At 39.4% G+C, this 144,179-nt stretch overlaps 2 protein-coding genes, 2 long non-coding RNA genes and 1 other non-coding gene across 8 annotated transcripts; 3 read left to right on the top strand and 2 right to left on the bottom strand.

Moving 5' to 3' along the window:
* Positions 1-31,063: 31,063 nt before the first annotated feature.
* LOC132615939 (uncharacterized) lies at positions 31,064-45,274 on the bottom strand. Of its 3 annotated transcripts, XM_060330542.1 has the most exons (7): positions 44,930-45,274; positions 34,458-34,566; positions 34,248-34,378; positions 34,024-34,098; positions 33,752-33,898; positions 32,137-32,217; positions 31,064-31,460 (listed from the first exon to the last, which is right to left on the bottom strand). In XM_060330542.1, the coding sequence occupies exons 1-6, from the start codon at positions 45,152-45,154 to the stop codon at positions 32,173-32,175; spliced, it is 732 nt and encodes a 243-aa protein (XP_060186525.1). In that variant the 5' UTR covers positions 45,155-45,274; the 3' UTR covers positions 31,064-31,460; positions 32,137-32,172. The 3 variants fall into 3 exon arrangements, with proteins under 3 accessions (XP_060186525.1, XP_060186526.1, XP_060186524.1); XM_060330543.1 differs by lacking the exon at positions 32,137-32,217 and having other exon boundaries at positions 34,458-34,666; positions 44,930-45,270; XM_060330541.1 differs by lacking the exon at positions 32,137-32,217 and having other exon boundaries at positions 44,930-45,262.
* Positions 40,064-42,437, top strand: LOC132616050 (uncharacterized). The gene is made up of 3 exons (XR_009572967.1): positions 40,064-40,273; positions 41,080-41,146; positions 42,075-42,437. It is a non-coding gene; the product is annotated as an uncharacterized LOC132616050 (long non-coding RNA).
* A 3,864-nt stretch (positions 45,275-49,138) lies between the features above and the next one.
* LOC132616179 (uncharacterized) lies at positions 49,139-106,214 on the bottom strand. Of its 2 annotated transcripts, none has more exons than XM_060330786.1 (12): positions 106,052-106,214; positions 105,352-105,610; positions 103,312-103,385; positions 91,011-91,119; positions 77,922-77,989; positions 72,959-73,036; positions 68,897-68,961; positions 55,824-55,890; positions 55,508-55,690; positions 51,661-51,717; positions 51,121-51,216; positions 49,139-49,574 (listed from the first exon to the last, which is right to left on the bottom strand). In XM_060330786.1, exons 2-12 carry the CDS (start codon positions 105,608-105,610, stop codon positions 49,440-49,442), a joined length of 1,191 nt encoding a protein of 396 aa, XP_060186769.1. In that variant the 5' UTR covers positions 106,052-106,214; the 3' UTR covers positions 49,139-49,439. The 2 variants fall into 2 exon arrangements, with proteins under 2 accessions (XP_060186769.1, XP_060186768.1); XM_060330785.1 differs by having other exon boundaries at positions 103,309-103,385; positions 106,052-106,213.
* LOC132616180 (uncharacterized) lies at positions 94,100-96,230 on the top strand. Its single transcript, XR_009573038.1, has 2 exons — positions 94,100-95,220; positions 95,922-96,230. It is a non-coding gene; the product is annotated as an uncharacterized LOC132616180 (long non-coding RNA).
* Positions 106,215-142,703: 36,489 nt separating the features above from the next.
* Positions 142,704-142,809, top strand: LOC132616357 (small nucleolar RNA R71). Its single transcript, XR_009573144.1, has one exon. It is a non-coding gene; the product is annotated as a small nucleolar RNA R71 (small nucleolar RNA).
* The last annotated feature ends 1,370 nt before the right edge of the window (positions 142,810-144,179 follow it).

The raw sequence follows: 144,179 nt of genomic DNA, 5'->3' as shown, positions 1-144,179 counted from the left end.
TCAAAGTGCCCAGCCCAACATGGCTCACTGTGACTATTATACAGTGGTGCTCCACCATTTGATGGGCGGTCCAATATCCTACGGTCCGTCAATGGTCCGTCAAATTGACCCATCCGATAAGTCGCTCGTTTCGATTCGTTTTGACTTCCAATCCTTATGGAACCTTCTTGGCAGTTGTATAACACTTCATTAATCATTTAAAGGGCCCTATAGCTCCTCCTCAAGTCATTACTAAACAAAATATAACTCAATCATTACCAATCCATCCCAAACATGACTTACATTCTACTTCCTTCGACAAACTTAATCCCACCCATTCATATGACTTCAAAATCTTAATCTACTCACTTAAAGTTATCAAATACTCTACTCAATCTCATAAGGACCTCATGTCTACTTTAGGCTCGCGTTAGTCTACTCATGATTCAAACGACTAAAAATTTCCGAGATGTAACACCCAATTACTAGTGTCCTGGCCCAGATTGATGTTATAAGCACTGATAAGATTGCCTTTGTCATTTCTGAATATTCTACCTCCTCCATAATTATCTATTTTGTATCTACCATCACTGTTTAGTTTAATGACTCCAGGAGGTGGGGAGGGGGGGGGGGGGATTCCATTTAACTAACTTGAAGCACTTTCTTATGCATTTGCTATTCAGTGTACTACACAGCTTGTACCAGTCTGTTTCCTCATTCACAAGTGGGAATTGAAATTTGATAATTTGAAAGATTTTTGTGGTTATATTATTATTATTATTATTATTATTATTATTATTATTATTATTTTAAGCAAAACAACTAGCATGATACTAGTTGTGAATTTATTAATAAAAAGCATCTGTACAGAGAAATAAAACAAAATAAGGCCAAAAGTGCCTATGAAATGAAACAAATAGCCAAACCATCAAATCTAGCGTGGTTATATCATTTATGGAGTAAGAGCTATTGAAATTGATGAAGCTGAATCTAATGTTTCCTCCTTCATAAGTGGGAATTGAACTTTGATACTTTCAAAGATTTGTGTGGTTATATTCTTCATGGAGTAAGCGCTATTGAAATTGATGAAGGTGAATCTAATATTACACCTTGCATTCCAGATGTCCCAGCATATCATTTCAGGTAGCAGTCCTTTTACCAAGTTTAGTACAAGATTTCTAGTTTGTAAATTGTCACGACCCAAATTCGAGGGTCATGCTGGCATTTACACTTCCCCACTAGGTAGGCGAACCATCCTCGCAATTTAGATTCATTCAAAATAAATAAAGTAAAGAGTTGACTACATTTACAACATTTCCAAATAGTCTCAACATAATATATATCTATATATATATATATATATATAAAGTGCGGAAAGTACCCTAGTTAGATACATCCCAAAACCTAGTCTAACTCGTACAAGAGCTTCTAAATAGAATAGAAATCTTAGACAATACAAAAATAGAAAGCTGTCTCAAAAGGAAGGGACATGATAACAAAATAGAAGAATCCAGGGCTATAGGTCTATCTTCAGCTCACCCTAGAGTCTGGAAATGATAGCCTCAAGATTAGCCACGAGGTATGAACTGGAGCACGGGTTGGAATCTGCACCAGAAAATAGTGCAACAAGTGTATATGAGTATAAACCACTAGTACTCGATAGGTATCATAGGCTGACAACGAAGCAATAACGCATAGAACATATAAGATTGAACTAAACACACCAAGTGGAACCACACAACCAACATTTACATACATCACTAAGTACTTAGTCACGTTTCACCTAATACGACGGTAATCAAATATCATGTGAGAATGCGATGGATCAAATGAGTGAGTGTATGAATATATTGCACTAGCCAAATCTAATACCTAGTACACATATACTATAGGCCATGCCGTATAGTCATGACCCATGGGGATTTCTCGAGGTCCATGCACCTCTTAGCGCAATCCGACATGTATCCTCGGACTGGGTGAGAATCATATATGTCATACCATATCGAATCATATCCACGCAACACATAATATCTCCCCAGAACCATTTCCCTTAGGGCTCAACACATCAATCTTACCTTTTTTCAGTCTTGGCGGACCATCTCATATCTCATAAGGTGCCTTATCACAATGAATATGTATATAAATGCAGGGACAAGTACAACATGCGTGGTAACATATGCCAATAATATCATGAAGTATGAGATGAGAGAATGCACATGAAAGTTTCATAATACCAGCTTAATATCAAGATTGAGGCAGTTCGGGATTGGGCCAGACCTACTTCGGTGACTAAGATTTAGAGTTTCGTAGGCCTCGCGAGTTACTATCGTCAGCTCATGAAGGGTTTTTCATCGGTTTCTTCCTATTTGACCAGGCTAACTCAGAATAATGTGCCTTTTTCAGTGATCGGATGAGTGCAAGGAGAGCTTCTAAAAGCTCAAGTCTCTATTGACCTCAGCCCCGATTTTTGCTCTACCAGTGGAAGGGAAGGATTTCACCGTCTATTGTGATGCTTCGCGGATTGGTCTAGGTTGTATGTTGATGCAATAAGGCAAGGTGATAGCTTATGCTTCGAGACAACTAAAGGTTCATAAGAAGAACTTGGTACACCTCGTACTTTCGTACGACGAGTTTTGTCGTGAGTTGGTCGTTGTAGATTTGGAGAGCGTGAGTATCTTTGAGGTTTTATAAGATTAGACGTATTCATCTTGAGTATACGAGGGTTTACGTTTATGTTTAGTAAATGTTAGAAGGATGTCACAACCCGTCTAGAGGGTCGCGACGAGCGCACGGTGCTAGCCCACCCCGGGCACCCCTTGGCTTACACTTCACTTACATTTAGGTGGGCCACATAATTAAACATACATTTCTAATCACCATTCATGCTAGTCCCATTGGATGACAATGCTTTCATATCATGGTTGGTATCTATACCACGTCAATGTACATGAGCCGTCAAGGCTAGCAAAATAATATACAAAATATAGGCCGACAAGGCCAGACACATCTAACCATATTCACATGTCTACGAGCCACTAAGAAGAGTATAACATATCACATAAGCGGGACAGGACCCCGCTATGCCCATAACTATGTACACAAAAGAATAAGTACCCAAAAGCTATAGCTCCAAATGAAGTGGAGCTCTGCTATGTTGTCTCTGGGAATGTAGCTATGGATCAAGCCTGTCTCGCTATGCACCTGCGGGCATGACGCAGCGTCCACAAACAAAAGGACATCAGTACGACGAATGTACTGAGTATGTAAAGCATGATCAATACCAATATAAAAGCATAATGAACATCATGAAAAATAGCACAAGATGGGAGATGGTAATATCATCGTCATGGGCACTTACTTGCCTTTCATAGGAACTTTCCATTCAAATGCGTATTTGTGCTCATACATCAATATCCATATCTATAATCGTATCTGTTCCATATTAGTACTCGTATTCGTATACATATCCTTATTCACATTCATATCGTATCATATCCATATTCATACTCATTTCTATATCACATACATCATCATATCATATACATAGTATTTACATAGCATACCCGACCATGGAGGATCGGTGTTTCATACATACTTGGCCAACCAAGGCTCAAGGTTACTCATACCTGGCCCTACCAAGGCTTCAGGGTTACATCTACCTGGCCCTACCAAGGCGTCAGGGTTATCCGTACCATCTGCAGAGGTGTACGCGCATTACGTAATCATATACATACTTATTTACATATCTTACCCGGCCTCATAAGCTCGGGGTTCCATAATAGTCATACATAGACACATATACATAATAGCTCATAAGCATCTTTACTATTTACATCATTATCATAATCGTCATCAACATCATTATTACTATTATTGTCATTCATCACACTTATCTTTATAGGCTTACTCGTCATACGAGGGATTTGGTACAATCGTGGCGTATCAAGAATCATGAGCTTACTAGCTCGGAAGATCAAGTCATTTGAAGGACATCATAGACTCATAGAAGTTTAGATATTTGGCCAAAGAACCATGCCTGATGAAAGAAGGGTTAGCCTTACATACCTTTTTCGTTCAACTATTCCACACTTGCGTTTTCTCCTCCAATGCTAGCGTTCCTACCTTCATTAAAGTCATACTATCATTAGAATCGATAGCTAGTATATATGACTAAAGCTAGAGAAAATCGGACAGCATCTCCTTTATTTATATGACAATCCTCCATAACATATATCAACTCCCAAACGTCAACAACACATTCACAATACCATAACAATAGTCATTATTCATCCATATTATCCATAGCTCTAGACTTACTTTCAATCATCCATACCCACGGTCATATCACACGACTATGTCCATTCACGTACATTGCTCATCTCATGTTCTCAACATCATTTATAACACATTTACATCACAATACATCAAGACTCATAACTCAATTCAAACTATTTCTCAAAATGGCACTATTCCACATTCATGACCCATTTTACCATACCTTTCTACAATCCAAGTATTTCAACTCTTAAATACCCTAAAAAACATATAAATATCATGAATCTTACCTTAGATGTCGTAGGAACAAGCCTTGGTTGATAATACTCCACTTGAGCAAAAACCCTAGTTTACCTCCATGAGATTTCTTGACTTTGAATGATCTTTGATGGTTTTCTTACACTTGATTCACTTGGTTTATGTTGTTTATCACTAGTAATCCTTGAATTCTTATGGAATAAATGTAGAGAGATGTTTTAGAGAGAAGGGGTGAAATGTGGAAATGAAATAATAAGCTTAGTCCCCTTTTTAATAACCCAAAATTTGATCTAAAATGAACAGTCGTCGAAAGTGCACAATTGTCGTAAAACCAGTTTACGGGCCATATGCCAGTTTACGGTCCGTATTCTATGGGCGTATTTAAGCATCACAGAACCAGAAAGTATGCTGGCGATCATGGTGATTTACGATCGCAGTTTACGGGCCGTATTTCAATTTAAGGTCCGTATTCCAAGTCGTATTTAACCATTTGGACATTTGACAGAAAGTTAAAGTTTTGGAAGTTGAAATACGACATGGCAGTTTACGGGCCGTATACCATTTTACGGTCCGTATTTCACTTTACGTTCAACTAGCCAAAATGCAAACCTTAGTCATTATGGAGCATAACCTATCTCTTATTGCAATTGCCTTTGGAATCTTACTTAGGGCCATCAATTGTCATTTCTTACTTATGAAAATATCGTATACTCGTAATCCTCACTAGTTCATCCACTTGTGCAACAACGGAAGGATTTTCGAGGTGTAACAAAGGATTAGAGGTTAAACGAATCGATGAGAATACGTTTTGACGAAAGTTGGGTTTTATGGTAGCATTTATGGACTGTATATGGTATACGGACCATATTTTTGGCTGAACCCCCACCGTATTTTGATAACAGTGAGGGTGAGACATTTTTGGTAATTTATGGTCCAAATATACGGACCGTATATGATTTACGGTCCTTAGTAAGGACTGCATATTGAGGCGGTGGCAGCCCCTTTTTGTTATATAAATCGAACCCTCTCCATTTAAAGACATTTGCATCATATATACAGAACCTTAACACTCCTAAAAACCCTATCCAACATAAGTAATCAACCCCCAAGTGAAATTAAGGAATTAAAGTAAGAATCAAGTGACAAATACTTACGGATTGTTGAAGCGTATTTCTTCCTCTTCTAGTAGATTTGAGGGATACTTCAAGGTGAAGTAATCTTGGAATTGGTGTGTTATTGAGTTCTTGAGGTAATAATTCATCTTATTTCCATGTTTACGAGTTTGTTAATGATTATACAATGTATTGAAGGGAGAAAGTTGGAGGAAAATGTTCAAATGTGAACTTGAGTCTATGTTGAGTTGTGTTCTGTCTTGAGTCATGTTGTTACTGTGTTATTGAACTAAATTCTTGTTGTATGGATAGTAGTTGATGTTGAGGTTGTGTTGGAATTTTTGTACTTGATGTATTTGGAAGAAAGATGTGTATGAAGTATCGTATACGAAGCGTATATCGGACTGTTTTGTTGTATATTTTTAAATGTTGTTGATGTGATTTTAAAAGAGGATTATATGAGGTTGTTGTTGTTGGCTATTTGGATATGTTGCGGTGATTAAGAAATAGGGGAAATGCTGCCCGTTTCATTTTAGAATCAATTTATCGTTTGATATATATGATATACTAGTACCATCTAAGTTTGTAAATCCATTCTTTTGTTAATAGGATTGGAGTGCTAGTACGATAAGCTCGTTGTGGGGTTGTGTTGATGACTTGAGGTATATCGGGCTTTTATGAGGATGATTGCCCACAGAGGACGATGGTGTTATACACACACACACACACACACATATATATATATATATGTGTGTGTGTGTGTGTGTGTGTATGTGTGTGTGTGCGATGGCATTATATACGCACCACCGATCAGTTGGCTAGGATAATGATGCCCACAGAGGCTTGGACAGGCGTTACATACACATATATATGTATGAGCAGGCGTTATATACGTATATATACAGTACTATGCATATCATGGCCTCAGAGGTAATCCAGATATACAGGTTGTATCTTTTTATCCTATGTTGCTCTTATGTCTCCCTTTATGTTACTTTCATGCCTTACATAATCAATACTTTATTCATACTGAGCCCCTTTCGCCTGGGGGACACTATGTTTCATGCCCGTAGGTCCAGGTAGACAGGGTGATGGTCCGCATTAGTAGGTTGCCTATTTAGCTGATATTGGGGCACTCCACTTGTCTCAGAGTTGCTATCATGTCTTGGTATGGTATTTTGTTGTACATATGGGTATGGCGGGGCCCTGTCCCAACCTTATTATGTCATGTATTCCAGTAAAGGCTTGTAGACAGATGTGATACAGTTAGATGTTTCATGGCCTTCTCAGCGTGTATTTTGTTGTACAGATGTCCATGGCGGCCTTATAGGCTCGTACTATCATATCCAGCATGTTTATGTATATATTTCCTTTTGGACCTTTTCCCTTTCCAGTTTATTTCCCGTATGAGTTAGCAGGTTGTCGTATGATGACCCTCGTGGTCCACCCTTATTTATGATTATGTTATGAAAGTATGTCTAGTGGTGCTCGACAAGTAAGGCTCGGGTGCCCGTCATGACCCTCCGATTTGGGTCGTGATAGAACTACCCCACTCATGACTTGGAGTTGGCAGCGGTAGTGTTTACTTTGTAGATTTGGAGGCATTATCTTTATGGTGTCCATTGTGAGGTCTTCATGGACCATCGTAGTCTTCAGCAAGTGTTCAATCAGAGGGAATTGAATTTATGGAAGCATAGATGGATGGAGTTGCTCAAGGATTATGATATTACCATTCTTTATCATCTGGGCAAGGCCAATGTGGTAGGGGATGCATTGAGTCGAAAAGTGGTGAGTATGGGTTGTTTGGCACGTTTGATCACCGAGGAGCATCCTTTAACTATAGAGGTTTAGTATTTGGCTAATAGTATGGTGAGGCTTGATATTTTAGATTTGGGCAAGGTTCTGGCTTGTGTGGAGGCGTGTCACGACCGGATCGGAGGGCCATGATGGGCACCGGGTACTAACCCACCCAGGCACCCCTTATCGTACATTCATATTTACGTCTAGGTGAGCCACATGGCCTACGCATGATTTCTATACATCAATAATGCTAATCTCATTGGGCAACAACACATTCATATCATCGTCAACAACTATGCCCATATCCATATATACAAGCCGACAAGGCTAACAAAATGATGTACAAAATATGAGCCGATAAGGCTACAAGACATCTAACCATACACAACTGTCTACGAGCCTCTAAGAAGAGCATGTAACATCATATAGACGGGACAGGACGCCGCCATGCCCATATGTATGTACACAAAAGAATAATACCACAGTTGTAGCTCCGGATGAAATGGAGCTCCTCTATGCAATCCCTGAACAAGAAATCTATGGATCAAGCCTGTCTCCCTGTCCGCCCGCTGGCATGACGCAGCGTCCAGAAACAAAAGGACGTCAGTATGAATAATGTACTGAGTAGTAAAGCATAATCAACATCATAGTAGGAGCAGAAGAGACAACATAAGAAATAGCATAAGATACAGCATAAGATGGGAGAATCAAGAGGTAATAGAGTCATTTGTGCCTCCAGTGGCCTTTATCATATCTACTTACTAATCTTTCATAGGGACCTTCCATTTCTAATGCTTACTCATGTACATATATATATATATATATATATATATATATATATATATATATATATATATATACATATATATTCGTATCATACCCGACCATGAAGGTTCGGTGTTTTACATAACCGGCTATGACAAGGCTCGGTGATTATCCGTACCCAACTGCAGTGGTGTGCGCGCGATAGATATCATACCCGGCCATATAAGCTCAGTGTTCTTAGTAGTCATACTTTAGTATATAAATATATGTACATAGGAGCACATACACGTTCTCAACATTATCATCGTCATCATCATTTTCATTATATCCTTCCTTAGAGAATCAACTATCATAGGATGGGACCAATGGTATCGTGAGAATATCAAGATCATGAGCTTTAATGATTCTAGGAATGAAGTCGTCACGGAAGATACTATGGATTTCACATGAAGGTATACATCAATGGGATCATGCCTTAAGAAAGAAGGGTTAGCCTTACATACCTTTATATCTTCTTAACTACTTAACGTTCACCATCGAAGCTTGGAAAATCTACATTTAGAAGGATTTATACCATGGTTAAGCCTTAAAGATACTCTTAAATCCAAACTAGAACAATTCATGAGTTAACGAAAATTAGGCAGCATTTCCCCTATTTCATCGACTTCCACCATACTACAAAACAACTCCCAAATAGCCATAATAACATCTACAATATCATAATCAAGTAGTCACGTTCCATTAAGTCTTCAAAATTCATTCTCATATTAAACTTATACTAACAACATCACACCAACCCTTAGCACATTTTCATACAATGCTTCCTCATCATTATTATTACCTTTTATAACAAGATTATATCCATATCATACTAAGAATCATGACTCAAGTTAGCTTACTACTCAAAAACATCATGAAAACTACATGTAGAACTCATCTTCTACTTTCTCCTTCTACCCAAGTTGTTCAACAACTAAACATTCTTGATAACATGAAATAAACATGAAAACTAACCTTTTATCACACAAGATTGAGCTCAGAGCTATCAACTTATATGGAAACCCTAGCTTCAATACCCAAAGAATTCTTGAAGTCTACTAACCCTAGCAAGACTTCTAACACATGAATATCTTGATTCTAGCCTCTTGATCTTTAATCTCTCTTGGATTTTGGCTTGGATTAGTTTATGCAATTGAAGAGAGGGTTTTTGGAGAGCTCTTGGATCATATTTGGGAAAATAAAATGTCCAAATGAAGTGGAACGAAATATATAAAGCCTGACTTAAAAACCCGACGGGCAATTCTGCGCCCACTTTGACGGACCGTCAAAATTCCTACGGTCCATCAAAGTGCAGCATAAAAATGGACACCCCAACATAGCTCACTGTGACCATTATACGATGGTGCTCCACCATTTGACGGGCCGTCATATATTATACGGTCCGTCAAAGTGCACTCTTCTGAAAAGTTGCTCCTTTCGATTCGTTTGACTCCCAATCCTTATGGAACTTTCTTGCCACTTGCATAACACTTCATTAACCACAAAATAGGCCCGATATTATCCCCTCAAGACATTACTAAATAAATTCTAGCTCAATTATAGCGAAAACCTTTCCGAGCGCGACTTACATTTCACTTCCTTCAACAAATTTAGTCCCATATATTTCTATGACTTCAAAGTCTTAAGGTACCTACTTAAAGTTATCAAATACTCTCCTTAATCTCATAAGGATCTCATGTTCATCTTAGGTTCACGCTAGTCTACTCATGATTCACACGACTCAAAATTTCCGAGATGTAACATTATTCCCCCCTTTGGAACATTCATCCTCGAATGTTAGGTTCTTGGGGATTCTATAAAAATTTCTCCAGAGTTTCCCTGTAATATGGCACTACCATCCTGTCACAACAACCCAAAATACACTGCCTCACAGGGCTTCAACAACAACATCAATAACTATGGCCACACACGACTAGGAAAACATCATGGAAAGCATTACATACCTGAGGACAACGACGTCTCTACCTGAGTCTCCTCTGGAGGTGGAAATAAATGCGGGTACCTGAACTTCATGTCTCATTCTGCTTCCCAAGTCATTTCCTCTCTATTATTATTTCTCTATAAGACCTTAACTGAAGCTACATATTTGGTTCTGAGTCTCCATACTTGCCTATCTAGAATGGAAATGAGAATTTCTTCGTAGGATAATTGCTCAGTAACTTGAACATCATCTACCGGTACAACTCTAGAAGGATCTCCAACGCATTTACGAAGCATCGATACGTGGAAAATCGGATGGACCGACTCCAAATCCGAAGGTAGATCTAATTAATAAGCCACTTGGCCTATCTTGCGTATAACCTCATAAGGTCCAATATACCGAGGACTAAGATAGCCCTTTCTGCCAAATCTCATGACACTCTTCATTGGCAACACCTTTAAGAATACCCAATCTTTCACTTGAAACTCTAAGTCCCGTCGACGATTATCTGCATAGGATTTCTGACGACTCTGAGCTGTTAATAACCGATCCTGTATGAGCTTGACTTTCTCTATAGCTTGTTGGACCAAGTTTGGCCCTATCAGTTTGGTCTCCCCTACTTCAAACCACCCAATTGGCGATTTGCACTTGCTCCTATACAAAGCCTTATACGGGGCCATTTGGATGCTAGAATGATAACTATTATTATACGAAAATTCAATAAGAGGTAAGTGATCATCCTAACTACCTCCAAAATCTAATACATATGCCCGTAGCATATCCTCAAGGGTCTAAATGGTACGTTCAGCTTGTCCATCAGTCTGTGGGTGAAATGCTATGCTAAGGCTCACCTGAGTCCCCAAACCTTATTGGAAGGTTTTTCAAAAATTGGCTGTGAATTGTGTCCCTCTATCGGAGATAATAGATACTAAAACACCGTGAAGTCACACTATCTCTTTAACATAAAGCTTTGCATAATCTTCTGCTACATATGTAGTTCTGACCGGTAAGAAATGAGCTGACTTCGTGAGTCTATCTACAATCACCCATATAGAATCATACCTGCGTCGAGAACGGGATAAGCCTGCAATGAAATCCATGTTAATTACTTCCCATTTCCAAGTCGGAATCTCTATAGCTTGTAATAATCCACCGGGCTTTTGGTGTTCAATTTTCACTTGTTGACAGTTAGGACATTGGGCTACAAATTCCGCTATGTCTTTCTTCATCCCATTCCACCAATATATAGATTTAAGATCATGCTACATCTTCGTTGCTCCGGGGTGAACGGAATAACGGGAACAATGGGCTTCTCTCAATATTTGGTGGCGTAACCCTGCAACATCAGGAACACATAACCTGCCTCAGCATCGGAGAACTCCATCTTCAGAAATCTCAAATGATGACTTCTCCTTCTGAGGGAGTGTATTTCTGTAATGAATTAGCATGGGATCTTTGTATTGTCGCTCTTTCACTTCCACTACTAGCGATGAGATCGCTGAATTTTGAATGATAGCTCCCATACTACCTGAGTCCACTACTCGAACTCCCAGTCTAGCTAACTGTTAGAGCTCACGAGTTATCTCTCTTTTCTCTTGCTGCACATCGCATAAACTTTCCATGGATCTACGGCTAAGAGCATCAGCCACAACATTTGCTTTCCCGAGATGGTATAGGATGTTAACATCATAGTATTTCAACAATTCCAACCATCGTCGTTGCCTTAAATTTAGTTCTTTCTGCTTGAAGATATACTGAAGGCTCTTATGATTTGTATAAATATCAACGTGGACGCCGTACAAATAATGTCTCCACATCTTCAACGCATGAATCACTGCAGCCAATTGAAGATCATGGGTCAGATAATTTTCCTCATGTTTCCGTAACTGCCTTGAAGCATACGCAATCACCTTACCATATTGCATCAACACACAGCCTAGCCCAACGCCTGAAGCATCACAATAGACAACATAACCTTCTGATCTCTCTGGAAGTGTCAAGACTGGGGCAGAAGTTATTCTATCCTTTAGCTTTTGGAAACTACGTTTACAAGCATCTGTCCATTGAAACTTAGCTGATTTCTGGGTCAACTTCGTGAGTGGTGCAGAAATAGAAGAAAATCCTTCTACAAATCTCTTGTAATATCTTGCTAAGCCCAGAAAACTACGAACTTCCATAGGGTTGTGGGCCTTGGCCAAGTCTTCACGGCCTCAATCTTTTGGGTATCTACCCGAATACCATCGGCTGAAATAATATGCCCCAAAAAGGTCACTGAGTTCAACCAAAACTCACACTTAGAAAATTTGGCTAATAACTCTCGAGTTTGAAGAACAAACAGTACGCAAGTGATCCTCATGTTCTGCCTCGGACCTAGAATATACCAGGATATCGTCGATGAACACAATCACAAATAAATCTAGGAAGGGCCTGAACACATTGTTCATCAAATCCATAAATACTGCCGGTGCATTAGTTAGGCCGAACGACATTACCCGGAACTCAAAATGGTCGTATCTGGTTCTGAAGGCTGTCTTAGGAATATCTTTCTCCCTAACTCTGTTATATCCCGCATTTTGTACATTCGGATAATTCAAGATAATTACGGGAAATTAAGAGAAAGGCTACGTTCTTGATCTTGTTTAGCACACAAGTTGTCTGTGAAAATATTTATGCGGAAATATTGAGAAAGGCTAAGGGCAAATTTTGAAATTTGAAAAATAAGTTCGACGAAAATTTGAGAAAATGCTGGACAGATTTTTTGTCAACTTTGGAGGGTCATATCTCCTAGTATATGAGGATTTTTAAGGTGTTTGAAAAGCCTAAAATGAAGTTCGTCGAGTCTAGTTTGTAATGCAACAAACCGCTCGTCGATAGGACGTCGGAGTAGAGAATTATAGACGTTACAAACTGAACTGTCGCGCAGAAACAGTACCGCTACAGTACTGCTACAGTACCTCTGCAGCACTGCTACAGTGAAACCGACCCAAACTTATTATAAAAAGGGTCAAAACCCCCATTTTTCATCATAGAATGGTCCAAAATTTCCAGAAAATTCTGCACTCAAAAGGGAGCTTAAATCTCACATAAAAGTGAAGATTTTGAGCAAAATTTCAAGCTACGAAATATGGATCGAGGTCCGGGCAACGCGTAGTCGCGGATATAAGTTCGTTTGGTGTTGGAGTGGCTTGGGAACAAGAAAATGGTGAAGAGTTTGCTACCTTCATAAAAATAAGGTATAAATTATTGAATCTGTTTCTTTATCAAGTTGGGTTAAGGAATAATTGCAAGAATAGAGTTATAGTTTGTTGTGTTGATGTTGTTGAATTATGGAATGAGCCCGTGTAGTGTATTGTGTAGAAGTGATGAACTAATTTCACTTAGTATTTTAATTATTGTTATAGTAGATTCTATGATGTAAAATGAGGATTTAGTGGCCTGAAACGGAGTGAAAATCGTTTGTGGATTATTGAATAAGTTAATGGATATTAGTATGATTCCTTATAATTGTGTGAGTGAATTTGTAATGTGTGGATTGTGGATATAACTCATGAATTTGGAAGCAAGAAATATGTTTGGAAGATTGTAAGTTGGGTTGTTGGGATTGAATTGAATATAAGAAAAATGTTGTTGAATTGTGTGACAAGAGTTGCTAAAGTTATGATGTATTTCGAAATAATTGCGAAGTTGGAAGATATGATTGTTGGTATCGTTATTGATAATTTGGCCGAGTTACATTCTCGGATTTGTTGTGGTATTTTTGGCCGAGTTGAATTCTCGGGGATGCTATATGTATAGGGGAGATGCTGCCCAAATTTTTGTAGACAAGTATTGGTTAAGATCGAACTTTTAAACCTTATGATTTATATTTGATAAATGTGACCAAATGTAGATTTTGGACGAAACGGGATTTGAATTTGGAGAGGCGTAAGGAGCGAATAAGGTATGTAAAGCTTTACCTTTCCTTCTCTTGGCATGTCCTAGGTATGATAGGCTTTGATACGAGCCTCGGGGACGACTCTACTCTTCGGAATCTACGTTCGAATTTGCCCCTTTTTCATTCAGTAGAATTGAATTGAATATGTTATGAATAGTTAGAAAAGGTGCCTAAATGTCTAGAACTTTCACAAATAGGACCCGACTACCTTAGAACTCTCACGGGTAACGTTATAAAGTGTAACATACGTAAATTATGTGCGCCACCTCATTTGACCCGAGGTGGGCCCACTTTCCCGGATTTTTTTGATTTGTTCCGTTTGACTTATTTTGGAATAAAATTCAAAGGAAAACTCTTGGTTACTCTTCTAACTACTATATGACATTCGTTTGACTCATTTTTTTAAGTCCCATAATATATTTTGAAACATGAAAATGATTTCAGAAAGCTTATTTTGACATATGCTATTGTGATATCTGAAAGGCATACGCTATGACTACCGTTCAATCTCTTTTATATGATTTGTCGTCTGAGTTATGCTATCGAGATTCTGTAAATGTTTATATTTTGATATGTTCAAACAATCCCAAAAGCTTTAATTTGATATAATCCCCCGCGACATCCGAAAGGTACGTGCTATGACTATCATCTGATTTCTTTCTTAAATGACCTGTCATTCGGATTATTCTGTCGAGTCTTTGTAAATATTTTATGATGCATAAGTTTCTCACTACTCCACTCGTGGATGCCTCAATGCTTCCTTCACTGAGCCCGGGCCAGGATATGTTATCACGCGTATTCCACTGCATTGTTCGACGTGCCTCGATGTGAGGGGGCAGGTATACGTGTACATGGGTTGTGGAGTATGCTGTGCCATGTACACACATTCTGATATATGATGATATGATATGATATGGCCATCTGATATGTTTGATATGTGCACATTATGATACGATATAATATGTTACGGAGCTATTCCCTACTCTGGAGTATGCTGTGTTGTGGCGCCAGTGACGGGGTGGCGACCACGTTCTGTTCACCGTGTCCCATAATGGGGCCGGATATGGCATATGTTCTGACATGCATTGATATTTTTGTCCACCGCGTCCCTCACGGAAGGGCCGGGATCTGTTATACGCACACATACGATATACGATTTGTGTCTGGAAAGTAAGTTCTCTGGCATTCTGTACCCTCTGTACCTTTCTGACCTATGATATTGATATACATGATCTGTGTCTGGAAAATCAACATTCTGACATTCTGGATCCGTACTTCTTCTGACATATGACTTCGGCATATATGCTCTGCGTGTGGAAAACAAACCTTCTAGTACTCTCGATCGGTACCCCCTTTTTTTCTGACATATGATCTGCGTTCGAAAAATAAATGTTGGTACTTTGGATAATGTACTTACTGTTTGTACTGTCTGTTTCGATTATGGTTTAGTTTTCTGTATTCCATGCTTTACATACTCAGTACATTTTTCGTACTGACCCCTCTTCTTCGGGGGCTGCGTTTCATGCCGCGCAGGTACACCCAGGTGAGTTGAAGTTATTACAGAACATGTTCCAGCGGAGTTGGCAGGCTCCATTTTCTCCTGGAGTGTTGCCGAGTCAGAGTTTGTATATGTATGTTATGAATTCTGGATTTATGCTAGAGACTTTGCAGACAGAGTCGTGGGTATTGGTTATCAGTCTGTAAGCGGCTCCATCAGCCGATATGTCATTCTGTGTTATGTAGTAAATTTTATATAATTACGGACTTTGCCTAAAATTGAGAACGATAAAAGATGGATTTCGAAAGCTTAATATGTATTTTACTTTTATCTGATTTTCAGCGTCTGAAGAAATTATGTGTGTAATAAGAATCTGTGGGTTCGCTCGGCTCCGGATATGGGGTCGGGTGCCCATCACACCCTAGTGGAATTGGGGTGTGACAAACTCGTACTTGATGATACCTGGATCTTAAATCTATCTTTGAAAACCATTTGGCGCCCTGTAATTGATCAAATAAGTCGTCTATCCTTGGGAGCGGATATTTGTTCTTGATTGTCATTTTATTCAGTTGTCGATAGTCAATGCACATTCGCAATGAGCCATCTTTCTTCCTCACAAATAACATGGGTGCTCCCCACGGGGAAGAACTAGGCTTAATAAAACCTCTTTCAAGCAAGTCCTTCAATTGCTCCTTCAACTCTTTCAACTCTGTGGGAGCCATTCTGTAAGGAGGAATAGATATGGGCTTTGTATCCGGTAACACATCTATAGCGAAATCAATCTCCCGCTCCAGAGGGAGGCTTGGAAGATCTTCCGGGAATACGTCCGAAAACTCACTCACCACGGGGACAGATTAAAGAGTTGGCGATTCAGCTTCTACATCTTGGACCCGAACTAGATGGTAAATACAAACTTTTGTGATAATTTTCCTTGCCTTTAGATAGGAAATGAACCTACCTTTCGGGGACATAGTATTTCCTTTCCATTCTAAAACTGGTTCTCCCGGAAACTGGAAGCGAACCATTTTCATTCTACAATCAACATTGGCATAGCAAGTAGCCAACCAATCTATGCCCATGATAACATCAAACTCCACCATTTTTAACTCATGTAGATCAACCATAGTACGGTGGTCACAAATCACAACTACACAATTCCTATATACACAGCTAGCTATTACCGGTACACCAACGGGTGTATATACCTTAAAAGGTTTGATCAACTTCGGTTTGACCCCAAACCGACCCGCAATATATAGAGTAACATATGATAATGTGGAACCCGGATCTATCAAAGCATATATATCATGAGAAAATACCGATAATATACCTGTGACGACGTCGGGGAAAGACTCAAGATCCTGGCGTCCAGCCAAAGCATAAATACGGTGCTGAGGACCACTAGAACTGGGAGCTCTCTCTCTACCTATACCATGGCTGACTGGCACCTGTGAACCTTGCCCCAGGGGGCGTATCAATGATAAAGACCCGATTGCCGATCCCGAAGGCTGGACCCTACCCCTGCTACCAATCGAGGGGCAATCACGCATGATGTGGCCTAGCCGACCGCATGCATAGCAAACCTCTGAACCTAGTCAATACTGGACCTAATGTGACTTCCCGCATCGGGAACATCATGGCACGGGTGGCCTTGCCTGACTCGAATCACCTCTAAACTGAGAGCTTGAAGCCCTGAAACTCTGACTCATCCCGGAATGAGTAAGTCTATCAAATCTCTGGCTTGTAAACCGTGGAGTCGCACTAGTCATAGAATGGCCTGAATTCCCAGAAAACTGATGCCTTTGCGCTCGTCTAAACACACTCGTCGGACCCAAAGATCGAGCCCTCTTGCTATATCCTTTGTCATGCTCACGCTCACTTCTTTGTTGTTGTTGGCTTTCCTCTAAATTCTAGGCATGGGCTTGAATGCATGAAATATCCATGTTGTCCTGAAAGGATTCAGTCAAGCACCTATCCATCAAATATGGCCCTAGGCCTCTCACAAATCGGTGCACTCGGTCACCCATATCCGCTACCATGGCCGGAGCATACCTAGCCAAAGAATTGAAGCGGAGATTCTACTCTAAGGCACTCATACTTACTCTAAGGCACTCATACTTCCTTGCCTAAGGTTCAAGAACTTATCGGCTCTAGCCCGCCGAACCTCTAGAGGAAAGTAATGTCGGAGAAAGGCATCTATAAATTCTTTCCATACCGGGGGAGGTGCATTGACTCCCCGCGAAGCCATCCAAACCGTGTACCAAGGAACCGCGACATCCCGCAATCTATAGGACGCCAACTCTACCGATTCAATATCTGAAGCGTGCATTAACCGAAGTGTCCTCAACATTCCATCAATAAAGTTTTGAGGGTCCTCTTCCGACTTTGACCCAAAAAACTCCGGAGGGTTCAAACTAATAAAATCACGGGCCCTTGCACTAACAGCCCTATCACCTTGACCTGTACCTTGCCGCTGAGTCTGAGTGGCGACCAACTGAGTAAGTAAATGAATGGCCTCTTTCATATCTTGGCTTGAAGCATCTGGTGGAGGAGCTGGGTGGGTGGAACTGGGGTTGAGGTTCCCTCATGCTCTTCAGAAATAGGCACTGAGTGGGAGGACTGAGATTTAGCCGCATTCTGGGACTCACCTTCCTCTATATCTGTTGGTGGGTGCTCTTTCAGCCCGCTTTTCTGCCACTGTCTTGCCCTTTTGGGCTGCCGTAGCCTTTCTCTTTACAAGCATTTTTGAAATACGTAATGCACGGTTAAGGAAAAATAAATCCTTATATTATGGCTCCATCGCATGATCTTATGAAGAAAGAAGGTCATTCATTCCTAAAATGCCCGCAGCCTCCTGTTTATAAGCATGGCGCACAATACACCCATAAACAAGACTCTACTGGACACAGCTCGTAGACACACCCTAGGACAGAACTGCTCTGATACCACTTTTGTCATGACCCGATCGGAGGGCCATGACGGGAACCCGGTACTAACCCACCCGGGCACCCCTTATCGTACATTCACATTTACGTCTAGGTGAGCCACATGGCCTACGCATGATTTTTATACATCAATAATGCTAATCTCATTAGGCAACAACACATTCATATCATCGTCAACCACTATGCCCATATCCATATATACAAGCCGACAAGGCTAACAAAATGATGTATAAAATATGAGCCGACAAGGCTACAAGATATCTAACTATACACAACTGTCTATGAGCCTTTAGGAAGAGTATGTAACATCATATAGACGGGACCCTGCCATGCCCATATGTATGTACACAAAAGAATAATACCACAGCTGTAGCTCCGGATGAAATGGAGCTCCTCTATGCAGTCCCTGAACAAGAAATCTATGGATCAAGCCTGTCTCCCTGTCCACCCGCGGGCATGACGCAGTGTCCACAAACAAAAGGACGTCAGTACGAATAATGTACTGAGTATGTAAAGCATAATCAACATCATAGTAGGAGCAGAAGAGACAGCATAAGAAATAGCATAAGATATAGCATAAGATGGGAGAATCAGGAGGTAATAGAGTCATTTGTGCCTCTAGTGGCCTTCATCATATCCACTTACTAATCTTTCATAGGGACCTTTCATTTCTAATGCTTACTCATGTATATATATATATATATATATATATATATATATATATATATATATATATATATATATATATATTCGTATCATACCCGACCATGAAGGTTCGGTGTTTTACATACCCGGCCATGACAAGGCTCGGTGATTATATATACATGCCCCTACCAAGGCTCAGTGTTATCGGTACCCAACTGTAGTGGTGCGCGCGCGATAGATATCATATCCGGCCATATAAGTTCGGTGTTCTTAGTAGTCATACTTTAGTATATAAATACATGTACATAGAAGCACGTACACGTTCTCAACATTATCATCGCCATCATCATTTTCATTATATCCTTCCTTAGAGAACCAATTATCATAGGATGGGACCAATGGTATCGTGAGAATATCAAGATCATGAGCTTTAATGATTCTAGGAATGCAATCGTCACAGAAGATACCATGGATTTCACATGAAGGTATACATCAATGGGATCATGCCTTAAGAAAGAAGGGTTAGCCTTACCTACCTTTATGTATTCTTAGCTACTTAACGTTCACCATCAAAGCTTGGATATTCTACATTTAGAAGGATTTATACCATGGTTAAGCCTTAAAGATACTCTTAAATCCAAACTAGAACAATTCATGAGTTAACAAAAATTGGGCAGCATTTCCCCTTTTTCATCGATTTCCACCATACTACAAAACAACTCCCAAATAACCATAATAACATCTACAATATCATAATCAAGTAGTCACATTCCATTAAGTTTTCAAAATTCATTCTCATATTCAACTTATACTAACCACTTCACACCAACCCTTAGCACATTTTCATACAACGCTTCCTCATCATTATTATTACCTTTTATAACAAGATTATATCCATATCATACTAAGAATCATGAATCAAGTTAGCTTACTACTCAAAAACATCATGAAAACTACATGTAGAACTCATCTTCTACTTTCTCCTTCTACCCAAGTTGTTCAACAACTAAACATTCTTGATAACATGAAATAAACATGAAAACTAACCTTTTATCACACAAGATTGATCTCTGAGCTATCAACTTATATGGAAACCTTAGCTTCAATAACCAAAGAATTCTTGAAGTCTACTAACCCTAGAAAGACTTCTAACACATGAATATCTTGATTCTTGCCTCTTGATTTTTAATCTCTCTTGGATTTTGGCTTGGATTAGTTTATGGAGTTGAAGAGAGGGTTTTTGGAGAGCTCTTGGATCATATTTGGGAAAATAAAATGTCCAAATGAAGTGGAACGAAATATATAAAGCGTGACTTAAAAACCGGACGGGCAATTCTGCGCCCACTTTGACGGACCGTCAAAATTTCTATGATCCGTTAAAGTGCACCGTAAAAATGGCCACTCGAACATAGTTCACTTTGACCATTATATAGTAGTGCTCCACCATTTTACGGGCCGTCAAATATTATACGGTCCGTCAAATGGTCCGTCAAAGTGCACTCTTCCGAAAAGTTGCTCCTTTCGATTCGTTTGACTCCTAATCCTTATGGAACCTTCTTGGCACTTTCATAACACTTCATTAACCATAAAATAGGCCCGATATTATCCCCTCAATACATTACTAAATAAATTCTAGTTCAATTATAGCGAAAACCTTTCCTAGCGCGACTTACATTTCACTTCCTTCAACTAATTTAGTCCCATATATTTCTATGACTTCAAAGTCTTAAGGTACCCACTTAAAGTTATCAAATACTCTCCTTAATATCATAAAGATCTCATGTTCACCTTAGGTTCGCGCTAGTCTACTCATGATTCACACGACTCGAAATTTTCAAGATGTAACAAGGCAAGGTCTTCGCTTTTGGAGCATATTAAGGCCCAATAGTTTGAGGATGCGAAGTTGTACAAGATTGGGGACAAGGTGTTGAGAGTAAAGTCCAGGGAAGCTATTTGTGATCATGAAGGAGTTTTGAGGATTAAGGGATGAGTTTGTGTTCCTCGGGTTGGTGTTGTGGCTAGATTGATTATGAAGGAGGCTCACAGTTCTACATACTTTATCCATCCTGGTGCCACAAAGATGTATCGTGATTTGAGGTAACATTATTGCTGGCGTAGGATGAAAAGGGACATAGTGGAGTTCGTATCTCAGTGTTTAATTGTCAATAATTTAAGTATGAACATTAGAGACCGGGGAGTGTGACTCAGAGGATGCCTATACCGGAATGGAAATGGGAGCAGATTTCCATGGACTTTGTGGAAGGCTTACTGAAGACTTTGGGAAAGTTTGATGTTATTTGGGTTATCATGGATAGGTTGACTAAGTCCTCGCATTTCATTCCGACCACCTACAATTTTGGAGAAGTTGGCAAAGATCTACATTCAGGAGATTGTGTGATTGCACGGGGTGCCCATATCCATCATTTTAGACCGAGGCACTTAGTTCACCTCTCATTTTTGGAGGACCTTGCAGAAGGAAATGGGGCTCAGTTGGATCTGAGTACAACATTTCACTCGCAGATGGATGGTTAGTTCGACCGGACTATTCAGGTTTTAGAAGATATGCTGCGAGCATGTGTGATCAACTTGGGTGGTCATTGGGACTAGTTTCTACCCTTAGCGTAGTTTGTCTACAACAACAGTTATCATTTGAGCATTGAGATGGCACTATTCGAGGCTTTATATGATAGGAGGTGTCGTTCGTCGGTCGGTTGGTTTGATGCATTTGAGGTGAGGCCATGAGGTACAGACTTGTTGAGAGATTCCTTGGAGAAAGTGAAGATGATTTAGGAGTAGCTCCTAGCGGCTCAAAGTAGACATGAGGAGTATGCGGATCGGAAGGTTAACGATTTGGACTTCATGGTTGGTGATCAGGTTCTATTGAAGGTTTTTCCCATGAAAGGAATAATGAGGTTCGAAAAGAAGGGCAAGTTGAGCTCGAGGTTTATTGGTCCTTTTGATATCCTTCGGTGCATTGGTGAGGTGGCCTTCGAGTTTGCTTTGCCACTAGGTTTATCAGGTGTCCATCCTGTGATTCATGTCTCTATGTTAAAGAATTAACATTCTGATGGGTCCTCCATCTTCCACTGGGACTTAGCGCTTTTTTATCAGAATCTAGAATTTGAGAAAGAGCCTGTGGCCATCTTGGACAGGCAGGTTAAGAAGTTGAGGTCCAAGGATATTGCTTCCGTAAAGGTGCAATGGAAGCACCGTCCAGTCGAGGAGGCCACTTGGGAGACCGAGGCTAATATGCGGAGTAGACATCCTCAGTTGTTTAACAATTCAGGTACTCCTTCCCCACCCTCTCCTTTATCGTTCGAGGACGAACGATTATTTGATTGGTATATGATGTAACAACTAATTTTTTCGTTTAGCACTTTTAGGTTTGTCATTCCCGAAATACCCTTTTCGGTGATCTGATCTTGGTAATTTTAGCTTGTGGGAATGGGTGACGCGTTTCTCGAGGCAATCAGGTCTATTTCAGAGAGAAAAATCCTATGTTTGAGTTTCTTTAAGTTTTGCAAGTGAAATTTTTGACTAAAATTTGACTTTTGGGTAAACGCGTTCAGATTTGATTTATGATAATTCCGTTACGTCCGGAACATGATTTTTGACTTGTTAGAATAGGTTGTTCGGGTCCCAGGCTGTCGGGGATATTTTAGGTCATTGGTTGAGTTTATGAAAATGTATGGTTTTGGAGTTGACCTTAGTTAACTCTAAGTCACAACGAGCCCTTTTGGGAATTCCAAGTGTGCGAATGAGTTCGTAGCGTGTTTTATGATAGAAATGCATATTTAGTTTGTGTCCGGGGGATTCTGGGTGAGTTTCAAGTGTTGGATCGAGAATTAGAGAAGCTAGATTTTCAGGTTTTAGCTGAATCTAGTTTCCTTCTCCGCGTTCGCAAAAAAGACCTCGTGTTTACGAGGAAGTGGGGACCAAAGGGGTCACATTCGCAAGGTCGGGCTCTCGTTCACATATAACGATTTGGGGCTGGGCTAGGTCATGCCTGGGCATCTCGTTCGCAAGCCTTGTCTCGTGTTTGCTATGGTCGGGCCGGGTCAGGGCTGCATTGGTGAGCCTGTCTCGCCTTCGCGAAGAAGGAAAGGGCTAAAACAGATATTTAATTCCCAACTTCAAATCAAAATCCCATTTTCACATAACTCAAGTTCTAGAGCTCGGTTTTGGGAGAAAATAAGTGTTAAGTTCAAGATTCATTGTTGGGGTAAGATTCTAACCATGATTTCATCATTTCCTCTTGATTCCTTCCATTAATTAGTAATTAAATTATGCTTTTGGATTAGAAATTTAGGGGTTTTAGTCCTCACTTAAGAATTGAGTGTTTCTGAAATTGGAGGTCAATCCATGGTTAGTTTTAGGTGATTTTTTAGGTTTAGCTTATTTAGACTATGGGTAAGGTAGATTTAAGTTGAATTTCCAGTTTTTCCCTTAGGGCTCGGGTTCGGTTATTTTGGGTTCGTTTTTGGGTTTCAATTATAACTATAGCAATATAGTTATTGTTGGGTTCGTATGACCATGTAGATTACTAATTTGATCATGTTGAAACTGATTTCGCGAATAAATTACCATTTTGACCTTCGGGGTTTGGGACGGGGATTTGGGTTGACTTTTTGGACCCGAATTCTTTATATGACATTATGGGTGTTGTTAGACTCGTGTACTTATATAGAACGCAATAATGATAGAGTTGGAGAAAATTGAAGCCTCTCGAAAGGGAAGGCGATAGCTTGAGGGGTTCGTGGCACGTGGTCGGATTTTGAGGTAGGTTATGGCTTATCTTTTTAGACTCTGATTAGAGGTGCGCATATAGAATATAATTGTTGTCCAGGTTATGCTTGTAAGCCTTCGGGCAGTGGAAGTGGTGCATGAATCCACTCTTAGGTTGGTATGATTTTTGCTTATGTGGGCTATGTTAGCCAAAGTTGAACTTGTTGATAATGTGGTTCCGATTTATATTCATCTTTCCATATCTAATGAAACCATGAGAAAATGATCATTCTTGAAAGCAACTTACTACCATGAAAAGGCATGAGAATTTTTTATCTTTCCGTACTCTTTGACATTGTTGGATGCTCCATTCATTCATACTTACACACATTTGAGATGCATCCTTAATTGAGGTACGATATGGCCTGATGAGGCCAGAAAAAAGGTAGGAATTATGCTTTCGTAGCCTGAGGGGACATGATTCCGAGTGTTATGATATGAGGAAATATGTTATGATATGATATTATGCTCAACTTCTGAGGGATTATGCCAGATGGTAGTGAGCGGTATATGGACCTCGCGAGTCCCCCCATGGGTCATGGGTCTGTGCAAAGCCCTTTGCATGTGTATACTAGGTTTGGTTCTGGCTAGTTGCATTGCATATCACTTGCATTCTTATCATTCTTATTTGCCTATGTTGATTTAATGATATATCCACATGATTGATGTAAGGACCGGACATTATGCCTGTGTTTGATTTACCCGCATGATTTGATGAAAGGACCGGACATTATGCCTGTGTTTGATTTATGTGTATTTGGCGTTAATTAGAGTCGGATGGACTTTATAGAAAAAGGGAAGTTAAGAAGGAAGATTTAAACTTGTAAACCCCATTTAACGGTGAAAAGGGGTGGTAATGTGATTTAAACAACTATTCTTCATTTTTTGTGGTCGGTCAACTCTTATATTATCTATGCGTATTTCTTTATTGTTTGCCTATGATGCTTATGGGTACTAGCGTTGTACTCATGCTACACTTGCGCACTTTTGTGCAGATACAGATCTGAGTTCCAGCTCGAGACTTCATGGCTGATCGAGAGGCGATGATTCGAGACTTTCAGGGTGAGCTACATGGTCTCTCATGGCCCCTGAGACTCTCTTCCTATTTACTTTATGTACTTAATTTCTACGGACAATAATTTCGTCCCACAAGAATTGTATTTCAGACTTTCGTTAGCGCTCTTATACGACTTAGATCAGATTTTGGGGATATGTACTATTGGCTTTCTAGTATTTATGTTATTGAGCCTTAAAGATATACTTGTTGTTAATTTCTTCTCTTTCTTACTTAAGGATTTTACCTAAGTAATTGGGGATAGTTCGGCTACCGGTGGGAAGGTGTAGGTGCCATCATGATCGTGATTTGGGTCGTGAGATTATGGCCAAACTATAGCTCCTGAGCTGCATACATATCTGGGGTTTCACCAGAAATCAGGCTATATGTAGTTTGAAAAGGTGATTCCATTGGAGAATGAATGACTTGGTATGGGTATATTTATGAGGTATAGCAAATTTTGAGTGGGCCTCAAAATTTTGCCCTATTATTGAATTTATGATGACACTGGTTCTTCTTGTGGTGAAGAAGGGAGCGATTCCAGCAATAAAGTGGATAGCGTGGAGTATGACCGTGCTTGAATCTGAGCCACCTACATATCTCTGAAGAGCAAGGGAATCGGGCCGGATGTAGATCAAGAGGATGGAGTTGATAGAAAATATCGAGTAGTTTTCAAAATTTGCCCTGAATTATGATGACATTATGTGTGGCGAGGAGGGTATGGCAGATTGTAGGAAAGGTTGAAAGTGAATCTTTAAGGTTGAAAGTGAATCTTTATGAACATGGTCGAGATCATCTTTGAATTGCCTATATATCCCTGGGATTGCGGGAATTAGGGTCAGTGTAGTCCAACTTAATTGGTTGAAAAGGTATTCCTTATGAGGAAATAACCTTTGTGATTCAAGATAGATGACTTTATCATTTGAGTATGGAAAATAGGATTGAAACCTCTCAACTATGAATGTGGCATGCTTCACCCTCATAATTAAGACTTTACACGGGCATAATTTCTAGATATCTCAAGTATGTAGTCACCTAGATTCAAAATAAAGACTGATAATGCCTAGTGTCGGGTCGAAGATTACAATGAATGCGTAACTCAAAAACAACGATGTTGAAACAAATAACCTATATGCTTTCTAACAGGGGTGTAGTTTGGATGCGGTCAAAGATGATCCTCAACTCTCGCCTACAGAGTTTGATAGTCCTCTTCGGCAAATTTTCCTAGTTTCCTGCTTAGAGATAGTTCCACATATAGTGTCTTTTGTTAATGTGGTTGACGCATGTGGATTATACTTCTCGAGAGGGTAAGTCGTGGTAGGTCGAATGACGCTTTCGGACTTGACCTACAAACTATAAAGCATATATTATTAAGATAGTAAAGAGGGCAAAGAAATGGACCATATGACCAAAGATGCCTTTGGTCATTGAGATGTTGCTTCCGGTTGTCTGTGGAGCTTGATGGAATGTGGCCTCTAGTTGTCTTCTGGGGCTTGGTGCTCATGTTTTTAAGTCCTCTTCGGGAGTTGATGAAAACGTTGTCTTCGAGGCTTGATGGATGATGCCCCTGAGGTGTATGTAGGGATATCCGATTTGTGTGTCGGAGCCCTATAAAATGTACTACAGTAAAAGCATCTCCGACTTGCGGAGTAAATGTAATGAAAGCTCCGGTTGGCGGACAATTGTAATGTAAAGCTCCGACTAGCGAGCAACGGTACTTTAAAGCTCCTGTTGGCAGAGTATGACAACGTAAAATAAAACCTACGATTGGTGGAGTTTAACGATGCAACTGAAGTAAACCTCCAATTCACAGAGTTATTGACAAAGTTAGATGGCGGTCTCCGATTGGCGAAGTTATTGACGAGGAAGGAAAAATGGTGAAGGTGATGGTGTTATGGTGCGATGTTAAATCAAGCACTTGTTGGGAGGCAACCCATCTTGTTTTTTTTTTTTCAATTTTTATAGTGTTTTGTTTTGTTTTGTTTTTGTTTTACAGCTTAGGGGAAGTATGAGTACCCGAAGTTGAAGCTGAAGAGCATGTTTGGGCTTAAGTGTGGGGTTGTGCCGACCCTTGATATTGAGGATTATGTTGCTAGCTAGGCCCTACAGGGTCTCAGGGAGTAGTTCCCACCCTTGTTTTAATTTTTTCTCTGTTGTCCATGCATTAAGGTCCACACATATTTTAAGTGTGCGGTGGGATACTTCCGATACTTTTGAGGTCGAGAATGATTATGCCATAATCTTAGCCTTATAAAACAAATAAGAAAATCAAGAAAAATTCAGATAGGATTTTACTTTGTTGTTTTTGTTATTTTTCTTTTATAACTTCTTTGTCCCTCACTAGCGGCCTAGATCATCCAACCCTAAGTTTTTCTTAGCCTCGGTTCTTTTCCAAATGGGGGCCTTTGAACTGGGTAATTATTAAAAAATTTAGGATTAGTTTTTTTTAGTAGTAGTAAAAGAGAGAGAGGAAAGACCTTTTGACTTGTTTGCTGCTAGCATATTTAGGCCTGAGCTTGAGTAGTATTTTCCTGTGAGTTCTTGAGTGTTAATATATCATACCAGACTTTCTGACACCTAGGCTCAAGGTTGTGACTCTGTATATGGTTTTTTCTTATTTTGTATTCCGCCATGAACCTGTCTGTCTCATAGTAGAATTGATCTATCTTAATTGATACTTGTTCCATGTGAGGTGCTGATTTATTACATATATTTCATGTTTGGCAGCTTAGTCTAGAACTTACCCTACATGTTATTGAAACAAAATAATAAGTGTTGCTCTGTTTAAAAGATAATGATAGGCTTTCTTTGATATGTCTTGTGAATTTTAGCCTTTTCAGATATTGTACCACTAGTTAGTCCTTTGAGCTTGTAGCCTTTCGTTTGGTTGCCGTTATTTGCCTTGATGCTTTTATTGAATACCTAGATTTTGCACACTGCTTCCTTGAGCGCTATAGCTTAGAATGTGATATAATTGTTAAATCTGAAGAAAAGGATGGTCGGGTGTAAAAGTGACCAATGATAGCAGCAAAGTGATGAGAATGCTCTCTTAAAAAGAATGTAACATGAAATAAAAAAGAGAATGAAAATACTTGAAAAGAAAAAATTATCAAGAGCGTTTGGAGAAACACTCTGCATGTTGAGTTCTAAGTTCCAGGTTCCAACAGACGGTGGATACATGGTGGATGTACGATCATATACAATGATATATTGTCCATATGTAGATTTAGTTGTCAAGTTTAGAGACTTGAAATTTCAATCTTTAGTATTTTCCTAAGACCCCACATGCGGTTGGACATGCGGCCCGCATGTTAAACAAGCGGTCCGCATCCTGGCCGCATCTCGACCCAAATTTTCCAACTTCCTTTCTTTCGATTCTTTTCAACTTCAATAGTCTTGTACACTCAATACATGCTTAGATATTGACCTTCACATGTGTATTCTGAGGTTCGAGTCTAATCACTAGAATTTAACGCTTTCAAACCTATCTTGAATATACGAGGTCTTATAGTAGGACACTAATAGTTTTATAAGCACATACATGCCTAGTAGCATTAAGTCTAACACCCAATCTCTCGCATTGGCCACAAAATTCGCTTGAAAAATTATCACAATACTTACATCATTCGTTTAGTCAAAATTATTTTCAACTTAGCGGAATTATCATTTATCCTGAATATTTTACTCATTGAGGTGCTTAGCTTGTCACACATATTTTTTTTAAAGGTCTTATTATTAGCTGTGAGCTTATAACTATGTTTAATTGCTAAGTTACTGCATACCTTATTAGCGTGAACACAAAATTCAATCGCCTTATGAAGCTTAGAATTGTCGATCTTGAAAGGATTGAATTTGGGGTACGAGCAAGGGTCATTCTCGATCCGCCATTGCACAAGGCACGAAGAAGTTGTATTAATAGTTCAACACGATAAACAAAATCACTCATCCAAATTCAGAATTATGCAAGTTTGAGAAATACCTATTATCCACCATAATGGACCTCCTGGAGATCAATAAGATATTTTCCCCAAATCATGCATCCAATTCCTTCCACAAAGGCATATGAGGCAGAGGAACAATTACTTAAGCACTTAGCTTACATTCATCTCCATTGCGAGCGTAAATGTACTGCTAGAAATATGATAATCTTATTCCAGTCTAGTCGAAAACACCATCTGCTTTTCCATTATCAAACTTCCATTTCTGACTTATAGTGAATGCAAAACACGACAAATTGCCCAACAAATGCAACCAAGCAAGTCAAGACGACTGTAGTGTGATCCTCCCACAATACTGACATATGTCTATAGTGCTCTTGTGACATATCTGTGCATGCTACAACAACCTTTCTTCTCTTGTGGTCTAGTTATGAAACTTCTACTTCCCAGCAGCTCTTCTATTAGTTCCTTTTATGATTTATAAGAAATTTTTTATCTTACCAGGTGATCCTCTTTATATATCTGTCGCGCAACCAAAGTGTTTTCATCCAGCAATATCGCGTGAGTGAAGAAGGGTAATACCGCTTGTAAAGCTCTTTCGTCGAGTGCGCGATCATGCCAAGACTCGAGGAAGAAGCCCCGGCTAACTCCGTGCCAGCAACAACGTTAAGACGCGCGCGCGCGGGGGGGGGGGGGGGGGGGGGGGCAAGTGTTCTTCGGAATGACTGGGCGTAAAAGGCACGTAGGCGGTGAATAGGATTGAAAGCCACCAAAAATTGGCGGAATGCTCTCGAAACCAAGTGATCTTTTCTAAGAAATTCCTGTCATCAATTGACTCCTATTCCCACTTCTTGGGAGTGAAAGTCTGGTCTTGAAGAGCCTAGGTCGGCTCAGAAAGCTCGAGTTATCGATCTTGTACCTGCTCTTTTTTCGTTACCTAACATACCATCAAAAATAATAATGGTAGACCTGAGGTTATAGCCAATCAAAAAAAATTTACTTATCAAATATTGATATCTAAAAGCAGGTTTAGATACTTATTCAGTTGACAAACACTTGCAAGCTTAAAAACAAACAGTTAGTATTTCCTTACTGTATCATCCATTATGTAATTTCCTCTTCAAACATCTGGTGTTCAAATTTTATTACCGAGTATGCTCCCCTGTACTATGTGGTCAATCCAAGGCTAAGGATAGTTATTCTTGAGTTAATTGTAACTATGTTCAAGCTGAACTTCTAGGTAACACTCCTACTGGCCTTCAATAGACCAACAGGGTTTGTTGAAAGAGATTGGTTTTGGAAATATAATTTGTATGCCTTATCAAGTTAACCAACCACAATTGATTAATTTTTGCCTATAATTAGGAGTGCTCTTGTAACATACCTGTGCATGCTACAACAACCTTTCTTCTCTTGTGGTCTTGTTATTTTCTTCTCTTGTGGTACTTCTACTTCCCAGCAGCTCTTTTATTAGTTCCTTTCATGATTTAAAAGAAATTTTATATCTTACCAGGTGATCCTCTTTATATATCTGTCGCGCAACCAAAGTGTTTTCATCCAGAATTAATGGATGAAAGTTTGAGAAAGATGAGTATGAAATTAGACTTTTATTTGTTGGTATTCATATTAATTAGATAACAATAATTTAAATCATAAAATTCAGTGCAAAACATCAGTCATGTCATTATTCAAGCTAAGTTCTTTTTTTTCGAGACATCGACATAAGTTCTTTTTTTCGAGACATCGACATGCCAGCTCAAGGGCAAACCAAACGATATCACATGCCGCAAATCAAAGATGGGAGAGCCTGTAGGTTCCCATTGCTCGAAAGCCAGCACCGAGGCGCCAACCCACGACGGTCAATCTTCTTCCTGACTGGCAAGACTGCTCGAAGCGATGCGTTATGATAACGGCTACTCATCCTCCCGAATAGCAAGGCCAAACAAACACAATGATTATCAATTCATGTTGTTTCATAAGTCATGGCATATTAGCCGAAATCTGTCCAAACGCTAGCTTAGATTAAAAATCAAAGTTGACAAGTTGACATCTAACTTCGGCAGCAAAGAATAGTTGTCAACGGACGTAAATGTGGTGCATTATGATCTTCAGATACTTCCCTGTCCCAAAAATATATGCTTCATTTCTGTCTGCTTTTCTCCTATCATTCTATTATTCTAGTTTGCTAAACAGATAAGGGATCTAAAAGCAGAAGAGAATTGATAAGATAAAGCAAACAGACTATTAACAACCACAGGAATTTATTTTAACTTGATTTTATGCACAAAAGAATGGTATCTTCAAGTAAGAACAGTTGGTGTGTTCCTCTGGCTGACGGCTAAGGCCTCTGACCAGAAAGCTTATGCTAAAATAATCAAGAATCAGCCTTGTCTTCTGATCTCTTGTACTCTGGCTTCAGCTCGTAAGTCCCTTGATGAGCGCCCTTATTGTTGTAGATGCAGAGAAGTTTTAGCATGTCTTTCATAAATTGCTGCAAGAGACAACTAGGTTAAAGGGGAGAAAAAAAACTGAAAGATAATATTCCCCTAATCATTAATAATCCTGAGAAGTGAATGCCAGACTGTTGGTCTCAAATCTTCTGATTTATAATTAGTATTTGCGCTTAATCCCATCGGTTAAAGGAGCAAACATATACTACCATGACGGAAACACTCTCTGACGAGAAAAAAGAAAAATCTTGTTTGGTTCAGATTGTGCTTGAGCAGAACTTCATCACTACATCAGAAACAATCTGAAAACATTTATGGGGGTGAAATACTCTAAGGCAGTTTGACTTAGAGAAGTAGGTGCCAATAGACGAACCTTAATGCAAGCTAGGCTGAAATTTATAATATATCAGTCAACTACTGCTCAATCTCGAATCAGTTGGGCCAGCTGTATGGATCCTCTACATATACATTCCCCTCCATTGTGGTCAATTTCATTCCAATACCTAAAATTCGCCTTTTAATGCAAATTAAGAGTTCTCCAAATTTCACATTTATCCTTACACGGATAACTCTATACTAAAGAAATAATCTCTAAAAATTAGCTAATTGTTCCATTCCTCATGGATGCCTAAACAATATTCATAAAATGGAGGTATTGACTGATCATCTCATGCATAATGTCGGGATAACCCAAAAATCTAACTGACGCAGACGTACTCTTGGGCACTTATTAAAAGCAAGGGCATTCTTCTTCTAGGGCCTCACACTATGCTTAAACCTTGTTAGGAAGAAAATAACCTACAACAACAAAAAATAACTAATTATATTGCAGACAATCAACACGAGCATGAAAGGCTAGTTTAAAATTTAAAGGACTAAAAACAACAACGACAGACCCAGTGTAATCCCACAAGTGGGGTCTGAGGAGGGTAGTGTGTACGCATACCTTACCCATACCTTGAAAAGGTAGAGAGGTTGTTCTGAGAGACCCTTGGCTCAAAGAAAGATAAAAAAAGAGGCAGTAGCAACAAGCAAAAAACAACAAGAAGATAATAAGATAACTGAGGCTAAAGAAATAACGGATAGTAATAGGATGGAGAGCTGGAATGAGAAACACTATCCTTTCCCCCTAGGGCTTAGGGATTAGCTCAATTGGCAAAGGTTCAGGGACTTACTTGGGTCACAGGTTCGAGCCCTACATAAAGCGAAATAAGTCTAGTATTAAGTAGAAGGGTAGAGGGGTGGTTCCATTATCTCTTAAGCTTCAAAGTTTGCGGTTGGTCCCAAGGGCTGGCTCCAGACGGATTTCTCATTCATCAAAAAGAAGAGAGAGAGACAAAGATATCCTGCATCCAACAGAATCAGATACAGAACGAGGAGCTAAATAGGGCCTTGACTGCAAAGAAACATATCTGCTACACTTTCAAGTTTTCACCCAGAGCAATTGACAACAATTGAATATGATCGCCTCTGATGATCAAATGATAATATCAAAGAACCTGAATTTAAGTATTCAACAAGATTCAATAAACCATGAGATGTATATTTGGATTTCTTGGTCACAGCAAGAACGATAAGAGCTTGTAGAAGAGGTGCTATGGTAACTGTTTGATGGCCTACTTCAATACAGCACAATAACAGGATATTTCAGGATCAATTTCTCTTAAAACAACACATATGGAATAGCGTTGTTTTCTTATCCTTTACTAGTATCTTTCATGGTTTCCCATCAACAGATCTCGGTGAGATTCAAAAAGGCCCATTTACTTAAACAATATTTTGTTTAGTTTAAGGACTTCTGTAATGCTCTTCACTATATTTTCCACTGTAAAACAAATCCTTCCCATGATAATAAGTACTCCCTCCGTTTCATTTTATGTGTCTTAGTTTGAGTGGGTATGGAGTTCAAAAAAGGTAAGACTTAAGAATTTTGTAGTCTTAAACTACAGACGAGAAAGTACCAAAATGCCCTCAAACCTTGTGGACTTATATATGGCATCTGTGATATTGGAGTTAAAGAGTTACTAAATATAGAAAGTGACATTCTTTTTTAAAGAGACTAAAAAGGAAGGTAATACAAACAAATTGAAACAAAGCGAGTAAAATAAATAAAATAAAAAGAACACAAAAAGTCAAGCAAGCATAAACTCTAAGTTAACGTTAATCACAAGAACACGCAGAGAAGTGATGCTTAGCAGCTTCTTAGTACTTTGACAAGCAAGCAAACATACCACACTTCCATTGAGACCACATAAGGATTCAACCAATGGAAAACATACTTTAAAAGGTGAACAAAGGAGCAATTGTGAGATTGACCACTAAGCAGACATACCTCAGGTTGGTCAGTCTCATTGACCAACTGTTTCAGTGTCCAATTTGGTTGCCTCTCAAAGAGTTTGAACATGATTTCTTCTATTTCATCACGGTCCCTCCTTGTTCTTTTCATTTCTAATCCCTTACTTGGCACCTTCTTCTTATCCTGTTAATTAAAGGTGGCTATTATAACTTAGTGGCCTAAATTTGACCACATTCATATGTCTGCCTATGTAGCCACAAGATTATTTACTGAACACAAAAGATTAAATATAAAAAGCTGAAAATTACTGCAGATCCAGAAGCCTTAGTTGCAAAAAATCCAGGCATAGGCCTCATATGTTTGGCATTATCATTGTCAATAACCTGCGAAAATGTAAAGGATAATAATTGGACGGAAACTAAGAATAAGTAGGTTCAAAAGCAACTAAAACTAAGAATCAATACATCCAACATCAGAGGGGCTATACAAATAAGCAAATATCCAGCCAGGAAAAAGGTACTAGTAACTCTACCTGAATCTGTCTACTTTTAGTCATGTACTTATTAGTCCGTTCACGGCAAAGTTTTCCATAGTTCTCAATGTTTTCATGATGAGGCTTCATGTCAAACTTGTGGTATATCTTTCCTTCCACGGAAAGCCTTCCTGCAACATAGAATTTTCATTCAGAGTGATGTAAAATAATCTCATAACTGCAGCTATCAAGCCGTTAAGTGGTCCTCACCTTGAGCTGACTCAGAAAATATAGACATTGGAATAAAATCTGTCGACATGTCCATGGAGTAGTGAGTGGGCATGTTTCCAGATGAAGTTCCAGCCAATTCCATGGTAAACTGGTTATCATGCAAACAATGTATGAAAATTGGAAGGAAAAAGATATTGATAGCAAAGAGGACTGGCATGCAAATTAATTACAGCAACTCTTTCCTTGACCTGAAAAAATTGACAGATGAAAAGAAAAAACAGACGGATGTTACATTAAAAAAAATGGCATCTTCCCCATGATTTTAAAAATAACAGAGCAAAGAAATTTGTTGACTATTTTGTAAAGCACATGCAAAGTTAGTTGCATCCTATATCAGATTAAACCCCAGTGCTTGCTTGAAAAGAAGAAGAACTATTTTCTCTGTCAGTAGGATATTATATACAATCCACAATATAGGACTATTTTTTCTTCTTGTTTCATGATGTAGACTATTTTTTTCCTTGAGAAGTTCCAGAACAGGAATCTCATCTTCCTACTGTAGGAGGGTCAGACCCTTAAGGCCCAAGGAGAGTGTGTTATATCAAAAACTATAAACAAAAACTTCTGGACATGAGACTTCTGTGAAGTTTAGGAAACAACATTACAAGGAATTGTTTTGATATGAGATCGATATTGACGGTACTATATAGTATGCAAAGCTGTATTAAATAACAAGGCATATATAGAGAAACATATTCTCATACATTACAACAATTGCGTTGCTATCACGAGCTTTACGCAATTGATCTGATCAGATAGATATCTCTTCCGCATATGGATGATCCTCATTTCTATTCTATCTGAACCAGTTAACAAAAGATTTGAAGATCTAATTTCGAGTCTTTGACAGCACAGTATGATATTGCTATCAAACAATGCAAAATACTTCTAAAGATGATTAATTGAGGGATGGGCATGTCCCTTGCATGTGCCGCGTTTTACAAAGGTGTGGGATTCTTTCAGAATCATATGGTTTCATAAACATAGAATTGTTTTTGATAAGGTAAAGTTTTATTGACAGAAGTACCAAACTGGAACAAAAGATACATCAGAAGCAGACAATGTCCACAGAAATAAACATTCCGTTACATTTTTCCTAGCAAATCTAGAAAGTCCATGTACTGATCTATACTCTCCACTAAAGACCTCTTACACCAATAAAACAGATTTTGAAGACAAGTATTCTTTAATCTATAAATGTGAATCTTTTTGTTCTCAAAACAAGCATCATTCCTTTCTTTCCAGATGGTCCAAAATATGCATAATGGAATGGTTCTCCATATTTGTTTCTGATTCCTTGCTATCGTTTGACCTTGCCAGCTGACTAGAAGACTTCTTATATCTGAAGGCATAACCCAAGTAACCCTACACAGGTTCAGGAATAGCTCCCAGCATTGCTTAGCAAATATACAGTGAATAAACAGATGATTAACAGTTTCCAACCCATTCTCACATAAATAGCACCTGCTGCTTACGGTGAAGCCTCTCCTTTGTAGATTATCTTGGGTTAAACAAGATTCTCTGATGATGATCCACCCAAAACAGGCCACTTTGATAGGCGCTTTGGTACGCCATAACATTTTCCATGGCCAATTTGCTTCATAATAGTCAGCTTGTTTCTGAAGAATATTATAGTTGCTTTTGACAGAATATTGCAGATCGTTGCTTGCTGTCCAAACTAAGCAGTCCTCTTTATCTTCTTCTACTATTGACGTATCCAATAACTGGAGAAGTTGCGCTACTTTTCCACTTCTCAATCATTAAAATTCCTTCTAAAATTCAGTTGCCACCCATTTGGATAGTAAAACTCTGCAACACTTCCTACTTTGTTAACTGAGCAATTATACAACCGTGGAAATCTGTTTTTCAAACTAACATCCCCCACCCAAACTTCAGACCAGAATTTGATTTTTGTACCATTACCCAACCTCAACTTTGTATAATGATGAAACTCATTCCACAACCTACTAATATTGCTCCAAATACTTCCAATTGCAGAAGTATGAATCATTGTAGGCCTCCACGCATCCTTCCTCATACATTTGGCATCGATAAGCCTCTTCTATGTGCTCTCCTTTCCATCGTTATATCCCCACAACATTTGTACAATAAGCTCTTATTAAGAATTTCTAACCCCCATGCCTCCACCCTTCTTGTCGATCATTACTTTTTGCCATTTAACCAAATGGAACTTCCTTTTACCCGCATTGCCGTCCCACAAAAATTTACTCCTCATAGAGTTCAATTTTCTCTCTTACTTTCACAGGTAACTGGAACAAAGACATCAAATAGGTTGGAATTTCATCCAGCACACTGCTTACTAAGTCTGCCTCCAAAAGACAAATATTGTTTTTCCATGGGGTCAGTTTACTGGAGCATCTGTCCAATACCCCCTGCCACATCCTTTGTTCATTCTTCCTAGCACCCAGAGGGAGCCCCAAATAACTTGTAGGTAATTGCTCCACCTTACAGCCCATTACTTCACCTATTTCATTAGGCATTGCCATGTCTTTCTGCTTTAAAAACCTAAGTAATGGTTTTTGATATATTAGCATTTGAGGAACCAAATTAAGCTGGAAAACGTAGGAGAAAGGACCCACCAGGAATAGGATACATGAAGAAAATGAGAGAAATGAATCAGAAGCTAGCAGGCTCTGTTTACTGAATTCTATATATACTATCCAAGATGTAGAGGTAACTTTACTTTAATGCTAGCGCATCTTACAAAACATAGTCGTTTAGCCATGCAAACAGCTGTTGACGTCCTACGTGTAGGTGCATAATTGACAAATTAAAGTCATTGCATTATAAGTAATAAAGATAACACCGAAAAAGGGACTACCAAAGCTGCAGAAGGTTCAAATGTTATAAAAACAACCCGGTCAACTACACCACGAGGACATTCCTTTTTTTTTTCCTCCAACAATGTATAGAAGAAAAGGTAGCCTTTCAATTAACATTTTCTGTACTATTATAACCCTGTGTGTTTCTTTTTCTTCAGACTTAACATCGGGAGAGGAGCCACTGGACGCCCAAGAGACATAAAATGAAGGACCACAAAAACAGAAACCACATTACAGTGAAATAATTAGATAATCTGCATCCTCCACTTCCATGATGTTTGCACACAAACCTTCAAACATGTACACTCCACTCCTCAGAACATCAGCTGTGACGATTACATTCTGGGCCTCATCCCAAGCGAAAGGAAGATTGTAATCCTATGTTTGACTCCATGAAGCTAGGGGGAATAATGAAGGATAGGAACACTCAGTGATTTAATTCCATTGGAAACTGTAATTTATTTCCAATTGTTGGGTAGGGGTGGAAGGAAAGGAATGCACAAAAATACTTCCCATCCTGTTTAGCATCAGAGAAGGCAGAAAAGGACAGGGAAGGGTATCAATCTTCTCCACCTTTATTACCACTCTCTACAAATTCCATACCGAGAGAAACAACCCAGACCTTTTGTTGTACATCCCCTGCTCCCACCCAATTTTTCCAACCCAAATAAAAGATGGCAGTTCATAATTTAGAGCCCCAAATAGCTCTCCAACAGACTGTGATGACGTGCTAATGTGAATATATCAGGATATGATGATGTCAAAAGAATTCCTACTTGTTACCTCTAAACCGAGTAGTATTATTATCATGTGTCGCAAATTATGGGTATAACTGAGAAAGAATTCAATGCAAAATCAATATATTTTCAGGGAGATATAAATATCATATTCGGTTTGAGATGCAAGACAGTTATACTTTTGGCCTTGTATCTAAATGTTGAAGATCATGAGCAGTCCACTTCCCAGCTCATTTACTGCTCATACTTGTACCAAATGCATTAGACAATTGCACATAGTATCATACAAACCACTCAAGAAAACATATACTAGGACAAATATATGAGAACTCCATGTGAAACTTCTCTATCCTATGGAAGTTGACATGCTTCTCAATCGAGACCAAATACTATGCAACCAAAACTTCACAAATTCCCTCCCTGGATAGAGACCTCAAAGCATTTTGAGCAACTGAATATTTACATACATGCTATGTACACCGGATACGCAAAAAAAAAAATTAATACATTAACACATTTACTTATCAAAAAAGAGAAAAAAACATTAACACATGTAAGTCTCAGAGTATAGTTCCCCCTTAAGACCAGATTTTCCCACCAGAAAGCTGCCATAGAAGTTGTATTACTTGAGCTCAATCATATAAAGAATATGTACTATAGCAGCAAGTTTAAGAGACACACAATCACAGCCACAAGCACTGCCCTGCAAATGGATTGTGCATGGTATACTATGCCAGAGGACTGCCTTATTATTTTATCCAAAGAGAAATATGTCAACTTAGAATGTTTCACAAGAAGTACTTTGATAGCTATACCAGAAAAAAATGAAAAAGAAAAAAAGAAGAAGTGCTAATTCCCAAACCAACATTATCGTCTTGTGTGATACTGTCAGGAGTGTGTTAGAGAAGTCATATAGATTACCAAGTAAAAGCACATAAAAGATTACTGTCTCAGCCATGTTTCTGTAGTGAATAGAAAAAACTCTTCGCCATTGCCTGTCTTATATAGACATTGCTTAAACATAGACCAAAAAGTAACAGACATGTATGTCTGGCCGTCCAGAGCACATTGTCAGCGATTTGTCAACTTACTGTAAACTTATTTTAGTGGTGCCTCACCTAAGGTAGCTAATAGCCCGGGGCTGGGGGGGGGGGGGGGGGTGGATATATTGCTGCTGTTAATATAATTTTCCTTAATGTCTTTATAACTTTTACGTTCATCTCAAAACTTGCTGAGATATCATATCATCTTTTGTTAACAGACTCCAACTTAAGACTCCAAGTTCCAACATGTATACCCATGGGACAAAATCACAAATGCTAGAGCTCCTCTAAGAGATCGACTATAATTTTGTGACCAATTTAAACCAGAAAACATAGCTTCTCAATATCACTCCTAAGCTTTTTCTGATAAGATACAAACATTATTATTTAGAGCGCCATTAGACCATCCCAGCAACCACGGTTGGAGCTGCAAACGATCATCTACGGCACCACGACCCGAAGACCGATGGGGGCTATTAATCACCTCTGGTCTAATGGCCACGATTCATCCACCAGACTTTAATTTTAGCTAAGTCAGATTCCACTTTCACATTGTCCACTTCAATTTTAGCTACCAAATGTTATATCCCATATTTTTATATGTCGAGCTATTCGCAAGAGAATCGACTCAAGTTAAAGATGGGATCATTTTCGGGCTCGAAATAGAATTTTTTCTTTTATTTCCAATCTCTATTGGGAAATGAATTGTTTATAAATTTTACTTGGTGTAAAAATATTAATGGAAGTTGGGATTAATTTACCATGATTAGATTATTAAGTGGGGATTAAAAATTTAATTAGTCATTAAACAAGTCACTAGTGCACTAAGTGGGCCCCACCAAGACATGTGACCAAATTTAATTGGCTCAAGCCTTGAGTGGGACACTTGTCACTCTTAGGGGCTGCCTATATAAGGAAAAATCTGATGTTTAAGTGTTCATTTTATCATCTTCAACATTACAAGAAAAGAGAAAAACCTAGAGATAGAGAAGGGGGGGCTCACGGCCATGGTGAAAAAAATCCATGTTCACCAAGCTTGGTCCAATTAATTTTTCCATGGTGTTGTAAATCAAATGGAGGTCTTTGGGAACATGAATTGGTCCTTGAGAGCAGCAAGAATGGTCTTTAATTGAAGCCATTAAATTCAGCAAATTAAGGAGCAACTTGCTAAGGTAAGAGTTGATTATTTTTCCATATGTTTTAGGACGAATTTGCTTGTGTTGTGGATGGTTTGAATGTGTTATGGTGAGTATAAATGAATGAAAATCATGAAATTATGTATCTTGATATTGAAGCATGGTTGAAGCCACGAAATTATGTAGCTTGATGTTGAAACATAGTTGTAACTTGGTAACATGAATTGTACGAATGTTGGAATGTTGTTGAATGGCGTAGGGGCTGTTTTAATTGAAATTTGCTGAACTGATTTGAGTTAATATTTTGGTTGTTGTAATCATGGATTATGTGATGAGAATGAAGGAATTTAATGGTTAAAGTTGGAGTAAAAAAATTGTTGTGAGTTGATGTAAGAATTATAGAGACAATAATGTGATTTACTTGCATATGAATGGATGATGTGGTGTCGTGTGGCTGCTGTTGTATTTCCCTGAAATTTGCTGGAAATATTGTGTAACTTGTTTGGAATGTCCTTGGACATTGTTAGTATGGGTTCGGGTTAGTATGTGAATATATAAGCGTCGATTTTGGCTTGAACGTAAGTAGTTGAATTGAATTTATGTAAGTTGTTGAATAATGGAAAAGAAAGCTATTATTGTTGTTTTGTCTTTCGGATTGGTTGTTGATGTTGTTAGGTTGGTTGTTGTTGTTGTTGTTGGTTGATATGGCCGAATCAAATTCTCGGGGTAGCCTATTTACAGGGGAAATGCTGCCCAAATTTCTGTAGAATTAAGGGCGAATTTGGAATTTAATGCCCAAAAAGTCTTTAGCTAATGTTTGGCATTTTATGGCTTGTTTGTAGACCTTGGGCAGCCCGAATCATAGGTTGGATTTAGCTTGAGTTTGGATCGTATTGGAGAGCGTTTGAGGTATGTAAAGTAATCTTCCTTCTTCGGCATGCCTTAGTTAAAATAGGCTATGATATAAGCCTCGAGGAAACTCTATTCTCACAATCCGAGCATGTTTATGAATCGCATTTGTTCTTTGGCATCCTTGCCTTGTCATGGCAAAACGTTGATCCTTATGTTCTTGGAATCCATAATTTGTAAAGATTACATGAAAGCTGATTTTTGTTTTAAAGTTCATTCTTTAGCGATTCCAAGACTTCAAACGCCCATAATTTCCTCAGAAAAGCTCGGATTGCTTTGAAATTTTCGTAGGAGTTTGTATGATATAAAATGAGTATGTTTTTCATAGGCGGGCTCAGTTCGGGTCTATACTCGTCCGTGGGTCCCGCGACGCCCTTTTTGAAATTCGACAACTTTGAAACAAAAAGTGATAATTTTTATTCTGATTTCGAATATGACTATTTTACTTATCCTTCAGATTTATAATAATTATTTTATGCATATGATTCCTCACTACTCCGCTCGTGCCTACTGTGATATCGTTCACCGGTTCCCGGGCCGGTTCTGTTGTCGTGCGCTTTGTGATACATTCCGGTGTTATGCTGTGATTATGGTTCACCGTGCTCCTCGCTCGAGGGCCGGGTTCCACTTATGTTTGGCGTTATGCTGTGTTTGGCGTTATGCTGTGTTGTGATGTGTGACGGGGATTCGGAGATTTGAAACTTTCTGGTGTTATGCTGTGTTGTGGCGCCATCGACAGGCGGGCGACCACATTTTCCAGTGCCCTATGCATAATTTATACTTTGGAAATAAACATTTTGATATGTATTATTTTCTATATATCTGATTCGATTATTATTCAGATTTATTTCTGTACCTTCTGCTTTGCATACTCAGTACATATTTCGTACTGACCCCCTTCTCCGGGGGCTGCGTTTCATGCCCGCAGGTACAGACGCACACCCTGGTGATCCACCTGTTTAGGACACCCTTTCTGTTATTCGGAGTGCTCCTCTCTTTCCGGAGCTTATACTTTTGGTATATATATTTATTAGTGCATTTGTATATATTCGTTCATGGGTACGGCGGGGCCCTGTCCCGTCATATGATTCTGTCGGTCTGTTTAGAGGTCTGTGGACATGTTTGTGGGTTAGGGTCTTTCTGTATAGATGTATGTACATGTCGTTTGGGCGATCCCATACGCCGAGGCGGCCGGTCCGCATATGTTGTTTGGGCGATCCTATATGCCGAGGCGGCCGGTCCGCATATGTTTATATATTGCTTGGTTAGCCCTGTGTGGCTTTTGTTGGTATTTTCTGCGTGCAGGGTATATTGGATAGTCCGTAAAACAAAGGAAACTCTGTCGAAATTTTCTGGAAATTACCTAAATTTGAAATAAAGTCTTGTCGGCTTCCGCCATATACTAGAATGAGTTGATAGAATTTGAGATAATATTTGATAGATGGGTTCGGGTGCCCAGATCGGGCACTAGTCACGGCCTACGGGGTTGGGTCGTGACAGAAGTTGCAGCTCAATTGGTAAGAGGCGATTCCCTCTGGGGAATGTAAAGGAGCCAGAGGTTCCGGGTTCGATACCCCGTAGCGCTGCAGCGTGAAGAGGGATAATGGGGCGAGCCCCTGTGCGAACTGGCTGTACCCTGGCATAGACAATACCTGAGTATGTGGGACCCAGAGGGGATTCCTCACAAAAAAAGGCGCCTTTTTTGTGACGACCCCCTTTGGGGACCCACTACTCAAGGTATTGTCTATGCCAGGGTACAGCCAGTCCGCACAGGGGCTCGCCCCATTATCCCTCTTCACGCTGCAGCGCTACGGGGTATCGAACCCGGAACCTCTGGCTCCTTTACATTCCCCAATTGGTAAGAGGCGATTCCCTTTGGGGAATGTAAAGGAGCCAGATGTTCCGGGTTCGATACCCCGTAGCGCTGCAGCGTGAAGAGGGATAATGGGGCAAGCCCCTGTGCGGACTGGCTGTACCCTGGCATAGACAATACCTTGAGTAGTGGGTCCCCAAAGGGGGTCGTCACACCAAAGTTAAAGACACAAGAAGATTTAAACATATTATGGCCCTTTATCAATAATCAAGCAATTTATTACCTATTACCAATAATCAAACAATTTATTACCTTGCTTCTTTCATACTACTAGGCGCTAAGAATCATAAACTTACTTCTTTGAATTTAAATAATAGCTGACATAATTCCATGCTTTTAGGAATTCAAATTCATTTAAAAAGTTCAACAGGATATTCACTGTCAAACTAGTTAAACTTTTCAAAACTATATAATATTTTCCTCCACGATCAAACTAACATCTTAAACTCCTCATATAGATGCATGAAAAAGATTATCTAAGTCCTCATGAAATTTCAATTCAAATCAAAAGCTCGAGTTTTGACAAGCACTGCACATACTCCCTTAAGTAGTTAGGCTGTTAGTTTGAGCTATTAGTTATAAATTCCCTTCGATTTCCTTAAAACCAATGGAGAGTAAATGCAAGTTCATAAAAGTTAATGCAATTTCCTCCTTTCTTCTCTCCCTATATTTTCTTCCTTTTTTCTGATTACACAATGGTCTGACCCATTACAAGAGTTATTTTAAAGAAAAAGCACCCAGTTCCTTCTCTACTTTCCTAATTATATCATTTGATATCAGAGTCAGTTGAGCATGGGAGAGTAATTGGAACCAATGGTAAAAACACCAGCTATCAGTAGCTCTGGCAGGACATGCTCCATCTCTAGGAGGTGACCACTGATGGATGGGAAGCCTTCTAATGTCAGTAGAAATACTACCCACAAGCAGTCATAGAATCGAGTTCTCACCCTATCGATGGCATTGAGTTAATGAAGTGGCTCTATAATAGTGATCAGTAATTCTTCCATTTAAACTTAAACAATAATACATGGAATCTGTTATCAATCCATACTTTATACAGGTAAGTTTAAGTACCTGGTATGGATTTTTGCTACTCCCTCCGTCCCAATTTAAGCCCCTTAGTTTGACTGAGCACAAAGTTTAAGGAATAAAAAGAAACTTTTGATTCTTGTGGTGTTAAATTAAAGATGTGTGTAATGTACTACAATGTCTATTGAATCTTGTAGTGCTAAACTTGCCATGCAAGATGTTTGAATTGTCAAATTACTAAATATAGAAAGAGACACTCTTTTTGGGACAGAACAAAAAGGAAAGTAAGATGCTTAAATTGGGACGGAGGGAGTAATTTTTAGTCTTATTGAAGAATGGCCACATAAAGTATCCACACCTATAGCAAATCAAACCCCTCCACCTGGACCAGAAAAATGTGACACAAGCAAACTAAGCATTCTTGTCAAATATTCATTCATCTAAAACCAAAACATGCAATCAAAGAATCAGAGAAAAACAATAGACCATACAAGTCACACTTAACTGCAAAATACACACACAAAAAGAAGAAGCTCATTCGATCAACATTCACACAGAGTCCGCAATACAAAAATTAACAACTAAGCCCAGCGGAGGCAAGATTTTTGTCAAGGGGATTCAAATTTTATTTTAAGAAAACACCTAAAGCTAAAAAAGTTTAGAAATTGTGGTCAGTGGGAACTGAACCTATGTCCTCAAAAAGAATTTGAACCCCTTTACCAAGTTAAGCTTTTGACATGTGCGGGGGATTCAACATTTAGTAGATACACATAAAACATTATTTTCCTTCCATACACGGCGGACGAAGAGGGTTGGGGAGGATAAGCGCAAAGTATAGTTTACAAAAGAAGCAGAGTGAAGGATTATGTGCATGTGTTTACCTGAGTGGCATCGTTGGGGAGGAGAGGATCAACAACGACGGTGACTTTGGCAACAGGTGCAGGAGAAACAAAGTCATTGTGATTGGGTTGTTGGAAGAATGTGGAGACAAGGGTAGGGCATTTCATCAACCACACACGTCTCTCTGCATTTCGAGTCTCCAAATGTCTGTTCATCCTAACACCCTGCACGCTGCTTTTCTCCGCCATGTTGCTATGGTGTAACATGTGAGGGAAACCCAGATTTTGTGACTATTTCAAAGGAATCCGCCCTTCTCTGTAACCAACCATGCAACAGAAAGGAAAACACCCACTATTATTATAATGCTTATATGCGAATACCACTAGGTAAATTAAACTATGGAAACTTGTCAAAAATACCCCTGACTATCTCTAAAGTAAAAAATGTTTAAATATACCCTTCATTCACCTTTTTGCTAAAAATATTCATACGATTTGGCTCACTTTTGCCCTTAAAAGTCAGACCAATTTTTTATTTATTTTTAAGTTTTTAAAATAATATTTTTAATATTGCTTTGTAATTTTTAATTTTTTTTGTTAATGCGAGCCTCAATTGTCACTTTAGAAAGAAAAAGAGAGAAAAAATATTAAAAATAAATAAGAAAGAGGTATGTTTGTTTTAAAGGCAAACGTGAACCAAAAAGATGAATGGAGGAGTAATTTTTAGCAAAATAGTGACTGAAAGGATTATTAAAATCTTTCAAAATAATCCATGAGCATTTTTGGCTCTTTTCCGTTAAACTACACACCTATTATGTACTTAGTTTTAATTTTTTATTTTATTAAAAGACCCTTTTAAATCAACACTTAGAGTAAAAATCTGATACTTTTTTAAGAAGCCAATCACCCAATTTAAGATTAGAAAAGATTAAGCATTAGAAAAGATTAACCTTAATGAGAATTAATAATGTATAAAGAAGGGACATCGATAGATATATACAAGCCATAACAGTTATTGGCATCAAATTAGCCAAGAATTAGGCGTGGCAAGGTAGCCTAAAAAAATTAGGGATAATTTAAGATACCTCCCTCCACGTTTAGCTTCATAACATTAATCTCTCTTGTGGTTTATAATATTACGCTTACCTCCCTTGTTTATATTTGGGGTAACAAATCTATTAATTGACTAAAAGATAGACAAGTTTGCCCCTAAGATGTTAATATTTTCTTTTCTATTTAGGGTGTGTTCGGTATGGAGGAAAACATTCCAGAAAATGTTTTTTAATTTTCTCATGTTTGTTTGGTCAAAAATTTGGAAAACATTTTTCTCAAAATTGGGAAAAATGACTTCCCTAATAAAAGTAGGGAAAAAAAGTTCACAAGTTCATTCCACCAAGCACCCTACCACCACCCAACCCAACCCCAACCGCTCCCAACCCCCACCCACCCCACCCCCACCCACCACTCCATCCCTCCCCCCTCCTTCCCCCGCCAAAAAATATTTTTTTTTTTTTGGAAAACAATTTTGACATTATTTTTGTTTTTTTGCAACCCCCCCACAAAAAAATTATTTTTTTGAAAAAAAGGTTTTGACTTTTGTTTTGCACCCCCACCCCACCTAGCACCCTACCCCACCCTCGCACACCCCCCCCCCCAAAAAATTTTTTTTTTTTTTGAAAAAAAAGGTTTTGACTTTTTTTTTGCACCCCCACCCCACCCAGCACCCTACCCCACCCCGCACCCCCCGCCCTACCCCCCCCCCCCCCCAAAAAAAAATTTGAAAAAAAAGTTGACATTTGGTGGTGAAAAGTGAAAAGATTTTTTTTTATATTGGGTAGGGGGTGTCTGGGGGTATAGAAACCCGCAAAAGACTAAGAAACTTCAAAAACAATTGTTGGGGTTGGGGGGGGGGGGGGGGTGTTGGTGTGGTATGGGTTCCACGCAAGGGGGTGATGGGGATGTGGTCGTGTCGAAAATTCAGAAAAAAATTAAAAACTTCAAAAAAAATGTTGTGGGGGGAGGGTGGGTGGGGGGTAGGGTGCAGGGGAGGGGGTGGTGTATGGGTTTCGGGAGTGGTTGAGGTGGAGGTGCAAAAAATAAAAAATAGAGGGGGTGGGGGCATAGGGGTGGGTGGGTAGGAGTGGGGTGGGGGTGGGGGTATGGGGTAGGGTTGGGGTGCAAAAAATAAAAATAAAATCAAAAGAAATTTTTTTTGGAAGGGGGGAGGGGGTGGGGGCGTAGGTGGGTGGGTGGTGGGAGTGGGGTGTGGGTGGATTGGAGTTGGTGAGGCTTGGATGAGTATTTTCTGGAAAACGTTTTCTATCAACCAAAAGAATATGAGAAAATAAGTAAGAAATTCACTTATTTTTCACTATTCAAACGCACATGAGAAAATAAGTGAAAATTCACTTTTTTTCTAGGAAAACATTTTCCTCCATACCGAACACACCCTAAGATGTTAGAATTTTCTTTTCTATTTAGTACGACAAAACTTTCTTTTGGCTTTTTTAATTACTGCTTCCTACAACCAGACTCAATATTTTTGAATGATAACCAAGAATAATAAGTGATAAACATAATTCCAGATTATTTAGAGATCTTCCATGCTATCGGAAAATCGATATGACCAGAAATTGCTCAACAAAAATGGCTTCTATTGAAGGAAAAACTTCATACAGTGGGGAAATGAATTCCTTGCCTCAAACTATATATAAGAAATCATACACAGATAAATATTGCTTAAGCAGTTCCTTGAGATTTCTTTGTACAAATCATTGGGGTAGGATTGTTAGGTTAGTAACTTTTTTATAATATTGTAGCATTGTGTTACAAAAAAAAAAATGAAAATGTAACAAATAAAAAAAATATATTCCCTACTGTCCTTTTTTTTTTCTTTTTTTTTTTTTTTTTTAGTTTATAGTATTTTAGTTTTATTTGTAATCATCTTGATTTATCATATTTAACCAATTACTTGAATAATTTGAACATAAAAAAAAAAAAAAAAGAATTGATCGAATTACGAATGTGCATGATAGGTGTAACGACCCTCCCGGTCGTTATGGAAAACATAGGATCACCCCACCGGAAACAAAATAGAGTCGTGGATCCTTCGCCAAGGAAAGAGCTAGGAAAAAAAAGATTTTGATAGAATAAGGCTTTTAATAGTTCCTCAAGTGTTTGCAAATGAAATAATAGACAAAAATTTTACGAACTACTTTATACGTCAAGTATTGGCATGTAATAGTAATCTTGTAGACAACATGCGCAAGCTACCACGAAGTTTAGCTGCTCCACCTAGCATGTGTGCGGGTGTGCATATCCGGTTAATACGAAAAATAAAGCCAAGAGATCCATACTAAAAGATAATTCCGCAAGTGTTTGCAAATGAAACAATGGACATACATTTTAAGAACTACTTTATACGTCAAAGTATTGGCATGTAATACTAATCTTGTAGAAAACATGTGCAAGCTGCCACGAAGCTTAGTTGCTCCACCTAGCATGAGAGAGCGTGTGTGTGTGTGTTTATCCGGTTAACGAAAAAAGCCAAAAGAACCATGCTAAAAAATAATTCATAACTTAAAAGAATTTTAGCGTGAGAAGATGGCATAAGGTTATGTAAAACAACATTTTAAGATGGTTACTAGGATCCTACTTTGCAGAATGCACACTTCAATTCCGCATCACTCGAATATCATTCTTTTCTTTAGTTAAATTCTATGTTTGTTTTAAAAATGAGATTATTTGTTCGAATTAAGAGGTCCACCAAATATCCCGCCAGTAATCTCACAGATGACATGATAATTTCAGCACATAGTTTTAACAAATCTCATGAACAACTTATAGCAAACAACTTATATCAAGACATGTCCTCTTTCTTTTGTTTTTTGGGTAATTTATCAGCACATGTCCTCATTTCAGCAAGTATTCTCCAAATAGGATCTTTTATGTCTGTTAGCCTCTGTTTTACTAATAATACCATCGATAAAAAAACAAAAATTGTGTCCAATTTCAATCTCAATTGATTCTTTGTTACAACTCCAAGAAGCAGTAATATTTAGTGACCCAAGATTTGAACACGTGACATTTTGTACCCAAAGCAAATGCGCTACCAAGCACCGCCACATCCCTTCAATTGTTCCAGTGTAAAAGTAGAGAATTCATGTCCTGTTTTCCACATGGTTATTCAATCAAGCAGTGTAGAATCGCTTTTGGGATCTTCACCAACGCAAACTTGAAAATAAATAGAAATGAGCGAAGAGATGAAACCAATTCATTCATCGTGCGCTGCTCAGCTTTCAGTACATCAAGGGAAACTACATTTTCCTACATGATGGTTCTCGGTCAATAAGCATTTCATAGAATCTACTGGCACTTGGCACCAAGTTAATGGTTAACAAAATTGAAAATGCTTCATCCCCTACGAGAAAAACAGAAATAGTAGTAAGAATAAAACTGCAGGACAAACAAAAAGTGAATCAGATACATCGTTTCTTGTTTCATTATGTGCAGCCAAAATCCTTCATGCTATGATTTAATTTTACAGAAATCTTCAAGCTTGAACTGAATCTGAGTTGCTGGAAGCTACTGAATGTGCTTTCCTTTCTGCTTGAAGCGATCTACACAATGCTTCAAGCTTCTCTTTCTGGTTCCTTGTTTTCTCCAACTGTTTCTTCAAGAATTCACGCTGCAGAGAAAACAAGATATTTCAATGTTCCTACTGAGAAAAATGAGTTCTACTACACAGACATAATTTGAGCATCAAGCAATATCATTCAGGCTATCCAATGCACAGAGGGAATATCGACCTGGGCAACAAGGAAATCTGTTTACAAGCTTCAAGGTTTCAACACAGACCAACCCACATAAAATATACAGAAGACAGATGTCCGAAGCATATTGCGAAAGGGAACAAAAGGTCCTGATATTTGTTATTATGATGGTAGAATCCTACTCAGCTTCACAGAGGGCATAAAGATGTGTTACCGTGGAGAAAAAAGTTAATGTCTAGTATTAATAATTAAGTAGGCTAGCCCGTGCCTTAAATTAACTAAATCCCAGAATTGCCCTTTTGGTCGGCAACCAGGACAACGGGAAGCTCCTCTTAACTGTGGCTTATATATTAGAAGTAAGATGAACAAATAAGCTTCTTGTACGATGTTGATTTCGGACTTGCTACACATTAACCACTAGTGTTTTTGCATTGTGGGGAACGAACAAGAGAGCTTTTCAGGGAGAGTAGTTGTGCTAGCATAGATTTAGATAGTTAAATCCCACTTCAACGCACAACGCTCATTAGGCACGTGCAGAAATTTCCTTGACTTGAGTAATCCTCTAATTGTTTAATAGAGCTAACTTTGTTTGAATGATAGATCATTTGTTATATGGGCCACCATGCTGGTAATTGTACAGGGAGGGCACCTCTTTGGTGCCATTACACATAAAGATCGACAAATACACTACTCTGTCAGTGTTTGACTGAGAACAGAAAAACTGACTTATGGTTGTATAAGTGTGGTGAAGAAAGTGCAGTGAAGAAAATAGTAAATTGATACAGAAAAACATCACAGCAAAGTTTAAATTTTGAACAATTTAATGGATTTAGATTCTTGCAAGTTGTGAAAATTGGATAGAAATGGAAAGATGTCAAAATTTTAGAACATCCCAAAAGTACTCCTGTGGGAACAACCAGCACACAAAAGTAGTGAGTTAAAAGTATACATCCATGGATAGAATTAAAATTAGCAATCTACAGAACATCAATTCGGACCTTAATTTCAGATGGTTCATATAGAGTAAAATCAGTGATATGCAGAACAACTCAGACCTCAATGACTCCCTTTTGTCTTTAAAACTTTTCCATGTTTCATAATGTTACATTCAGGGGTTTTTAATGTATTTTGATTACAACATGTGTTATCTTAGGAAACTTACAGTAGATTGCTTTACTTTGAGCATTGAAGTTAAGGAAAATACAGTTTTGGTAACCACAATTGTAACATTAGAAAAAGGAAAAACAGCTTATTCTCTTAAGTTGGTATAAAGTTTAATATTCATTGGAAATCTAGTCTACCCTGCATGTCCTATGTTCTCCGCAGTTTAGTGTTCCTTAATCTGTCTGCTGCACCAGTTTTGCGGCATCACTTGCAAACAATTAACAAGAGGCATATGCAACTAAAGACAAATTGAATAATTCCCTTCCTTCAAAGAGAGTTAATTAGAGACAGAATTACCTCCTCAGCGAGTTCTATCAGAGTAACATCTGACTTGTCACATTTTCCCTTCAAGAAAGCATTCTCCTTCTTGAGTTCTTTTATTGATTTTGCCATCTAAAATCAGAACCACATAGCATCAAAAAGGATAAACATTGTGCGTAGGTCTCAAAGAAATAGCACCTGACTCGTCAGAATAACCACAGCATGAAGGCAAACTACTACCTCTGTCCCAATAAACCTAAGTTCCATTCCCCTTTGGTCCATCTTAAAATATTTGACTTCTTTTCTAAAATGGAGAACTCCTCTCGCTTCAACAATTCAGACTAACACAAACTAATACTACTTTATATAATCTAAACTTTGATTTAACATCATACCTGATGATTCCACTTTTTCATTTTAACCAATATTTTAATCACTTCACTACCGAACTTGAATGCTACTAAGCTATTCAAACACTATTCTAATTGTGCGCGCTAAACTAGAAATAGTTTATTGGGACGGAGTATAGAACCGTGGGAAATTGAAAAAAAATTTAAGAGATAAATGGAAGCAAACCTTCTCAATATCTTGCTTAAACGTTTCAAAAACCTCATTGCTCTTCAGCAAAGCTTCCTGCAAGAATATCACACAAGAATAGTTTTTTAAAGTTTTATGTTCAAACTTTTCATGACACTAGCTCCACAAGCAGCTTAGTTTAGAAACATAACTTGAGATAGAACAAAGATCCTTCCCATTCTGATTTGAACTATTGCTCAGTCCCCTTATTTCAGTAACTAGTTGCATGTGGCCCGTGCTAAGCCCGGGCCCAAACTCATGATACAAACATAGCAAATTTAATTTAAAAATACTATAATTTATGTCATTTTTCAATTGCATAATTAATTTAATCTAGCAACACGTTAATCATTTCTTGTTGGTAAGTTTTCATAATTATTAAAGTTTTTTAGTCACATAATTGCATAATTTTTAAAAAATAAATTATCTATGAGGAAGGAAGTTTGGAAGGACAATTAACAAATATAAAGGGACACAAGATTCGATATTCACTAAAGAAGCAGAATTTTGGTGATTTAAAACAAATAAAGGGTGTGTTCGGTATGAAGGGAAATATGTTTCAAAATGTTTTTCAATTTTTCGTGTTTGGTTGGTCAAAAATTTTGAAAAACATTTTCTCTAGAAAAACAAATTCCTTAAAATGAGGAAAATGACTTCCATAATAAAAGTAGGGAAATCAAGTTCGACAAAGTGGCTTTCACATTCATTGTGTCCTCCCCACATTCCAATACACCTCATCTTCACTCCCACCATTGTAGCTCCCATTCCCACCAACCACCACCGCACATCCCCACCCCAACCTCCCATGGTACTTGTCTACGTTATAGACAAATGATGTTGGCATAATATTTTTGCTTACACCAAAGATAAGAAATTAAGTAAGCAACACACTTGTTTTCCTAGAAATTATTTTTAATACAATAATTTTCGTGAAAAATATTTTCTTCATACCGAACACATCTAAAAGAATATGGAGTACTGATTAATAAGACCTAATAAATGTTTTAATTGAAAATGAAATTGTGATTCCAAATTTACATGAATTTTATCAAAATGTATGATAATAATAATAATAATAAGACATAATGGCCAAAAATACACCTGAACTATCACTTTTTCGTGAGTTTCCTACATGAACTATCAGGTGTGCAAGTTTCCTACATGAACTATCACCAACTATTTAACAAAACACACGTCAACTATCAGTTATTTCATTTTTCTGCCTCAACTATTTAGATAAGCTGAGGTAAGTTTATTACTTCCTACGTCTCAAATTATTTGTCGTTTTTCGTTTTACAAGCTCTTTAAGAAATTATAATTAGGAGAGGTGTTTGACTAATTTACCCTTAGTTATGTCTAAGTTATATGCTCCCTCCTCCTTAAATCATCTGTCGCTTTTTTGTTTTACAAGCCCCTTAAGAAATTATAATTAGGAGGGGTATTTGACTACTTTACCCTTATTTATGTCTAAGTTATAATCTCTTTCCATTAAACGTTTATTTATTTTTATGTGCCATCTTCATTAATGACAAAATTCTACTAAGGATAAAATGAGGAAAAATAATTAATTGTGCCTTGAACTTCTATAACGACAAATAATTTGAGATAACTATTTTTAGTAACCACAACAGACAATTTTAGACTGAGGAAATATTTCTTATATAGTTACTTAAAGATAAGAGTAGTATAGGACAAATTAATAAATCTTTCCTGATTTGTTAAAATAGACAAATAAAATAATTATTTTTAGTATAAGGAACAAGCAAAAAAAAAAAAAATGGAAGAAGTAATCTAATAAGGTACAAGAAGATATCCACAAAAAGTTACTATATATGGTTTCAATTTAGTTCAATTACAAAGTTCCAAGTGGGAATGATCATAAGAAAATAAATGAGAAAAATAAAAATAGGTAAGCAACAAACACATGTAGCAACCTCATTGCTCAAAGAATGATGTGAGGACTACAAAAACTTGATATCCTCACTTATACCTCTAAGAAGAACCATGTAAACAAAAACTTCAAGCAAACTCTTGCTTTATCAAGCAGTAGGCAAGTGCATATTATCTTGCTCTGACACTGTCTTTGAAATGCTGAAAAGAGGAAGTCTAGGAGGACTGTAACTAAACAAGTGTTTTTGTATAGGGAGGGGGGGGGGGGGGGGGGTTGGTGACAATGGTGTTTCGCCACAATTTGGTTAATAAGTAAAACAACAGGTAACTGAAACTGGTGGGGCTATGGTTTACTGTGTACCATGCCTTCTCTTCACATCCCTGCTCTCCTTTTTCTTGGTTATCTTGTGAAAGGAAGACTCGACGAATGCACACAACAGGATTCAGGATTGGAAAAGGAACATTAAAGGGGAGAACTATTAAAATGCAATCTTCGCACAAGTTGTCTCCTAAATAAAGACAAGGTCAACTCGTTTTTAAATCCGAAAGTTGGATGTCATTCCTAGATTCTACTTGCTTTTGCTTTGATGAAAATCAGAACCACAGACACCAGAATTCTACAGCCATACAGTCCCAGACTGGAATTGTACCACTACTTTCAGTCCATGTTGAGCCATCGTAAACCCCCAACATCCATTCATTAGATGCGCAGCTTCGTGAGGGAAGAGTAAAATCTTTAGTAGATCCAGCAGAGAAAAGAATTTAGGAGAGAGTAGGATTGGAAAGGCAAGGGTATCCTTGAGGTTTGTAGCAAAGGCACAGCCTATCGTGCCACCATCTGACCTCGTTTAAGCATTTCAAGATGAATGTGGAAGCTGGCAAAAACAATCTTCTTCAGGTTTATCACACACCTACGATCAATTGGCTACCAGAAGTCAAGAAGGCATTTCAATCCGAATTTTCTATTATTTTCTTGTCTATAATAATCTTACCAAATTGGGTTAGTTTTTTCATGCATTTCAACTCCTCTAAACGAGCTTCTAAAAAACTTTAATAGAAAAGAACAAAACCATTTCCCAATAAGTTGATCCCTCTGTCCCAACTTATTGCGCATAGTTTGATTGGACGCAGTGTTTTAAGAAAGGAAGGAAGACTTCCGATATATAAGCTACATATTTATTTAGTGCCAAAACTACCATTGTATGGAATAATTTGTTTTGTATCCTGTGGGGCCAGCAACAAGCCTTGTCAATTGCAATGGGAATGTAAAAGTTATCTAGTCTATAGAAAGGCACTGATCTTTCTCCAACAGATAAAAGAGGAAAAGTTCCCAACAAATAGGGCAGATAGAGTACTAAATAAAACAGAAAGGAAAAAGTTCCGAGGAGGTGAAAGCTACCTAAAATCCTAACTTCCAACTCCAACAAGACAAAGGCAGCCATATCCCAGACTTACCATCCAATCACATCAGACAAAATAAAGGAACACTTCTTTGATCCAAATATCAGAAAGTGTTTAACCTGTGCAGTTCTCTGGTATCATATCTGCTCTTTTACTAAAAGGTCGTGAAAATAGACTTGAGAGGTAATATAACTAGGAAAAAAAACTTATTGTGAGCATAAAGATGATACTAGACTGCTTCAAGTTTCTTGAACTTTTTAATATTTTGTCACCTATACTATTCACCAGGATCAATAGCTAAAGCTAATGACCTAATCAATTTAACCAGAGATATGAGGTCATTCGCCTTATCAAAAACTTCTTTATAGGAAGTCAAACACTTTGAGGCAGTGCAAGTTCTCCTGAAGAATGCTTATACCAACAGAAACTACAAACCAATACCACAAGTGCAAACTTCCTGAATGTGATCTCACAACTGTTAGATATCTTACCGAGTATGTTTGGTGTTTGAATTTCAGTTTGACACATCATGCTACTGTAAGACTAACAAGCTAACCTGGAATTGCTGGAACTTTTCTCCATCGGCTGTCAATTGTAACCGCAAGTTCTTCTCCGTTGCCAATAATTGAGACACTTGGTCAGCATAAATTTTCATTTGGGATTGTTCCTGCTTTAATTTCTCCCCGTGTTGCTTAGTTTTCAAATCAGCAAGCTGAAGTTCAAGGCTCTTTTGCTTCAACTGCAAAGAGAAACATATTCATCAGACTCTTAATCAAAAAGGAAAAGCCGTCAAGAAAAAAAATTAAAATCTGCAGAGATGTTTTATAATCTCAATACTGCTGGAAATTCAAATAAGAGCAAATGTGAATCACCTTGTTTGCGAATTGCTGTTCAGATAGAGTATACTGATCTGCAAGTTGCTTCAGCTTGCTCTTTAGCCTGCAGTTATCAAAAGATAATAGAAGTATTCAAAAGGCTAATCTTAAAATAAACTTACACTAAAAAGACCCCCGTTTTAAATTCAAACGATTCATAAAAATTTGTTGATTTCCACAATTAACCCCATTAATAGCAGAATTGGAGCAACGGTAAAGTTGTCTCCGTGTAACCCCTATAGGTTAGGGGTTCGAGCCGTGAAAGCAACCACCAATGCTTGCATTAGGTTATGCTATCTACATCACACCCCTTGGGATGCGGCCCTTCCCCGGACCCTGCTAACGCGGGATGCTTTGTGCACCGGGCTATCCTTTTTTATTTTTTTAATTATTGTTACCAGAAAGTATCACGTGCCAGTCAAAAACGAGGGTAGCGATGGAATATATAAGAATAAAGCAGGGTAAAAGCGCCTTGTTTTGACAGGGAAAGTTCATTAGCATGACAGAACTTCCATTCTTCTAAGAAAAAAGAAACCCTTGTTGTGAATAATGACAAAACCCAGTCCTGTTTTTTATTAACTAATATTCCCTCCGGATCAAAAAGAGTGTCCACTTATAAAAATCAGGAAAGAATTTTCCTTATTTTTCCAGATTTGCCCTTATTAAGTGTTATGTGATTAAATCCCAATACCTATTTAATTAGGGGCAGTTTAGTCAAATTACCTATTTTTTATAGGAGTTAGTATTTTCTTAAGGGGTGTGCAAATGGCTAAGTGGACACTCGTTTTGATCCGGAGGGAGTATTATTGTTGATGTTCCCACTTGCTTTCCATTTCCAAGTGTTATATTCTGACAGTGATGTTTTGCTTATAAAGTAATTTCATTAAATTTTGGACTGCATCTATCACCATTTGTAGATTTCTTCTTGAGCCTTAATTCAAATAAGCAGTGATATTGTGTCCTATAGATATGAAATATCGTCATACTGTTCTCAAACATGTTGCAGATAGTTGGAAAAGCAACTATGAAGATATCACTACCACACCACATGTGCTTTTGAGGACTAACTCTATTTCTGTTTCCAAACATAAAAGTTATATCACCACTAACTCTTTTTATCACTTTACGATATATCTTTACATTCCAGTTTCACATGATGGTGTGATATTTTTGATTTCCTACCCCTTTTCGTGTACTGTACTTGTCCGTGATAAAAGTCCTCCACAAAGCTTGTACCTCGTTGCTGAACTGCCAGAGCCACTTTCCTAAGAGTGCTTAATTGAATACCCCCAAATATTTCACTCTTTTCATACTTTATTGGGGATGTGACCATCTTCGAGTTCACCAGATGGAACTAGGGGTGGGTTTTCAGTATTTCGGTTCTGTTTTAAGAACTTCAGTTTCATACTTCGGTTTTCGGTTTTTCGATTGTATTATACTGAATACCGAACCGAAATTAGTTTAGTTCAGTTCGGTTCTTCGGTATGTATGTGATATACTGGTTTTACTTCTTATCCAATGAGGAAGGCTTATCCCTAGCATACTGTTTCTGCCATGGACCAATTGCTCAAAAGAAAAGTAAATTTCATGGTAAAGAACTTCTTATTTCAGAAGTTGTGGCATAAAGCTCGCAGCTTCTTCATGAATGGGGTCAGTTTCTAGCCTTTTTTTCCTCTTTTTTTACAGAAAAGCTAGTAACAAGAATACAACAACAACAACAACAGCCCAGTGAAATCCCACATCTTGGGGTCTGGGGAGGGTATAATGTACGCAGACCTTACTCCTACCAAGGTAGGATGGCTGTTTCCGAGAGACCCTCGGCTCAATAGAAGCATAAAAAGGGGGTCAGATAAGGTTAAAAGATTTAAAACGATATTGCAATGAAATAATGCAAGCGACACAGTAAAACAGGATAATCAAGGAATTCAAAGCGATATGGAAATGCAAATCACGAAAGCGGCACAGATAAAATAGAGTAATCAAAGTACAGAAAGTAGCAAATAATAACATAAATCAAAGCACAAGAAATTATAATGCGCTAATGCGCCTACTAATAAGGAAAGATAACGAGACTTATATACTAGCCTTCTACCCTAATGTGGGTCCTCCACATCTTTGCACAAACCTTTATCATCCTTCCTAAGAAGTAAAAAATCTATCTGAGTCTTAGCCGCCGAACTACGGAAGGTTACCAAGTGCTCTTCCTTCTTTGGAAAACTCGAATTGGCTATCACCAACCCAAAAGCTCTTGCGAAATCCAAAAGTGAAACTCCTCCTCCATTTCTGTCCCCGAAGCCAAAGCCTCCATGCACATCATCATAACCTCCCGAAATAGACCCGATGTGCCCATTGAAATCCCCTCCCACGAAAAGTTTCTCAGTAGGCGGTATGCCTCCCACTAACTCGTCCAAATCCTCCCAAAAGCGCCTCTTCTCCTCCTCGCGTAAGCCCGCTTGCGGCGCATAAGCACTAATAATGTTCAAAGTGGTCCCTTCAACGATCACCTTAATCGACATCATCCTATCGTTGACTCTCCTAACCTCCACCACCTGATCCCTTAAATCACTATCTACTAAAATGCCTACCCCATTCCTATACTTCGATCTACTAGAGAACCAAAGCTTATATCCGTCTACCTCCTTAGCTTTAGGTCCTACCCATTTGGTCTCTTGGACACAAGCTATATTAATCTTCCTCCTCTTAAGGGTCTTAACTAGCTCTATGGACTTTCCCGTTAACGTCCCAATGTTCCAAGAACCTACTCTCAGTCTAGATGCTCCTTTAACCCACTTACTCCTCCTAACCATCGTCCCCGTCCCCGTCCCCGTCCCCATCCCTGAACGAGAACATGACCCTAGTCTACCATCAATATCCAAAGCCACGAAAACGCGTTTGAACTAATAAATTAGTCAAAGGTCTAAAGTCAGCAAATGTAGCTACAAATGTATGAACAAAGCATAGATATGAGAACCGGAGGTACCAACTCCAGTCAAAATGAACCTGATCGCCGCCGGAAAATACTGTTCACGTCGGAGTACTGTTCACGCGAAGTACTGTTCGCGTCGGGGTACTGTTCACGTCGGGGTAACAAGAATATATTTGGAAAATTTGTAGAAGCTCAATTCCCCAACAAATAAGAAAAATCATAAGAATAATAAGTTTGCAGAAGCTTCTTCACTCGCATTGGACCTGAACATACGTCATTGCTTTCACATTGTTGTCCTCTTGTATTCTTTTTTATTTCTCACATTACACATGAAGTACACACAATTTAACAAATACAAAAAATAAATAAACAAGAAAAATATGTGTAAACCAATTTAATAAGATTGAAAGAATAGTGTTTTTTTAATGTCTTTTGAGTCGGTAGGGCACCACATACAAACATCAAACATCAATTCCACTAGGAAAGTAAATCAAAACAGCACTTAAATATACATATTTAAGAAGTTCAACCGAAATACCAATTTCTTAAAACCGAAAATCGAACTTTTTAAGAATCAAATCTGAAAACCGACTGAAGAACCGGATTATTTTGGTTCGGACAGGTTTTTTGCTTATTATGCCCACCCCTAGATGGAACTCTTTTACCATAATTTGTAACCACAAATTTTTTGAAGCCTATCCAGTTTTTCGCTGACACTAGAAGGTGCATGCGTCTGAGACTTGCAATATGTCAGACAAAGTGCCCTTGATCAGAGTCACCTTTTCCCCTTGATAAATACCTTTATCGTGGCAACCTTCTCTCAACCTTTTCCATCACTTGGTTGCAGACTGCAGAATCCTTAGATACTCCTAGCGACCACCTAGATAAGTTGTAGGAAGTTTTCCGACTCTATGATACACATGAACCTAAAATAAAAGGGGGCAGCCGGTGCACAAAGTATCCCGTGTTAGCAGGGTCCGAGGAAGGGCCGCACCCTAAGGGATAGGGGTGTGATGTGGACAACCTACCCTAATGCAAGCATTAGTGGCTACTTTCATGGCTCGAACCAGTGACCTATAGGTCACGCGGAGACAACTTTACCGTTGTATATGGGCAAAAAATAGGGCTCCATTTCTCAGGTTTCTCAGATGCATTTTTCTCTCGTGTTATATTTCTCACATGGTATCAGAGCTTTGGTGAGAAAATATGGTTGTGCAAAAGTACCAGCAACATCCAACAATCTTAATCTGAAGACTATAGTGGTGGACACCAATTCCAGGATTGAGAATGTTGATGTTAACTTTCTCACTGCTATAAAGAGTCCAATCAGGTTGCGGATTTCTTAGCAAAACTGGCCACTAACATTGATGAGCAGATCATTTACTACAGAATTGACCAAATGCCAGGAGGTGCTAAAGGCCCTTATTTTTTGGATAGGATGCAGCTTCATAGTACCAGGATTAGATATGACAAGGCCAACTTTTTTGTCAGCTAAAATTGTATAGTTGAATCTCTCAGGAATGTTTAATCTCGCAAATTAAGCATTCCTTTTTTCGCGGAGATTGCTTGCAATCAGTGTTGTATATCAGGGATAAGGTCCAGTAACCCCCCCCCCCCCCCCCCCCCCGCCCTCCCTCTTTTATTGTGTTCTCATAATGACATACAACTCCTCCCAGGACATTCTCCTGGAAAATTTTAAAAATAAAAAATAAAAAAATCCAGCCGCATCCAAGAAGAAAAATCTCATTTACCATGTAATTTTCGGATGACCTAAGTGGTTGTCCATGTCAATACAGTTTCTGAGAGTGTCAGGCAAAAATTAATAGGAGCCACGACAAAATGATCAATTCAATGCGTCACCAAATTTTCGCTAGTCCTATTGTTCCTACCATGGATGAACTATTCTCCCAATTACTTCAGCTTGCTGCCGCAATCTAGTCACACAATGGTGTCATCACCGACCGTTAACTCCCCTATTCTCGCATCTCATCTAATGAAAAATTGGACATCTCACAAACTATGGAGAACTGAAGAGGCGGTCGTTTCAGAAAATGAAAATCTCGACCAAAGTGCAGTTATTGCAAAGTATGTTATACTTTACATAGTCGACCGCCAAAAAATGTTCATGTTGCTCCAACTAATAATATCGATAGTAAGGGGTTTTCTTTATCTGAAGGGGAATATAGCGAGTTCCTTCAATCTCAGGACCGTTGTACGAGATAGACGATTGGTGCAAGGCGTGAATCACAAGGCCTTTATTATCTAATCTCTCCTAACTCCTCTACAACATGTCAATTACAGATCCTTCAGACTTAAGACTTAATGCACAGACGTTTGAGACATCCGAGAAATTATCCAAGCTGAAGAAGATGGTACCTAGTTTGTTTAGTGAAGATTTTTAGCAAGAAGAAAGGGCTTCTTGTATTTCTGAATGAATATACAATCCATAAGAATGGGTACTTATACATGAGTTCTAAGACTAAATAAGGAAAGACAGTATTACACAATCAATTCCTAATCATTTACATCAATACAATATATTCCTAAAATTAAGCTATCAATCTTAATCATCAATATCAAATCAACATCTCAATCTTAATCATTAATACCAAATCAACATTCCCCCTCAAGTTGGTGCAAAGATGTCGCACATGCCCAACTTGCAAACCAGTGTATGAAAAGTCCGTTTGTTGAGGCCTTTAGCAAACACATCAGCTAGTTGTTTTTCTGATGACACGTGGAATAAACTCAAGACACCACCCGTGACTTTTTCTTTGATGAAGTGTCGATCAATTTCAACGTGCTTTGTTCGGTCATGCTGGACTGGATTTCGAGCTATACTGATTGCAGCCTTGTTGTCACAATACAAGGAAAGTTTCCTTTTTTCAAACAATCTCAATTCTTCTAGTAACTTTTGTAACCACAAAAGTTCGCAAACACCCTGGGCCATAGCTCTATATTCTGCCTCCGCACTTGATCTAGCAACTACACTTTGCTTCTTGCTTCTCCAAGTGACCAAGTTTCCTCCTACGAGTGTACAGTAACCGGATGTAGACCTTCTGTCATCTAAAGATCCAGCCCAATCTGCATCGGTAAAGGCTTCTATTTGGAGGTGACCATGTCTGGAGTAAAGTAGACCTTTTCCTGGAGCAGACTTCAGATACCGCAAAATGTGAAAGACAGCTTGCATATGAGGATCTCGAGGATCATGCATAAACTGACTCACTAGGCTGACTGAATAGGCTATGTCTGGTCTAGTGTGAGAGAGATAAATGAGTCTTCCAGCCAGCCTCTGATATCTCTCTTTATCAACTGACTTTCCAACTCCGTTATGTAGTTTGTGATTGCTTTCAATGGGTGATTCTGCTAGTTTGCAACCTGTCATACCTGTTTCTTTCAAGAGATCCAGAATATACTTTCTTTGAGAAATAAAGATTCCTCTTTTTGATCTAGCAACTTCAATTCCCAAGAAGTACTGCAATTTTCCTAGATCCTTGATCTCAAATTCCCGTGCCAACAACTTCTTCAATCGGGTCATCTCCTGTTTGTCATCTCCTGTCATTACTATGTCATCAACATAAACTATGAGAAGAGTGAGTTTACCCTTTAAATGTCGTATAAAGAGGGTGTGATCCGCATTGCTTTGTTGGTAACCAAAGGAGATCATTGCTTTATAGAATCTGTCAAGCCAAGCTCTAGGAGATTGCTTCAATCCGTACAAGGCTTTCTTCAGTCTGCACCAAAACCAGGAGTCTCCATGTACACCTCTTCTTCTAAGTCTCCATGAAAAAATGCATTCTTCACATCAAACTGTTGCAAGTCCCAGTCAAGATTAGCTGCACAAGATAGAAGAATTCTAATAGTATTCATTTTTGCAACAGGAGCAAATGTCTCTTGATAATCCACTCCAAAAGTCTGAGTGAATCCTTTAGCCACCAATCTTGCTTTGAACCTTTCAATGGAACCATCAACTTTATGATTTACAGTGAAGACCCATTTGCAACCAACCAACTTCTTGTCTGGTGGTGATGCGACAAGTTCCCAAGTCTCATTCTTTGATAAGGCCTTCATTTCTTCCATCATAGCTTGCTTCCACTTAGAATCTGCAAAAGCTTCCCTCCAATTCTGGGGAATAGACACAGAAGAAATAGACAAGGCAAAGGCTCTATAGGAGGGCGATAAAGAATTATAGGAAACGAAGTTAGATAAAGGGTGCTTAGTGCAAGATCTGACTCCTTTCCTGTGAGCAATAGGCAAATCAAACTCATTAGGAAGTATAGACAACTCACCAGAAGAAGAAGGTTCGGCTTCGGCAGGTTGCATGATGACTTCTTCTGCTCTATTTCTCCTTTTCTCCTTGAGTAAGTTATCAAATCAGGCCTATCCAAACGCCCAACAGTCTCCCCCTGAATTCTTTCTCTAATTTTACTTTCTCTTATGGCAGTAGTTTCAATAGTCTCCCCCTGAATTCTTTCTCCAATTTCACTTTCCCTTGTGGCAGTAGTTTCAACAATAGAACTAGGAAAAACCATCTCTTTTTCCTTATAATTCTCCCCCTGAAGAGGTGATGGTGTAATACTGAAATAGGGCTTAGATTCCCGAAAGGTAACATCCATACTGACAAAGAATCTCCTAGAAGGAGGGTGATAACATTTGTACCCTTTCTGTGTTGGAGAATACCCAATAAAGAAACATTTAAGAGCTCTAGGTTCAAGTTTCCCAGAGTTCCTAGCGTGAACAAAGCAAACACACCCAAATATCTTTGGAGGAACAGTATAGTCATTTTTACCCTTTAAAGCTTCTAAAGGACTCCGGAAATTAAGAGTTTTAAGTGGCATTCTATTGATGAGGTAGGTAGCTACTAGAATGGCATCCCCCCAGTAAGGCTTTGGCAGATTCATGGTAAACAAAAGGGATCTTGCTACTTCTAACAAATGCCTATTTTTTCTTTCAGGAACCCCATTTTGTGCACTAGTATAAGGACAACTAGTTTGATGGATTATCCCAAAAGACTCCAAGTAAGCTCCAAAAGTTTTATCCATGTATTCTGTGCCATTGTCAATTCGAAATATCTTTATCTTAGCCTCAAACTGAGTACAAATCATCTTATGAAATGACTTAAAACAGGAGAAAACTTCACTTTTGTCTTTTAACAGATATACCCATGTCATTCTGGTGCAACAATCGATAAAAGTAACAAACCATCGACTACCAGATAAAGAAAGTGTTTGAGTAGGACCCCAGACATCAGAATGAATAGTCGAAAAGGGAATTGTGCTTTTATTGTCACTCAGAGGATAAGAGTTTTTAGTGTGCTTGGCATATTCACATGCATCACAAGACAAAGATTCAAACTCAGTTCTAGAAAATAAACCAGGGTATAATTTTTTTAAAGCAAAAAAAGATGGGTGTCCCAACCGTCTATGCCACTGTATTATTTCTCGGTTAACATCCTTATTTCCTACAAAAAAGGCCTGACCAGAGTCTCGAGTTCCATCGATCAAATATAAGCCATCATGCAATCTACCACTGCCAATCTTTTTCCCTGTATGAAGGTCTTCAAAAACACAATAATCAGGAAAGAATCTGACACTACAGTTTAGTTCTTTGGTGATAGCGCTAACAGATAATAGGTTAATAGGAAAATCAGGCACATGAAGAATGGATGATAAGGTAATATCTGGAGTACAAAACATTGAACATGTTCCAGAGACAGGGGCTAGGGAGCCATTGGCTATTCTGACATAATCCCCTTTGGGACTAGGAGAGTAATTTTGAAGGCCTTTAGAAGAGCCTGTCATGTGTCTATTCGCACCAGAATCAATAATCCAACAATTAAGCTGAGCATTAAAAGCAATACCTGACTGCACATAATTGGGGCTAGCAACACTAGAAGAGTCAAGTTTGTTCAGAAGACGGCGAAGATGTTGAACTTCATCTTGAGACAAAGTCTCTCCAGAAGTAGCGTCACCCATATTATCTAGATGGGAAGGGTTAGAATAGGCCTACGACTCGAGAACTGGAAAAAAAAAATCCAGAAAAAAATTGCCGGAAAGTTGGCTGCCACGCCGGAATCCTAATTCCGGTGATCGGAAAAAATCAAAACTGATAGGGATAGGCTCAGAATGTTCCAGCAACCCCAACAGAGAAAAATAATCCAGAAACGAACTGAACAGGAGGAGTTTTTTGTGCGGACAGCCACAAAGAGAGAGAAAAACTCGACCTCTTTGATAAAACACGGAACCCTAGTGCTGCGAGGGAGAAAACTCACCTCAAAAAGGCAGCAATGGCTCTGATACCATGAAGATTTTTAGCAAGAAGAAAGGGCTTCTTGTATTTCTGAATGAATATACAATCCATAAGAATGGGTACTTATACATGAGTTCTAAGACTAAATAAGGAAAGACAATATTACACAATCAATTCCTAATCATTTACATCAATACAATATATTCCTAAAATTAAGCTATCAATCTTAATCATCAATATCAAATCAACATCTCAATCTTAATCATTAATACCAAATCAACATTTAGTTTGTCCACATTAGATTATGAGTCGTGACAACTTGGAAAAGATACTCGTGACACCTTTCCATGTAGTGCTGAGAATCATATAGTCTACTTTTTCCTTAGTTCATTATGATATTTAGGGTCCTAGAAGAGTTTGTTCACCTTAAGATTTCGTTATTTTGTTAGTTTTATTGATATTCATTCAAGACATATTTGGATTTTCTTAATGAAAGATCATCCTGAGTTGTTTTATATGTTCCAAAGTTTTTGTGTTGAAATACAAAATTAATTTGGTCTTTTTTTCACATCTTTCGCAGTGATAATGCCTTAGAATACTTAATCCTAACAGTTTCAGAATTGGACTTCTCAAAGAATTATTCATCAAACATCTTGTTAGTATACTCCTCTGTAGAAGGGGTATCGGAGAGGAAGAGTATGCACCTCACTGAGACTGCTCGCACTCTTCTCGTTCAATCCCATTTTTCGCTGCGTTTTTTGGGCAATGAAATTCTCATGTCTTGTTATTTGATTAACCGGACATCTTAATCTTCTATCTAGACTCAGAATCTGCATGCAATATTGTTTCCTCAATCACTTTATACACTCTTCCCCTCATATCTTGAGAGCACGTGCTCGTTCATAACTTAACCCCCTAAAAGATAAATTAACGCCTCATGCTTCAAAGAGTATATTTCTTGGTTATTCTTGAATTCAACAGCACATTTTCTTAGACTCAACTTATTTTACACCTGATTATCCTAATATTTCTGAGGACTTGCTTGACTTTTGAGGAATCTATCATTGCTCCTCCTACATCCCCAACTATAGTGTCACCACTCCTAACTTACCATCATTGTTTGCGTCCAGCATCAAGCCCAAATGATTCACGTCCTGCACTGGACCCTAGATCTCGTACGACTTTTCTCCTCCTAATCAATCAATTGCACTTCAGAAAGGTTTATGATCCACGCGTAATACTAACCCTCATTTTACATTTTTAAGTTACCATTATCTATCATCACCCATTATGTCTTTGTATCATCTTTGTCCTCTAATTTCATCCCTAAGTCTACATGTGAAATGCTCTCTCATCCAGGATGGCGACAGGCTCTAATTTACGAGATGTCTACTTTACATGCAAAGGAGCTTGTCCCTCTTCCTTCAGGTAATTCTTATGGTTGTCGTCAATGAGTTTATGCAGTCAAAATTGGTCTGAACAGTCAAATTTATCAGCTTGATGCCCACCTTGTTTCCAAAGGACATACTCAAATTTTTTGGTTCATTCTAGTGAAAACTTCCCCCGTGGCTAAAATAGTGTCGCCTTTTTCTATCCATGGTGGTTCGTTTTGCCTCTTTATCAGTTGGATATTAAGAATTTTTTTCTCAGAGCAACCGTGAGGATGAAGTTTATATGAAACAACCAACTGGATTTTTAATCAGGGGTTGGGGGTGGGGGGGAGGAGGGTGGATCTTGTTGATTGCGCCGGTCACTTTCTCCTCGAGCATCGTCTGGTAAGTTCAACACAGTTATGCAGGAGTTTGGGATCAGTCGTAGTGAAATTGATCATTCTATGTTTTATTGGCATTCGGCTGCAAATTTGTGTACTTATTTGGGGGTTTTAACCATATCGTTATCACCTGCAATGATAAAGATGGTATCACTAATTTGAAGCAGCATCTCTTTCAACACTTGCAGACTAAAGATAGATCTGATAGGTGCTATGTAACTGTTAGGATTTCATAGTTGGATCTGCTGTCCTATTTCTCTGTATCTATGGTTCTGGCACTAACCTAGATATTTTTATTTCACAATGGAACTATGCTTTGGAGTCTTAAACATTCTTGAAGAGATGGGAATGAACGGTTGTAAGCCCATTGACGCTCATATGGAACCAAGTGATAAACTTCTGCAAGGACAGGGGAGCCTCTTAGTGATCCTACAATAGGCGGCTGGTTGGTAAGTTCAATTACCTCACAGTGACTAGACCTGACATTTCCGTTCCTATGAGTGTTGTAAGTCAGGTTTATGAACTCTTCATGTGACAGTCATTGGGATGTAATTATCCATATTCTGCGATATATAAAATCAGCCCCATGCAAAGGACTACTCTTCAAGGATAGAGTCTATGAGCAAATTGTTGCATACACAGACATTGATTGGGTAGGATTACCTTCTCATAGACGTTCTACGACTGGATAATGTGTTGTAGTAGGAACTAATTTGCTGTAACAAGAAACAAAATGTGGTTGTTGGATCTAGGGCAGATCAGTGTAAGACTTCGCGCATTTCCCACATACATTTTTCTCTCGTGTTATATTTCTCAAAGACACCTATTAGCATTGGCATCCACACGACGTCTACTTTGTGCAATTCAGCATAAAACTCCATATTGCTTCTTTTAACGCATCCTCTCCCTCATACACTGTTTCACCCACTTCCATAGATTTTATACAATTTCTCCTCATGTTGACAATTGTTAACCTGTGAATGAACTTTAAGTTGAATCCCTCTTTTCTTATTCCAAAAAAAAAAAAAAAAGAAGAAGAAGAAGTTGAATCTCCTCTTTCAATCACAATGCTCTAGATTTTTGTCTCCAACTATAGCCCTTATAACTAAACTGTCCCATCACTTCTCTAGTGGAAAGTAGACAAGTCAAGCCCTATATGTCAAAAGACTATCTGAATCCCATTGAAGTACACCAAGTTCAAGTTGCAGCATCTTAAAAAGCTGCAACATTGAATTACAAGATAACATGTTATGTAGAGGGCAAGAAAAGATTGTATGCTCTTCTTAATGATGAAACTCAATAGAATGAGACTCCTCATACAAGAGCTTTTAACCTATTCTAATAAGGTATTACAAGGATACAAAATAATTTCCTACTTAATATGGAAAAAAACTACTATTCTACATCATCTTTTACAGTGATCTTAGACATATTTTCGATAGATTAATTTGGACACTTAACGGAAGGCTCCATCTTATTGCACGATTACGAAATTGCAGCAATCTGTTGTTTGCCATTTCTTTAGCTGAACGAGCTAGAATTAAAAGGTGGATTTATTGACCCTCGTTTTGGTTGTGGAAGATGAACCAGGTTAATCCAATGATCCTCACTCCCACGGCTGTCCTATCCCTCCATATATGTTTGTCGATCCCATTTTTAAACGAGATGAACCAGGTTAATCCAATGATCCTCACTCCCACGGCTGTCCCATCCCTCCATATATGTTTGTCGATCCCATCTTTAAACGATTCCCTCTACCTCCTGCCCCATACTCCTCCCTCAACCTTACATGGCCACCCCCACTAACTTCTTAACCTATACTTTTTAATTTTAAGTTTTGAAGTACCAGCCATCACCCAACCCATTAAATAAGACAACTAAAATTAATTAAATGCCCCCAATATGCCTTAGTTACAACCCCTCCTAATCCCTTTATGATCAAACCATCCACAATTTCTATCTGATAATCTAATGCTATTCTAATTCCCCATCCATGTCAAGCCATATGTTTTATTCTACAGCATTCTTTTTATAGTGTGTCTCATACATTTCATTGCAGGATATAACCAAAAACATGTCATTAAAGGGTTACTACAATATGATAAATAAACACTGAAATCTTACATCTCATTCTCCTTCAACTGCAATAGACATTCATCTTTTTGCTCTTCCAGCTTGTTGCTTACGTCCTACGTGGGAAGAAAAATGAGGATAGAAACTGTTATGCCACAATTCAAGCTGACCAGCCCTTAGAGGTGAAAAACAAACATTAATAGGAATTTCAGTTTCAAGAGATGTATCATTTCGTTTTCGATTTCAAAAAAAGAAATGTCTCTTTTCCAAAGCCATGCTAACCCGACAAAGGCCCATCCTTGTTTATGAAATGAGCTAACAAGCTTTATCTTTGTGTTCCCTATTTTCTCTTCTTTTTTTTTTTTTTTAAGGATTCAATGTACAGTAGGAAGCATGGAAAAAACGTTTTTTTGTTCATGGAGGAATAAACAATACTAGACATCGTCAGTATGCGGTAAAACATAACTCCAAGGAAGATAAAAATAGAGTAAAGAAGAGAGTGAGGCTCTCTGCACAAAGATAACCAAAATTCAGATGATTGCACAGTGCTCATGATGTACTTTTTTTTTGTGAAGTAATTGGTTTCATTGTTGGCTTCAAGGAGATGCATAATAGTTGCAAAAGTAGTTGCTTAGCAAACAGGACTCATGCTGTCACTTCTTAATTAGCCAGCATATCAACAATAAAGAGAGAAATGATATGACAAACATGTACTTAAATCGGCAAAAACAAAGCGTTTCCACAAACCTAAGCAATAATTCCCTTCACACAAGCAGTTATGGTGCATTTGCATATTCTTTTGAAGATATCATTATTTTAAAATATAATTACTAAGATTTTTGCAAACTAATAGTTCTAAAAAATACTTTTGACTAAATTTATAATAAGTGAGACAATGAGTAAAAAGTCGAAGAATATAGTCAGGATGGAGACCAATATAACCTTATTCTTGAAAAATTAGTGGGATCATAAAGTTTTCGGGAAGACATTTAAGAGGCCAAGGTAGTTGAAGGGGTTGAACTTTATTAGTAGTATAGGTATCACAACAATCAAAAATGGACACCTGGCCTATAAAACCACTGCTCACCGCTCCCTTCTCCTTCCTCCACCCCCAACCACCACCCTCCACAAAAAAACCGATGAAATAGAACACCAAAGAGAAGGGCTTGTGACCTTAAACTATTCAGCACGACTTCATAGAAAAGAAGATGACACCCAAGACATTCTAAACAGTGTCGTCAAGGAGCACTTTAAACTGCAACAACAACTAATATAAATTAATAAAGTAAAATGCATGTTGATCAAGTTAAAACAAACATTTAAAATTTCTGAGTAACAAACAAAAATATAATTTCAAACATCTAATCATCCTACAATAACAGATTCATCCATGACCTTTTTTAGCGATTAATATAGTGTTTGCCATCGATATTTAATATATGATGCCACCAAATTCAGATAGAGTGTCGGCCTCATAATTTAAACTAATTTTCTTTTAAGACAGTAGTTAGGTCGGTTTGTGCTAAGGCACACGCATTAGCTTCTAGGTGCCTGCACTTAAGTGCTGCTTAAGCAAAGAAAAGTTACCAACCTATGCTGCACTTAACTTTGCAGTTTAAGTGAGTCACAAACATGCCTTTAAGGCTTTAAAGAACACTGTTCTACAACTAGATTAGCACTCCTACAGAAATGTCAACAGGAATTCACAACTAGGTTAGTGATGCTACCATCTAAGAAGTTCTAACCTTTCTATAATTCCATTTTTCCAAAAATACAAAAGTTAAAACGTTCCTAACCATGATAGTTCATCACTATTTGCTAGTCAATACACGTTAAGTCATCAAAAGCCAGGTGAAAGAAGGTAGAATCTGCTTAGCACTTGCTCAGGGCGGTATGCAAGCTACATTAACATACCTGTTTTCCCAACCTGATCCTGAAAGGTTGTTCGATCAGATCAAGTATAAGATGTCAATGCACACATGCTAACAGCTAAATCAAGGCAATCTATCGGACTGGGCATGTCATCGTTCTAAACCCTGAATAAGGTGGATCTGGCTAAAGAGAAAGTCAAGCATCAGCCTCAAACTATTCTCTAGGCAAGGTCGGGAAACTATTCAGAATGATGACACTATGCGAAATCAGCCTAAATACCAGCACTAAAAGAGAGCTTTTGCTACATTACTGTAATGGAGTTGGACATTCTGGGGGCATGGACACTCGTCAAACCAGTGTGTACAGTATGAGAGCATGGACACATGTCCAATACATACTAGGAAACACACACACCAAACCCTAAGTAACGAATTGGAGTCTGGGCTCTGGGAACCTAACACGCGTCTGATAAGTTTTTTTTAATTTTTTGGATATAGGTGCCACATTTTCAGATAACAAAGGGACGGTTTTCTGCCATATCCAACCTTAAGTACAATTTTTGATGCCTTAGCTGAAGCAAAAAAAAAAAAAAATCAGAAGTAAAGATTAACTTAAAAACATTTTTCCAGTTGAAACACTCAACTGTTTTAAAGGCTAACTACATCCGACACTATGTTGCTCGGGCTCCAAAAATGGTGTCGAACCCGTGTCGGATCCTCCAAAATGCACTAGTTTTGGAGGATCTGACATGCACCCAGGGGACATTTTAAAAGAGTCCGAGCAACATAGATCCGACATATGGAAATGGTGAGAGAATAGCAATGGTAACTGTCAAGTCTTATTACCAGAGTTTGTTAGGCAGAGAGGAACTTGCATTTCCACATCGCTCTATTTGGGTTCCTAGAGCGCCCAAGAAGGTGTGTTCCATTGCATGGTTGTCAGATAGGTGAGTGATAGTAACAGCAGACAATCTGAGGAGAGGAGGATCACATATGTTACTTGGTGCTTCATGTGCAGATGCCAGGAGAAGATGTGGATCACCTCCTATTAGATTGTCAGGTGGCTACACAATTGTGGTCGGTGGCCTTTAGTTAGTATGAAGTGGACAGTGAAGGAGGCATTGCATAGTTGGACCTTAAGGAGAGGGCAGCGAAGTCAAAAGGGCATGGGGTGTTGCTTCGTTAGCTGTCATGTGGGGGCTATGGAAGAGAAAAATAGGGGAGTGTTTGAAGGAGTAGCCCAGGATTTTGTACTTTTACAAAGTAGCCTCTTGTTTTTAGTTTCCTTTTGGTGTACTCTGACGTCCCCATTTGTATAGAAGGGTGGGTTTCTTTGTTGGAGAACCATATTTTGGTGTATGTTCTCCACTTTTTGGCATACGGCTTGTATATGGGTTTCCCTTCATTAATAAAATTAGTTACCTTCTCAAAAAAAAAAAAAAAAAAAAAAAAAAAAATTAGATACAAATTTGCAGAAATGTTGGTGTTTGACATTATGTTGGCCTAGGCAGTTATGTTGACATTTGATATCTGATGGTATTTTGTATGTTTTATTAGTACTTATGGTTTGTGGAATGTGTGCTTTTGGTTTTATGTTATCTTTTGCAATTGTGTCCAATTCGTAATGTCCACCTAACTTCGACATATTAATGTATGTATTCCCATATACGTACACAACTGCTGTATCTGCATTTATTCAACTTAGAGATACGCTAGGGGAGGATACATGGAAAATTCGGCACGAACATTTGACTTTATGTCAAAGATCTAGTCGCCGGTTCAGCTTATCCTACTATAATTATCTTCTCCACATGTAACAAAAGCTATGATGGTACCTAATAGTTAAGCCTGCTGGAGGCAGATGAAGTACATTAGAAGAGGACTATGTGACAAGCAGAACTATAGAAACTTCATCATACAATACAGGAAGACTCTCTGTAAGAGATGATCTAACATCTCTAACAGGCAAAGAACAGAAAGTTAGAGGCAATTGCCTAATGATGGTAGATAAAAGACAAGGCCTTTTTCAACCTTTTACTCTGAGTTTTTTCTTGGGGAGTCCTTATAACATACAAAATTTACTCAGATTTTCACTATTGGTGTCCACAATTACACAGAATAATATGATGCATAGGATAAGGTTAAGAGCAAACACTGTCAACTTGAAAGCAAAAAACACATCTACAAACACTAGCCAAATCTTCAGAAGATAAGCCTTCTCAGAACAGTAAAATATTCAGACCTTAATTGCATCTTGAAACTTGTTCGATAAATCCAGCCTCAGATTTTGACCCTCCGATGATACCTGTTTGCATTCATCCTGCAAATTACAGAACAGACAATTTCAAGCCATAGAAACTCGCAATCAAGGGCAAAACACAAAAACAACATAAACTGGAGAGTAACAGAATATTATTACTTGATCACCTACATCTAAGCTAAAAAGTGGAAAGTGTCAATTTAGCAACAGCCTAATAAGTAAAGTAGGAGGCATCGCATTGAAACATAGAAACAACTAATAAGCAAGCCCCATGAAAAGGCATGACTTTATTCAAGAATAAATGGCACGAGAAAACAACTGTCACTCTACTTGACACAGAATTTATCCACCAAAATAAGAAATTGAGAAAAAGGCCACTCTTTTTGTATAATGTGCTTAAGAAATTAAGAAGAGAATTGGGCAGAAAAGAGAATTTTATTACTCAAAGAATTCGATACAACTACAATATCACTGTATGAATGGAATAGCTACACTATAAACTCCAAAGTTAGCCTTAAGCTTCAATGATGGTTCCCTGTAACAAATGAATAGAAAATTAGGAAGGGAAGAAGAAAAGAGAAGGAGAGATCGAGAGAGAGAATTTGAGGTGAGAAAATATCCATAAATGACTAACTGCCCTAGCTCCTAATCTGTTGGAGTATTTAGTTGAGCTAGAGTAAATCCTGAGCATTGATCTCTTCTAATCTTCACTGTCCAGATGTACCGAATTAACTAACTCATTAAACATATGTCGTCTCCTCCGTCGCCCACGTACCCCCCAATTCCGAACCCTTATTTGACCTCAGCTCGTTCTACGGACATAATAATCCCTTTCCCTTGAAAATGACCTTGTCCTCAAGGTCGATTCTGACCGCAAGATATACATTGATGTTCTCTCATATGATCTAAGAAGCTCACTATGGATTTGGTAATCAGTAGCAACTGGTCTAAATTCCATCCTCCCGGATCAACACTCAAAATTGTTTGGTCAACTCCCTTGCCTAAATCATCTCCACCTTCTTTCCAACCATATCCAGGTGAAATTGCAGCTAGCACGACAACTGATTCCAAAACAAGGTTGCAATACAAGAGAACATTGCTTGAGATATATTCAGTACCAAGATCAGCCCCCCTACCGTCAGGACAGAGCCTTAAAACATCAGCACTTAATAGCTTTACACCAATCATAACAAGGGAAAATTCTCTGTTAATGTATGCTAGAGTATCTTCTGAACTTCTCAAGTTTGCGACTGCAGTAGCTGAAAAGTTTTCGTAAGGACTCCTGAGGTCGCAAGATTTCAGGTCCTGTGAAGCACATAAATATACCACAAAAGTCTGCAATACCACTGCGCCAAACCAAATGCTCCAACCATTGAAATTTTTAATTGCAAACTTTCCCTTACTACAAACATCCAAAATAATGATGCTGTTGATGTTAGCTCTAAGCAGAACTAAAGCTCGTCGCACCAAGAGAGTAGCTACCACCAAGTTATCAAACTCAATACCTGCATAATCCACTAATGCCTCCCAACATATCTTCTGATTTGGCACGTTTTCTAAAATTTTGCAGCGAGCTAATTTGGCATTAACCGGAACAATATGCTTCTGATGTTTTGAAATTGGCAGCTTAATCTTCATAGTAATCATTGCAACTGTAAGTTTAATTTGAGTTGCTGATGACCCGGGGCTTAATAGGTTGGTCCTTAATTCACCACCGATCAATTGTACCTCAAGATTTTCACTAATTTTAGTGTCAAATACACTGCCACGACCTTCAACAAAAAGGATCTCTCTATCATTGTGTTGTATAGCAGGCAAACTCCTATCAGCTCTTCTAACATAGCAATCATAAGGGACACAATCATCAACCTTCACTCCTAGCTTAGCTTGTATTTCCAAAGGCAATAAAACTGTCACATGAGGACTCTTATCGCTGGTAATACTGAAATTCACATGAACCACTTCTATTCCTTGGTCAAACTGAAGACGAAGAAGAAAGAAGAACATGGGCATCTCTGAAAAGAAACAGACTTCATTTGGTATATTTTTTATCAGAACCATCAAGAAGGTGTTCAGTAAACAAAAACCTGGTACAATTTCTTGCAAGTGTATTGGAAAGCCCTCCCATAATGCAGACTCGATTTCTTTTTCAACATACCAATGAGCAAGAACTTGGAGATATGGGGATCAGCTTAGACATATAGCACACTTATGAAGAAAATTAGAAGGGAAAGTACCATGTAACCAATCTAGATTTGCTTATATCACCATAACACTATACCAAGGTTGCTTACATATTTTCCTGGTGGACCCCTCACCATTGGAAGATAACAAACTAGAGTTATGCATAGTATATGGCGTATGTAACAGAAAATATGAATTTCGGAATATCTACCACATGAATTGCTCTGGAGCTTCTTCCTTGACATTTTTTCAAACACCTTTTGCCCATCTGATTGCCTGCTCATGGGAAGTCAAAGTTTCCTTTATCTCAATAGTCATCATCTTGGAATCGTCATTCATCGACTTGAATGCCGTATAAGAACTGGTACCACCACCCATCAAACAAGAAGGCGCTTCAGCCAACTCCGGGAGGGTTTCAAGAGTAATCGGCCCTCGGTTAAAATCTCCTTCAACATGGTTAGATTCTTTGGAATCACCTAAGTGAATTACTCCTTCTACACTATCAGATTGTTCCGCATCACATGATTGAGTTACTGAAGCTTCTTCAACTTCATTTGACTCGGCATTGTATGTTTCTGAAACTTTTGGTCCTACTGTACTTTCTTGAACTTCTTTAAGAACGTGGCTGATTCCAAACTTCTCTAATAATTTGTCCAGTTGCCAGTTCATTTTATCCAATTTTGCCCCCATCCAAACACTAGCCGACTGAAATTTCATCGCAAAATCCTCATATTCTGTTTCCTCTGCCATGGCTATAAAACTCCCAAAGGTGCCAAGATTAGGCTCTGATACCATTTATAATGTACTCAAGAAATTAAGAAGAGAATTGGGCAGAAAAGAGAATTTTATTACTCAAAGAATTCGATACAACTACAGTATCACTGTATGAATGGAATAGCTACACTATAAACTCCAAAGTTAGCCTTAAGCTTCAATGATGGTTCCCTGTAATAAATGAATAGAAAATTAGGAAGGGAAGAAGAAAAGAGAAGGAGAGATCGAGAGAGAGAATTTGAGGTGTGAAAATATCCATAAATGTCTAACTGCCCTAGCTCATAATCTGTTGGAGTATTTAGTTGAGCTGGAGTAAATCCTGAGCGTTGATCTATTCTAATCTTCACTGTCCAGATGTACCGAATTAACTAACTCATTAAACATATGTCGTCTCCTCCGTCGCCCACGTACCCTCCAATTCCGAACCCTTATTTGACCTCAGCTCGTCCTACGGACATAACATTTTGAAGACTAGAAAAAGGTCACTCTTATGCAAAAAGGAATTTATAATGAGCATTTAAGAATATCAAAATGTAAATGATAACAACCTTGAGAGCTGGAACTCAAACGAGTTACCAACTTTGAAAAAACAAATGAAAAAAGGACGATGCCATCTCTAATGTCATCCATTTAAAAGATAATAATCTAAATGACTGTCGGTTAGAAATGTAAGTGCTCTAAGTGTCCGGTCCAACAAAAATCAGGGACACTAACTACTTTATGACAAGAAAAGTGACAACCAATGAATGACAACAACCCTGCTGTACTATATTTAGAATCTCAACCTAATTCAGGAAAGCAGTCTGACCTTGGGCTTTATACTTACTAGTATTCACTGTTACAACTTATAACTCGGAAAATCTCTTTGGACTTGGGGTTACCAGAGTGGTTTTTTTGATGAAGTAAGGTGTTTCATTAAAAAAGGCATCAAGTAGATGCATAATTACTGGGGCATAATTACAAATCAACCAAAAAAAAAAAGAAGAGAATTTTAGGCCCCTATACATTGGCTACCTCGAAAACTAGAGTGCTAATGAAATCCAAAAACTGTTCAGTACTCCCGTCCACTTAGCCTTTAGCACATCCCTTAAGAAATACCAACTCCTAGAAGAAAAAAATAGGTGTTTTGACTAAACTACTCTTAATTAATTAGACTCTTGATTATTTATTGCCTCGAGTAAATAAGGGCAAATCTGAAAAAAGAAAGTCAATTCCTTCTTGATTATGTAAGTGGACACTTATTTTGAACCAAACTAAAAAGGCTAAGTGGACATTTATTTTGACCGAAGGGAGTATTGGATACTGGGAACAACATTGGCCCAGCAAAAAAGGTTGACTAAGCACTTGGTTTTAAGTGCTTGAATGGAAGTTGAGAAACCATGCAAATACACCAAAAAATTGCAGCAGGGATCATATTCCAGATCTTTCTAATGGTCTTATCAACTATTCGCAGACTCCAAAACATTTGAGCTTCTCTCAAACTTTGTGGCATTACACAGCTTAATTTAAAAATACATAGGAACATGTTCCAGAGATCATATGCTAATGGGCAGTGAAGAAAGAGGTGGTTGACTGTCTCCTGAATTCTCTTGCAAAAATAGCATCTGTTGATCAACTGTAATCCTTCCCTATTCAGATTATCTAGAGTAAGACATGCATTGTTTAGTGTAATCCACCACATAGTTAGTGGTTAAGGAGAAAAAAGGTAACAGATACTTCAAGAAGACGGAATACTGTCATGGTATGTTCCAAGGGACTCGTATATGTTATGTAAAAGAGCAAGTCATCGATACTCTTGGCAATTACTAAATTACCAGACCTAAGATCCACCATATAAATGGTGTATAGACACTTGTTTTTTGAGAAAAAACTGGTACAGACACCTAAGAAGAGATTCCTCTTGTACTAAGGCTGGAAGTGAGGTTTTGGTGCAGCAATTCCTCGCAAGAATATACAGAACCTTTATTCAATATGTAATAGATCTTACCATTAAAACTTTGTTTTGTCGCTGCAACTCACGGCACAATGACTCCAGTTTATCCCGAACAGCAATAGCTGAATTAAACGAAAGAAAGAAGTGAGTACTCTTCTTATGCCAGTTCATAAGCAGGCGCCTTGCTAGGATGGCTTTGCCTCCAACAAGTTACATATGCTTCAAAAACATATTCGCTTTAGAACACCAAACAAGTCTTTCAAATATGAAATAAACAATAAAAATGTGAAACCCAAAAAAATGGATATCTATTGAAATTGCAAAATAGAAAAATCTTTTAGCCTACAGACTATATATCTGCATAGTAGCTTCAAGAAGTAATTATCTAGTTATCATTTAATTCTTAAATGGTGCACTCATGAAACTCCTACGTATATAAAAAATTGGGTGTCGTTTACTGAGAACCATCTGTTTTTGCAGGTTCTCTACTTTTGGTATACCTCTTGCATACAGGTGTTTTGCCCAGCTATCAATTAAAAATTATTACTTTATCAACAACAATCTAATTCTAAAAATTAGGAATACTTTGGAATACTTGCATCTTAATTTAATTTGATTTCCACTCGGCTAAAACTAAATTAATAAAGATTTTAAAAATCTTAATTGGTAAAGCCACGTTTGGTTGAAGGGGAAGAGAACGTATTTGTTTACTGCCACAAGCAGAATTAATCATCCTACCAGTCGTGTTGTTTGGTAGAGAAGGAAGAAAGTAAAAGACCTTTACTTCCACCTTCCCAACAAACTCTGAAGCAATATGTTCTTGTAAATGGGCTGCACCTCCTATTTTACTTCCATTCCTCCTTTATTTCCAAATGTAACTTCCTAATGAAACGAAGGAAACACTGTTAACCCCACTTCTAACTCTTCTGCTACCGTCCTTATTCAACACCACCCATACATAGTTCAAGTCTGAATCTCAACTTTGAGGAGATTTTTCATCAAATACAGGTAATATCATAATGAACTGAACAGTTGAAAAGCACCACCTATTGCTATGGAGCAAAGCTAAATATTAATTTTAGCCCTGCAGCTTTGTTCCAGAGGGAACTACATAGGCTTCTTTGACAAGTGAATGGTTTATTGACAAAGAGGGAAACATCCTATATACAAGAGTTATACACCAATGGAAACATACATGAGACATTCCTTTCATGAAGTTAGCCAAGTCATATATACACATTGGAGTATCATGTAGGCACCAATAATATACAAAAAGCAACACTATCATCTCTAACTTAAAACTTTTTCTAAATGTTGTAACTTAAAATACTGATTTTTCTTCCTTTCAATTCTCAAAGAGCTATGATTTCTTCAAGGGAGTCATCTACTTGCTTGAGGGGTCACATTGCATGTTCTATTTTCTCTACTACACTGCTTTTGCCTCTTCCGACAGTCAAGAAATGCCTTGACAGTATAATGCCTCATCCGGAAAAAGAACTAAGCATTAAATTCACCAATTTCTGCCTATCCTACAATGGATCAATAGCTGAGGTACATCTTCCCTTATTCTTTACACAAACAAAACCCCAACTAATATGAATATCCTCAAATTGTCTGCAATAAGGATTCTCATCTTCTGTATGCAGATGATATTCTTATTTCCTATGGAGCTAATAGATCACAGGTACTCTACCTCAACCTCACACTCCTGACCTTTAAAGCTATCTCTGGACTACACATAAATAGGTGGCAGCATTATATATCCAGTTAACATAGTCCCTAATTTGGAGGACCCAGCAGAGCTAATAGGTTGCGGTGTGGGTACATTCCCTAGCACTTATCTGGGTCTACCATTGGGGGCAAGATTCAAATCATCAGAAATTTGAAATGGAGTGATGGAGAAATTTGAAACGGAGTGGTGGAGAAATTTGAGAAAAGGCTAGCTTCCTCGCAAATGCAATACCTCTCTTTTGGGGGCAAATTATCTAAATAGCATCTCCTTGTATTCAAACATCTCCTTGTATTGAAGTTGGAGGTTTCCTTTAATCTGAAGTTAAGCTTGTTCTTGTGTGTTTAAGGTAAGATTTCATCCCTCCTACATGTTCTTGAGGTTGTTTGGTCTTTATACAACTTGATGGAGGTTGAATTTGTGAAAGGAGAGCTTAAGTCATGTTAGAACTTGTATTGGTCTCATGGGTCTGTTTTGAACTGGGCTGTTTTGAACTTCTTGTTGTTGTGATATTAAGATTGTTTTCTTGAATATGGATAGTAGATGATGTTGTTATTGTGCTGTTATTGATACGCCTCTTGAATACGGAGAAAGGAAGTGTATAAGATACTGTATACGAAGCGTATATTGGGCTGCCTTGGTGTATATCCTTGATTGTTGTTGATGTGAGTGTATATGGGGCTGTTGTTGTTGTTGGCTGCTGGTTATGTTGTAGTAATTAAGGAATAGGGGAAATGCTGCCCATTTGATTTTAGAATTGATTTATCGTTTGATATACGCAATATACTGGCGTTATCTAAGTTCATATATATATTCCCTTGTTATAGGATTGGCGTAAGCGTTACGATGAGTTCATTGTTGGATTGTATTGACGACTTGAGGTATGTAATGGCTATCCTTTCTTTTCTTGGCATGATCCCGTACATAGTAAGCACTTATAGAATCTTAAAGAAAAGGGAACTATTGTTTAGAGCGGTCTTAGAGGTGTAATGCTTCTTAGGATGGTATTGTATCTTCCGAGGGCATTCTATCCGCTCCTTTCAGTAGAAGAGTTAGAAAGAGACATGTTGACATATTCATAGATTTCAGTCTATACTTGATATACAGCATGATATACATATATTTTTCTTTAGCCTGGCCACTTGGTCAATGAGACATTTTCTCTAGCCTGGCCAGGCTACAAGCATAAAGCAATGGGGATATGGGATGGCATCATAGAGAAGACGGAGAAGAAATTAGCAAAATGGAAAGCTCAGTATCTTTCTTTAAGGGGCAGGCTCACTCTAATAAATTCAGTCCTAGATTCTTTGCCCACTTATGTGGTGTCTTTGTTTCCTATCCCTACCAAGGTGATCAAGAGGCTAAACTAACTGAGAAGAGAGTTCTTGTGGCACGGTAACAAAGAAGGAAAAGGCTATAATCTGGTTAAATGGAAGGTAGTCCAAAAAAACAAGAAACAGGGGGGATGGGCATTAGGAACTTAAGGCTACACAACAATTGTCTTATGATGAAGTGGTTATGGAGGTTTAATGAGGAAGAACATTCACTATGGAGAGAGGTTGTTCAAAGTAAATATGAACAACATAATCATTGGTGTACAGATGAAATCAACAACACTTATGGTGTGGGAGTTTGGAAAACTATCAAAGCTTTGTGGAACATGCTGAAAGAAGATACATGTCTTAGAGTGGGCAATGGCTCTAAGATACTGTTCTGGAATGATGTTTGGATAAATGGTACTTCACTTAAGGATGCTTTCCCTGATCTGTTCTCCATTTGTTCAAATCCGAATGCTACAATTGGTGATTGCTGGACGCCTCAAGGTTGGAACCTGCTTTTTAGGAGACATCTGAATGATTGGGAGGTGGACAAAGTGGCAGAACTTTTGAAGGATATTGGTTTGTTCACTGGTACAACCAATATACCTGATGCTATTAGATGGAGACACAACTCTGATGGAGCCTTTTATGTTAAGAGGTTGTACAGGAAAAGAAACATGGTTGCTAGTGAAGGGAGACCAGGTTTATGGAAGAATGTTTTGGAAAGTATAGCACCTACAAAGGTGAGATGCTTCACTTGATTGGTTGTAAGAAGGGCATGCCTAACTCAAGAGGTACTTCAGAGAAAAGGCCGAACTGTTGTGCCCAGATGTTTTCTATGTATGCAGACAAGAGAAACAAACAGCCAGCCATCTCTTTCTTCATTGTAGATTTACAGCACAATTATGGTCAATATTCTTAGGTCTTGCAGAAGTCAAATGGACAATGCCTGTACATACTGCTGATTTACTAACCTGCTGGATCAGAAGAGGGGGAAGCAAGAGCCAGAAAAAATGGTGGAGGGTAATCCCCGCCTGCATTTGGTGGATAGTATGGAAAGAAAGAAATGGGAGATGTTTTGAAGATACATCAAATTCTATTCAGAAAGTGAAGGAGAATTGTATTGTATCTTTCTATTTTTGGTGTAAAGAACAATGTATAGAGAATGTAGATGACCTTGTAGATTTACTAGGAGCACTGTAAGTTTATCTTTATCTTTAAAATCTTTTTCTTCACTGTCTGTTTTGGAGGTCGCCAGCATACCCTTAATGCTGAAGAATACAACAGTACCAGTTTCTCAACCCAAAATAAAAAAATAAAAAAAACTAGATATGCCTGGCCTACGGGTCAGTGAGACAGTATTGCCTGGCCGACGGGTCAGTGAGATTTTCCAGTTGTCTGGCCACTTGGTCAGTGAGATATATGATATTATTATATTGCATTTCATATGAGTCAGATCAGGTGAGATGTTCAGGGCATTCTTTGGCCTCCAGATTGTTACATTTTCCGTTCAATTTCAGCTTCAGTTATCTGTTGCCTTACATACTATGTACTAGGTACATTGTTTCGTACTGACGTCCCTTTTGCCGGGGGCGCTGCATACATGCCTGCAGGTACAGATAGACAGACTGACCGACCTTCCCAATAGACAGAACCTGATATCAGTTGATTGGTGAGCTCCCTTTGTTCGGAGTTGCCAGGTCTTTTGGAGTCTTACTTCTGTGATTACAGACATGATGGGTAGGCGGGGGCCCTGTCCCGACCATGATACAGTTATGTTTTCTCTAGAGGCTTGTAGACGAGTCCTGTCTATAGTATGCCAGTGTGATAGCTTTGTATGTCTATTTTGGTAGTGTTGGTTTTGTACGACCATAGCAGCCTCGTCGGCTAGCTCAGTTGTATATATATGTTTGGGTGTGTGTACCCAGTTCAGACCAGATAGCCAGTGTTTATGTATATTCAGACTGTGGCCTTGCCGGCTTGTTCTTTCTGTGTGCAGTTAGGCCCTATCGGCCTAAGTTGAGGGTTACTCCAGAGTTACAGATCCACAGTGGTTCGCTCAGGCCAAGTGTGGCACCAGGTGCCGGCCACGCCTCTCCAGATTTGGGACGTGACAATAATATTCCTCAACCTAAGTACCCTTTAAGACCTTCTCATTCCCAATTATCAGTCCCGGCGTTGCTTCTGACCAGAAAAAAAAAAAGTCAATCCAAAAAGGAGGGCCAACTCCAAAAGACAATATCCAGGATAACATAACAATGATCAGAAACAGGGCCTGGACGGATATCCTGTACTAGAACAGGAAAACATCAGGTGCCAATCCACTTGAGAGAGAGAACAATCAATGAAAGTTGTTGTTCTCAATAACAGACCATGTAAACTGTGCATTATAACTAAATGCTTAGCGCATTTGATCGTTGATGCTTAAACCCTTCCTTCGATTCTTAAATCATGTAATTAATTTGGATATTTTTTCTCACTTAAAGAAATAATTGAGAAAAAGGTATGCAATTGCGCTATAGATAGGACCATTAACTTCCCCTTGATTACAACAAAATATTCTTCCACAAGCACCTAGACAGATAATTCCTGCATGAATAACTACACTGGCAATCTGTCAGACCAGCATAGATATATCAAATAGTTGTGTAATGATGTTGGGCATAATTTACTGTATTGTACTATCCGATTTTCCAGTATTTTTACCGTGTTTTAGCCTGTTCATATGACAACTGATCCAACTACTTTTGTTGTTGTAGGAAGCTGCAAGTTGATCAAGGGAAATTGCTTGATTAAACTGAGGGAAGCTAAGAATGTTTCATCAAGTAGACAGGTCCATGATAATATCTGGAACATTGGAGCAGCTAGATGCACTTTTGAATGGCAGGAGTTATTTGCAACCCAAGCTTATAGCAAGAAAGGAAGTTTGGAGCTTTAAGGCCTTGTCTACCAAGCTGCTAGCAGGAACCTGAAGGACTTCAAGCATTGTCTCGCGTTGCAAGGATTGTAGCGAGAGTATTTTGAATCCTTGCAGAACTTGGTAAGGGAACTTTTGTCCAACGAATTTTATATCAGCTATTTAAGCCAAAGAAAACGCATTCTTCCAAAACAAATTCACAGTTTGGGCATCTTTGCTGGGAACAATATCACACAGCAGAGAATTCACGTTGGGGATGCAGAACACATCAAGAAATGCGACAATACTGGGAGAAAATTCGACACGAGTTTTTTTTTTTTGAAACTGGTAACTTTGTATTCCTCAGCATTAAGGGTATGCTGGCCACCTCCAAAAATTTACACTTTACTGAAAGAGAAATACTTACAGTAATCCTAAAAAGTCCACTAACTGAACTTCCTCTTCTACATATTGTTCTTTACACCAAAAACTTAATAAAGTAAAGACCTTCCATTGGATCTTCTGCAATGAACTCTCTCTGCCTTTAAAAATTCTGTCGTTTCTTTCCTTCCAAATGTTCCACCAGATGCAGGCAGGGACTGTTTTCCACCAAATCTTCTGACTCTTGCTCCCTCCCCTTCTTATCCAACAGCTTAGAAGGTCTGCAGTGTGTTCAGGCATAGTCCAGTTCACCTTAGCCAAATTAATGAACAATGCCCAGACTTGTGCCGTAACTTTACAATGAAGGAAAAGGTGATTGTTTGTCTCTAAGGCCTCCTTGCATAATGTGCATCTTGAAGCAATGTTTATTCCTCTTTTCTGCAGTGCTTCATGAGTCAAGCAGGCTCTCCAAGCTACCAGCCAGGTGAAACACTTCACCTTAGTTGGTGCCATACTCTTCCAAATGGATTTCCAAGGTTCTGGTGTCCTCCCTGAAATTTCAGTCAAACCCTTATTGTACAATCTATTCACAGAGAACAGTCCATCTTGATTATGCTTCCATGTCAAATTTATCTGGCTCAAAATTAGTTCCTTGAAATCCACCAATTACTGTCAGTAGTTCTGCTACCCATGCTATTTCCCAATCATTTAGAAGTCTTCTGAAAACTGAATTCCAGCCTTGGGGAGACCACATCTCCTCGATTGTACTATCTGCATTTGTGCTTATAGAAAATAAGCTAGGAAACAGTAGTTGTAATGTCCCCTGTCCACTCCAATTTTCCTTCCAGAAAAGAATCTTGTCACCCCTACCCACCTTGTAGTTAACATTTGCCTTCAGAGCCAACCAGAAAGCTCTAATGGTCCTCCATACCCCCACACCATAGGTATTTGTCACCTCATTTGTACACCATTTCCCATTTTGGCTATACCTATGTTGGATTACCTCTTTCCATAGTGCCTGATCTTCCTGATTATATCTCCATAACCACTTCATGAGTAAGCTTTTATTCTGTAATTTTAGGTTCTTCACCCCCAATCCTCCATGCATTCTGCTTTGTTGAACTACTTCCCAATTTACCAAGTGGAACTTTTTTTCCTCATTGTTTCCTTGCCATAGAAAGTTTCTCCTTAGAGTGTCCAAAGCCTTAACCACCTTGCTTGGGATAGGAAATAAGGACATCACATATGTTGGCAAAGAATCCAAGACTGGGTTGATTAAGATGAGTCTTCCTCCCAAGGATAGGTATTGAGATTTCCATAGAGCTAGTTTCTTTTCAGTCTTCTCTATGATGCCATCCCAAATTTCCATTGCAGTATGCATTGATCCAAAAGGCATTCCAAGATAAACAGTAGACAAATTCTCAATCTTGCAATTCAAAATGCTTGCAAGCACTTGGATCTGCTGCACCTCCTTGACTGCGAATATACTGCTCTTCCTCCAGTTGACTTTCAGCCCAGAACATGCTTCAAAAACCACTAGTATCACCCTCAGATGGCAAATCTGTTCCTGATTTGCCTCGCAAGAAACTACTGTGTCATTAGCATACAATAGATGGGAGATTTCCATAGCCTCATTAGCCCTATTTCTCACATTAAATCCTCTGATCCAGCTATTTTGAGAAGCAATTCTCATCATGATGTCCAAGCCTTCCATAACTATAATGAAAAGGAACGGGGATAAAGGGTCCCCCTGCCTGAGCCCCCTTTCTGCAGGAAAAATACCCACAGGTTCTCCATTTACTTGAATAGAGAACCTGGTAGTTTTAATGCAGAACTCCATCCACTTTAGCCACCTGTAATCAAACCCCATTTGTCTTAGAGTGCTGATAAGAAAATTCCAGTTCAAATGGTCATAGGCTTTTTGAATATCCAGCTTGCACATCACTCCTGGCTCTTCTCCTCTAAGTTTGGTGTCAATACACTCACTTGCTATTAAAGCAGCATCCATAATTTGCCTCCCCTTTATGAATGCCATTTGGTGCTTATTGACTAACTTGCTCACCACTCTCTTTAACCTTTCGGCCAGCACTTTGAAAATTATTTTGTACACACCAGTGATCAAACTAATGGGCCTAAAGTCCCTTAGTTCAGTTGCACCCACGTTCTTTGGAATCAAGGCCACAAAGGTGGCATTGACACTTTTTTCAAACATCTATTGAGAATGAAAATTCTGAAAAGTCAGCATCAAATCCTCCTTCAAAACATCCCAAAATGCCTGGAACAAGGCCATTGTGTATCCATCCAGGCCAGGTGCCTTGTCAGCAGCACACAGTTTGATCCCTTCCCATACTTCATCTTCTTCAAATTGCCTTGACATCCATATTTGCTCTTCTCCAGTAATGCTTTGGACACCTTGAATGTTCAAGTTTGGTCTCCATGCTTTTGTCTCACTGTAAAGGTTCTGATAGAATTCTAGAATTGCATTCTGAATATCCATAGGTCAAAGGAGCTAACTCCATCAACCATTAAAGTGTCAATAGTGTTGAATCTTTTGTGAGCTGTGGCCATCCTGTGAAAATACTTTGTGTTTTTGTCTCCACTCTTGATCCATTGCACTCTAGATCTTTGTCTCCAGGCTATCTCTTCATTTCTAGCCACTTCTTCATACTCCATAGCCAACTGAGCCTTCTGCAATTGCTCATCTTCAGTCAGAGGTCTTTGTTCTTGAATACCTTCTAGGCTGCCAACTTGTTCCAGTATTTTGTCTTTTCTTTCCCTCCAGTTTCCCTTATTCTCCTTGCTCCATTCTTTTAAGTTTTCCTTTTAACAAGTTCAACTTTGCAGCTAACTTGTAGTCTGGTCTTCCTGTAACATCAAAGGAGCTCCACCATTCCTGCACTTTGCTTTTGAAACCATCCACCTTCAACCACCAATTTTCAAACTTGAAATAAGTTTTCTTAAAGGACCAATCTCCGCATGTTAGCATGATTGGATTATGATCAGATCCCAGGTTTGGCATTACATCCTGTTTGATCTGTATTAACATTTCATCCCAAAGTGTTGAAAAGAGAAATCTGTCAATCCTAGAGGCAGTTCGGTGATTTGTCCCCCCTCTCCAAGTATAGGACCCCCCCAAAATAAAGGAGGATCCACCAACTCCATCTCATTGATGCACTCAGAAAATTCCTTCATAGCACCAGATAGCCTGCTACATTCAGTTCTTTCATATGGGAACCTTGTGACATTAAAGTCACCACAAACCACCCACGGACCCTCACATAAAGCCCTCATAGCACCTATCTCCTCCCACAGTTGCCTCCTTACAATTCTCCCATAATCAACATAAACTGCTGTAATAAACCAGATGAAATCCTGATTTATCCCACACAATTTACAAGTTAAACTTTGATTCCCATTTTCCACTATTTCCCCTCTCCACTGCCTCTTATCCCATAACACTATAATGCTCCCCCACCCCCCACCCCAGTGCTTAATGACTCAAGCCATACACCCCCCACCGATCTCTTTCCCCAGAGTTGTTGTAGATAATTTCCCACTTCCCCACTCAATTTTGTTTCCACCAGAACATAATATCAGCCCCCCATTGTTGTATTCTACTCCTTACAGTATTCCTTTTACTCTCCATATTCAACCCCCTCACGTTCCAAGAAACTATTTTTATCTTCATTATAAATGAGTTATTAGTTCCCTCCCCCTACTTCTTGATTCACTCCTTGGTTCCCCATCTTTGAAATTCATATCAAATATCAAATTTCTTAGCTCCCTAGGAACTGTCTGTTTATCAGCATTATGTTCTATTGAGATAGCTGAAGTTATCCCTTTTTCTCTTCTCTGGTCAATCTTTGTGAATAAAGCTTCGGCCTCCCTAGAGCAACCTTCAAATGCTACTCCGAATTGCTGGCTCATCCTCACAATATTACCCTAAAACCACAGGTTTGATCTCATCACTGCTTCCTTTTCACATTCAGAAAAATCTGTTTGTATGGGAGTAAGCTCTCCCAGTAGAGTTATCTGGTTTGTGTTCCCATGTTCTTCAATTTTCTCTTCATCCTCTAGACTTTCAGTTGGCAAGACCATCTGCCCATCTTCTTCTTCTTCTTCAAACTCTTGGTACTGATCCATTCCTTTATCTCCTGCATCTTTCCTCCCCGACCCAATATTTAAATTCGCCACTTTCTTAAACCCTAAAACTGGGGAATCTGTGTGAAGTGGTAATTTAGAAGAGGAGGGAATTGAAATTGCCTTTTGCATGTTGGTAAAAGCTTCCCAATTGGCAAAGCATTCGAGGAATTTGGATGCCATCTCTTTCAAGTTGTTGAAGTGATTCTTATAGCCATTTACAGTGGAACTATCGGGAGTTTTAAGTTCTATAGAAGATGCACGTGACCCACCATGTGATTCACTTAAAACTGGTCCCTTTTCAGACTCATATTGGGCCAAACAATTAAATTTATTTGGGCCCAGAATTAAACCCTTCGCAGATCCAACATAAATCTGGCCCTTCTCAGTATTTGAATTTAAACCTACTGCACGTGCCACTGCAGAATCACATGCAAAGTCAGCAACATCTGACTTTTCCTTCTGCTTAGCGACTGTATATGTACTTTTACCCAGTGTCTTCGATATCTGCTGGGTAAAAGAATGTAACACCTCTTTCTCCTCTTCTTCTCCGATAACAACTCTCGCCGGAGATTCCACCCAAACCTGGAGGGTAAAGAGAAGTCTGCCTTGCTGCAGGGTGACTTCTTTAGGAACCTCTCTACCATCTCCTTTGACTCTGATTCTAACCCACTTTAGATGATTCCGGAGTTGAGTCTCTTCCTCTGTTTCCAGCCAGCCTCCACAAAATTCACCAATGACTTTGAAGACTTCAGATGACCAGAATTGGAGCGGCACACCCACAACCCTAATCCAGACGGAATTTGGCATATTTCCTTTTTCTATGACTCCTGATAAAGAAGACCACCACTGAAGATTGATTTGGGCTCTTTTCCAGCGCCACTCCCCTTTCAGGACTTGCTCAGCTATGCTATTGGATGGAAATTCAAACATAAATCGATTTTCTCCCATGGCATTAATATTGAGCCCATGGATCTGTTTCCAAGTGGAAGAAGTCCATCTTCGTAGGTCATGCAAAGTTGGAACTTCCTCATTTACAAAGTAACCAACCAAGCATCTGCCAAGTACCATACCATATTCTGATGACGTGCCATACCTTCCTTTATCTGAATAACTTCTCCCCCTCTTTAATGCAGAACCTCCAACCACTCAAATGTTCGACCATTTATAGCTTTTAATTGCTTCTGCATATTGGAACTCTTTGTCCACAAACCTAGGCTCCTCACATTAAATTTGTCAACAAAGCTATTAATGAATCTGCCAATCTTGTCAGCCAGATAGGTCCAGCCAGCATTAAACGATACTTCGGGTATGATTATCACCGCTCTCCTTCTCCCTCATAAACTGATAATGCTAATATATCTGCCAAAGCCATTAAAATTCCTGGAGCAACATGTCTCAGAGAAACTCTCTTCTCTTCCATCTTCTCACTACATTGCCTCGTACCTTTGATGCCTCCCTCATGTTCTGGACTATCCATTCCAAAGTCTTCTTGTTCAATGAAACTCTTCTGATGAAATTTTTACCTCTTTCGGTCCAGTCAAACCAATGTTCTGCTGTGTTTGAGGATCTAGTAATATCATAAGACTTAAAGCCTAGCGCGAAATAAATGCTATCATATTTCTTCTAGAAGGTTGAAAGAAAAAGGAAGTAGAGTGAGAAATCCTGTGATCAGAAGGACCACCGGTGTTAGGGACCAGTATCACAAAGCAACTTTAGTGCATTGCCTCGAGATAAGTGCCTAGGAGCATTCTATAATTTTTATCCTCATAGATTCCATATTTGGGAATTAAGTACACGAGTTTTTCTTCTCTTTTATTTCATTTAATTTTATAATTCTTAATTATAGGTTAGGGTACGACATGAATGTTGACATTTGAAGCTTGAATAATTATATTAATTTTTGTATTGGTTTATTTATTTAATCCCGAGCTTAATTATTTGATAGTTTGGCCAACTATTGGATCTATGAATCTAGAATTTGAACTCGAAAGTGGTATTTTAGACTGCAATAGAATTAAATACAACAATTGAACCTGAGCATCAGGGTACAAGATTCACGGCTAGAATAGACATATACCTAATCGTCTTGCTTGGTTATTATACAAGAATTATTAGTGCGTTCTTGTTAATTCTAATTCCATAGACATATACGTGTTAGGTCAACTCAAATAGGTGAGTACGAACACGAGAGACTCTTATTAGCAATATAAACCCTATAAATCAACAATCCAGATAAATCAACTAGTTAATGCAAGTGAATAACTTAATACGATTATTAGCTGACCCATAACCCCAGAATATTTTCTCCGATTGAATTTAGTCTCTAAGTTTGCTTACTTATTTTCTTTACTTGCTTATTTTCTAGTTTCCTAGTCTTTTTAGTTAATCAAAATCACTTTAAGAAGTCGCTTGAATAAATAATTAGCATTAGTTTAATTTAAATAACGTTGATAACAAGTCTTTGTGAGATGATACTAGATCTTATCACTGTATTACTTGTCGACCATGTATACTTGTGTGTGTGTTTGGCCTTAACATGTGACGTCTAACCCAACAAATTATCATCGCTTGTGAAAAAAATATAATTAATCCATGTCCCGAGGAAATAGGGAAAACAAATTATGAAAAGGAAGCCCAGAGCTGAAAATAGCAAAATTAAGAATATAATAGGACACCTGAATCTCTTTCTGCAAGAACTTGCTGATACTTCAAAGTGAATTCCAGAAACTCTTTTTCAGACTTAAAAGTACGTTTTACAGTCTTCCGTTTGGTTTCAGAGGCTTCCTACAAATTATACCAAAAGAGTGAAGTTAAAAAACATTCAGAAAAGAAGGGAACCACTATATAACTTGATATAAGAAACAAAATCCAAAAATTTGATAGCAAGAAAAGAAACAGAAAACACAAAACTCATTTTTTGTTAGTAATGGGGGAAACGAAAAGGAAAAGCAGAAAAGAAGCACCCAAGGGAAAGCTAGACTGTTGTTACTACTTGCCAGCCAGATGACCAGAAGGCTGAACCCTAGTAATAAAGGAGGAATTCTGCAGTTCATTTTAAGACCAGCTCAGAGAGCTGATGGAATAGAAGTACATGAACCACAATAATGGTAACTACAAGATGGAAAGTTACTTATATGCAATAACATGAGTAGCTGATACTTGCAATGTATTGAAACAGTATGTAATTTATGAGTAGCTGACATGATTCTATTTATAGCGACACTAATTATGCATGTATAGGTAGTGAACTCTGGATTTTTGAAGGATTATTTGGCTACTAGGATTTCATTTATAGCATCTCTTTTGACAGCATTTCTACATTCTCCAAGAACCATCTCTTGATTTCGTTCACTTGGGAATTGCTCATTTCTATGATCAGTATTACGAGAGATAAAATTTGAGTTTGCTTTGCCAACAAATTTCTTAATTTTACTGGCAATATCAACCCATCCCACAGCCTCTGTGATTTAGGAATAACAATGAAGTCCTTCCCTACCTTTGATAGAAACAATTCTGACATACCTCTGAATGTTAAAGTTTTGAAAGATATAGTAGGAGTATGTATTTTCTACATTGCCCCATCTTCCGCATATTTTCCCTTTCTGATGCAAGTCTGAGGCACTTGCAAGAGGATATTGAATCTTTAAAAGTGATTCTAAAAAGTTCTTACTCCTTTGAAGATATTCTTCAACCCGAATATAAGCAAGGAAGCAGTAGGAGATTGATTCAAACATGCTTTGCTTTTTCTTTTCTGCTGTTTTTTTCATGGTGGAATGTGTTGATAGCAACCCTCTAGTGAGAGTTATAAAATAGTACTTTTTACTCTGAAGATGTTGTCCAAGAAAGTTTGCGCACACCTCGATTATTTCACCAGATACTTGCTACCTCCCACCAGCATAGGTACCGGATAACTTTATCCACCAATACTTAAGCGGATGGGAAGAAATCACTTAGTATTTTTTGTCTTTGCTGGATTTGAACCTGAGACCTCATGGTTCTCCTCCACTTTATTAACCATTAGGCCACACCCTTCTGTGCGAGCTTACAGTACTTCGATGACCCTTCTACCTCTTCTCCATAAACTTCAATGTTTGTGAGGAACTCGAAGCCTGTGTATTTTGTTTCTAGAAAGGCCCATCCACACACTCTGACTTCAATGATTGAACAACCTCTACACCCTTGGCACTACACTAAACCTATGATTACTTGACTTTTCTCTTCTATATTTTATTTTCTTCTTATTCCTTCTCTTCTATTTGTATTTATTATTTACCATTGTTTCTATTAATTTAATTCCAATGACAGTAAACTCTATTACATTATTGATCCTCGAAATCTAAAAGTCGAAATTTTTCTCCAATTGGGTAGTTTTTTGTATTTAATAGGACCACTACTAAAGCTAGAAATGAATCAAGTTTGTCAATCCATAAATCCAGGTACCCCTTTTAATAAATTTGAACCTTCCCTCTTTTTTGTGCCGTTAGTAAGCCTAGTATTTTTAAACAATAGTAATAGCTTCCTTATTTCTTCATATGGTAAAACAGAAGTCTTCAGATTTGCTAGAACCCAATGGATTGGTATCAAACATGTCGAATCTATTTAGTTGAATGTAGTATAGCATTCTACATTCATTGATACTTTTTCCTTTTTATTTTACATCCTGTTTTTCTTTCTTTCCAAATTAAATGATTGTCTTCTTAGTTAACTTCAAAACCATCCTTTATTCTTCTATCTATAGATAGAGGGCTTATGATTCATAGAAATTTTAAGCCCAAAAAAAACAAGGTAATAAAGGTGACAAATAACGCCCTCACACGAAAAGATTTGCTGAAGAGATCTCTTTGAGATATCAATAAGTTAACACAGAGGATATTTTTCCTGCTTTTATTGATGTCATGACAATTCAGAAACTCTTGCAAAGAAGAACCTTGGTCCAAAGAACACCATTCTTGTCCTTCCCACCAGTCAAGTTGAAATCCTCTGTTTATTGGTGTTTCACCTGGTTGCTGGCAAGGGAAGCTGTTTTGACTCAAGAAAATCTCCAAAAGAGGAAGTTCTCTCTCTGTTCCAAATGCTATTTATGTGGTGAAGAGGCTGAGACAGTTAGCCATCTATTTTTACAATGCAAGATATCCGAGATAGGGGTCAGGTCTGAGTACACTTTACCCTCCCTAGACCCCACATTGTGGGATTGCACTGGGTATGTTGTTGTAAGATAACAAGCCAGCTTTCGAGGATAACTGTCAATCTTAGGGGTAGTGCTTGGGCAATGCCAAACAAGATCACCCAAGTACTATATAGCTGGGAAGAGTGAGGCAGGATCAGGAGCTGCAGACAGAGATAGATGGAGGATTGTCCCAGCCTGTATCTGGTGGACATTATGGAAAGAAAGGAATTCCAGATGTTTTGAAGACAGTAGCAGTGAAGTCCAAAAGATCAAACTGAACGGCATTAGACCTTTTTTGTTTCTGGTGCAAACAGATTTATCTAGAGGATATTGAGTCCATCATAGATATTCTAGGATCTTGTTAGTATGGTGGATCAGTATTTTTCTTTTTTGCCTGATGTAACTATGGTTTCAGCACAACCTATGTGCTAATCTAGTCAATACATGCAACTGTTACATTCTCACAAAAAAAAAATTGAAATCCTCTGCTTCTCCCGCATTCAGCTTTGATTCTCTGAGATTCTATTTATGTCTAACATAACTCCAATGAACCTATCCACCGGCATCTTCTCAAATAACCACCACGTTTTGAGACTTCCCTTCACAATTGTGATGGAATGCTAGGGTTCACACCCTTTAAGTTTGACTTTTTCTGTTAACCATTTTATTAATCTCTAAAAACCAAGCATAGCTCCGCTTTCCTCGTTGCATGTTTTCCTCAGACTAATCAGTTTCCTTCTCCAGAATGTGGCAACCTTATTGAAAAGTCTTCCCAGCCCTATCAACATATATCTCTAGGATGATGAAAGAAGACTTTCTCCACCCTTTCACCGCCACAATCTTCATATATCACCAATCTATCTTCAGTCTGTTGAAGTTTGAAAGAGATTATGAATATTCCATGCTCCTTCAGAGGACCAGCATAACATTCTACATACCTCCCGTAAGCTCGCCCTATCCTTCTTTAATCTACTCATGAAATTTCCTGAAATAACTCATTTTTTTTAAATAAGGGTTTGTTTGGTAATTTTTGCCAAAAGAAATTAAAAAGAAAATAGAAAAGAAGGAATTTAGTGGGCCAAGCCCAAAAAGGAAAAGGAAAAAAAAAATAAAAAGGAAGGGCTGAAGCCCAAATTTGAAAGAAAAGACAAGAATGATTTAAAAAGAGAAATGAAGCCTATGTAACAGAAGCAGAAAAGGCAGAAGCAGCAGAAAATACGCAGAGAAAGAAAAGAAAAGGGAGGGAGAAAAAGAGAGGAAAAGAAAAGAGAAAAATAGGGATTTTCAACCCTAATCATCAAGGTAATGCTTCTAATCTTTTATTTAAGTTTATTAAGTAATTATGGGTGAATTTTTGTGGAAAAAACATGGGGATATTTTGAGGAATTCAGAAAGTTTAGCTCTAGCGTTGTCAACCAAAATCATTGATTTGAAAGGGCAAATAGCGTCGGATTTTAGACTTCTATATATCGTTGGAATCCTCTCGTTAAGGCCTTTCCGAAAACATAAGTCTTGTCGGGTTTTGAACACATTGACCAGAGGGCATTTTCGTCTTTTAAAATTTGACTTTAACCGTTTAAGCCTCTAAAAATATAGAAGTGGTTTACCCTAAGGGTTTCGACCATTCTAAATCCGTTTTTGTGTAGTTTGAGGCAATCCAGAGACTCGAGAACGTAGTTTTGATTTATTGGGAAGTGTGCTTGAATTGTGAATTTGAGGTAAGTGAGACTTTAAGCTTTGGGTACTTGCTTTTCAAAACTCGTTTTAAAAATATATTTTGTCTGCCTGGTCCATGTGTTGGGGCGAGCGTGTGCTTGGCAGAATCGATGATCCTTAAGGCCAACCGCATATACTTTATTTTCAAATAATCCAAAACTCTCTTTATAAATTATTTTGTTATGTGATATAGTTGTGAGCCATGATATTGGGGCATTGTGTATGCTTCCCTTAGCATTGTGTATACTTCTTGATTATATTGGGGCATTGTGTATGCTTCCCTTAGCAATGTGTATGCTTCTTGATTATATTGGGGCATTGTGTATTCTTCCCTTAGCATTGTGTATGCTTCTTGATTATATTGGGGCATTGTGTATACTTCCCTTAGCATTGTGTATGCTTCCTGACATATTTGGCACAATGTGTATGTTACCGTGGATTCATAGTGTTGACTAATTCTTTAACTGCCACTTATGACGGTTTGTAGTGTAAATTGAGTTGAGATATATAATATATTTGATAAACAGTGGTTTGGACCTTGGTTGCTATTATATAATGATATATTCATGTGCATAATATTTCTGTGCTTGTTGTGTGTTTGTATTTTCTAACACTTGTTCCAGGGGTATCTGAAGTGGCGAGTCGAGGATCTTACTGGGTTAAATTTATGTATAACTCACTCCTTACCTGCATGTCCATGCAGATACTGTCGTTGAGAACGAGGCTGGTAATTGAAGACTTCGTGAGTGGATTCTGTTGCTGAGGTGAGCCACCGCATTGTTCCTGGAGGCAGCCATTTCAGCTTTATCTAGTTTATTTCTAGTTATTTCTTTTATTTTGGGTTTACATGCCCGACACTCAAACTCATGTAACTCTGTTAGATGCTCCATGGTCTTAGCGTGGGATGTGGGCTAGAGATTCTTTTTATCTTAGCGTTGATTGGTTTTCATAAATCGATTATGGATTTGGTTGGCGACTATTTCGCATTTTTATCATTAATAACGTTGTTGGACCTGCACTTATTTTCTTTTAGTGCTTTTGTAAATGATTAAGAGTATGATATATGGTTCGCCTGGCGGGTGGTGTTTGTTGGGTGTCAATCACGCCTAGCGGGTATTTTGGGACGTGACAAAGTTGGTATCAGAGCTTAGGCTTTAAGTCCGGGGTCATGGAGCAGTGTTTAGTAGAGTCTTGTTCATCGGTATGTAGGCGCTCATACTTATGACCTTGAGGCTACTGGACATCTAGGAAGTTTTTCCTTCTTTCATTCCTTATTTGTGAGTTGAGTTGAATCTAGTCTAATTGTTATAATACTTATTCCGCAGACGGCTAGGACATGCATATCCTCCTCTGCTAGATGTCACGGTTGATTCGAAAGTTTTTTTTAACGTCATATGTGCAACTGAGAGTGATACTGAGTACATGGAATGTTGTGTGCGTTGATTGTAGTTGAGATTGGACCGATGTACACTTTGGGATAGTTTTATTTACAAAGAAAATTCTGCCAAATATTTTTTTGAATGTTTAGGAGTTAGTGAAAATTTTGAACGTTAAGAAATCGTTGAATGAAAGGGTAGCGTCTGCGGGTTCCCTAGTCATCAAAAAATAAAAAAAGTGGTCAAATGATATTAAAAAAAAAATTGTGTAAGAGCGACCATCCAAATCTGGGGTTGTTGGTATAACTTTATATTATGAGTCTTATCGGTAAAGAGAAAGAGGGTAGCGGGAAAGCAAGAAGTGTAATTGCATACCCATGCCTAAGTTGTTGGGCTTTATGGTGAAAGATATTTTGAGGAAAGTGCTTAAATGGCTCTAAGATTAATGCCTCTTAAAGCGATTCACTATTATTAGTAACGTCGTGATGGTGATGTCATAAGTGTGACTGTGGCGTAATATTAAATATCTTAAGTGTATTAAGTATGAGCATGATAATGGCCCTATGAGATGCACAACTTGTTCGTGGAGTAGGTCCCTGGGTGAATTCCAGATTGTGAGCGAGAATAAGACTTAAGTATAAGAATTATTGAAACAAGATAGTAAGATGTTTAGCATGAAACTCAGTGTATAGTGGCTTGATTAGTTGTTGAAGGGAAAGACATGGAATATTAAAGACTATCACGCACCAAGAAAATAAATGAACCATATACGAAGTTGGAGTAAATAAGAAATGACATGATTGCCACAGATAACCAGTTCACACAGTTTTGTTAATATACGTTGTTTTCGATAAAGCACAAGCTTGAGGAAGATGAGAAACCCGTTAATGAGATGATATAGATGAGGATAAAGAGAAAAGTTGATACTTAGATGTGTGGAGTCTACTATTATTGGCCGGTCTATCAAACATGTGTGGACAAAGTTCAGAGTCATGATACGTTTATGTGCTGGAAAAAAAAAACATGGCGTTATTGACCTTGAGGTTATCTTTGATTCAGATTGAATAACTTCGTCTTGCCTTAAGCTTGATTGCCATAAAAAGACCGTTCCATTTTCCATTTCGATAGAGCCTAATATTGAGTTTGTAATGAGTTTAAAGGATTCAATTGGTATGTCCACAGACAAAGCAACCTCGTCGATAATATAGGTCATATCTAACTTTAACTCGAGGCACCTGAGTTGAATAACTAACTAGTGGGTTAGTGTGAGTAGTTAATAAGTTTTTGAATATGAGTTGGTAATAAGTTTTTGACTATTCTTTCAGCGAACCTACTAATTATGCCATATAATGGGGAGTTCGACTAAAACTTGGTATTGATATGCTGTCATTAATCTGGTATATTTTTATTTTTAATTATAGAATGACTGCAAAGTCAAAGGAAGTAAATTATAAGTTACAAGATTTCGTGATTGAGAGGTCATTATACCAAGTATAGAGCCCGGAAGTGCTTAATTTATGTTTGTTGGGGAGAACATTGAATCTATGCAGATTTTTATCACTAAGAGAAAAATGACTTAATTTTTATCATATGATGGGCAAGTATCTTTTTGTCTTTTCCTAAATTAGATGATATGTGGCTTCAGTTACAGGGTGTTATATGTTATTCTAAGATAGACTTGTGATCAGGATACGCTGAGTAGTAGGAGAAAGGGGTGGATAATCTGAAGACATGTACCAAGACTTATTTTGGTTAGTGTAAATTTCTGGTGATATCTTTTGGATACAGAATGCATTAGTGATTGTCATGCACTAGAGGATTGGGGTATTCAAAAACATTCCTTAGCTCTCTATTTGTTATGTTCATTAATGACATATACGTATATCTTCTCAGTTGATAGAAGCATATACTGTGGTTGAAAAAGATGCCGGGATAATATTGATTAAACAACTGAGGTTAAAAGTGTGAAGTTTAATTTTTACATCATGGCGTTATGAGCCTTGTGGTGTCTAGTAAAAGGATGGAAGGTTGAGTTTAATACACACACTAAGGCTCTATCATGTGTTATGCTATAGTTGTTTTTGTTTGAACATGCACAGTTGATCGATACGAGAGTCTTGACCTTATTGGGGATTAGTGATAGTCTCTAAAGACGAGGCTACTTGATAGTGGAAAAAAAAAGGGGAACATTCTAATTAAAGAGTTAAATGTGTGTACACCTATGGTGGTTGACTTAAGGAGATTTGTACTCGAAAAGATACAACGTTTATTATATTTATTACTTTTTAGATTCACAAATATGCATTGGGGCCGCAGGAAGAGAGTTAAAATTGACAAAAGTTATTTAGGGTACATAAATGTTGTTCTTGTGTTTAAATCGTTAATATATTAAATACGAGTGTTAGAGACTCGAAATTTCCGATGCATGGTTGTCTCCGATAGAAAGTAAAAATAGATCAATGTAGACTTTGTAGCTGGTCTATATGTTCATTCAGAAAATCGTGATAGTAGCTTGGGTGATATTGATTGACTTAGCGAGATTGTGTACCTGATTTAAGCTGAACTATTTTTTTATATATCATACTAGCTTATATGATGTTATGTGTCAGAGATAGTGCAATGGCATGAGATGTCAATATTGTCATGTGTGACAAGAGTAACAGTGCATGGAACGTTTATGTAGGAGCATGTGGATGTGTTCCAGCATCGCTATATGTGAAAGTGTTATGTAGGAGTGTATGGATGTGTTCTAACACCACTGTACATGTGAGAGATATGTAGAAGCATAAGGATGTATTTCTAACATTGTTGTACGTGAGAGCATTATGTAGGAGTGCTTGGAGGTGTTTCAGCTCTACCGTATGTAAGATTGGTGGATATGTTTCACCATAAGATCGTGGTTGTGGCACTTGGATTGTACCATCCTTGGGTGCCCAGTCTTGGCACTAGTCAGATGGATATTACCTGATAAGTGGTTAATGATCAGTTGCTTTTGACCAAGTTCGTGTATGATATTAGTTTACTAACTCATTATGCAAATCTTGTCGTTTTAGGTTTTATACGAATGCTGGAGTCTTACTCTATCTAGTTGATTGAATACTCTAAATCAGAGTAGTTGGGTCTAGACTTTGATTAGCAAGCCTTGAAGAAGGTTGCATTGAATGCGCGAACGATTTCAGATAGCATAGAGTAGACAAAAGTCTTATAGTGATAAACAAAATTGTGATTTGAAGCTTATGAAAGGGAGTAATTTGAAAGTTCTCAATACGAAATGAGTCATGAGATTCAATCGAACGGTAGGCAAAATCTTAGGTATGTTGTTTCTCGTGGGATTGGGATCGAATCAGGTTGGTGCATGTGAACTTGCTTTACCTCTGTGATTGTCTGTTGTTCATATCTCGTGTTTCACGTGTCCATGCTTAGATCATATGTTCATAATGATAGCCATGATTCAATCCAAAAAAAAAAGTGAAGCTAGATTAAAATTTGACTTGCGAAGAAGGTTCAATATCTATTGTAAAGACAAGTGCGATAATTGAGCTCGAACAAGGTTTCTTAAGTGGAAGTATGGTGTGCAAATCATGTTTTTTTTTAAGGCTTTATTAGGATATCGATATCGTCTCTAGTTGAGTTGTTTGAGCTCGAGAAGACAATGCTATTTTATTAAGAACTGATAAGGTTGGGTTGGACCAAAATACAGCTTGGAGCAGGTAAAGTTTCCTTTTCCCTTCGAACAAGAAAAATTCATGACTTAAATTTATAGTGAGTGACTGCTTTTAGAGGTTTCTTTTACCGTTAGCAGTATTGTGTAAGATATTGAAAGAAGGATAAGTTGTGGGGTGCAAGCGTATTACCGATAAGATTATGGGCAATAGGTTGTGGTGGTAGCTAAGAGACTTGCTATGCTGCAAGAGGTACATGTTATATTATGTGAATACATTCCGAGAGTGCATTTATGATCGGATCCATGTTATTGAGACTGAAATAGTGCTGGTAAATGCGAATTGCGTCTTTTATAGGAAGTTGTTATTCTGTATTCGAACATATGACTTTGTTGGTTATGGATGAACAGGTATTCTGAGGTCAAAGTATTATAGTAGGACTATCTACAAAAAAAGATCACTTTGATAGTATGATGGGGCATGCGAACTGAGTATTCATATCCTGACAATTTCGAAAAGTTCTTGAACACGTTCGAGGACGAACGTTATTTTAATTGGTGGAGAATGTAATAACTCATTTTTTTAAATAAGGGTTTGTTTGGTAATTTTTTCTAAAAGGAATTAAAAAGAAAATAGAAAAGAATGAATTTAGTGGGCCAAGCTCAAAAAGGAAAAGGAAAAAAAAATTAAAAAGGAAGGGCTGAAGCCCAAATTTGAAAGAAAAGAGAAGAATGATTTAAAAAGAAAAAGAAAGCCTATGTAACAGAAGCAGAAAAGGCAAAAGCAGCAGAAAATACGCAGAGAAAGAAAAGAAAAGGGAGGGAGAAAAAGAGAGGAAAAGAAAAGACAAACATAGGGATTTTCAACCCTAATCATCAAGGTAATGCTTCTAATCTTTTATTTAAGTTTATTAAGTAATTATGGGTGAATTTTTGTGGAAAAAACATCGGGATATTTTGAGGAATTGAGAAAGTTTAGCTCTAGGGTTCTTCAACTAAAATCATTGATTTGAAAGGGCAAATAGCGTCGGATTTTAGACTTCTATATATCGTTGGAATCCTCTCGTTAAGGCCTTTCCGAAAACATAAGTCTTGTCGGGTTTTGAACACATTGACCAGAGGGCCTTTTCGTCCTTTAAAATTTGACTTTAACCGTTTAAGCCTTTAAAAATATAGAAGTGGTTTACCATAAGGGTTTTGACCATTCTAAATCCGTTTTTGTGTAGTTTGAGGCAATCCGGAGACTCGAGCACGCAGTTTTGATTTATTGAGAAATGTGCTTGAATTGTGAATTTGAGGTAAGTGAGACTTTAAGCTTTGGATATTTGCTTTTCAAAACCCGTTTTAAAAATATATTTTGTCTGCCTGGTCCACGTGTTGGGGCGAGCGTGTGCTTGGCAGAATCGGTGGTCCTTAAGGCCAACTGCATATACTTTATTTTCAAATAATCCAAAACTCTCTTTATAAATTATTTTGTGATGTGATATAGCTGTGAGCCATGATATTGGGCATTGTGTATGCTTCCCTTAGCATAGTGTATGCTTCTTGATTATATTGGGGCAATGTGTATGCTTCCCTTAGCATAGTGTATGCTTCTTGATTATATTGGGGCAATGTGTATGCTTCCCTTAGCATTGTGTATGCTTCTTGATTATATTGGGGCATTGTGTATGCTTCCCTTAGCATTGTGTATGCTTCCTGACATATTTGGCACATTGTGTATGTTGCCGTGGATTCATAGTGTTGACAAATTCTTTAACTGCCACTTATGACGGTTCGTAGTGTAAATTGAGTTGAGATATATAATATATTTGATAAACAGTGGTTTGGACCTTGGTTGCTATTATATAATGATATATTCATGTGCATAATATTTTTGTGCTTGTTGTGTGTTTGTATTTTCTAACACTTGTTCCAGGGGTATCTGAAGTGGCGAGTCGAGGATCTTACTGGGTTAAATTTATGTATAACTCACTCCTTACCTGCATGTCCATGCAGATACTGTCGTTGAGAACGAGGCTGGTAATTGAAGACTTCGTGAGTGGATTCTGTTGCTGAGGTGAGCCACCGCATTGTTCCTGGAGGCAGCCATTTCAGCTTTATCTAGTTTATTTCTAGTTATTTCTTTTATTTTGGGTTTACATGCCCGACACTCAAACTCATGTAACTCTGTTAGATGCTCCATGGTCTTAGCGTGGGATGTGGGCTAGAGATTCTTTTTATCTTAGCGTTGATTGGTTTTCATAAATCGATTATGGATTTGGTTGGCGACTATTTCGCATTTTTATCATTAATAACGTTGTTGGACCTGCACTTATTTTCTTTTAGTGCTTTTGTAAATGATTAAGAGTATGATATATGATTCGCCTGGCGGGTGGTGTTTGCTGGGTGCCAATCACGTCTAGCGGGTATTTTGGGACTTGACATTTCCTCTTCTCAATCAACGCATACTACCCTAAAACATTACTACCCATCCCTTAATTAATATGATTTGGTTCTTGCCAAGAGAAGGTTTTCCTCATTTCCATTTTGGGTTGATCAAGAAATCTAAATTTTATTAACACGGTTAACTGATCAAAAGAAAATTAATAACACGGTTTTCCTCTAATTGCCATAACCTAGGCTTAAGTTACTTTGTAAATCATATTGTAGTTCAAAGAGTCAATCGGAGCACATTATGACCGAAATGAAAGAAAGAACAAAGGACCTGTAGAGATGGGCAGAAAGAACTATTGGAAATGGTGAACCATAGGAAACTAAGAGGCATACCAAAGATTAAGCAGGAATATGGGGAAGACGATTAACGTAGCAGGAGAACCAATTTGTCCGAAAGGTAATCAGAAAAGAGGATGGAACTGGCAGTGCACATATCCCAAAAAGAGAGAAATAGTCATTTCACTCCATGTGGTAGAAAACGAGAGGATCCAATTCGAGAAATGAAGTGTTTACTTTGTTTATGCAGAAACATGACTAGAGTGGATCAAAAGGCAGAAAATTGATAGCTAAGGAACACATATAACAACATAAGAAAAAAGATATTGATGTTTACTGACTATTTTTTTGTTTTCAACACTCTCTGGTAATGATGTCTCCTTCACAGCTGAAATGTTTTGGCCCGGATCTCCTCCAGCTGCAGGAAAAGAAGTATCACTTAGAGCAGACTGATTTAAGTTTTAAATAAACTAGATGCAACAATGCTACAAGAAGAAACATCATGAAAAAAACAAAGAACTAAATATTATGATAGTACATGCAAACCTACATCCTTTCTTAGATTCCACCACAAAAGAAACCGTATCAGACATTTTTTTGAAGCAATGAACATCATCATTTAAAATGTCATCAGCCATTTTTTTTTTCTAATGGATATCTCTTTGGAACATAGAACTTACCACTTAACCTAACACTGATACGAAGGTCAGTTTATCTCTCATTTCACAAGTGTAATTTCTGAAAAACATAGCATGCTTTTGAAGCTCCAGCATTTTGTGGAACAGCAAATGCGGTTGCAGTTTGTAGAGATCTATCGGAAATCTATGGCCTTTAGTTTTGTCTAGAGCAAGATTTAAAGTGGGGAATGGTTTGAAGGTGTCCTTTTGGGATGACAGTTGGTGTGGCCAAGAACCTTTAAAGCAAATGTACCCAGATCTTTACACCTTATGCCAACTTCAACAAGCCACAATTGCTGAAATATGGACAGAACAAGGATGGAATCTACACCTAAGAAGGAATCTGAATGATTGGGAGATGCCAAGGATAGCAGCCTTTTACAACACAGTAGCACATTTCAACAATTTAACAGGTGAGAGAGATAAGAGAGATACTTTGGAATGGAAAGCTGATAGTAAAGGGAATTTTACTGTTAAATCTGCATACAGAGACTTGTGTTCAACAACAAATCAGGAGGCAGGATGGCCATGGAGGATGATATGGAAAACCAAAATACCTTACAAGGTAAACTGTTTTTCCTGGCTTTTGGCAAAAGAAGCAGTACTGTGCTCACTCATGAGAACCTGAACAAAAGAGGATTTCACCTATGTCTAGATGTTACTTATGTGGGGAACAAGCAGAGACAGTCAACCATCTTTTTTTGCATTGCAAAGTGACAGACCAGTTGTGGCAGTTCTTCCTCAAGATGAAAAAAATAAACTGGGTGAAATCAGGAAGTATAAAAGAAGTAATGAAGTGTTGGAACAGAAATGGTAATGCAGCAAAGAAGGAGGAGAGATGGAAGATTGTCCCAGCAAGCATATGGTCGACAGTTTGGAAGGAGAGAAATCAGAGATGTTTTGAAGATAAGCAGAGCAGCATGCAGAAAATGAAGATGAATTGTTTAGCTATTTACTATTATTTTTGGTGTAAACAGGAAATGTTAGATCAAATAGTAGATATTTTAACAGCTATTGACCGGTTGTAATTTAGTGGAAATAGGAAGGCAATGTACGCTGTAATACTTTTGAAGGGGGACTACACATTTGGATGCAGTTATACCTGTGGATATATAGATTAGTTGTTACCATTCTCAAAAAAAAAAAAAAAAAGGGTCTATTAAATGGTCATATCTTCCAACCTTTTTGAACTGCTTGAAGATTTCTAAATGTGTCCCTTCAATTCTCCAATCTCTGCCCCTTTTTTCCCTCATTTCTACAAATTTCCATTTAATCCTTTCATGTAACACTCTAATAACTGATAATCTAACTGTAACCACAGAAATGACAATTCCCAATCCCAGACACAAATACTTGTAGCCGTTGAAAATAAAATTCCCAATCCTAGACATAAATTCAACTTCAAACAAAAAATCCCAATAAGCTCACTAAGAAAGATACTCCCTCTGTTACAATTTGTTTGTCTTACTTTCATTTTTGGTCCGTCTCAAAAAGAATGTCAATTTCCTTTTTTGGCAACTCTTTAATTTTGACTTTCCACATGGCATGTTTAAAGACCACAAAAGTCAAAATTAAAGAGTATTTTGATACATTCTACATATCTTTAATTTCAAACCACAACAAGATTCAAACATGTTGCTTTCCTTTCTTAAACTCCGTGCCAAGTCAAAACCAGACAAACAAATTGAAAACGGGGAGAGTACTTACAGTTGTCCATGTTCTGACATTTCACTGTAACTTGATCCTCTGATCTTTTACACTTGCTATCGTCACGTTGTTCATATGTATTTAACTGGGGATCAACTACTTTTTCATCCTTATAATCAGTGACCTCCTGCTCAGGTTGTGGTGTTTTTGGAGCCATTTGGTCATTCCTCGAGCTGTCTCCTACGAAACCATCCGGCAATGATTCTGCTTCAGGAAGCTGATCTGCTGCAGGGTTTGGAACTGCCTTCTCACTTTCCATCTTCAACACAAAAAGGGTCACACATAAAAACAAATAGACTCAATCCGAAATACTCCCTCTGTCCCAACACACTTTCCTTTTTACTCGGTCAAAAAAGAATGACACATTTACTTATTTGGCTAACAATTTAACTTTAAACTTTACTTTTTAATTAAAGAGATGATTTATAACCCACCACAAGATATTTCTTAAATTCCGTGTCCAATCAAATTATGTCACATAAATTGGTACGGAGGGAGTACATAAAATGGAGATTTTCACAAAAAGGGGGTTTATTGTGGAAAAAAGATGTGGACTTTCATGAATAAAAGATGAAGCCCTAGCAGTAATGTGTGTGTGATAAAGATCACCAAGTAGCCATAACATTTAAGGAAGACACAGAGACACAAATATTTAAGAGTAGAGAGTAAGAGATGTAAATGGGTTCAAGTGTGAGCATACCAGGTATGAATGACTACTGAGATTCTGTTTTGGAATGTTGAACAGGAAGCAGAGAGGGTCGAACACTGAATCTCAACACTTACTGACACGCAAAAATGGTGTTTTACTTTGTCTTGCAAGATGCAGGTTTCGTCTTCAACACGTGACATTGTTTTGATATCTTTTTCTTTTTCTTATTCTCTTTTATAAATCTTTTTCCTTTCTCTTTCTCTCTCTCTCTTTTTCTTTTTTTTTCTTTTTTTTTGACCGCTAAAAAATTAATAATAGCCAATAAATATATAGATTATGTATATTAAGTATAAACTAGTTTAAGTATCCACGCGATGCGCGGTCGTAGCAAAAAACATTAGTAGTCACATTTTTCTATAGTTAATTTGGCACTTAAATCGGATGCATCAAATCTAATTGCTTCAATATTCAAATAGATATTTTCTGCTTTATCTTTTTTCCGTATAGGTCAATTTCTAATAATAATGGTATGGAAAATAATTTCCGAATTTAATATTGAATTCTTAAAGTGACAATTAATTTGGATTTTTTTTTTAGTTAAAGCGACTGTTAATTTGAAGGTGGGAGTATTAATCATATCAAATTATGACCTTACTTATTTTATTTGATCACGTTCGATCATATATATATTGATTTAACAAAAGTCTAATATTCGTCTTGTTTGTGAATATAATGTATCCAATTGCAAAAAAAAAAAATTATATATATATATATATATATATATATATATATATATATATATATATATATATATATATATATATAATTAAGATAACAAATCATATAGATACGGGCATAAAATAACATTTTTATTTAAGTTCAAATGCAATAACAAATTAAGCTCAAACAACTCACCCCAACGGCCAAATCGTCTCACAATGAGCAAATTGAATTCACCCCAGCATGAGAAGATAAAATGGAATTAGGGAGAATAACTTTAGAGAAAGAAGATTGTTTACCCCGAATTTGGATAATCAATTAAATTTGTGGGTGAGGTATAGGATATGTGGTTATGCCTTGAATCCCTTTGATAGAGAAAAAAAATATATGAATGTATTATGAAGAAGCAACTAATAATTGGTGGTTTGTCATGGACTTGAATGTTTACTAATATATGTGTGTTACTTGATTGAAGAAATGTAAAAGAGATGAACACAATGGATTCAGATTGCACACAATAATGAGAGAGATTTTGTATATATTTCTAGTACAAAAGAATGTTCTTGATGTTAAGGAGTCAACCCCTTAAAAGTGAGCAATGGCCCTTATTTATAGTGTTGCCTCATGGGCTCCATACAATAAGAGAAAACTAAAAAATAAAGAAAACTCTGACTTGGATTAGGTTGGGTTAGGTTGGTCGTACGGTCTGACACCCGTACGATTGGCAGTTGAGCATGGCAGGACGTTATCGACGCGTGGTAATCGCCCAGCGGATCGCCCGGACCAATGGCCACGAATAAACGGACTAACGGCCACGACCAAACGGACCAACGGCAACGACCAAACGGACCAACGGCAACGACCAACTCGGCCATGAAGGAAACCGGACCAAATGATGCCCCGACCTTGGCCTCGGTTCGAGCGTTCCTTCGGTTCAGAACGAAAGTCGTCATGCACGTTCTTGTCCCCTTCTTCCCTCGGTTCCGGGTCCCACCGGTTCAACGCATATCCGGTTTTTACCGTATACAGATAGTCCCCACACTTCCCGGACCGTAGATTTATCGGAGTAACGGGAAGTGGATGAATCAATAAACCGGTGACTCCGTTTGCCCGTTGCTATCTTTTCATTTTTGGTGGGAACAGTTGCGTCACGTCCCATTTTCTTCGGCCACGTGTCTTATTCCGGATGGTCAACTCTGACAACCGCCGTAACGCACGTCGCTTCAGGTCACTCCTCATTAATTATGGGACACGTGGCTCCCCCTGATTGGCCGGCATCGATAACTGTTCCATTCCCATGCCTATATAAGGCTCTTCACCTCTTCATTCAAACATTTTCACGACTCTTTCCTCTTCATCTTCACTCTTCACTGCATTTCTTCACCTTCACCATAACTAATTGTCCTTCATATCATGTTTGTTGCTGGTTCATTGCTTATACCACGTGAAAGGAAGCAACTTTGCCAACATCTTTACTAGCCGCTTTTGTTTGAGTGTTCTTACTCTGTCACTTCTTGGACCGTCTGTTCCCTTACTCTTCTTTAACTTCTTTTCTCAGCTCCTTTTCATATTTTCAAATGTCTGAAACTACTTCCCATGATATTCTCTCGGTTTCATCTCAAGGAACCGACCCTGCATCTCCAATTAAAGCAAAGAGCACCTTCGAGCCCACTGCCTCGGACATTATACCGGCCAAGCCTAACTTCAACAAAGACCTCGAGGTCGAAAAACCTTCTTCGGTATCCGATAGGGGGTTTGATGTGAGGCGATATCCCTCATCCATTACTGAGGAAAAGCTCGACTTAGTCCGGGCTGATTGCGGGTGGGACACCCGTTCGGTCCAAGTTTTTTCCCCCGGGCCAAGTGAATCAGTCACCGACCACCGGGAAGGTTTTTTATACGTGTACACTTACCCTTTCACTCTTATGCTCGACCCTCCGATCGATCCGGTCATCTTGGACATGTGCCGGACCTATGACGTGACCTTGGCACAGATTGGTCCGATCGTTTGGAGGGTCATGGCATGCCTCAGGTTGTTGGCCAACAATGTCGGGAAGGAGCTCACGCTGGCCCACTTGATACGCTTATACTCCCCGAGAGTGTTCCGGGGTAGCGTAATAAAACTCGCAAAGCGCAGCCGGAATCCATTTTTCTCGAAAATGGATGAGGATAGAGACAGGGGCTGGTTGGAGCGATATGTCCGGGTGTCCCACCCGCAATCAGCCCGGACATATCGCTCCAACCAGCCTCGGACATCATTCCGGACAGTCACATGCCTTTTCCGGAAGCGTGGAACAACAAGCGTAAGCCTAAACTCTAAGTAATTGCTTTTGTATGTTTTGTCAAACTTCGATCCCACTTTCTCACCGTTTTTCTTTTTTATATTAGCCAATGGATGGATTCCTCCGGTCGTCCGGAATCTGAACGAATAGGTCACTGCACTCCTTAGCCAGTATGTCCACGACGACCGGACGTGGGGCCACCTGTCACGCGGCCGATGGGTAGCCCAGAACCACGGTAATACTTTGCTTCTACCCGTGTTCACCGCATCTTCTGCTACCCATATTCATTGCGTCTTCGATTTTTCAGGTTTGACCAAGGGCTCGGTGGATCCCAGACTGGAGACGACGGCCGAACCCACGACATCGGCACCCGAGTTCGATTCAGCAAGTGCATCTCGTATCCTTGCTGCTGCTGCTGCCAAAAGAAAAAGGCCCTCGGACAAAGGGCAGAAAGCCAAGAAAAGGGCGAGAAGCGTTGTTAGGACTTTACGGGAGGAAGCAGAGCCCGAGCTCCTCGTCTGGAGTATCAGTGCGGCCCCTTCCGTGGCCCCTATTCCGGAAGGGGTTGTCACTGTTTCACCCCATCCTTCTACCGGGGAAGGACCCTCGGCTCCCGTCTTATACACAGGTGAGGAAGAAATTCATTTCCCAACTCCTCTAAGGTCGATTGAATTCATCGATATTTCAAGCGACGCTTCTTCCGATGAGACCCCCCTTCAAAGGACAAGAAGATCTAAGGAGGCGGCTGCTGCCGAATCCAGTCAAAGGACTGAACCGGTCGTAGAGACCGAAGTCCCCCTTGACGTTCATCCGATGCCCGAGCACGAGCCTGCTGCGTCTTCGGAGATCCCTGCTTTTGCAGAAGCAGCTAAAGTCCTTTCGAGTTCCCCAACTCCGGCTCCTAGGCCAGATGAGTTTGAGGACATGTTCTCGAGCACCCCTCCGCAACCAGCGAAGCCGCGGGTTTCGGACATTTCCAGATCCCTCAAGCCACGAGGGCGGTTGGTCGGGCCACCGAATCTGGTGCCAGGGACAGCTTGGTGCGCATCTTTCCGGCCCCAAGTGTGGAGCCGAGGAGGACAAGATCGGCCACGGTCACCGTCCCCGAGGATTGCAGCTTCCTTTCTCGCCCGGTGGGCGTGGCAAGCGATCTGAGGCCTCTTGTCTCGGATTCGGACAAGCGAAAGATGAACAGGGTCTCTTGGCAGTGCCTTATTAACGAGGGTATGCATGCGGGCAACCGGGTAAGTTTATTAGCCATCTTTGCATAATTTCACTGAGAATTTTAGCCTCGTTTGTTTCAAGTTCTTAACTTTCTTCATTTGCAGAGTGTGGTGCTCATCAACGAGGCCTTTGTTCGTGCCCAACAAGAGGTGGACGACCTCAAGAGCCAGCTAGATGCTCAAAGCCGAGAGACCGAGAAGTTTTTTCATCTTCTGCGGGTGAAGGAGGACGAGTTGAATCAAGCAGTAGCTCTTTCCAACCTCCGCCCCGAGCTTGACGCAGCAAAGGCCGAAAATCGTCAGTTAAAGGGTGAGCTGGCCGCGATGGCCGAATACAATCGGAGTCTTGAAGCTTACAAGATCGGTCTTAGCTGGGATAACGATCGATTTTCCTCGAGGCTTGATGAGCTCGAAACCACCCTCTCTCAACTCCGGGGGGAGCTGGATTCGGTGAAGTCTGATGCTGCGAGCTCGGCCGAGTGGAACCGGCTGCTCGAATCTGAGAGTGCCCGGTACAAAGAGCGCATGAGGGTGTTCGAGGAGAAGGCGGAGCAGAGGGCCCAGATATGCGATGATCAGAAAACCGAGCTTAAGGAGACGGCCGATGCTAATGACACCCTCAAGGCCGAGCTCGAGTCGGCCATCTGCATGCAAGATTTCCTCGGAGAGGCTCGGGATGATTTGGCGGCAAAGTTAGCCCAGGCCGAGGCTGATTTGGAGGAAGCTCTGAAGAGCGTGGAGGCCGCCGAGGCTCATGCCACTATTGCTGCTGAGTACGAAAAATGAAAGTTTGGGAGGATCACCCTTGAGCAAGCCGAGTATGGCTTTACGAATCTTTCAGCCCTTATTCTCGAGGCTAGAAGAATTGAGGAAGAGGCCAAGGGTGCCCTCGGGGATGACTCCGAGCGGACAGTGTCTGAACACTCCGGCTCCAGCCATTCCGGATAGATTTAGGGCCTGTACTTAGTTTTTTTTTTTTTGCTTTTGTAGGAGTCTCTGATGTAAAATCCTCTATATATAAATAGAACATGTGTTTTTCTTGATTCTTTTCTTTGAATGGCTGTTTTTTATGACCTTCGCCCGAATTGTCGGTTCGTTTAAATAGTCATTATTTCTGACTATGCCCGAATATCGGCTTCTCACTTCATCCGGCACATTTTGTCCGAGAATTTTATTGCGGTTTTGCCCATGGGACTTACTTTATGCTTTGTGAATTCGGACGTCTCCGAATCACGACGGGAATTTTTAGGGTCGGAATCTTTCGGCTATTTTGATCTTTTAGGGCCGGTATTTTTCGGACACCTAAATCTCAGCCTTAGCTAGATTTTGATGTAAAAGTTCCATTCGTGGGATTAATGACTTTGGCTCGGTTCGCCATGACCTTGTTTCCTTTGTCGAATTTCGACCGTAGTGCCCGGTATAGGGTGTATGAATGAAAATAGTGCCGAAATATGGCGGTTATCACCAGGGTGAACTGTTTTAACAGGAAGACATCCGAGATATCGTTTATCCAAACTTTCGATAATTTTTGCATTGCAAGTGTTTGTGTACATGAGAATGAATTTTTCCCTTCCGCTTTTGCTATAGCAAATACTAAATGGACACGATTCATTCTGATCGTTTGGTCCTTACATCGGAACCTAATGCAGAAGATCCGGTTCTTGATTTTGCCATAGCAAATGTTATGTGGACACGATTCGTTTTGATCGTTTGGTCCTTACATCGGAACCTAATATTGAAGGTCCGATTTTATTTTGTTGAGGGCGGCCTCCGGTTTCAGCTAACCGGGGTAAACTTCGGAGTGGGTGTGATAGTCCCCTAGCTCTTATCCGAGCTGCAAGATCGGGTGAGTGCTATTAAGTCCCCACTCGTTGGGTGTGACCCCGAGTTTCTGGGCGTCTGTCTTCGTCTTCATTAAGTAACACGTTGTACTTGGTGCCTCATTAAAAACCTTATCGGAAAACCCATTTTGGGACAAAACCGTACTAAGGAAAAGAGTGCAACACGTGTTTTCAGGCCTAAATTCTAACTTTATTCGGCTCTCGATTTTTCTGCAAAAGAGAAAGGTTAAATAGAAAACATGGGGAGTACATACCTTAGTAGTAGTATCTTTTCAGATGGGCCACGTTCCAATTATTGCGCAACCGTTGCTCGTCCATGGATTCCAACTGATACGATCCTTTGCCCGTGATCCCGGTTATTTTATACGGACCTTCCCAGTTCGGACCTAGTTTTCCTTCGTTGGAATTTTTGGTGTTCAAGGTAACTTTTCGGAGCACCAAGTCCCCAACTTGGAAATGCTGAAAATTGGCTCTTCGATTGTAGTACCTTTCCATTCTCTGTTTTTGGGCTGCAATACGGACTAACGCGTTTTCGCGAAGTTCATCCGTGAGGTCGAGTTTTACGGCCATGGCATCCTCGTTTGACTCCTCGGTAGTGTAGCTGAATCGGAGAGTGGGTTCACCAACTTCCACGGGAATAAGGGCTTCAGCCCCGTAGACCAAAAAGAAAGGAGTTTCTCCCGTACTTGATTTTGATGTGGTTCTGTACGCCCATAACACCTCCGGTAATATTTCCCTCTAGTGATGCTTTAACGTTTCAAGTCTTTTCCTTAAAATTTGGATTATTGTCTTGTTCGTGGATTCCGCCTGTCCGTTTACACACGGGTGATACGGGGTTGATACAATTTTCTTAATCTTCAATCCCTCGAGAAAATCATTGACTTTGCCACCCACGAACTAGGGTCCGTTATCACAGGTTATCTCAGCAGGAATTCCGAAGCGACAGATGATGTGGTCCCATATGAAGTCAATGACTTCCTTCTCTCTGATTTTTTCAAAGGCCTGCGCTTCAACCCACTTAGAGAAATAATCAGTCATAAACAGAATGAAACGGGCTTTACCTGGTGCCCATGGTAATGGGCCGACAATGTCCATTCCCCACTTCATGAAAGGCCAAGGTGAAACCACCGAATGCAGCAACTCCCCGGACTGGTGGATTATTGGAGCATGTCTCTGACACCCGTCACATTTTCAGACAAAATTTTTCGAATCTTCGTCCATCCGGTTCCAGTAATAACCGGCCCTGATGATTTTTCGGACCAGAGCTTCAGCACCGGAGTGGTTGCCACAGGTTCCTTCGTGCACCTCCCTCAACACATACTCCATCTCTCTGGGACCCAAACACTTAGCCAGGGGGCCGAAGAAAGATCGTCGATACAATTGGCCGTCTACCAAGCAGAAACACGCAGCTTTGGTCCTTAATGACCGTGATTCTTTTGGGTCATTCGGGAGCTTTCCATCACGCAAGTAGTCGATGTACTTGTTGCGCCAATCCAAAGTCAAACCTATTGTGTTTATTTCGGCATGTCCGTTTTCTATTGCTGTGTTTATCAAGTGCACCGTAGCTTCGGGGTTGATTTCTTCTCCTTCGACCAAGGATCCCAAATTTGCTAATGCATCGGCTTCGCTGTTCTGTTCCCTCGGTATATGCTGCATGGTCCATTCTTTAAACCGATGTAGTATCACTTGGATTTTTTCAAGATACCTCTGCATCCGTTCGTCCTTGACCTCGAAGACGCCGTTCACCTGGCTTACGACCAAGAGCGAATCGCACTTTGCCTCGATTATTTCGGCCCCCATACTCCGGGCCAGTTCCAAACCTGCAATGATAGCCTCATACTTGGCTTCATTGTTAGTCAATTTATCAGTTCTAATAGACTATCGAACGGCATCCCCGGCCGGGGTTCTAAGGACGATCCCTAGCCCAGAACCTTTGAGGTTTGAGGCTCCATCCGTATGTAGTGACCAAATACCCGAGGCTTTCCCCGAGGTCAGCAGAATTTCTTTCTCAACCTTGGGGACCATAGCCGGGGTAAAATCTGCCACAAAATCGGCCAAGATTTGGGACTTGATGGCCGTTCGAGGTTTGTACTCGATATCATATCCGCTAATTTCAACGGCCCATTTAGTTAGTCTACCCGATAATTCTAGTTTATGCATGATGATTTTCAGGGGGTAAGTAGTTACTACACATATTGGGTGGCATTGAAAGTAGGGCTTGAGCTTTCTAGAAGCACTTACCAGTGCCAATGCCAATTTTTCCAAGTGGGGATAACGGGTCTCCGCATCCCCCAAAGTTCTACTTACATAATAGATAGGGACTTGCATACCTGATTCTTCTCGGACCAAAACGCCACTTACCGCTACCTCGGAGACAGCAAGGTAGAGAAAAAGCCGTCGCATCGATCATTCTATCGATGTGAGGCAACGGGAATGAATCCTTCGGGAATGCTTTATTTAAATCCTTGTAATCAACACATATTCGAAATTTATTACCTTTCTTGGGCACCACTACCACGTTAGCTAGCCAGTCCGGGTACTTTACCTCCCGGATAGAACCTATTTTTAAAAGTTTTGTTACCTCGTCTTTTATGAAGGCGTGTTTTGCTTCCGCCATGGGCCTTCTCTTCTGCTTCACCGGGGAAAACTTCCCGTCTAAGCTGAGCTTGTGAGTTGCTACCTCTGGTGATATACCTGTCATATCTATATGGGACCATGCGAAGCAATGTGCGTTAGCTCGAAGAAATTCAATTAACTTATTCCTGAGCTCCGGGGTTAACCCCGTGACCAGGTATACCTTTCTGTCCGGTAGATACTCGAACAAGATGATCTGCTCTAGCTCCTCTACTGTTGACTTGGTTGCATCCGAGTCATCCGGCATGACGAATGATCTGGGCACACCGAAGTCATCCTCTTCGCACCCCGGGTCCAACCCTGTACGCTGTGATTGCTATTTAGTGTCTGTTTCCCCGGTTGAGTTCTTCTCCCTTTGATTCGATTTTTCGGGCTGAGGTGTCATTTCCTCGACCGCGAACATCTCCCTTGCAGCGGGCTGTTCGCCTCGGATGGTTATTATCCCCTCCGGTGTCGGGAATTTCAGCAACTGATGCAATGTCGATGGCACGACCCTCATGCTATGTATCCAGGGTCTGCCCAGTAATGCGTTATACTTCATGTCCCCTTCGATCACATAGAACACCGTTTGCTGGATAGTGCCATTGATATTAACCGGCAATGATATCTCCCCCTTTGTAGTTTCGCTCGCCATGTTGAACCCGTTGAGTACCCGGGCTACCGGTACGATCTGATCAAGCAGCCCTAGCTGTTCGACCACTCTCTACCGGATGATGTTGGCCAAGCTACCTGGGTCAATCAAAATACGTTTAATCTGAGTTTTAAAGATAAGAATAGAAATTACCAATGTATCATTGTGCGGTTGAATGATGCCTTCTACATCCTCGTTGCTGAAAGAGATGGAAACCTTGGGTGAGTAATCCCGGCTGCGCTTTTCGCGAACAACACAAACCTTGGCCCGTTTCATCACCGGCCCTCGAGGGGCATCGGTGCCCCCAACTATCATGTTGATTACATGCTGGGGTTCTACTGGCTCGGCCCTTCGATGAGCCTCCCTTTCCTTGTAGTGATTTTTGGCTCGTTCACTCAGCAATTCTCGGAGATGACCATTCTTCAGTAACCGGGCTACCTCCTCTCTTAGCTGGCGACAATCCTCGGTTCTATGACCATGGGTTCCATGGTATTCACACACCATGCTTGGGTCCCGCTGGCCCGGATCCGACCTTAGAGGTCTCGACCATCTTACATCCGGGACACGGCCAATGGCCGAGACGAGGCCCGAGGTACTGACGTTGAAGTTGTACTCCGATATCTTTGGTAAATCCTTGTTGCTGGCAGAGCTTCCGGCATCTCTCCTGAATGAGAGACCCCGACTGTTTGACGGGCGCTCGACCCGCTTACTACCCCGTCCGGAGAAATGGCTTGGGCTAACCCTTGATTTCTCCGACCTAAAGCTTGGCTTCTCCGAATGGGAGTATGGCCAATACCTTTCCCTCGACAACTCGGCCCTCGTTTCGTAACCTTTCCTTGGTCTCTCAAAACTTTTGTTCACATTTATCGGCCCCGGGGGAAGTTCGAATTGATCATCCTCCACCCGAACTTTTGACTCATATCGGTTTTGGACATCAGCCCATGTCACAGCCTCGTACTCGAGCAGGCTTTCCTTTAATTTGAACGAAGCCGTTGAGCTTTGAATATTGAGCCCCTTTGTGAAAGCTTGTGCAGTCCATTCTTCTGGAACCGGGGGGAGCTCCATTCGTTCCCTTTGGAATCGGTTGACAAACTCACGCAGTAATTCATCGTCTCTCTGAGTTATACGGAAAATATCTGACTTCGGGGTACCCGGTTCTTTCCGGCCCTGAGTCTGGGACAAAGTAATCGAATTGTGTGTATTTAAAGGGTCGGTAGCCGGTTGGGCTGCATTCTTCTGATCCACGGTGTTTTGATGGTTGAGGCCCTCCCTCGAATTAATGGGGTTAGGATCAGTGGGGTTTGGTAGTCCCCGTGGACCGCTTCCTTCGTTTTCGGCCACAATTTCGTGGTTGTTGACGTGACCAGATTGCCCACTGTCAGCTTTCTAGTCCGTTATTTTTAGTGACGAACAGAAGTTGCTTTCGATTTTGATGGGTAAGGTAGAGATCAAGATAAAAGATCACTACTATCCTGGCCCCACGGTGGGCGCCAAACTGTTTACCCCGAATTTGGATAATTAATTAAATTTGTGGGTAAGGTATAGGATATGTGGTTATGCTTTGAATCACTTTGATAGAGAAAAGAAATATATGAATGTGTTATGAAGAAGCAACTAATAATTGGTGGTTTGTCATGGACTTGAATGTTTACTAATAAATGTGTGTTACTTGATTGAAGAAATGTAAAAGAGATGAACACAATGGATTCGGATTGCACACGATGATGAGAGAGATTTTGTATATATTTCTAGTACAAAAGAATGTTCTTGATGTTAAGGAGCCAACCCCTTAAAAGTGAGCAATGGCCCTTATTTATAGTGTTGCCTCATGGGCTCCATACAATAAGAGAAAACTAAAAAATAAAGAAAACTCTGACTTGGATTAGGTTGGGTTAGGTTGGCCGTACGGTCTGACACCCGTACCATTGGCAGTTGAGCGTGGCAGGACGTTATTGAACCGTGGCAATCGCCCAACGGATCGCTCGGACCAACGGCCACGAATAAACGAACTAACGGCCACGACCAAACGGACCAACGACAACGACCAAACGGACCAACGGCAACGACCAACTCGGCCATGAAGGAAACCGGACCAAATGATGCCCCGACCTTGGCCTCGGTTCGGGCGTTCCTCCGGTTCAGAACGAAAGTCTTCATGCACGTTCTTGTCCCCTTCTTCCCTCGGTTCCGGGTCCTACCGGTTCAACGCATATCCGGTTTTTACCGTATACAAGGATATGTATAGTCACGTCCCTACATGTGTTTGTTGAAGGGAATTGATTAAAGCTTTTAATATCAAAGAAACTACGGAGGTAAATCAGATACAATGAATTCATGACATTCTTGCCATTTATACATATAAAATTGTGGAAATATCGATTCAAATATAATTGTTTTATCTCAACTCAAATATATGTTTTAATTTGATTTCAAAATTACTATATCAAGTTAAGAAAAATATTATCCTTCAATAATAGATAGATACTCTACTTTTTGTTACACCCCTCGTCTTCGTCATAATATGACTAATGATTTTTTTGTTGAGTATTTCCAGAGAATGGAGACCCGTGCCCGAGTTTGGGGACATAAAGTGTTGTACTCCGTGTACAAAGGTATCGGTAGGTATTCCGGGTAAATTATGGAGTTAGAAGTTGAACGGGTTAAATCGACGAAGTCTGAACTGAATCAAGAAATTCTGTAGACACCAGTCACTGTCGACGCCTTCAATATGTTTCTGCAGAGTGAGACCTGCAGGCGCCAGTCGACGGACCAAGTTGACGGACTGTCGACACGTCGACGGGACCGTCAACCCAACCGTCAACCTGTTTCTGTAATCAGGGATTTTCATGTGTAAGTGGACGAAGCAAGTCGACGGGCCGTCGACCTGCTCATCGAACCGTTTTTCTGGAACTTTCTAGTTCCAGCTATATATAGATGAGTCACGCCCCAAATTTTCAGATTTCATTCTCTCTCTAAGTCTTGGAGGTTCTAGAATATTTCTCTCCCCATATTATCATAAATCCAAGGGAAATCAAGGAGTAAACACCAAGAATTAGTAAAAATCAAGTGTATGGATGCTCACTAGGGTTTGTAGAGATCAAGAAGTCCTTTTGTACTGAAGTGGGGTTTTCTCCAAGTGAAGTATTATCACCCAAAGTTCATTCCTACATCATCAAAGGTAAGTTTTATGTTCAATTCATGTTATTAAGATCATTGAGTGGTTGAAAGACTTGGATTATGGAAGAAAGAAGAATATGGAGTGCAAATATAGAAAAAGTGATATTCTTGAATGATGACTTGACTTGAATAATAGTTCTTGACATGTTATGAGTATAATCTTGTGGTGAATAATACAAATTATGTTAAAGGAGTATTATATGAGGATGAATATGATGTTGTATTATAGGTATGGTTATGGATGATTTTGAAGGTGGATTTAAGAAGTAAACAATGTCTGTTTTTATATTTTTCGTACATTTTTCTATTATTTTATCTATTTATTATATATTTTTTGAATTAATAAATTAATATTCAAAAAAAATATTTTTTTTATGAAAACTATTATTTACAATGCTTATAAGTCATTTGTGAATGCATTAGATGAGTTGTACACTAGAATGTGCACATTGGGGTTGTACGGGTTATCCCTGTGGTAACTTTTCTGACACCTCTAGCTTCGAATTCCGAAGGTCTAAAGGATCGTTAGGCCACGCTTTCACGGTTCGTATTCGTACTGGAAATCAGAATCAAACGAGCTTTTACTAGAGGTGTCAGAAAAGTTACCACAGGGATAACTGGCTTGTGGCAGCCAAGCGTTCATAGCGACGTTGCTTTTTGATCCTTCGATGTCGGCTCTTCCTATCATTGTGAAGCAGAAAAGCTCGTTTGATTCTGATTTCCAGTACGAATACGAACCGTGAAAGCGTGGCCTAACGATCCTTTATACCTTCGGAATTCGAAGCTAGAGGTGTCAGAAAAGTTCTAAAAAGGGAGAAATTAGCACTACTTGGTGAAATAGGTTCTTTTAGAATCAATTTCCCCTTTCGCAAAGCTTCGGAACATTCAAAGTCTAGAAACATAACGCTAAGGGAGTAAGGAATCATCTACTCAACAACAATAATTTGGGGAAGAAAGTCCCACTATTTCTACCCTGTATCAATGGGTGAACTATCATTAGGTTTGAATTCATCCTAAAATCAATCCCAACAATCATGTTATATCAATTTATGGGTTTTCTAATCAATTCATCCCTTTTCAATAAGTTTTTAAGCTAAAGCTTCCATTTTTATTAGAACCCTAAGTCTCAATCAATCAATTCCACCATTAATAAGCAAAATCTCATTCTAGGAAGTGATATTCTATACTCCTAGATGATAAAGAAACAATAAAATCAATAACCCATTCATTATTTAAGGGTTCCATAAGTTATAGAGTTCAATTCACCATTAAAGAACCTTTAGCGGATGTAAGAACTTAAGACGATTATGGAATGAATGAAGATAACGGTTGAGACTTACCTTGATGAAGAGTGGTTCCCTAGCCTTAGAAAAATCGCCTTAATATTTCTTGGGAACTGTTTTTGGTGCTATGTGGGAAATGGGTTTGAAATATTGAATATAAAACACAGTTTCTGTCTCCCGTCGACCGCTGCAGTGGTCAACGTTCGCTACGGCGGTCCCGCTATAGCAGGAATGGTTCTACTATGGCGGACCTCATTTAATTTCCCCATTTCCCGCTGTGGCAAGCCTAGCCCCCCTATGGTGGACTCGCTACAGCGGCAATACCACCGCTGCAGCCGTCCAAATTGACCAGTGAGCTCTGGGTTTTCACCAGTTTTTCACCCAAAATCCCAACACCAATTCGAGGCCCTACAAACACGAACCAAACATGCATATATATGTAAAAACACGCTACACACTCACCCGTGGCCTCGGAGTTCCCAACGAAGGTCTAATTTACCAAGTCACCCCCCTCCCCTCAAATGAACATATAACAAGTTTCAAACAATGTGCAACAACAAACAAATCAAGTTTCAATTTTTAGACTTCTAACTCTTTGGGTTCTCATTAAGCTCATTTCTATTCTCGAGAAGGTACTAGCAAGGGTAAAATGGTCAAAGCCCCCATAATGACGTAGCGGGTCGTTACATCAATTACCAATTAAACAACCGTTCGTCCCCGAATGGACAAGGAAGGGAAACAAGGGAAAAGGTACCTGACGCATATCTGATTCAGCCTCCGAAATAGTTTCTTCAACTTACGAACCGTTCTATCTAAAATAGCAATTGACTCTTCCTCATAGGACATGTTCTCATCTAACATGACTGAATCCCAACAAATAATAAAAGAACCATAACTATGACATCTCTTCAACATAGAAACATGAAATACTGGATGAACGCCAGACAAACCTGGAGGCAAAGCCAACTCATCGGCTACCTCCCCCACTTGGCTAAGAATCTCGAAGGGACTGATGAACCTAGGACTGAGCTCTCCTTCTTTCCAAACCTCATCACACCCTTCATGGGTGAGACCTTCAATAAAACTTGCTCCCCAACCATGAACTCAAGATCTTGAACCTTCCGGTTTGCATACTCATTCTGTCTACTCTGGGCCGCCAAGAGCTTTTCCTGAATCACCTTAACCTTATCTAACGGCCCTCTCAAAAGATCAGTACACCATGGCCTTATTCAAATGCATCAAACCACCCGATAGGAGACCTATATATCCTTTCCATAAAGAGCCTCAAATGGGGCCATATCAATGCTCGAGTGGTAACTATTTTTATATGAAAACTCTGCCAATGGTAAGAACTGATCCCAATGGCCATCGAAGTCAATCACACAAGCTCAGAGCATATTCTCTAGAACCTGAATCGTCTGCTTAGACTGACCATCTATCTGAGGGTAAAAAGCTGTGCTAAGATACAACTTAGTTCCCAACTCAGACTGCAAGGTCCTCCAAAGACGGGATGTGAATGTCGTGCCCCTATCGGATACGATAGAAATAGGGACCCCATGCTAATGAACAATCTCACGGATATAAATCTGGGCCAACTTCTGAGCAGTATCGGTGATTTGAACTGGTATGAAATAAGCAGACTTGGTCAATCTATCAACAATGGCTCATATCGAATCAAACTTACCTAAGGTTTTTGGAAGACCAACAACAAAATCCATAGCTATCCTCTCCCACGTCCACTCAGGAATGGGCATCTTTTGAAGCATAACCCTAAGTCTCTGGTGCTCGTACTTAACCTGTTGAGAATTTAGAAACTGTGAAACAAACTGAATAATACCTCGCTTCATCCTAGCCCACCAATAATGTTACCTCATATCTCGATACATCTTGGTAGCACAAGGATGGATAGAGTATCTAGAACTGTGAGCCTTCTCTAAAGTCATCCTAATCAAGTCATCAACACGGGGGACACAGACACACCCCTTAATCCTTAGAACGCCCTCATTATCAATGGCCTCCTTAGCCTCACTACTCAAAACCTGGTCGCGAATCTTGTACAAACTCACATCCTCGAACTGTTTTGCCTTAATCTGCTCCAGAAACGATGATCTCGCCTCAACACAAGCTAACACTCTACCTGAATTGGACACATCAAGCCTCATGAAATTGTTAGCTAGAGTTTGAACCTCTTTGACCAACGGACGCTCCGAAATAATCAGCCAAGCCAAGCTACCCATACTAGCAGATTTCCTGCTTAACACATCTGCTGTAACGTTTGCCTTTCTAGGATGATACAAAATAGTAATATCGTAATCCTTATGAAACTCCATCCATCCCCGCTGCCTAGAATGAAGATCCCTCTGAGTAAAGACATGCTGAAGACTGCGATGATCGGTGAAAACCTCACAATGGACACCATAGAGATAGTGCCTCCAAATCTTCAAAGCGAAAACCACCGCTGCCAACTCCAAATCATGGGTGGGATAGTTCTTCTCATGAATCTTCAGCTTTCTGGAAGCATAAGGAATCACCTTCTTTTCCTGCATCAACACAACACCCAAACCAGAACGAGATGCATCACAATAAACCACAAAGTCCTTGCCCTCTACGGGCAAAGATAGAATAGGAGTTGTCGTCAATAAAGTCTTGAGCTTTTGAAAGCTCTTCTCACACTCGTTGGACCACTGAAAAGGTACCTCTTTTTGAGTCAAACAGGTCAAATGTGAAGCAATAGAAGCAGCAATAGAAGCAAACCCCTTCAGGAACCGACGATAGTAACTGGCTAACCCCATAAAGCTGCGAATCTCTGTCACTGATGTAGGCCTAGCCCAATCTCTCACTGCCTCAATCTTCTTAGGATCAACTATAAGCCCATCTTTCAACACCACATGGCCCAAGAAGGATATAGAATCAAGCCAAAACTCACACTTAGAGAACTTGGCATACAACTCCTTGTCTCTCAGCAACCCAAGAACAACCCTCAAGTGTTTTTCATGATCTTCTTTACTCTTCGAATAAACTAGAATGTCATCAATAAACACTATCACAAACGAGTCTAAGTATGGCTTAAAAATGCCATTCATCAAATACATAAAAGCAGCTGGGGCATTAATAAGTCCAAAAGACATAACAAGAAATTCATAATGCCCCTATCTAGTCCGGAAGGCTGTCTCAGGAATATCGTCTGCCCAAATTTTCAACTTATGATAACACGATCTCAAATTGATTTTCAAATATACAGAAACCCCCTGAAGATGATCAAACAAATCATCAATACGAGGGATGAGGTATTTATTTCGGATGGTAACTTTATTCAATTGGCATTAATCAATGTCACGGCCCAAACCGATGAGTCGTGACGAGTGTCTGACCTCTAGTGACCAAACACCTCTAAACACGTATTTGAAATATGCTGAACATCAAGGGCCTATAAATGGCATAAACTGATCTCATAAGAGGGAAATATCAGAACTCTGTACAATCTGCATATATATACACAACATGCGGAAGAACAGTGCAAGCCAGCTAGGCTGCTACATATACTGTACACAAAAGAATAGAAGTCGACAAGGCTACATCATCTGACTACTACATACAACTGTCTACAGACCTCTACTAGAATAAAAGCTGTAGAAAGTACGGGACAGAGCCTCGTCATACCTATATGTATACACATCTCAAAAGGGGCATACCAAAACTGACTGTAGCTCCGGATCAAATGGAGCGTATTGACCACTGCTAGATCTAGAGGTCCTATTGAGCTGGACCACCTGTCTGTCTCCCTGTACCTGCAGGCATGATTGCAGCCTCCCGAGCAATGGGGAGTCAGTACGGATAATGTACCGAGTATGTAAGGCATAAGAACAACATATACATGTAAGAATCATGGATAAGATCTAAACTCATAAACTGAAATGACTGACTGCATGTACTTGTATGAACTAGTATCTGCCTAAATCTACATAACTGACTGTCACGACCCGACTAGGGGCCGCGACGGGCACCCGGTGCTAGCCCACCCGGGCGCCCTTTGACTTATGCTTACTCTTACATATACGTGAGCCACATAATTAAACATACATTTCTATTCGTCATTCATGCTAGTCCCATTGGAGGACAATGCTTTCATATCATGGTTGGCATCTATACCACGTCAATGTACATGAGCTGACGAGGCTATCAAAATGATATACAAAATATAGGCCGATAAGGCCAGATATATCTAACCATATACGCGTGTCTACGAGCCTCTAAGAAGAGTATAACATAACACATAAGCGGGACAGGATCCCGCTATGCCCATAATTATACACAAAAGAATAAGTACCCAAAAGCTATTGCTCCGAATGAAATGGAGCTCTGCTATGTAGTCTCTGAGAATACAACTATGGATCAAGCCTGTTTCCCTGTGCACCTGCGGGCATGACGCATCGTCCACAAACAAAAGGACGTCAGTACGAAGAATGTACTGAGTATGTAAAGAATGATCAACATCAATATAAAAGCATAATGAACAACATGAGAAATAGAACAAGATGGGAGATGGTGATATCATCGTCATAGGCACTTACTTGCCTTTCATAGGACTTTCCATTTCTAATGCGTATTCGTGTACTTACATCCATAATCGCATCCGTACCATATTTGTGCTCGTATTCGTATACACACCCTTATTCACGTTCATGTCGTATCATATTCGTATTCACATCATATACATAATCATATCATATACATAGCATTTACATAGCATACCCGACTATGCAGGATTGGTGTTTCATACATACTTGGCCAACCAAGGCTCAAGGTTACTCATACCTGGCCCTACCAAGGCTTCAGGGTTACATCTACCTAGCCCTACCAAGGCGTCAGGGTTATCCATACCATCTGCAGAGGTGTGTGCGCGTTACGTGATCATATACATACTTATTTACATATCTTACCCGACCTCATAAGCTCGGGGTTCCATAATAGTCATACATAGACACATATACACAATAGCTCATAAGCATCTTTACTATTTACATTAGTATCATAATCATCATCAACATCATTGTTACTATTATCTTCATTCATCACCCTTATCTTTATAGGCTTACTCGTCATACGAGGGAATTAGTACAATCACGGCGTATCAAGAATCATGAGCTTACTAGCTCGGGAGATCAAGTCATTTGAAGGACATCATAGTCTCATAGAAGAGTTAGATATTTGGCCAAAGAACCATGCCTAATGAAAGAAGGGTTAGCCTTACATACCTTTTCCGTTCACTATTTTACACTTGCGCGTTCACCTCCAATGCTAGCATTTCTACCTTCATTGAAGTCATATTATCATTAGAATCGATAGCTAGCATATACGACCTAAGCTAGAGAAAATTGGACAGCATCTCCTTTATTTATACGACATTCCTCCATAACGTATATCAACTCCCAAACGTCATTAATACATTCACAATACCGTAACAATAGTCATTATTCATCCACATTATCCACATTTCTTAGACTTACTTTCAATTACTCATATCCATGGCTATAACACACAACTATGTCCATTCACGTACATTGCTCATCTCATGTTCTTAACATCATTTTTATAACACATTTACATCACAATACATCAAGACTCATAACTCAATTCAAACTATCTCTCAAAATGGCACTGTTCCACATTCATGACCCATTTTGCCATACCTCTCTACAATCCAAGTATTTCAACTCTAAAATACCTTAAACAACATAGAAACATCATAAATCTTACCTTAGATGTCATAGGAACAAGCCTTGGTTGATAATACTCCACTTGAGCAAAACCCTAGTTTATCTCCAATGAGATTTCTTGACTTGTATGATCCTTAATGGGTTTTCTTATACTTGATTCACTTAGTTTATGTTGTTGATCACCAAATATCCTTGAATTCTTGTGGAATTTGTGTAGAGAGATGTTTTAGAGAGAAGGGGTGTCATGTAGAAGTGAAGTGAAATGAAATAATAAACTTGGTCCCCTTTTTAATAACCCAAAATCTGATCTGAAGTGAACAGTCGTCGAAAGTGTACAGTGGCCGTAAACCCAGTTTACGGGCCGTATTCTGGTTTACGGTCCGTCTTTCACGACCATATTTAAGCATAACAGAACCATAAAGGTTTGCTGGAGGTCGTGATGGTTTACGGTCACAGTTTACGGGTCGTATTTCGATTTACGGTCCATATTCTGAGTCGTATTTAACCATTTAGGCATTTGGCAGAAAGTTGAAGTTTTGGAATGTTGAAAGACGATAGCAGTTTACGGTCCGTAAACCACTTTACGGGCCGTATTATATTTTACGACCAACTGGGTCAACGTGCAAATCTGCAATTTTCGCATTTTCAAAACTCATAATTAGTCATCCCCTTCTTAGTACAACACCGTACACTCATACTCTTCGTTGGTCTATTCATTGTACACTCACAGAGAAATATCCGAGGTGTAACACTGACAATGCCCCTGTGGGCACATAATATGCATGCTTATACCTATCAATGATGGTCATGCATCTATGTATGTGTGCGTATATAACGCCTGATATATGTACGTATATAATGCCTGATATATGTGCGTATATAACGTCTGATGTATGTGCATATATAGCGCCTGTAAGCCTCTATGTCATCTCGTCATTTCATATTGGCTCCTCTGCGTCCATAATCGATATCATCATCATAGTGGTAATTCGTATATAACGCCTATATCTCTTCTCATACTTTACATATATCTAATATTCGCGTATATAAAGCCTTCTGGTCACGGGTCAATGTACATAAATATATAATGAATGTAATGCATGAATAAACTGTATGCACAGAGCTGGCTACATAAGACTGGACCCATGAACAGAAGGATCCCTCATGAGCGGGGTACATGAACATAAAAAAACTGAAGTACTTCTAATGCTTCTAAGAGTAGAGTAATATGGAAGCTCGCTTACCCACTTGTTGGATCATATCATAGGATCATGCCAAAAAAAAAAAAAAGATGGCCTTAACATACCTTGAAGCATACTCAATCGTCCCACTTCTGCTTCTCGAACTTGCAAGTCTACAATTAAGATAACATAGTGCTTAATTAGACTATTTACTTCACTTACTAACCTTATTTAGATACATATAGAGCTTAACGATTTGTAGACAATATTTTCCTTATAAGCTTACAACTCTTCAACTTCTCATTCAATCCAACGTCAACCACAATATCCACAACACGATGACAACACACACACACACACACACACAGATATATATATATATATATATATATATATATATATATATATATATATATATATATATATATATATATATATATATATCAAATCCATTTCCAATTATCTCTTAAAATAACCCTAAGTCACTATCTTGTCTTTCATCAACTTACCACTCCTACAAATACCTTCTCTTTAGTTAGTTCACTTAAACTCTTGATAATAAACTCAAATACAAGGGTAGAAATCATTTACATACCTTGAAGGGTCAAAAATCCCAAGAATCACTTCAACTTCAACTCCCTAAGCTTCACAACCTTGAAGAAACCCTAGGAGAAACCTTCTCCCTCACAAGCTCGGGTTTACGGGGTCCGGGTCTTGTCAAATCCTCCCTAATATGATGAAAAATATTGGGAGAGAATATATTAAGGTTTTCTGATTTGGAAAGGAGGAAAATATGAAATAGGGTCGTGAACCACCTATTTATACTTGGAAGCCAAAAAGGTTACAACGGTCCAGTTCGACGAACGGGTCGATGGCCTGTCGACGTGTCGACGGTCCGTCGACTTGCCCTTTTGAGCTGGGCCTGCAAATGCAAGGTTGCGGGATCCTGTCGACGCCGCACGTCGACGGTCTTTCGAACATGTCGACGACCCGTGGACGATGATTGGTGTTCTGCAGATTTTTCTGATTCAGTTCAGATCGCATCGATTTGATTCGTTCAACTTCTAACTCTATAAATTGCCAGGAATATCTACTGGTACTCTCGTACACAGGGTAAGGCACTTTCTACCTTCAAATTGGGGCTCGGGTCTCTATTCCAAGGGCATACCCGACTAGGAAATCATAGGTTCTACCACTACCGATACCTGGACTTCATATCTTGTTACACTTCTCAATTCACCTCTTTTACGTCCTTGTCCCTTCATACTACCCCAAAACCAATTGAGAGGGCAGTAAAAAATTCTCTTTGAGTCTTTTAATAATGTTTCTCAATCCGGCTTCAAGATGAAATTTCCACACTCCATTAATTTGATACTCTCTCATTCTTGCAAGCTTCATACAGCCATATGGATATATCATTTCCAGATCATCTTGACAGGTCTTTAAAGGTCTAACGTACGTGCTTCTAGCATGCCTTGGAAAGTTAGAAAACAAGCTCTATCCGCTTACCTATCTCTGAATGTTTTTTTTTAACTAGAATAACCTATCTTTCCCAGATCTCTCGGAATGCATCGATCTTCAGGTACCGGTAGAGAACCAAGCATTTTAGCCTGAAAATTTTCCATAGATAGCTTATATGCTTCTTTACAATTACAACACCCATCTCAGCTTTAGGTTCATCCTTATTCGTGATTAGTGCCACGAAATTGTCTTACACAAGTTTACTCCCTATTATTTCTTCATCACAGCCTCTCGTTTTCAGTTTCTCATTTAAATCCATCTTATTGCATTTACCCCGCGATGCGGCTTTAATTCCTTCGTGTTTGAGTACTCTAAGCTCGGGAATTCTCGTATCACCCACACACTTTCTCTTCTAAACGATCATACATATTTGTTCCTCTTCATTGTGGGTTGCTACCGTCAAGTATTCACATACTTTCAAATAACTCGTCTCCATTTCAATCCTGTTCTTTTGTTAACTTCGAATCCTTCCATTGGCAAGACATTACCAAATTCTGAGTCAATTATTTTTGCCCTCAAGGTTTTCCCTGTACAGTGCTTCCCCAATCGTTATGCGACATTGGAACTTCGCATCCATATGTCTTGCTTGCGGTGGATACTCGACTTGACTTCCTATCATAGTCCATCATTCACTTCTCCCTCTAATCCAAATCTTACTCTCATCGCCTGTATCTCCTTACTATGAAATCATTCGCATGAGTTCTTATTGTATGGAAATACCGTTTTGTCCTTGCCTATCTTACACTTGAACTGAAGCCGCAATGCTCACGTGACGTACCTTCTTGAGACTAACACCGCTCTTCTATCATATGCCCATCCTTTAACTCTACCTCATAACCCATCTTATCGTTGTACAACTTCCATATTGAATTCTCCGCTCGTCTTCCATCCTATGGCCCATATCTTGTATTATCTCATTCTTACGTCTCCGGCGGCCATGTTGCCTCAAAAGAATCGAAGACTACTTCTTTAATGGTCTCTTTTGGTTATCGTTTTGTAGCCATGACTATTAAACCATGAAGTAATTGTCTTTACCTCAATGTTTCTTTCATTACTTCTATCAATACCCATAGACCGTCCTGTATGTTCACCATTTCCATCGATGTAGCTCATAACCGCTCTATACTCCCTATCCCGAATCATCCACCCGCCCTCTCCAGACTCACCTTTCCTCAATAGTATCTCCCTGGGACCTATAACTCACCGGGAATGAAATTCTATTTGTTGCTGTCCTGACATACGTATAAAGTCAGTCCATTGATCATTCATAACCAAACCTTGTTCCTCCTTTCGTCTTAACCCTCATACTTTCCTCAAATGATTTCATTCATAGGACAATAACCCTATACCTAGTTCGGATTACCATTGGCTTCTCTTTCCTTTCTTCCCTTTTTTCTCTCAGAACACCATCTCTTGATAAAACTGTAACTCAAGGTTCAACATCAATACCTCTACACTCTTCTCTGATCAGTTTACACTGCTATAGGAGTATTGTACTATATTATCCCAACATATTAATAACGGGGTAACACGTGGTCCTTTTAGAACTCTTTGTATGGATGTTATGTAAATTCGCTCTTCACGCATAGGCTATCTTACTCGACACTTGGTTCCATAATTCTCGTCATAACTTAATTAGCCACACTGTCTGTATAGCATGATTCATAATTTCTACCACTTCACGACTCCTGATTACATTCCCACTTAATGTTAGAATATTCACAGGGTTTAATTCTCTTCTCCCCTCTATTCCTCGAGGTACTGCTCTAGTGGACTTCCCTCCTATTTGCCTCGCTCCTACCCTTCCTTCTTTGTTTCCAACACTTCTACTGCGCATACCACATAGATCGAGCATTCATCACTTGTCATCCTTTTGTTTCGCCGATAAATCTTATCTTATTTTCGCTTTCCCTCATATCTGTAATAGCAATCCCTGTCATATAATCGTCCGAGTAATTTCCTAGATATATAACTTGAACCGTAACACGGAACACATCTCACCGAGGTCAATAAGGCTGGCTTATAGTGATATGAAAATTTTCTTCACACTATAACCATCAGGTGAAGCCTAGCTTAATAATCTGATTCGGCGTATCATGCATCGGCTTATACATATACATCAGGTTTATCTCATAACTTAACGTTCCCCAAAACGAAGAGATCTAGCCATTTTTCTAACTTGCAACTTTTTCTAAAGTGCTTATCGCTTTGATTCTCCTTAGTGTATAAAACTTCTTTCTATCCCAAGCACTTCACTTTTCTCTCTCATGTTCCTTATTGCATCCTAACCCATTCATCATTCCCTTAGCTTACTACATACTTACTATGTTTATTCCGCATTTAACTACTAACTCCGTCCTTAATCACTTATCATTAGGCCCTTTTTCTTGCTTCTCGCAACAATCCTGCTTACTGTTCCCACAACTTCCTTTAGATTCCTGGAAGAATTTTAGCAGAGTTTCCTTTATAAACATAACAATCCCAAACCTGCACACAACCTAGAAACACATCCCATGCCCTAAAGGCCACATACAGAAACACATATAATATACAGCTCAGCAGCACAAGGCTGACTACTATAAAAGGATTAAGTAATAGGACTTGTCTCATAAGTTGTACCTACACACTCTTTCTAGAATTCCATCGTTTTACACATTATGTCAATCAACTCTCTCTTCGTGGAGGTTTACTTACTCATAAATCATAATTCTAGCTATCATTGGTTCACTAACAGGCATAGACATCTCAAATCGTTGATTTGGCTCGGGTTTCAACCCAATATACTCTGCGACATAAGGAGTGATATATGACAGCGTAGAACCCGAATCAATCGATACGTATACACCAGAAGGGAGTACTGATAATATACCTGGAACAATATCCGGGGGAGACTCAAGATCCTGTCGCCCAGCTAATGCATTGGTGTGATTCATTGGTGTGATGCATTGGTGCATTACATTGAAGATTCAAACATCAATTCAAGTATTACAAATTATACCTATAAATGGTATAACGCGGACGTTGTCAAATATAGTAACCCAACAAGGTTGGGGTCGAATCCCACAGGGAATATGGTGTGAAAAGGGTACTAAAGTCGTAGATGCTAAGTTCTAAGTCTAATGTCTTAATCCGATAATTTGTGTAAAAGTTGGTTTTTCTATGACTAGTTGCTAAATTATTGCTTTGGTGAATATTTATGGTAAAAGAAACTAAGGTTGTGTCCCCGTTAGATAGAGTGTATAATCATGGGTATTGATCTTGATATACATGTAATGGATCATTATATGAATGCACTTAATCTCTATGTGAATCTCTACTATTTTCCAATAAATAAAGATTATATCTTTCTATGATTTTCCCAAATATAAGAAAGTGATTATGAAGAACGATTAATAATGCCAAGTAAATTCCTCTTATTCCTAAGTGAATTTATTAAACAAAGTTTAAAGCTTTGAGTTCTTGTTAATTATTCTTACTAACCCTAATTATTTTTCCAAATAAATTTAGGGTTTATGGCGTTAATCAATGTTTGCAACCATTAATTATGAATGAAGAATGAAGAATAACTAAACCCTAATAATCCATTATTTGTATATCAATGACAAACCCAATCACAAAACACCCATCATTGGGTTCACAACCCTAGTAAGGGAATTTAGTTGCTCATGACAAAGAACAAGAAATAAGAAATTGAAGAATTCATAATTGCTTACTTTGGAATAAAAAAGGAATTCGTAATACTTGAATTGATGTTTGAATCTTCAAAAACTAGAGAGAATTAATATTCTAAGTCAAGAGACAACAAAAATAATGAATGATCTCTATTAAAAACCCTACAAAGGCTATTTATAGGTTTTGGAATTACAGAAGTTTCCGATTTGGACTTTAGTCCCGTCATGGCGAAATACGGTCCGTAAATCACTTTACGGACCATAAATTTGGTTTACGCCCAAGTTGGCTGCTCAGTTGTGTGCAACTTGCCCTTTTGAAATACGGACCGTAAAGTAGTTTACGGTCCGTAAACTGCATGGTCGTAATTCAACATCTAATACTTCGACTTCCTGCCAGATGCTCAACTGGTTAAATACGTGATGGAATACGGACCGTAAACTGAAATACGGTCCGTAAACCTAGCTCGTAAACCACCATCTTCTCAGCTTGACTTTCTGGTTCTGTTATCCTTAAACATGACCATGGAATACGGCCCGTATTGTAGAATGCGGACCGTAAACATCACTTTACGACCTGGTTCTGTACTTCAACTGTGATTGTGCCGAATCTGTTCCTTTACCTGAAAAACACTAAAAACCACGTAAAATCACATAGGCTTGCTTAAAAACAAGTAAAACTTAGAGTCAAAAAGCATCGATTGTGGCGTAAAACCACGCCACATCAACACCCCCAACTTAAAGTATTTGCTTGTCCTCAAGCAGGCCATACCACAAAACGACTCAATCTAACACTTAGATATCATAAAATAACAATGTCTACATCGGTTTTGACTTGGAACTTTTGGCATGCATGTTTCCTTTCAACTGACCACCCCAACTGTAATTTGTAAAGCAATATACACACTTGAAGAACGTTATGACTAACCATGAAGCTTCTATACATGACATCACATTATCGAACATGCTTTTGTGCACACAAACGTTACTTTCAGCAGTCACTTTATTTTGTTCAATTCTCATCCTTATGCCCTCACATAGACCAAAGAATGTCACAACACACATATATACAACAAGAATGGGACGAAGATGAAAGAGAAGAGAAAACACTCACATTCACAAAGAAATTCATATCTACACATGCAAATACCATAGGCTTGCCCTTATTTTCTATGTTTTCATCCTAGGCTCGTTCGGTTGTGATCACATTAGGACTTGTTTTGGCTTGTAATGTAGGCTTCGGGACGGGTAGGATACCTTTTTGGTATTAGTGACTCACCCTCCTTGACACTACAACATCTCTTTACCTTGATTCGCCTCTTTTCTTTCCAACCCCTTTATTTTCTTTCACGTTTTTCGACCTCGATGTGGTTTTATTCCTATCCAACTAGCAATTCTTTTTGTGTTTAAATTTTCTGATGATGATTTTTTTTTTGGATTTATTTAGTGTCAACCACCACATCGACTCTCTATTAGCAAATTCCACCACCCCCAACCTTTGTTTTCAACATCCACTTTACATTTGATTTACCCCCAACTTAGGCGCTTGGCCTCGTCTATCTAGTAGCATCAAGGAGGGAACGGGTACGAAGATGGGTAAATTTCACAACGGGTGAGGTTTCATTCGGCTAACCAAGAAAAAGGTCAAAAAGGCTCAAAAAGGGACACTAGTGATATTTTCAGCTTTTGGAGAGGCTTATTTAGGCACAGTGACTTAACACAAAGAAAGCCTAAGATCATTTCACAACCAAACTAACTTTCGTATTTCAAACAAGACCAACCAGGCAAGTTCTAGATTATACATGCGTAAACAGAATTAAACTAACGACTCACACTCACATCGGCATAAGGACAATCATTTTTACACTTGTGACCTCCTAAGTAATCATTCCTCACACACAACACCCCAATAATCACAATGTCATATCAAGAATTAATCATGTCAGACAATAACTGTTCTAAGTATGCATTTTTCAAAAATTCTGAGGGGTCCAAATTTTCAACAAACTACAACACATGCCATCAGTTACAAAGTAACACCAAATAAGTCAAAATTATTCTATTCAACCTAAGCAACATCCTAAACATGCCAGTTTCAACAAAATAAAACCCCCCTCAGGAAAAGAACTCTGGCAAAGAAAAGCCGAGGGGGTTCCTAAACACCTATTTACACTATTCTACTATCAATTAGTCCCACCCCCAACTCAAGAATCAAGCACTGTCTCAGTGCTTCAGTTATAAAAACGAGGGAAAGGAAATGGTACCTTGGTGCTGGGAGCACCTCATGACTGGACTGCCGCATCTGGCGGTTGACTGGAGGACTCTCCTGGTTGGCGCTGCGGCTCAACTAGTGACTGAAAGATCGCCTGCTGCAGGTCCTCCTTTTCACTCCTCTTTAATCTCCTAGCCAACTCCTCCGGGTCCTCGGATGAGGCAAGAACCCTTTTTCCAGTATTGCGAACCGAGGGTTCGGCCTCCTTCGTGTCCTCCTCAGAATCCAGCAAGTCCAGCACCTTGAATGTGGTAGGCAAAATGGGCTGTGGTGCTGGTGCTGGTGTGGCTATCATCCCGTGCCCCTTGAGTGTTTCAAGCTCCTTTCTCAGCTTCTCCAACTCACTCCTCAAGGGACTAGACTCCCCTCCAGGTTCGGTCTGCTCTCGAGTCAACAATCTCGATTCAAAGCTGTCGAGCCTAACCTGATACACCTCGTGCTTTCTCTGAAACTCAGCACGGATCTCTGTGGTTGCCTCAGTAACCAGCTGCTGCACTATTTTCTTCACCGTCGGCCTGAATTGTAGCAAGATTTTGTCTACTTGCCTTTCGGTCCGCACCACTTTAATTGCAATCTGGCTGTAGTTAGCAGGACTGAAGTGCAGCAATCCCAGCTCTGGATCAGCAGGCTCGACTGTCGCAGCAGCAGTGGCGGACCCCGAAGGATGATCCTGTGTGGCCGGAGGTGGTGGTGGAGGTCTTGCCTCAGAACTACCAAGTGTGGCAGCGGCCTCCTGAGCATGGACAGTCCCAGAAACACCTGTCGTGCTAACCTCTGGCCCAGTAGTAGCAGCACCCAACTCGGACCCTATTGGATCAATCCCATAAGCACGGCTCGGACTCAACTCTAACTGAGTGTCGTCATCCCTCCCGGTCCTTTTTGCTTACCAGCTTGTTTTTCCTCCAATCCCCCACATGTGCGGCTGTAATGGTACCGTCTCACTCTGGAAGCGGAATTATTCTTGCCCGTCGACACAATGCCGTGATAAGGCATGGAAAGACCATGTTCTGGTTTGGCTTGTGTGCCCGGATATGCAGCTCCTCAGCTATCAATTCCGCAATTTCCATCGGGTATCTCGACATGAAGGAGGCAATAGTGACTGCCTGATTGGCGGAAAGGGTATTATCTGCCTGTGTTGGAGTGATCCAATACCGCAGCAAAGTCCACCAAAATTTGGCCTCCGTCGACAAACAGCTTTTAGTGATCTTGACCTTCCCATCGTTAGTCCATTTTTGCTCTTGTGGCTCAGATGTGATAAGTGCTGCAGTCCATTCCCTGACGGATTTGTTGTCCTTCCTGTCTCGTTTGTCTAAGAACAGGCTCAGATCTGTGGGAACCACAAAGTCATCACCAAACAGGACCCCGTTGATGGCTTTGGCAGAGATATCAACCAGGGAGTTCCGGACCGACACATTTTCCAGCATTGGGATTTGTTGCCAGGCAAGACTTGGCTTTTTCATCGACCTCAAGACGGCCCCATAGGATGCATAGAACTCTCGCACAATATGCGGAGCATATTCTCCCGGCTCATGAGTGAATGCATCTAATTTGTATCCTTTGATAGTCTCATCCAGCTGCGGGTGAGCTGAAATACCATCGAAAATCAGCCGCCGTTCTTCAAATATTTTCCTCGATGGCTGCCCACCAGTCTCAGACCCGGCCATCCCTTGGTCATACAACTCCTTTGACCCCTTTACCGAGAACTGCAGTTTTTCTTCATCCAATTGTTTGGTCCTGACGACCAGCTTGCGCCCCTTAGGCGGCGTACCATCAACTGGATCACTGCCCTCACTAGGCCCTGCTGAGTCATTCTCTGGTGGGGTCTGGGTGGCAGCCCCCCTGCTTGATGCTTCCGCGTCAGAATCCCCCTCTTTAGACTGGGAGGCTTCCGACGCAGACTTTGATGGAGTCATGAGTGAGGGCAGGGTTGATGTGGTTGCCATTTTGTCTTGGGTGGGGGCCCCCCGGACTTTTGGTGGCGGGATAACCTCGGCGTACTCGGATCCTGATTGTTCCCCTTCCAAAGTGGAAGGTTCATCTATCAACCTTGAATCCGAGCGCGCTCTCTTTTTCTTGCCCGTGCTGTGGGCCCCCGCTCTCGTTGCTTTTCTTTTCTGACCCATTCCTGCAAAAGACACCACATATCAGTTATCATGGAACAATCAACCAAAGATAAGAATATATGACTGTGCACAGAATACATGTTCTGTCTGTGGTCGTAAACACAAAAGACGGACCGTAAACTGGTTTACGGTCCGTAAACTGCGATCGTAAATTGAGCAATCATCTTCAGAACATTCTGTCCCTTGGTGAAATCTTAAATACGGACCGTAAACTGGTTTACGGTCCGTAAAGTTAGATCGTAAACTGGGATTCCTTTAGGATGTCATTCTGTCCACTAACATGCTTAAATACGGACCGTAAAGTGCAATACGGTCCGTAATGTGCAGTCGTAATTCGCACCACAGACAGACACATATTTTGATTTCACAATTTCATATCATATCTCGGTTTCACATTGTGTTGGGGTTTAGGCTACTCAGACTTCACCTATTTTTCTATCAATATTCATAATTCCCGCTATTGTCAAGCCATTGGTGGGCAGACCAAAAACTTCAAATTTTGAAGTATGGAATGCCCTCCAACCCATTTGTGTGTTATTAACAATTACCCACGAGAATTAAAAGAGATTGAACACCTCTATCCCTTCACTAGATCATTAACCAAGGTAATTATGCATTTAATCTCACAAACCCAGTCTAACAATCACTTACCACCAAGTTCAAGTTCACAGAAAGAAAGAAAATAAAATAAAATAATGAGGAACATCAATCATACCTTTCAATGATGAATCAGACCACTAGAGCACAGATTTTTAGAGCACCACTGCAATCACCAAAGAATTTAAACCTAGGGCAGAAGGGAATACGAATTTGTTGGTGGGTTGGGTTTTGTTTGTGGGTGGAGTTTGAGAAATTTTGGTGGTTAGGAAGATGGAAGATGATGGGTGAAGGTGGGGAACGTTGTTATATGAAAGGAGAGGGAGAATTAATTGTGGGAAGATGGAGGGAGTGAAAGAAGATGTGAAGATGGAGGGAAGGGAAATCGTGGGGTGTGATTCATCTGCCCTTGATTTAAATCGCGGTGTATTTAAACCGCTGCTTTGTTTCATTTTTATATATATATATCTCTAAATACGGTCCATAAAATAGTTTACGACCCGTATTTAGAGTGGTTATGATGGCAGAACACTGCAATGCTTCATGTTAGTTTACGATTAGGTTTACTAGCCGTATTGTGAAATACGGTCCGTCCTCCATGATCGTAAACTAGCATCTTCATTACAGTGCTCACTGTTTAGTCACATTGTTAAATACGGTCCGTAAACTTCAGGCGTATTTTGCAATGTTGAGAAACAGTGTCTTACAACTGAACTTACCTGCTTTTCAGCAGACTTTTTTCTGTGATATATTCCTGCACCAAAACAACCATTACCCTATATGTACGATAAAACAGCAAGGAGAAATAAACATTACACTTGGGTTGCCTCCCAAGAAGCGCTTGATTTAACATCGCTGCACGACGGTGGTGACCAATCACTCCTTCTCTTGGTACACCAGATCATTGTTCGTTCCGAGGTGTTTCAACCTGTAGCGATCAACAATCCTATCCTCCGAAACCATTCCGTGGTAGTGCTTCAATCTCTGCCCATTCACCTTAAATGTCCGAGTACCATCTCCGGACTTTAATTCAACCGCGCCATGGGGTGAGGCACCTACCACCTCAAACGGACCAGACCATCTAGATTTGAGCTTGCCTGGTAGCAATTTCAGCCGAGAGTTAAACAGTAATACCGAGTCGCCCTTGTAGAACTCTCGCTTCAGAATTTTCTTGTCATGGTATTTCTTCATCCTTTCTTTATAGAGGGCTGCACTCTCATACGCCTGGTACCGAAATTCATCCATCTCATTTAATTGGAACAACCGCAGCTTGGTTGCTTCCTCCCAATCCATGTTCAGCTTCTTCAGCGCCCACATAGCTTTGTGTTCAAGTTCAACCGGCAAGTGACAAGCTTTCCCAAATACAAGATTGAAGGGAGAAGTCCCAATTGGAGTCTTGAAAGCAGTCCGGTATGCCCACAGAGCATCATCGAGCTTGCGGGCCCAATCAGTTCTATTGGCATTCACTGTCTTTGCTAGAATACTTTTGATCTCCCTATTGGACACTTCAACCTGTCCACTTGTCTGAGGGTGGTAAGGCGTTGCTACCCTATGCTTTACACCATATTTCTCCATCAGTCCCGCGAATGATTTATTGCAAAAGTGGGATCCACCATCGCTGATTATCGCCCTCGGAGTACCAAAACGAGTAAATATGTTCTTCTTAAGGAACCCCATAAAACTCTTGGCCTCATTATTGGGTAAAGCCACCGCTTCTACCCATTTTGACACATAATCCACAGGTACCAAGATGTATTTCATTCCACCAGAACTCACAAAAGGTCCCATAAAGTCAATCCCCCAGACATCAAACACTTCCACCTCCATAACAAAATTCATAGACATCTCTTGCCTTCTGCCGATATTCCCTTGCCTTTGACATTGATCACAGGACCGCACCAAAAGATTAGCATCATGAAAAATAGTTGGCCAGTAATAGCCGCACTCAAGTACCTTGGCTGCAGTCCGGTTTCCACTATGGTGACCCCCAACAGGAGAGTCATGGCATGCCTTTAGAATTGCCATCACTTCACTTTCCGGAACACAACGCCGAATGATGTTATCAGCGCATGTTCGGAACAAATAAGGCTCGTCCCAATAGTACTGCTGAGCATCCCGCAAGAATTTCTTCTTTTGGTAAGTTTTGATATCATCGGGAACTATACCTGTTACCAAATAATTGGCAATATCAGCATACCATGGTGCCACCTCCATCGACACCGCCAACACCCTTTCATCTGGAAAAACATCATCGATATCAAGCTCATCAGAAGGTCTCCCAGCTTCTTTAAGCCGAGAGAGATGGTCAGCCACCTGGTTTTCAGTGCCCTTTCGGTCTTTCACCTCGAAGTCAAACTCTTGCAGCAAGAGCACCCATCTAATCAGTCGCGGCTTTGCTTCCTTCTTTTACATGCGGTATCTCAAGGTTGCATGATCAGTATACACCACAACGTTGGACCCCAACAAGTAGGCCCGAAATTTCTCGAAGGCAAACACAATGGCAAGCAGCTCTTGCTCCGTCACTGTGTAATTCATCTGTGCAGCATTCAGCGTTCTGCTAGCATAATAGATCGGGTGCATAATTTTATTGTGCCTCTGCCCAAGCACAGCACCTATTGCGAAACCACTAGCATCACACATCAGTTCAAATGGTAGGGACCAGTCAGGAGCAACAATAATAGGAGCAGTAGTGAGACGCTCTTTTAATTCCTCAAACGCCTTCTGGCACTTTTCATCAAACACAAATTTAGCCTTTTTTTCAAGAAGCTTGCACAAGGGATTGGCAACTTTAGAGAAATCTTTGATGAAGCGCCGGTAGAACCCAGCATGTCCCAAGAAACTCCGGACACCTTTGACTGAGATAGGTGGAGGAAGCTTTGAAATCACATCAATTTTTGCTTGATCGACCTCGATTCCCTTTTCAGAGATTTTGTGATCGAGGACGATTCCTTCCTTCACCATAAAATGGCATTTTTCCCAATTCAACACCAGATTGGTCTCCTCACATATTTTCAGCACTTGACCCAGATGGCCAAGACAATCTTCAAATGAGTCACCCACCACGGAAAGATCATCCATGAACACATCCAAGAAATCCTCCACCGTGTTGGAGAAAATTGACATCATGCACCTCTGAAAGGTGGCTGGTGCATTACACAACCCAAAAGGCATCTAGCTAAATGCAAATGCCCCATAAGGACAGGTGAAAGTGGTCTTCTCCTGATCTTCCAGAGCAATGTTGATCTGGTTGTAGCCCGAATACCCATTGAGGAAACAATAGTAAGAACGCCCTGCTAACCTGTCAAGCATCTGATCAATGAAGGGCATAGGAAAGTGGTCCTTGCAAGTGGCTATATTGAGCTTGCGGTAATCCATGCAAACTCTCCATCCGGTGACAGTTCTGGTTGGGATCAACTCATTCTTGTCATTTGGCACAACCGTGATACCGCCCTTCTTAGGAACACATTGGACCGGGATAACCCATTTACTATCAGCAATCGGGAAAACCACACCTGCATCTAGCCATTTGATGATCTATTTCTTGACGACCTCTTGCATATTCTCGTTTAGTCGGCTCTGATGCTCTACATTGGGTTTGCTGCCCTCCTCCAACTGAATTTTGTGCTCACAGATTCCAGATGGGATACCTCGAATATCTGCTATGGTCCAACCAATAGCACGCCTATACTCCCTCAACACCTTCAAAAGCTGCATACTCTGCTCCTCAGTCAATAAGGCTGAAACAATCACCGGTAATGTATTGTCGGGACCAAGGAACTCATATTTCTGGTGAGATGGGAGTTGCTTAAGTTCCAACTTAGGCGGCTCAATGATTGAAGGCTTTGCTGGAGGAGTTGTTCTATTCTCGAGATCGAGACTAAGCTTCTTTGGGTGATATGTGTATGAGCCCAACCCAACAAGTGAATTTACTGTCTCCTCATAACCTTCCATGTCTTCAGCATCAAAATTTATCAAAATACCAGCCAAGGCCTCTCCCAAACTCTCTTCTTCCATCTTGAACTCCACTGCTTCATCAATAACATCGACGGAATCAATTACCGAAATACTCTCGTAAGCACTTGGTAACTTCATCCCTTTGCTAGCCTGAAAGGTCACTTCTTCATTGTTGACTCGAAACTTTATTTCATTTTTCTCAGAATCCATCAGCGCCTTCCCTGTAGCAAGGAAAGGTCTCCCCAAAATGATAGGAATGTCCCGATCTACAGCACAGTCAAGAATAACAAAATCAGCGGGCAACAAAAATTCACCAACCCGCACAATGACATCATCAACCACCCCAACAGGTCTTTTGATAGACCTATCAGCCATCTGCAACCTCATCGTAGTCGGCCTTGGCATCCCCAAAACTGATTGTTTATATATAGCAAGGGGCATCAAATTTATACTCGCCCCATTATCACACAAAGCGCGAGCAAAATCGTGGTGCCCAATAGAACAAGGAATTGTGAACGCCCTAGGATCTCCTTTTTTCTGCACAGTTGTAGTTGAAATAATGGAACTCACAGTGTGAGTCAAACTCACGGTGTCATGCTGCACCGTTTTCTTCTTGGTCAGCAACTCCTTCAGATATTTTGCAAAATCGGGCATCTCCTTGACAGCTTCCAAGAAGGGAAAATTCAGAGATAACTGCTTCAGCTGATCATAAAACTTCTCAAACTTAGCATCTTCATTCTTCTTTACCAACCTCTAAGGAAAAGGAGGTTTAGATTTGAAGAGCTATGTCAAAGGGCGAAGAGCCCCTTTTACAGCCTGCTTGCTAGTGTTATCAGCTTCTCTCACCATCTCTGGAATATCAGCAACCTTCTTGTCAGCAGGGATATCATCAACAATAATAGGTGCGTCAGACTGCACCTCATTCTCTTCATCTATCGGCTCAAGATCAATCACCTCTTCAGCAGCTCCCTGTATTATTTTGCAACTTCTAGTAGTAATGGCAAACACATTGTTTAAACCGCCTCCCCCATTCTTCGGATTCGGGATGGTGTCACTTGGAAGTCCTCCCTTTTTTGGAGGGTGCTGCTCTCTAGAAATATCCCTCATCTGCGACTCAAGCTTCTGAATAGCTGTTGTATGAGAACCCACTGTTTCTGTCAACCCAGATAGAGTCCTCTCAGACTTCGATTGATTTGCCAGAATCTTCTCAAGCATTGCTTCAACTTTCGAACTACCCTGCTCTGATGATTGCCCTTTCGGTGGTATATAAGGGTTGGAACTCTTGTTCCCAAAATTGTTGTTGTTGTTGTAGCTCCCTTGGTTCGCACCTCCATAGTTATTGTTGTAGTTCCCAGAATTGTTGTAAGCACCTTGACCTTGCTGAGGTCTTCATTGATTCTGATTCTGATTCTGATTCTGATAGCCACCCTGATAATTCTGTCTTTGATAACCCCCTTGAGAGTTATTAACATAGTTAGCATCTTCAACCTGCATAGGTGGCCCATCCAGGAATGGACCATCTTGAGCATGGTACATCCCTTTTGGTAAAACTGCATCTTCCTCACAAACATTTACCTTCTTGATTTGAGACTCATCAAACTTCTTCGTCAGCAAGGAAATATTTGTTGCAAGTTCTGCCAATGTTTGCTGGGTATCCTGATTCTCCTTCACTATATTCTGGAGAATAGCACTACCATACGGTACCACATCAGCATTGTTCGAGTGCCAAACCTGATTATGAGTTGTCAGCTTGTTAAGTATTATGGTCACTCGTCGGAAGGTCTTGTTCATAAAACACCCATTAGTTGCATTGTTAGCTACTGACTGTGTCACTGGATCTAACCCTCGGTAGAACTTCTCCATCAATATATTTTCCGGAAAACCATGATTTGGGATCTTCTGCAGATATTCTTTGAACCTCTCCCAGGCTTCATATAGTTGTTCCCCCGGTCGCTGCTTGAATTCATATATCTTGTCTCGAATCTCAGCCTTCTTACTAGGAGGATACCATTTTTTAAGAAAAACAGTAACCATCTCTGCCCATGAAGTAATTGAATTTCGGGGCAGCTTCTCGAACCACGTTCTTGCCTCTCCATCTAAGGAATACTTGAATAGCCTCAACCGAATAACATCTTGTGGAACATTGTTCTGGACGTGATTAGCACACACATCCACAAAATTCTGCAAATGACGTTGAGGGTCATTCTCGGTAGAGTTCCGAAAGTGCCCATCAAGTTTCAGCAGCTGGTAAAGAGATGAGTCAATTTTCACACTAGCTGCTCCAACTCGAGGTTGAACAATGGCAGATGCATAGTCCTCCTCTTGAACCAGTTCAGCAAAAATATTCTCTTCATCAGATTCATCCGTTTGATTGTTCAACCGATTCACCTGATTTCCCGTACGCTGATTTTGCTGATTTTGATTCATATCCACCTGGTTTACATAAAGTAGCAAACAAGGTGTGATGGAATAAGCAAAAGACTTTACTCAAATAAACACTATTTAGTAATTTCAAAACCATACTCCCCGGCAGCGGCGCCAAAATTTGATACGCTCAAATTATACCTATAAATGGTATAACGCGGACGTTGTCAAATATAGTAACCCAACAAGGTTGGGGTCGAATCCCACGGGGAATATGGTGTGAAACGGGTACTAAAGTCGTAGATGCTAAGTTCTAGGTCTAATGTCTTAATCCGATAATTTGTGTAAAAGTTGATTTTTCTATGACTAGTTGCTAAATTATTGCTTTGGTGAATATTTATGGTAAAAGAAACTAAGGTTGTGTCCCCGTTAGATAGAGTGTATAATCATGGGTATTGATCTTGATATACATGTAATGGATCATTATATGAATGCACTTAATCTCTATGTGAATCTCTACTATTTCCCAATAAATAAAGATTATATCTTTCTATGATTTTCCCAAATATAAGAAAGTAATTATGAAGAACGATTAATAATGCCAAGTAAATTCCTCTTATTCCTAAGTGAATTTATTAAACAAAGTTTAAAGCTTTGAGTTCTTGTTAATTATTCTTACCAACCATAATTATTTTTCCAAATAAATTTAGGGTTTATGGCGTTAATCAATGTTTGCAACCATTAATTATGAATGAAGAATGAAGAATAACTAAACCCTAATAATCCATTATTTGTATATCAATGACAAACCCAATCACAAAACACCCATCATTGGGTTCACAACCCTAGTAAGGTAATTTAGTTGCTCATGACAAAGAACAAGAAATAAGAAATTGAAGAATTCATAATTGCTTACTTTGGAATAAAAAAGGAATTCGTAATACTTGAATTGATGTTTGAATCTTCAAAAACTAGAGAGAATTAATATTCT

This window comes from Lycium barbarum, chromosome 10 (genome assembly GCF_019175385.1).
Source record: "Lycium barbarum isolate Lr01 chromosome 10, ASM1917538v2, whole genome shotgun sequence".
In the NCBI taxonomy this organism is placed as follows: Eukaryota; Viridiplantae; Streptophyta; class Magnoliopsida; order Solanales; family Solanaceae; genus Lycium; species Lycium barbarum.
The sequence above is the reverse complement of the archived record's forward strand: the minus strand, read 5'-3'. Positions and strand labels throughout refer to the sequence as shown.

Coding starts and splice junctions, on each gene's coding strand:
- LOC132615939 (XM_060330541.1), bottom strand. CDS start 45,154: ATGTTACACCATAGCAACATGGCGGAGAAAAGCAGCGTGCAGGGTGTT. Junction 34,567..44,929: donor TCCCCAACGATGCCACTCAG/GTAAACACATGC, acceptor CATGATAACCAG/TTTACCATGGAATTGGCTGG. Junction 33,899..34,023: donor CTAAGGCTTCTGGATCTGCA/GTAATTTTCAGC, acceptor TTTAATTAACAG/GATAAGAAGAAGGTGCCAAG.
- LOC132616179 (XM_060330785.1), bottom strand. CDS start 105,610: ATGGAAAGTGAGAAGGCAGTTCCAAACCCTGCAGCAGATCAGCTTCCT. Junction 91,120..103,308: donor GTGTTGAAAACAAAAAAATA/GTCAGTAAACAT, acceptor TATAATTTGTAG/GAAGCCTCTGAAACCAAACG. Junction 51,217..51,660: donor TTAAGCAAGATATTGAGAAG/GTTTGCTTCCAT, acceptor TTCTGATTTTAG/ATGGCAAAATCAATAAAAGA.